The sequence below is a fragment of the Apodemus sylvaticus genome, chromosome 2 (genome assembly GCF_947179515.1).
Source record: "Apodemus sylvaticus chromosome 2, mApoSyl1.1, whole genome shotgun sequence".
Lineage (NCBI taxonomy): Eukaryota > Metazoa > Chordata > Mammalia > Rodentia > Muridae > Apodemus > Apodemus sylvaticus.
In genome coordinates, this window is record NC_067473.1 from 160,314,470 (window position 1) to 160,446,151 (window position 131,682).

Consider the following 131,682-nt stretch of genomic DNA (forward strand, 5'->3'; position numbering starts at 1 on the left):
GGAGGAGGAGGAGGAGGAGGAGAGGAAGAGAAAGAGGAGGAAGGGGAGGAGGACGAGAAGGACATAAAACACAAAATCAGTTATAGTGTCTTGACCAGTAAATTTTCAAAATGAATGTAAATAGATATGATGAGAGAACATGTAGTCTATATTGCACATATATATGAGTAATACATATCTTTATTGTTTCAATATATTTATACAGTAGATCTCAGTTAACTTTTTAAAAAATATATTTTATGTATATGGGTGTTTTGCTTGAATATATGACTGTATGCTACTTGTGTGCCTGGTACCATCAGGGGCCAGAAGAGGGCATCGGATACCCCTGGAACTGTAGTTACCATGTGGGTGCTGGAAATCAAACTGGGGCCTTCTGGAAAACAGCAGCCAGTGCTCCCAACTGCTGAGCCATCTCTCCAGCCCTGCAGTTAACTTCCTGTAAAGTTTGGAAGCTCAAGTCCAAGAGAAACCCTCGTTGTTGGTTCAGGAAGCAGCCTGCTGTGGTACTGGTCTGCTGAGGAGACACAGGGGAACCTCATCTCAAAAGAAAAGCAAAACAGCTAGCACCTAACTGCTGTGCTTTCAGGGCCACTGCAACACCCTGAGCTCCACAGATAGCGCCACACCAGGGAACGCTGGCCAGACCCTGGGCGACTCCAGCCCTCCCTGAGGAAAACGACTAAACTCTGACGCAGGAGAGGTTAAAGTGACAGTGCCACCCTGTGCACTCTTTGTGCAAACTCCCAAGAGAGGCTCCAGAAGCAGCAGTTGAACCTCAGTCAGCTCCTCAGAGTTCTCCAAAAAGCGCTTGAAGAAGTGGGGGGATCACATCTGCCAAAGCGGCAAGTGCCAAGGGGGGCGTGGCAAAGGAGGGCCCGACTCTCCTTTGGGGAGGGTTATGTTCTGAATATTGCTACCCAACCAAAGAACAGTCCTGCCTGTCCACAGGGGGGAGGAACTGGGGGAGCGGTGGAATGCCACTGCACACGACAGGCAGCTCTAGGGAGAGAAGGATGTTACTGTCTACAGACGTAAAGGAAATTTGGGTGCATCAGAAATGGAAACCACCAAGACTAAAACAAATAAGAAAAAGAGGAAAGACCAACAGGGGGAGGAGGAAGAGAAGGAGGGAGGAGAAGGAGGGGGAGAAGGAGGAAAAGAAGGAAGAAGAGGAAGAGGAAGAGGAGCAGCGGTGGCAGACACTCAGTTATAAAACAGTTATTTCTTTTCTATAGAGAATGTAATTCCTCTCTACACAACTCACTAGTTTTAAGAAAAAGAAATTTGAAATGATTTTTTTTTCTCTCTGTATACAGCCCTGGCTGCTGGAACTGGCTCTGTAGACCAGGCCGGCCTTGCCTGAGAGCTTCAATTAATGATGTGCGCCACCACTGTCTGGCAAATGACTTTTTAAAAATATGTGTCTTGATTAGGGTTTCTATGATAAAACAAAAACAAACAAACAGACAAATAAAATCCGGCGTTGACCAAAGCAGCTTGAGGAGGAAAGGGTTTGTCTTACACCTCCAAGGAACTCAAGGCAGGAACCGGAGGCAAAATACAGAAGCAGAGGCTCCACCTGCCTTCTTATGTAATCCAGAACCACCTGCCCACACACGTACCTTTAATCCCAGCACTCAAGAGGCAGACACAGGAAGATCTTTTGAGTGCAAAGCCAACATGGTCTACATAAGGAGTTCCAGACCAGCTAGGACTACACAGTGACACCCTGTCTTAAACCAAATAATAATAAAAAGCCAGATATGAGGGCTCACATCTGCAATCCTAACATTCCTGTGTCAAAATGGGATGTAGAGACAGAGGAATTGGCCAGACGCTCACATACGCAGACCTTGGGTGTCTGAGTCAGGAGGATCAAAGTTCAAAGCCAACCTGAGCTGTAGAGTCCCAAAGTTCCAAGTCAGCCTAGACTAGGTTGGCCTTAAACTCACAGAAATCCTCCTGCCTCCACTTCCATAGTGCTGGGATTAAAGGCATGTGCCACCACTGCCTGGCTATCTCTTCCTATCTTGAGACCCGGGGCAATCAAAGTCCAGAGTCAGTCAGGCAATTACACCAAGCCCTTCTACCACGTCAGCCCACCTACCCAGTATCACACCTCTAAACGGTGAGGAATATTCATTATTAGTCAAGTGATTGACCAAGATCTTCAGTCTCAGACGAAGAAGGGAGATGACATCAGGAAGGAGTGCATTTGGTTCTTCAAACTGTACAAGTCAGTGGTTCTCAACCTGTGGCTCGAGACTCCTCTAGCTCCAATGATTTATAACAGTAGCAAAATTACAGTTATGAAGTAGCCACAAATGTCATTTTAGAGTTGGGGGGAGAGGTGTCACCACAACATGAGGAGCTGTATAGGATTGCAGCATTAGGCTGAGTGTCCCAGGTCCTTGCCTTTTCTTAATCCAGGGAGGCTGTAGCCCACTTTCCAGTAGGCATGAAGCATTTCATATTTAAAAATAATGGCAGTGCTAGAGGGCTGGCCCTGTGGTTAAGAGAGAATACTGCCCTTGCAGAGGGCCTGTATTCAGTTCCCAGCACCCGTAGCACTCAGTTCACAACTGCCTGTAACACCCAGACACTGGAGGTAGGAAATCTTCATCTGCACACCACCCACAGAGGCACGACCCTATAATTAAAGATAAAGTAAATCAATTTAAATTAAAATTTAATTAATTTAAATAATGGCGGGCCGGAGAGATAGCTTAGCACGTTACAGCACTTGCCACCAAGCTTGCCAGCCTGAGATTCCCAGAATCCACATGGCGAAAGACAGAGCGGGCTCCTGCAAGTTGTCTTCTGACCTTCACATGTGTTCTGTGGCAAAAACTAGCCCTTCCCCCAACATACTCCAACATATACATAAATAAATGTAAAAAAAATGCTTTTAAGTAAAAAATAAAAGGACACATGAAACGGCAGGAGGCATAGGTCAGTGGTGGTTCAATGCTTCCTTAGCACGTGTAAAAACCTAGGTTCAATTCCCCAGTTAAAAAAGGGGGGGGGGGGGTGCTGGAAAAAAGTATAAACTGCCATGGAAGTGTAAGCCATAGCTGAATTCGTTATGACAAGAACTTGTGACTCCCTTTGATACACGCCCCGATAGACTGTCACTTTCCCTGGCGTCATCGGTGGGAACTGAGGCTGCATAGGAGAAAAGGACTCATACTTTGCTTCATGCCTCTAGTGTGTGAACTTGCATCAGGAACGTACATTACTTAAGCCGTGACAAAACTAGCCTAATTGTTAATTAAAACGGCAAGTGTTAAATAGGCTCTTTTTTAATATAAATAGGCATATCCTCATTTCATTGCCTCCGGAGAGAAGGTCGCGTTTTACTATAGAAAGGGAACTCTGCGTAAGGACTAGGGTTGTAGCTCCGGCGGGAAAGCGTGCGCGCGGACCGGGTTCGAGCCCCAGTACATGAACAACCGAAAGGGACCCGCGACCCGCAACCCGCAACGGGAAGGGCTACGTAGCATTCAAGGGTGGAATCCTGTTCTTGGGCCCCTGGGCTGCCCCCCAGACCCTTCGGGAAAGGGTTAGGAATGCAGGACCCCCACCCCCGAGGAGGCACCGTTAGGGGGCGCTCGCGGGGCGGTAGCAGACATTCGCGCCGCTCCGTTACATGCCCCAGTAACCCCAGCGCCGGCGACCGAGAGTAACCTCGCGGGCTGGTGACGCCCCCGCCCCCTCCCGCCCCGACTCTCGCCTGCTCCTGTCTCAACCAATGGGAAGGCAGCGAGCAAGCCGGCCGGACACCCGGCCGACCCACTCCTTCCCCGAGCCGTCCGGACCGAGTTGGACTGTCACCTCGCCTCGCGCTCCCGCCTGCTCCAATGGCAGCTGGGTCGCGATCGCAAGCCCCGCCCCGCCCCGCCGGCCCGGCCCGTTTTCCTTCCACACGGGAGTCACCTTTGCCTTACAAACGCTCGGCCCCGCCCTCTTCCTACCTTGCTGCGCTCGGCCCCGCCCCCGGCTGGCTCGACCAATAATCGGGTGGGTCTAGAGGCTCTGGGCGGGCCCGCAGCCAATGCGCACGCCGTGGGCGGGCCCCCGGCCGGAATTGGGGGTGAAGCCACCGCGTTCTGCCCACATTCGGGGCGCGGAGCTGGGGGTCCCCGGGGGGCGCCCGCAGTTAAGATGGCGTCTACAGCGGACGGGGACGTGGGAGAGACACTGGAGCAGATGCGGGGGCTGTGGCCGGGTGTCGAGGATCTGAGCCTTAACAAGTTGGCGACGTCTCTGGGCGCGTCGGAACAGGCGCTGCGGCTCATCTTCTCCATCTTCCTGGGTAAGGACCCTCCTGCCTGCCTCTGCCCCCTCGTGGAGTCCCAGGGAAATAGGCAGAATGGGGACTGGGGACAGGACCTGCCTATCTGCCCCGAACCACCCAGGAGGGCTTCGGGGGTGCGGGTGTCGGTCCTCAGCACACCAGCCAGATATCGAAGGGAAGACAAGTCTTGTCTCGGGTCTGGGGGTCCGTACACTCTGAACCTCTTCCCATTCCCTTTGGCCCATGCTGTGCCTTTTGGCTCCTCAGTCACCTCCCGCCTTGTCATCGATGTGCCGGACCGTGCCCGCGACCTGTGTCTATCTGTAGCTCTCGAGAGTTCGACTCTGGTCATGAGTACTGCTTATCTGTTATTAACAGCCCCCATCATGCGCTCTCCTTACGACAGGCATAGGCCCTCGAACTTAGGATATTTTAGCCCTACGGGCCTCCTCTGCCCGATATTCCATACTTATGCCTTCTCGGTCTATTTTGTGCATTGCTAACGTCTAGTGTACTTTCATCTCTTTTCTGTCCTCTTTCTAGTATTTTCTTATACCATATTGCTTTCCCCCCTAGCTGTCCACCTGTCATTTACCCTGGAATACGTTCTTATACTGGGCTTGAGAAACAGCACTATTAACAATCTTTAAAACTCCATGCTTGCTCCAAATGACTATTATTCATATGGTTCACAGGATTTCACCTGAATTTATATCGCAACAAACTGTATATATATATTATATATGTATTTTAAAGACTTTTTAAAAACCACACTCTTCGAGGTCTTTTAATACATGAGGTAGCGTGGTATGATGGGAAAAGTGTGGACTTTGAAGTTAAAGGAGTCCAACCCACTCTTGTCGCTACTCTCTAACGAGAGGACCCCCTGGCTAGCCATTTAACTGCTCTGTATCTAATTCTCTTATGAAACGAAGACAGCTGTGCTTAGCATAGGATTGCTGTAAAGTCCGGCAAGAATTCATAGGTCAAGATCAGAGATGACAGACTGTATTCGGTAGATTTTTTTTAAGTCGTTGGAACTTTTGGGGAAGGCTGTATAACTTTAACTTGAGATAGGGAGGGTGAGGAAAGTCTTCGAGGCATGTAAGTAGAGGGTTAACAGATGAGAACTGTAGGGAGTTTGAGATAAATCAGGTGTGGTGGCTTATGCCCTTGTGGCTCAGCACCCTGGGGCTAAGGCAAGAGAGTTGTGGGTTTGAGACCCTTTTTTTTTTTTTTAAGTTTGAGGCGATTGGGCTGGGAAGAGTTTAAATTCCAGAAAGAAATTTGAAGTTATCCAGGAATCAGTAGAGACATTGTCACATAATATCACCAGAGGGTGTGAATCCAGTCTACATGATGGCTGGTGCTTTAATCCATATTGAAACAACCTCGGCTAATACCATTGTTATTTCATATCATACCAAGGTGATCTTTCTTTTCTCTGATAAAGGTTTTCCTCTTCCTCGGTAGGATCCTAAGATTTTAGAGGTGGAGGGACGTTACGTGGACATTACCCAAATTTATCAGCATCGCACAAGAGCTTGTGACTCTTTGAACCTTGCTTCTGACCCAGTTTGTTGGCGTTGGGATTGGCAATTAAGAACAATGCTTACTGTTCATTAGGTAGGAGGACCTCTGCTGCTTCTGAAGTCTAAGACGGGCAGCAATACGTTGTCAGGTTGGCCTGTTAAGTGCACGTAAGGTTGGAATTAGGACTTGGAATCGTCTTTTGTGTGCTGATAGCAAATACTGCCTGGTGCTGCTGTGCACTGTCACAAAAGTAGGCTTGACTAGAAAACCATCTTCCCCGTGTCCCACCCCCCTCCTTTCATCCTCTGCCATGGCGACACATAATCAAAGTAATGAGTACCTGGAGCAGTAGCCCTGTTTCCAAGGCTTCTGGCCTATCCATTCTATCATTCCTATGGCTTCCCTCCCAATCACACATGCTGTTTCCTCTGGGCGTTTGTAGGATTTCTCATTTTCAAATCAATCCTGGGCTATTTAATGTTGTTATTATTATTATTGTTGTTGTTGTTATATTATTATTATTATTATTATTATTATTATTATTATTAAATTCTGGGCTGTTTCTCCTCCTCCTCCTCAGTACTGGGAGTTAAACCCAGGACCTACCTGATGCTAGGCAAGCCACTGACCTGCATTCCTAACCCAATTATGTGTCTATATAGGATGCCATTTCTAGGCATGGGTTAAATATACACATGTGAATATAAGTTGTTACTGTTGGCCAGACTTGGAATGTATGTACATTTTCCTCACAGTGGTATTAGCCTGCAGCTCCAGCCCTTGAGAGTAGAGGCAGGGGTAGCAGGAGTTCAAGGTCATCCTTTTCTGCACAGCAGGTGTGAGCCCAACCTGGACTGCCCAGGTACCTGCCTCAAAGAACTGGAAAAAAAAAATTAGGACTAGAGAGGTAGCTCAGAGGTTAAGAGTACTTCCAGAGGACGCAGGTTCGGTCCCAGCACCCACACCATGGGGCTCACAGCTGCCTGTAACCCCAGGTCTGAGGGATCTGGCACATCTGGCTTCTGCTAGCACTTGCTCTCACCTGCACAAACCAACACACAAGTACGCAGAATTAAAAAATAATAGAGGATAATTCTTAAAGAAATCAGTGGTGCTGCCTGGTGGTGGTGGCGGCGGCAGCACAGCACACCCTTAACCCCAGCACTCAGGCAGAGGCAGGCGGATCTCTTGAGTTTGCGGCCAGCCTGGTCTGCAGGGTGAGTTCCTGGACAGCTGAGGCTACACTGAGAAACCCCGTCTCACAAGACCAAAAGTGAAAGAAAAGTGGTAAGGTGCTGGGACTCCAGTCTTCTCCTCTGCTTTCTCTCCTTGAACTCCGTGGGTTGAATAGTATTTAAACACTGGCTTTCTGTGTTTATTAGACAGACTGGTCTCACTGCTCCTGCCCTGCGACATCAAGAACACTGCTTGTCCTTCTCCATAACAGGAATACCTTGTTGATTTTATAAAGAATTAATAAAATTCTCCTTGCTAAAGACCTGCGATAAGAGGTCTTTCCATACTGTATACTTTCCATAGTGTATAACTGTATTAGAAACACGTTTAGGAAACCAACATTGGCCCTTGCTGTCTTATTTTTCATACCATTTATGCCCCGTACATTGAACTCATGACCTATTAATGAGTTACAGAAAGCAATCTGGAAAGCCCTAATTCAGAGATCATCATTTGAGAGAGGAAGGTAGGTAGCGTTGGGAACCGAACCAGGGTTTCACACATGAAGCAAGCACTCTGTCTCAGGGCCACCTCCCCAGCTTGTTTGGTTGTATGTATGCATGCATGCATGTATGTATGTATGTATTTTTGAAATAGGGTCTTAGTGTGTAGCCCTGGCTGCCCTGAAACTCATTAGGTAGATGAGGCAGGCCCCAAACTCACTGAGATCTGCCTGCATCCGATTCCGAGTGCTGGGATTAAAAGTGTGTGCCAGCACACACACACACACACACACACACACACACACACACACCCAGCTCACCATCTTTAGTATTCAGAACCGACGTTCTGTGGAGTACTGAGTACTTCCAGCAGCCGGAAGGCTGTTGATGTGGACATCTGCGTTAAGTGTGATGGCGAGGACGGCCAAGCTGAGCTTTGCTGTGAGCCCTGGTGCTGGAGAGTGCAGTGCTCCTGGGAAACATCCCCCCTCTAACAACTTGGGTTCCATCGTTCCCTAACATAATTTACAGCATGAATTCTTTATAAAATCAACAAGGTATTCCTGTTATGGAGAAGGACAAGCAGTGTTCTTGATGCCGCAGGGCAGGAGAAGTGAGACCAGTCTGTCTAATAAAGCCCAGCCCTCAGACTCAGTCTGTCAGTCGCCGTCCCGTCGGGATCTTGTGTGGCGTCAGTGCGCTGATCCCGGTAAAAGGCCAGAACCCAAATGGCTATAAGAAGTTCCAAGCATTACGAGGTTTAAAGATGGAACATTCATATATAATGCCCTTCGGAACCAGAGGAAGCTTCCTTCTTTGGGCTCGGGTGGACTTAGGGAAGATATGAGCACTTAGGAACCTGATGCAGGAGGATCACCACCAATCCAAGGCCAGCCTGGGCTACCGGATGAGGCCATTTCACAAAAACAATAGGGAATAGTGTGCCTGGAGCTGAAGCTGGACCTGTAAAGTCCAAAGCTGATTTACAAAGGGGGAGGGGTGGGGATCCGGGTCCGGATGGCTTGGAGGCTAGGTGATCCATTGAGGGGAACAACTTTCTAGACTTGAGGAATGCAAACTTGTGAAAGGCAGACTCTGAAAGTACCTTGGTGTACAAAGCTGGTGGAAACAAAAGACTCCACCTTGTCTCCTCCCGGTCACTCACCCCCACACTCTCTAATTCTCTTCTTGCCCCTTCCAGTCTCCTCTCCGAAGCATCCTATGTCGTCCGCTCCTTCGCATCTTCTGCGCAACACCGTTCAGGCTCACTGGACCTGGCTGCTGAGCCCTTGCCTACGGCCCCAGCCTTGTTTCAAACAGTGCATAGCCTCCAGCCACGGCCTTTCTTCCCTTCCTCAGGGAAGGCTGTAAGCCCTTCCTGCCCCCGAGCCTCTGTGCACTCTGACCCAGGAAGCTCTTTGCTCGGTTAGTCACTTGACACACCAATCCACCTTTTGGGTCTCTCATCAAATTGTTGCTTCCTGTGAGCTTTCTTTCCTGACTCCATCTGAAGTCATGTGTCTTGTTAATGTCTTATTGCTGAATGAAATCTTCTAACCATGTATTCCACCTAGTTCACCACTATGTATCCAGAGTTCATAAAACTTGACTCTGGAAATATTTGTGAATGTATGAATGAACGATTTGGGAAAAATAAAAGTAATTCCCCTTCAAAAAGGACTTGGATGTAGCAGTGTGCCTGGAATTCTAGTATTCAAAACAATCATGAGTTCAAGGCCAGCCTGGACCCTAAACAAAGGATTGGGTATGTAGCTCAGTGAGAGAGCAGTGGTCCTAAAACAGCGTCGGCCTAAGGTGTGCAAGGCCTTCAGTTCCATCCTCAGCACAGCAGGGCAGACAAGAGAGTCTGGACGGCCAGGACCCAGCCTCCATCTGCCTAGATAGCCAGGCACAGAGATGCAGAAAGAAAGTCAGGTCCTGTTCAGTGCTGCATTGTGATCTAGTTTGCGTCTTACTTTAAGTTCCAAGGAAATTTTAAGACCTGAGCTTGCAGTCGGGTTTAGGCAGGGCTGGGGGGTTGTGGCTCAGTTGATATGAGCCTTGGGCTTGATCTCCAGGTGTGGTCATCTACATTGTAATCCCAGCACCCAGGAAGTGGAGGAAGAAGGTTCAGGATGGGCCTTGGCTACTGGACAAGTTTGAGTCTAGCCTGTGCTATCTAAGAGCCAGGTGGAAGAGGGGTTAGGAGTAAGTTTAGTCTCATACTTGTATCAGATAGGAAATGAAATGCTGTGAGAACGCTTAAAGAAGGGAATCTAATCCCTTAGGTCACTCTCACTACCCCTTATTAATAACAGAAGTGACTACCACTGTTTTCCTGTTTGGTTTTGGTGAGATGGTGTCCTCGGTAGCCTAGGCTAGCCTTGATCCTTCTACCTCTATCTCCCCAGTGCTGGGATTACAAGTGAACACCACCACCCTGGGCTTTGTGGCTGCTTTGTAGTGGACATTGCCCCACATGGTCCTCAGGAGATTCTCTGAAGCCTGCCAATTAGCAACCGAAGGTTACAGCACTGTTGTAACTTCCCTGTTCAGTCTCTAACAGCTGGGGACTGGAAAGACCGTTACTTAAGATCTCTGCCCTTATCTACCAGGAATCTGAGCTCGGGGCCACAGGGGGGTTGAGTGGAACCTTGGAGAGCTGCAAAATACAAATGTCCTCCAGAATCCTTTCTGTTGACTCAGTGGTTAACCAAGGTGTAATCAGCACACGGATACCTCGGTATCTGAAGGCAGAGCTGGCCAAATGGAACAGGTGGCCACTGCCGACCGCAGGACGCTGTGGGTGTGGCCATGGCCGTAGTTGCTTGCCTGGCTGCTCAAAAATTGCAGTTAGGAGTAGGGCTTCTTTCCTTGGAAGTTTAGAATTGGTATCAGTAATGTTAGTGACTTTTAAGATAAAACTCAAACCAGGCCCACGGGTTAGCTCCTTGTGGACCAGAGTCATAGCTTCAGGGGAAAGGTCATTTGTTGCTCGCTGCAGTCTTAGGGTAGCAGTGATGCCATGACATCAAACTAAATGGAACTTAAAATTGAGTCACATTAACTAAACAACTGGGATGTCTGACTATGACCCACACTATAAAATAGGGACATCTCCTGAATGACTTTAAGCTAATTCATAGCCGCAGATTTTTCTCAGCATCTGAAGCTTCTGGTTTGAGATTTGTTTGTGAGTGGCCCAGGCTGACCTTGATCTCCTGCTCCTCCGGCCTCTACTTCCCAGGGGTTGGGAGTGCTGGTGTGTGCTGCGCCCAGACCCTGGACCAGTTGATGATATACGTGTGCTGCTCAGATGTTCCACTGGATCTCAGCCGGCCTGAAACCCACCTGTAGCCCAGGCTGACGTCAGACTCAGGGCCCCGCCCTCCTCAGCCGCTTGCCACACCTAGCTCACCACTTGTGTTCTGTTTTATCTGAAAACAGTCTTGCTCTGTAGGCACGAGATTATGTGCACATCATTCGGAAGGCTTTGAATTGGTTCTTTTCTTGCCTTGGCCTCCAGAGTTCTGGCATCACAGGCCTGCAGCACCAGGGCCAGTTGAGTAATCTGCCAGCCTTTGAAAATAGGTCTTGTCTTCAGCCCAAGAAGTCTGTGGACTCACCCTGGCCTCTGTCCGGGTGCTGGGATCCCAGGCTCCCTCACCACGCCCTGCCATGATCGCCTGTTCACAGGCCTTTGGGTCACGCCTGCTGCCCTGGAGCTCAGGACTGTTGAAATCCCTTCATCATTTTTTGTAGTACTCAAGCCTGCGTGGTCTCAAACTTTTTGAAACATCTGTATGCTCAGATCTTTGGCAAAGCAACTCTCTTGGATTCCTTATGGCGCAGTGTCCCCCGCTGGCCCACAAGTGTGCCTTGCAATTCTTTGTTAAAAGATCATGATCTTAAGTGTTGTAACCATTGCCACCACAGGAACTTTAGATGACAGGGCCAGTCACAGCTTCCTCAGAACAGGATCCCACCAAGATTGCTGGTTTTGCTTTTTGAATCAACTCAGCCACCTTGAGCAGTAGAGCATTTCCTTTTCCTTTGTCTGTTTTTCTAAGGCAGAGTCTCTGTAGTCCAGGCTGGCCTAGAACTCATGTGACTTATAGGCTTGCCGTGAACTCAGAGCAGGGCCATGTCGTTCTTCAGATTTCGGCTTATTGAGTCATCACTCAACTCATAACGTAACCAATGTCCCATTTATTAATGCAATTACAGAACTGACCTGTGGCTATAACAAGGACTAGATCTCAGCTGCACCTGCCAGGGAAGCAGTTCTATTGTTTGTTCTCATGCCTGAAGGTTTTGAATTGTGTGTGAATCTGTGTGTGTGTGTGTGTGTCTATGTGCATCTCTGTGTGTGTGTGGTCTGTCTGTCTGTGTCTGTTTCCAGTAGTTAAGAAATTAAAGACTAGGATATTTAAGGCCCAGGAGGAGTTCTCTAGGTAAAGCAGGAATAGCTCCTTGGAGAACATGAGAGCTTATCTGTTTGCTGTTGTTTTGAGACAGGGTTTCATATGTAACCCAGGAACTTACTGTTCACATGTAGCCTGGAACTTACTGTTGTAGCCCAGGATGGCCTCAGACTCAACTCTGATAGCTTCAGCCAGAATAGCAAGCATAAAACACCACACCTTGCCTGTCTCTCGTTTATTCAGGAAGTGTCGTATGTGTTCTTTCCCTGCTTTCAAAACAAGAAGGGATGTGGAGAACAAAGCCGAAAAACTGTCATTTCTGGGTGAGGGTTTTCTTTGGCTCGAAATGCACTGTTTGTAAGGTCTCACTTCCTCCCCATTCAAATCATAGCTTTGAAGATCTGTCAGAAGAATGAGTTCTGGGCACCTTGCATGAACTGTTACGTGTATAAGAATCACGTAAGAGTAAATAAAGTTAATAAAGGCTTTGGGTATGTGTGGCATTGCAGAAGGAGAGGGTAGGTTCTTCAGAGGGGGCTACGGCTAACTAAGCTGAAAAGAATCGTACCCGGGTTTTGGTCTGGGCTCAACATGTGAAGTCTTTTTTGAGACAGGATCTCACCAAGTAGCCCTGTCTGGTCTGGAATTCAGAAGTCCTCCTGCCTTTAGCTCCAAAATGCTGGACTTACAAGAAGGCTTGTGTCACCACACCCAGCAAATAAGATAGTCTTCTTGTAGGTTCCAGAGGCTCCACCCAGAGCGGAGCATCTGCTCTCTGCTGGCGAAGGACTTACTGAGCCTCCTGCTGTTAACACCCCTTACACACTCCTAAGAGGTAAGCCTAAAATCATTTAGGACTCAGATCAGGGATCAGAGTCCCCAAATCCTTGTGGCATTGCTGGCCTCTGGTAAGGAAGAGACTGCCAAGAGGCCAAAGGACCTTTTGGCTTTTAGCCAAAAAAGAAACTGGTTCCTTTGCAGGTTGGGGGCTGGGGGGTCTTTTTACTGTCTACCAGTTTTTACCTCCTGCTCCTATCATCCCTCCATCCATGTGTGCTTGCGTGTGTGCATGTGTATGTGCATGTGTACTGGCAAGTACCCCGAGGGGTCATGGGGTCCCCTAGCTGGAGCTGCAGGTGAGCCTCTGTGTGGGTGTGGGAACTGAACTCAGGTCCTCTGCAAGAGCAGCAAAGGGACTCAAGCACTAATCCGTATCTTCAGCCCTACAGAAAAGGATGTTTTGTTTTCTTTTTGTTTGATTTTTCAAGATAGGGTCTTTCTCTGTAGCCCGTCTCTTCTAAAACTCTGTAGACTAGGCTGGTCTCAAACTCGGAGAGCCACTTGGCTCTCTGCCTCTGGAGTGTTGCGATTAATGGTGTGTGGAGCTATATGTGGTCCTGTCTGCTCCATAAACTTTATGTCAAGTGAGATAGCAATTTCGGAAATAATAAAAATTTCACTGTAAAAATAAAGGACTTCTCCACACGCAGATGTTGGGATTCTGTTGGACCTCTGTCTGCATGCTCCTTTGAGAAGTGGCAGACCTGTAGCTGTGGGGAATGCTTTTTAGCTCCTGAGGTTCTCACTGTGCTGTGACAGCAGTTCTAAACTCAGGTTGGCTGGACACCGCTCTAGATTACTGTCCATAAATAGGAAACTACTGTTTCCAGGCCAGCAGGCTGAAGCCAACTGGAATGGCGCCCCTTACGGCTCCTGGCATACACCTCCATCAGAAGCCAACAAGACTGAGTCAAGTGAGAGTATAGACACGGAACCTTAGCAAAACTCCAGACCTGTGGGGCCCCTAGGGACGCTCATCCCTGACTCTAGTCCACATACTGTAGTTAGAGGACAGTCTGCCTCACTTTGTTTTGATTTGGATTTTCTTTTAAGACAGGGGCTTGCTAAGTTACCCAGGCTGACCTGGAACTAACTTACTGTCTTGCCCAGTCTAGCCTCAGACGTGCAGTGATCCTCCTGCATCAGCCTTCCAAGTAGCTGAGATTATAGGTAAGCATCACCAAACCTGATTGACTTCATTTTTTTTAATTCTTCATTGATTGTCTCTGGTGGCTTGAATAAAAATGGCCCCCATAGGCCCATAGGGAGTGGCACTAGTAGGAGGTGTGGCCTTGTTGGAGGAAAGTGTGTCTCAGCCTCTTCCTGCTGCCTGCAGATCCCATGGAGAACTCTCAGTTCCTTCTCCAACACCATGTCTGCCTGCATGCCGCCATGCTTCCCGCCATGAACTTCCCACAATGAACTAACCCTCTAAACTGTAAGCCAACCCCAGTTAAATGTTTTCCCTTTAAGAGTTGCCATGGGAGGGGGGGAGGGGGACTTGGAGAGATGGCTCAGTGGTTAAGAGCACTGGCTGCTCTTCCAGAGGTCCTGAGTTCAATTCCCAGCAACCACATGGTGGCTCACAACCATCTGTAATAGGATCTGACACCCTCTTCTGAAAACAGCTACAGTGTACTCATATAAATATAATAAATTAAAAAAAAAAAAGAGTTGCCGTGGTCATGGTGTCTCTTCACAGCATTAAGACCTGTGAAGGTCTAACTAAGACATTGCCCATCTGAAAATCTAGGAAATTAAAGGAAGTGCAGGAACTCCTGGGTAGTGACTGATATTTTGCTTTGGTTTTGTGACCCTGAAAAAAGAACCCAGGGTCTCGTGGTGGACAAGCTCTCTACTTCTGGGCCATGCCCAGTCCATGTGGTTCTTGTGAGACAGTTTTGTTTTGCAGCCCAAGCTGACCTTGAGCTCCCTGTGAGGATGGGGGTGGGGTGGGGGGGGCGGGGCATTCAGCCTCACTCGCACCGCCCTCCGGGTTCTGACCTGAATGCTGGGAAGGCAAGCACCGTCCTCCCAGCCGTGTGCATTTATTTTAAAAATCTATACAGCCCAAGTCACGTATATTTATTCTTTTGTGCTGTCAGGCATTGATGTGCTATAGGCCAGAACCTGTCTGTCCCTGAGACCCTAAGGTTGTCAGGGTCCCCAAGTCATCTCGTAGGAAGCTCCAGAGTTCTGAGTCTGAGGTTTTGCTATTTTGTTTCGGGCTTGGGGCCTTTGTGGTCTAGGGTGCAGAGACTTGTGTGTGCCAGACTAGAGCCTGTCCTGTGTCACTGAGCTGTATCCCCAACCCTCTTGCTTATATCAGAATGTTATTTCGTTAAGTTCTAAAGGAGTTTTCTTAACATTTTCAAATTTTCTTCCCAAACCAAGTAAAATTGAAATGTCAGCGTAGAAAGGAGCAAGTCGTTTCTGACGGCAGTCAGCTGTTTGATAAGCCTAAATAATAACTCTTGGACATCATCAAAATGAAAAATAACAAAGTAAGAGAGAGCATCCCTAAGCCGTCATTCTGGGTCCAGCGTCAGGTGCTGGGTGCACATGCGAATTCGGAAGACTTTCCAACACAGCCACCAGAACCAACTAAGCAGAGCTCACAGTGGGCCACAGACCCTGTGTGGGTCTGAGCTAGGCTGTCTGAATACACGGCATGGTTGGGTAGCTTGGTGTTCTTGTGAGACTCCCAACAGCGGGAATGGGGGGTGTCTTTGACTCTTTTGCCTGCTCTTGGGACCCTTTTCCTCCTACTGGGTTGCCAGTCCAGCCATGATATGAGGGTTTATGCCCACTCTTACTGTATCTTGTTGGGCAATGTCTGCTGAATATTCTTAGGAGGGCTGCTTTTGTTTTAAAAGAGAAACAGGAGTGGGGCAGAGGGGGGAGCAACTGGTGGGAGGGGCTGTAATATATGAGAGAAGAATGGACCAAGGCTGCGGTGCAGGGGCTCACACCTGCCGTCCCAGCACTTGAGAGGCTGAGGCAGAGACAGCAGGATTGCCCCAATCTGAACGACATCATGTGTCCAAAAAGCAGGAAAGGAGATAGTTGCTGGCTGGTGGCACACACCTGAAACCCTAGAACTCAAGAAATTGAGACCAGAGAATTACCTCAAGTTCTAGTCCAGCCTCTGAGCATGTGGTGAAATCCTGTCCAAAAAAAAAAAAAAAATAGAGGCAATCGTGGTGTCACATGTCTATGTGTTCCAGCAGCTGATGTAACCCTGGCATTTGTGAGCAGAGGCAGGAGAAGAGGTTCATGGTCCTCAGCCAGACACCAAGTTCAAAGTCAACCTAGAGGACCTGAGACTGTCTCAGAAGGGTGAACAGCAGGGTATGTTAGCACACACCTTTAGTCCCATGAAGGCTCCAAGCAGATCTGTGAGTTCAAGGCTAGACTTGTTTATAGAGGGAGTCACAGACTGCCAGGTTTCTATTACACAAAGAAACCCTGTCTTGACAAACCAAAAAAAGAGTACTGACTCCTTTTCCAGGGGACAAGGTTCAATCCCAGCACCCACATGGTGGCTGGCACCTGACTGTAACTCCAGTCCCATAAGAGTCACACTCTTCTGGTCTCCACAGGTACCAGGTACACATGTGGTACATAGACATACAGCAGGCAAAACCCTGCACACATAAAATAAAATACAATAAAAGAAGGGATGACTCTGAAAATTGTATTTACCTTACTATATGAGACATGAGAAAATGTTAACCAGTTAATAAAATGTATTCATGGAGTAAGAATGAAACAGTATGGTACCAAAGTGAAACTTATACATTTATAGAATGAATGTACAGGAATAAATTATTCATTCATTAATCAAAAAAAAAGAATGAAACAGTATCTGTCTCAATAGAATAAAGAAATAAGAATAAGAAACAACATCTAACCTCTATGCAGTCCTTAAGTGCGATGGTTAAAGAACGTTATGCCACCTTAGGATCTGGTAAAACTGGCAGGCCCAGTCCCACACGTTTTAAGTCTGATTTTCTCCTGAATGCTATTCTCCTAACCCATGTGCTTAAGCCTGTATTTAAAGGCTTTAGTAAGATCTCCAACTCTCTTTCATTAAACTTACATATTTGACGAAACTATTGAATTGGGAAGATGCCTACTGCTGGTGTGCACTGACTTTTAATTAGGCCAGTTTCATGTGTGTTGTTCGAGGCAGTTCAAGTTGTCCCAGAACTCAGGAAAATCCTCCTGCTTCAGCCTCCCAAGAGCTGGGACTACAGATGTGCACCTATGCCATCCCCACTGTTTGTTTAAAAGAGAGTATTACATACATTGTAAGGGGTTTTTTTTTCCTCTAATTTTTTACACTTGCTTATGGAATGTCTGAGGGGTATGGCAGTCGGATGGCGTGTGGGAGTCAGTTCCCACCCTGTGGGTTCTCCAGGCTTGTCCAGCAAGCGCCAACTCACCAGCCCCAGATATTTTTTTAAAGATTAAATAATAATAAATTATTTAATATAATAATAAATAACAAAATAATTACTTCGGTTTATTTATGCTTGTTTATATATGCACACAGGTGCCATGGCCCCTGTGGGGTCAGAGGGCAGCTTTGTAGAGTCACTTGAGCCTTCTACTACATGGATCCTGAGGGGTGAACTCAGGTCGTCGGGCTTGGCTGCGTGTGTCTTTGCCTTCTGTGCCATCTCATCTGCCCAAGATATTTTTTTAACTTTTTATTTATATGCATAGTTTAAATTATTTATTTTATTTCATGTGCTTTGGTGGTTTGCCTGCATGGATGTCTGTGTAAAGGTTTCTGAACCCCTGAACCTGGAGTTACAGACAGTTGTGAGCTGAGCTGCCATGTGGGTGCTGGGAATTGAACCAGGATCCTCTGGAAGAACAGCCAGCCAGTGTTCTTAACCACGGAGCCGTCTCTTACGTGCATGTTTTTAGCAGCATGCAGGTGCCACGGAGGCCGGAAGATGGTAGAGGACCCATTGGAGCTGGTGTCCTGGGTGGTCGTGAGCCACCTGGTACCAGTTCTGGGAACCAAACTTGGCTCTTCTACTAGATCGGCAAACACTCCTAACTGCTGAGCTATCTCTCCAGCCTAAAGTGTTGTTTGAGTGTTTGCTTTCTGAAAGTCCATAGTTTGTTCATATTTGTCTGTTGTGCCTTTTGTTTTCCTTTTAAACAGGATCTCACAGCTCCTCAGGCTGGTCTGGAGCTCACAGTGTAGGCAAGGCTGGCCTTGAACTTCTGCTCTTACTGAATTACAGGCATGAGCTGTCATGCCATCTTAGGCAGTGCTGGGGATTGAGTCTAGGGCAGGCAAGCGCTCTGCTAACCAAACTGAAGACCCCCCCTCTTGGAAGATACTTTTATAGAACTCAAGCTCCTGGAATTACACTAGAAATCCTCCTGCCTCGGCCTCCCTAATGCTATGATTACAGGCCTGTACATAATACCACCCAGTTCCTCTTTCTTTTGGTATTTTTGAGATAAGGTTTCTCTGCATAGCCCTGGCTGTTCTGCAACACTCACCCTGTAGACCAGGCTGGCCTTGAACTCATGAGATCTGCCTGCCTCTGCCTCCTGAGTGCTGGGATTGAACACACGGTACCACCAGCACCACCACTGGCTCTCTTTTTTTTTTTTCTCTTAAAGACATACAGAGGAGAGCAAGAATCCAACAATTACAGATACTCAGATTGATAAGGACTTTTTCTCCCGTTAGCTTTGCAGCTGGGCAGCACACCGCTCATTTTTTTATTTGCTGAGACACCTGTTGAAGAAAGATGGGTCCCTGCCTTGTTTATATCTACAGCAGTCAGGTTTGGCCCAGTCATGGCAAGGAAGCAGTATAGGGAAGGTTGGGAAGAAACCAGGTGAACCAGAGGGCAGAGACATCAAGCAGGCCTGGAGCGGTCCTAGCCCAGAGCACAGCAGATAAGACGGAAATGACCGTTCTCCGAACAAGGCCTTAGGTAGACTTCTGTGAGAGGAGCCGTAACGTGCTGTCGGGCCGCCAAGAATGCTCCTTGCGCTTCCAGAGACTGCCAGTTCAACTCCCAGCACTCACACCCGGCAGCTGGGCAGTGCCGCCCACAGCACCTGCACTCGGAGAAACAGTCCCCCACACAGTCACACACACACACTTAAGAAAATAAAAGTAAATCTTTTGAAAATGGAACAAAGCAATTCGGAGAGAAAGAAAAGGCGGGCCTGATAGGATGTGGGAGGAAGAGGAATAAGTGGATGCGGACTTGCTCCCATCCACGCAGGACCCCTTTTCCCGGGAGAGCAAGCTCAGGCCTCATGAGCTCTACCAGTGTTTCCATCCTGGCCATCCACAGTCCCTCGCTGCTGAAATACATAGCATTAGTCCAGGGACTGTAGGGTCCCTCGACTCCCGCATCCCAGTGCCGTCTCCCCGCCTGCTGAAATTCTGGCTGCTCCAGCCTCAGATATCTGGATGCACACTGAGACCGGAACTCTACATATAAGCGTGCTAATGATTCTGTGGGACCTTCCCATGCTAAGCCCAGTGAGCTAGAAGTGACTGTTTATTTCAAAGTCCGGACGAGTCATCCCTGCGGATTTTCTTGGGAGGCGACACCCACATCCCAGCTGGCTTCCCCGGGAGTCACAGCCCTGGCAGTCTTCTCGGCTGGCCTCTCTGAGGCCCAAAGCTGGCACAGGCAGCCAGCATCCTTCCCCACCTGACACTACAGATTTGTCGTCTAGAGGGTGATTTTATTTTAAGACCTGAAGGCTATACATGACAGTCTTTGGTGTTTGTTTTGTTTTTATTATTATATGTAAGTACGCAGTAACTGTTTTTAGACACTCCAGAAGAGGGCATCCGATCTCATTACAAATGGTTGTGAGCCACCAGGTGGTTGCTGGGATTTGAACTCAGGACCTTCGGAAGAGCAGACAGTGCTCTTAAGTGCTGAGCCATCTCTTCAGCCCTTTTGTTTTGTTTTTTAAAAGTGGCACCTGGCATGGTGGTGCATACCTTAATCCTAGCACTCAAACAGCGGAGGCTCAGTGTTTAAGAGCATGTGCTATGAGTTACTGATCCGTTACTGTTCTTCTGGTCTTAAGTTCCTGGTTCCCATTCAGTGTGCAACGCCGGCTTTTTGCAGTCTGCTTGTCCCAGCAGCGGGCTCTGGACTGTCTTTCTCTGTCCTTCAGCCCCGTGCCACTGCTTGGGCGTGCACACCACCTCACTCAACAAACTCATGGTGGAGTGTGGGGAACTCGATCTGACCGGCGCCAAACAGAACACCCGCGTGTGACTGGTCAAGGTTCCTAAATATTTGTCCCAGCAATGGGCAAAAGCCCCTGGAAGAGGTGAAGTTGAGAAACTGAGGCTTGCCAAGAATCAAGGAAGGACTGAGGTAACATTTACTTTGAACGAGGATCTGGCAAATATTCATGATATCGCTGGGAAACCAGCTTCAGTCAGTGCTCCCGGAGAACATCCATTTGTCTTGCAGAGTGTTGGAGGACAGACACATCGGAAGGAGTAGTGGTGCGGAGAGGGGAATGCCGGCCTGCTGCCAGTGAGAACTACATGAAATTAAAGAGATTGCAAATAGAAGAATCTTCCAAACCTGTAAGGCTATCACAAGAGCTGGACAAAGTTGTAACAACCAATTGCAAGCCTGTTGCTAAGCATCAGTACAATATTGAATATGAAAGGAAGAAGAAGGAAGAGGGAAAGCAGACAACATGTCCTCCACATGCTGTTCTCGGCCTTTGAGAAACATCAGTACTATAATCTTAAGAACTTGGTGAACATCACAAAGCAACCCGTGGGATACCTGAAAGAAATCTTGAAAGAAATTGGCATTCGGAATGTAAAAGGAATTCACAAGAATACATGGGAGCTGAGGCCAGAGTACAGGCATTACCAACCAGAAGAGAAGAGTGACTGAGAGAGAGAGAGCATGTCACACAGTCACACACAGGCCCAGCCAGCCCAGCCACCACACACTGCTTGCCTGCTTGCCGCGACAGTACAAAGACGCCTGGGTCTGCCACTCCTCTCGGTAAACTGTTAAAGCTGGGATTGCATAAAAGTTTCTTGTTTTTTGAAGAGAAAGATTTCTCTTAGTTAGTCTATAGTTATTTATAGACTAAACCTGCATTCTACCCTTCAGCGGGCATGCTGGCGCGTGCGTGTGTCCAGCACTTAGGAGACTGAGGCAGGCAAGTGAGAGTGAGTTTGAGGCCAGCCTGGAATACACAGCAAGACCCTCCCTGTAAAAGAAAAATTATGGTGTGGGTAGGGCTCTGGGAATTAAAACTGCTTTGTTCTCATTAGTTAACTTTCAAGTGTAAATGGGATATTTCCTAAAGGAAAAGGTAAGAAAGGGGAAAGGTGGAAGGGAGGGTGTCAGCTAAGAAACTGTAAAAGGAACACAGAGTCCGAGTTCCTTTTTCTGAAACTGAAGGGGGAACTTGTCCCTTTCTACAGAGGTAATGTTTCACCTTCAAACATACGTTAATAAAGAGATCTGTTCCCTTTGTACTAAATGGTAGCTGTTATCACTGCCTCATTTTTATCCTGTGGTACTGGAAAGAGAAACAAACTCTAGACAGCTAATGTCCCTTTGGAGAGCGGACTCAGTGGTTTGGGTACACACTGCTCTTGCAAAGGCTGTATGCTTGGTTGCCAGCGTCCAAGTTGGTTTCTTTCTTGACTATCTGTGACTCCAGCTTCAAGGGATCCATGCCCTCTTAGGTCTCCACACATACATATCCGTACATTCACACAGACACCTCAGTGAAAATAAATTAAAAAAAAAAATCTCTTAAAATAGCAATTGGAAATTAAGTAACGGGGCTGGAGAGATAGCTCAGTGGTTAAGAGCACTGACTGCTCTTCCAAAGGTCCTGAGTTCAATTCCCAGCAATCACATGGTGGCTCACAACCATCTGTAATGAGATCTGAAGCCCTCGTCTGGTGTGTCTGAAGACAGCAATGGTGTACTTATATATAATAAATAAATCTTTTAAAAGTGTTTAAAAATAAAAAAGAAAATTAAGTAACTTTAAAAAAAAAAAGTGCTGTTTCTGCAGAGGCCCCACATCAGGCAGTTGTGAACTGCCTGTAGCTTCAGCTCCAGGGAATCTGATACCCCTCTGACCTCCTCCTCCTCCTACACCACACACACACACACACACAAGAATAATTAAAATTTTAAAAAGAAAATAGCTTTTTAAAAGGGAGCCATAAGCAGGCAGATTTCTCTGAGTTTGACATCAGGCCTGGTCTACAGAGCAAGCTTCAGGACAGCTACGGCTACAAAGAGGAAAAAACCTGTCTTTAACAACAGACAAACAAAAGCCAGGCAAGAAACTAACAAACACTTTTTTAAAGCCCACAAAATACAGTGCAAGTGTGGTTGTGAGTGCCTGAAATCCCACCATTCTGCAAAGTGAGCAGGCCAGCCACCAGGAACTTAAAAGCAGCTTGGCGACTTCCTAGTTCTTAAGACGTTGGGCATCAATATGAAATAAGAAATATCTAAGTATTTAAGAGTAAGACACCTTCGAGTTGTTTAAAGTGTAATATTCTCATATTAATCTCTAGGGTTGCGGTCCAAGACTGAATGAATCCCACCAAGCCTTCTGTGTGCCCACTCTTCCTACATACACTCTGGTAATAAGGCTTAATCACTAAATTAGGCACAGTAGGGATCAGCAATAATTTATAACAAAGGCGCAATTATAAGACTGAACTGTGATAACAATTATGCCATACATGTGGTAGATAACGTACAAAGTTTGGATATATACATGCATGCATGCGTAAACATCTTATTATACTGTAACTTTTTTTTTTTTTTTTTTTTTTGGCTTTTTGGGACAGGGTTTCTCTGTGTAGCCCTGGCTGTCCTGGAGACCACCACTGCCCGGCTATACTGTAACTCTTTTCAGCCTCCCATGGTGACTCTCACCTGTAATCCCAGCGCTTGGGAGACGGACAGGAGGAGGAGGAGGAGGAGGAGGAGGCTTTCCATGGGTTAGTTATAGACAGCCTTGACTACATAGTGCATTCTAGACCAACCAGAGCTACAGCTGCAGACAGACAGACAGACAGCAAGCCTACAGCCTTGCACCTAAAGGAAGCACTTGGTTTTTCTGGCATGTCTGAGTTGCTAGCATCACAGCTCTCTCCCTCGGGGGACCGTGACTGAGTAAAAGGACGATTACACTCGTGTGCAGACGCTGACGTGGTGGTGGATCTGCCTGCGTGGCAGCCAGGTGTCCAGAGACGAGCAGGTGCACAGCGTGTCCAGAGCGGATCCCTCCATAAAAGGCTGGAGGGTCTGTGTCTGTGCAAGACTCATTCACAACCCTCCTCACAATGGTGGATAATCTTAGGACTTGTTTATTCCTGAAATCCTCCATTCAGTATTGTTGATGGCAAAATTTCATTTAGTAACTGAAATCAGTAAAAGCCGAGAAAACCCGACCTCATTGAAAGTTTTTTCTGTTTATTATTAGTGGAGGGTGTGCATGGCAGTCATGTGGGGCTCAGAGGACAATTTTGTGGAGTCTGGTCACCTGCCACCTGTAGGTAGGTTCTGGGGACTGAACTTAGGTCGTCAGGCTAGTGCAGCCAAGGCCTTTACCCACCAAGCTATCTCTGCAGCTCAAGCATTTTCTATTAATCTGCAGGAAGGCCTGCAGGATGGCTGCTATCTTCCCTAGTGCAGAAATGGATGTGATGAGGTACAAAGAATGCTGGTGACTTTCTCGGGTTGTAGATCTGAATCTTGACTGGACCACTCGGATTCCAGAGTCCAGATAATCTGGCTACCACATGCTTTAGTAATTTGCAGAGAATTAAAATGTGGTTCAGTGCCCCCATTAATAGTGCCAGGTGGGACATTGACCTTTGCCAGGGTGCAGATACAGTCTCTCAGTGATGCCTCAAAATCAGACCAAGTGTCTGTTGTCACTCTTCTGCTGAGATGGAGAGATGATGTTGTGTCGCCCCATGCATACCAAGCATGAGGCATTGCTTTTGCCATCTGATGAGCTGGGAAGTGCTCCTGAGGGGGCACTCAGGATGGCTTTCCCTGTACTACACTAAGCTGGTGTTGGGAGACCCTAACTCCTGAGTCAGCAAGTTCCTCATTCAGGAGGTCTAGCATTCCGCTTTTGTTGATACCGGTTAGGCCGCCACATTTCTGGATTAGCCGTTAGCATTGAAGTGGACAGACTGGCTTCCTAAGAGCACTTGGCTTCAATGGAGCAAGTAAAAAAACACTCTTGGTGGGGCTGTGGGGAAATCAGGGTTTAGGTTGTTTTGATACATTGAGGAACTAAAAACTGAAACAGGCCTCATGTAGCCCGGATTGTTGTCAAAGGCTGTCCTAAAACTTCTGATCCTCCTGCCTCTCTTCCCAAGCACTGCAGTTTGCAGAGGTACACTGTCTATCTGTGGCGTTAAGGAATACGTCTTAAAATTCACAGAAATGCTTTTCCTTTTCCACTGTCCCTCACTCCATCTTCGGGATATCCCCCAGCACCGGGTGTGGTGGTACACACCAGTTATCCCACAGTCCCAGCACTAGAGAGGCAGGAGGATCCAGAGTCTAAGAGTTGAGGGATAGCTTTAGTTTATCTTAAGTTCCAGGCCAGCATGCTCTGCATACCAAGATCCTGTCTCTAAAATGAGTAAGACAAGTCATCATCAAATCTCCAGCCACGTGCCGTAGCTTAGTTACCACCAACTCGCTTGCTGCTGGCCAGCTGTGCCGTGGTGGCAATCCCCGATACTGCTACTGCGACATAGTAGTCATGAGACTGTCTCCTTCCCTCTGCTCTTCATCTTAGGACACTTTCCATCACTCGTCCTAGTCCTTAGTCCCTTATCACTGTTAAAAGATACTAAAGATACTCAAGCCCAGGGTATTGCTATAGAGTCGAGACAGAATAGAGTACCCGTTCATTCTAGAAGAACAGAGTACAGGGAGATGCTTATGTGTAGCATTAAAATGAAATCATCTGTTTTAAGATTTACTATATATGTTGCCCAAGCTGACCTTAAATTCATGGGCTCAGACCATTGAGCTTCCCAGCTAGCTGGGACTACAGCACGTGCCACCCACACTTCATCCACCCTAAAATAAGATTTTTTTTTTATAACATATTTAAGCAGGGCGTTAAGCAAGCATAAAAATGCATGAGCGTGTGCATGTGAACAGAGCTGGATTTAGACTGTTGTCTAAAGACCAGGGAATGTAGCCGGCATTTTAAAGGGGAACAGTTATTTATCAATGACACCACTCCCAGGTCACTGCCAAGTTCCAAGGCTGGTGACAAGAGGAGCAGAACTGAGTCAGGCGGGGCGGGGTCTACCGCGAGCCACGCTCTGTTCACCAGTGCACCAGTCATCCCCTTTGGGGCTCAGTTTCTTATCTGCCTAATGAAGGGTTTGATCTGTAAGGTTTCTGCAGTTTGAGGAATCTGTGACTCAGCTGAAGATATGTAAGGTTACAATAGTGCAGAGCTAGGGTGGCACCCCGCCCAGGCTGCTGGGCAGGCTTCATCTGGTGATCAAAAGGAATCTGTTGAGCACATCCAGAGATGAGCTATGCTGCTTAAATGCCCCTGGTCTACAAGCCTCGCAGCTATAGAGTGGACCAGCACTGAAGCCCAGCACCGGGTTCACAATGGGAACTCATTTAGAAACTTCAGCAGGTCCATCCGGCCTTTCTGCCTCACTTGTCTGTCTGTCTGCCTTTTCTATAATTTCTCTTATATGGGGAATTCTCGTTGTTGGTGAAAGAATGAAAGGGGAAATAAAAGACTTTAAGTGACAGATCTTCAGAGTAAAGAAAAAAAGGCTAAAATTTTATAAAGTATGAAAATATTTGACAAAAACAAACCGAAAAGAAGTCCTATCTGAATGTATCATCTGTGCTTGTGTCCACGGGTGGTGGGGCACACACCTACAATGCCAACATTTAGGAGACAGACACAGGAGAATGGTCAGTTCTTTCAAAGAGAAAAAGCCAGGCCTAGTGGGCCAAGCCCTTAATCCCGGCACCCAGGAGCTGGAGGCAGGCAGTAGTTGTCTAGTGAGTTCTAGGCCAGCCTGGAGCAATGGTTCAGTGGTTAGGAGCTCACTGCTCTCACAGAGGGCTGAGGCTTCCAGCTCCAGCCTCCATGGGCACCTGCGCTTACGTCCACAGACTCCGCACACACAGACACAGAATTAAAAAAAAAATTAGGCTCAGCATGGTGGTGCACTCAGGAGGCAGAAGCAGGCAGATCTCTGTGAGTTTGAGGTCAGCCTTTGTCTACAAAGCAAGTTCCAGGACAGCCTGGGCTACATAGAGAGACCCTGCTGCAACCCCCACCCCAATTTTTTTTTTAAATTAAAGAAAACTGAATGTATACTTATCATGAGTTCAAGAGCACATAGTATAAAGAAGATAGAAAACTGAATGTATACTTATCATGAGTTCAAGAGCACATAGTATAAAGAAGATAGAGGCAGAAGGATGGCTGACAATTTGAGGCCAGCCTAGGCTACATAGCCTAGGTCTAGCCTAGACATGACACTATCACAATAAAATAAAATAAAATGTACTCCTAGAACTCAGGAAGCAAGGCCAAGGGGCCTAACTAGTTCCAGGTCAGCCACTGCTACATAGCAAGACCTTGTCAAAGTGAGGGAAGGGAGGGAGGGAGGCAAGGAGGGAGGGAGAGAAAAAGGCAGGCAGGCAGGCAAGCTGGGTGTGGTGTTGTATGCCTTTCGATTCCAGCATTTGGAAGATAGAGGCAGGAAAATCAGGAATTCATAGTCATGTTTGGCCACTAAGGTAAGTTCTAGACCAGCCTGGGCTCCAATGAGAACTGATAGCTACATAGATAGACACATAGATGATTGATAGATAGATAGATAGATAGATAGATAGATAGATAGATAGATAGATAGATAGATAGACAGAGAGCCTAGCAACAAATGAGCCACGTCGCTCTGCCTTCCCGGGCTATGCTGTGTATCCTGGCAGGTGTGACAGCCATACGTGATTCTGTTGTCTGAAGTATCAGCTTCTATAGAAGAAAGGAAGGAAATGAGAAAATAGCCTGCTTCTATTTCTAGTCCCCTTCTCCAAGGGAGAAGCGGGTTCCGGGTGAGGTCTTGTGGAATGGCTGCTGCTTCTCCTGCCCTGTGCTCTCCTGTTGCCCTGGAGGTGAGTGTCCCTGACTTGGATGTCATGCTGTCCCATCCACAGGGAAAGGTCGGGCACGCTCCTCCCCCCCAGACCCTTTTCTCAAAGTAAAGCCGCCCCCTGGCTCAGGCGCTCATTTCCTGCCCTACTTTTCCTCTCCTGTGAAACAGATGGGACTTCTGTCTTAGAAAAGTTTCATTTCAGCCAGGCGGTGGTGGCGCACGCCTTCAATCCCAGTACTCAGGAGGCAGAGGCAGGTGGATTTCAGAGTTCTAGACCAGCCTGGGCTATAGCATGAGTTCCAAAGAAACCCTGACTTAGAAAACAAAGAGAAACAAAATGTTTTATTTCCTCAGTAGCAAGGCCTTGAAGGACTTCATTTGTAGTCTCCCTTGCTACCTGTCGCTCACCCTCAAGGCCAGCAGATCCTGTCTGCCCATCAAGCTGCCAAGAACTTATCATGAGGCTCTGTAAGGGTTCAATTCCCCACACTGGCTTTTACCTTGGGTGATATATGACAGTTTATATAATTTCATTATTTACTATCTGTCTGTCTATTTTGTACATGAATATACGTGGCATTCATGTAGCATGGCACACATGTGGAGCTTACAGGGATCCCATGCAGTTCATCGGGTTACCCGTGGGGCCACCTCAGTGGTATCCATGACGATTGAGGTGAATGAACTCTCTCCCTAGCTGAGGTGATCTTCTTGCCTCACGTAGAGTAGGTTTGCCTCCTCGTTTTCCTGGGGCCTTGGTTCTTTCTCAGGCTCTTTAGCTCCCACTCCCTTAAATGTAGGCATCTGCCAGCGTTCAGCCTTTGGTCTGCCCTTTGTATCCTCTGTCTGTGTCTTTATCTTTCTTCCTGGTTTTATATATCACTAACAATACCACCGCAGCAACCAATCTCTGTGTCCCTTTGAGTGGTTCCACTTTCTTCCTAACCAACAAGTCCTGCAGCACGCAACCTTGAGATAAGCAGCTTCAAGTCAAGGTACAGATAAACGCCTCAGTGGTCTGGGAACCTCAGAAATCAGTCAACAGAGCAAGGTGCAGAAGCTGTGCCTTCCTCAGAAGCTGGAGTTTGTTCTTTCCTATCTCTCTCATGATCACCCCTGTTTAAAAAAAGGGGTGGAGGTGGCGGGGAGTAGGGAACTAGATGTCAGGTGACCTGACCTGAATCTCAGCACTTAGGAGACAGAGGCAAGCAGATCTCTGAGGTTGAGGCCAGCCTGGTCTACAAAGTAAGTTCCAGGGCACCCAAGGCTACACAGTAAGACCCTGTTTAAAAAACAAAAACTGGGGAGGTTGGGGCTGTTAGAACAACTGGGGAACATACACAAGACCATGGGTTCAATCCCAAGGTGTATACACACACACACACACACACATACACACACACACAAAGGATGTCATGGATTGCCTGGGCTGAAAAACGCATCCCGCGGTTACCGCAGACATAAGCAGCACTGTGTGTGTGTGTCTGTGTATCTGTGTTTGTCTGTGTCCGTGTGTGTCCGTGTCTGTCTGTCTGTCTGTCTGTCTGTCTGTGTGTATCTGTAAGTGACGAACTTGTAGGAGCCCTCTGCCTCATTCATCCATCTTAACCTAGGAATCAGAGAGTGTCATGGGCGGACTTTATTGCAGTGTTTGTTAGAACTGAAAAAGTCTGGACAGGATATACCGGTAATCTGTCATTGGGCAACTGAGGCAGGAGGATTACAACTTTGAGTTATATAGCGTTCCAGTCTTGTCTGAGCTAAATAGCTAGATTCTGTCTCAAAAAGTTAAAAAACCAAACAAACCATACCTTTTTTGATGTTTGGTCAAGGTGATTGGTTTGCCATGCAGTCTGTCAAACTGAAGTACGGTGGCTTAGTTTAATTGGCTTTACTTTTGGCTCAGAGAGTAGGAAGCTCGCACAGTAACAATAAAGGGGAAGTCTGTAAAGGGCTGGCAAGGTGGCGCGGAGACAGGAGTGAGACCCCTGGGATCCGAGCAAGGTGGACAGAGAGCTGATGGCCAGCTTTCTCCTGAGGACCACACAAGCCCAAGTGTGAGCAGGATCACACAAGCACACGTGCGTGCACACAGCTTACGCACAGTAATCATACAGTATAAACATTTTTGAAGATTAAGGAAGATTTCATTCTACAAAATAGAGTGTCAGTGGAGAACACAGCAAGAGTGGGTTTTTTTTTTTTTTATTGTTTTCAGGTTTTTGTTTTGCACAAGTGTTTTGCCTACATGTATGTATATGCACCATGTACATGTGTGGTGCCCACTGAGGTCAGAAGGAGTCATCAGAGTCCCTGGAACTAGAGTTAGAAATGGCTGTGAACTACCACGTGGGTTCTGGGAACTGAACCCAGGTCCTGTGCAAGAAGAACAAATGCTTGTCCTTTGCTGCTGGGCCATCTCCCCAGCCCCGGAAGGGAGATTTTAGTAGAAAAGACCTGGGGAGAGCTGATGGAAAATGGTCACTTCAGGTTACTTTCCTCGTAAACCAGGGGCAAGGAGAACCAAAAAATAAAATAAAAAAATAAGACTGGTTGCCATGGGATTACTTTAGATTACAGTTATTGTCTGAGCAAGGGAATGCCATCAGGCTAGTTAAGGCTGGCCTGTCAGCTCTCTAACTCTGATGTTTTCTCATGGGCTTTATCTAGTGTATTTAAACTAGCTGTCAGAGGCCCCTCTGCAAAAGAAGGCTTGAGACGCTAGGCCCAGCCGGCAGCTCCAGGAGTCAGGAGGCAAACGGAGCTTGCTGGGCACTTAGAGCTGGGACAGGGACAGGTTCACCCGAGTACCACTCCTGGCCACAGTGCAGAGCCTGGTCACAGACGCAGAACCCAGTCACAGAATCCGGTCACAGCGCAGAGCCTGGCCACCTCCTGCTTACTGTTGCACTGGGCTGGGTGGAGCTGCACCTTGGGGCAGCAGCCGGCCCTTCCCGTGCTGCAGTTGCTGACTGCAAGAGAGTGTTTCTGGATATCTTTGCTCAAGCAGGAGTCCAAAAGTGGCAGGGTGGCAGGTGGCCCCCGGGTCACCGGCTCTGTCCTGAGGTCCTGTTCCAGCCCTTGTACAAGTTGCTCCTGCACCCCAACAAGGTCTTTTTGAGATTATTTTCACATTGGGAAATCTGCAAGTGTATGAACTCATCTTTCACGCACTTCCTGTTTTGTTGTCTTTACCGCTTCCTCCCTGCAAGTGTCTTAGTCACCCCTTAGGAGTAAACAGTGTTCCTAGCAATCCTGCCATATATATTCCTCTTAATGCTTAGCGCAGTGCTGCTGCTAGCACGTAATGGACACTTAACAATTATCTTACTGGCTATGGAGAGGGTATTGTTTTCAACCATCCAGAGGATACTGCTTGAGACTGGTGTGGTATATACAGTAGGAATAAAGTAGGCAACAATCTCTGCCTCCAAAGACTGAGAAAGACAGACGGATGGACGGACAGGCAGACAATATGTTAGAGAGCAGTGAGTGCCAGCAGGAGAATTAGGCAGAGCACAGGAGGTATAGCATGCGTGGCTAGGATGGTTACAAGGATGGAGAGAAACAGTACAGTAAGATGCTCAGAGAAGACCTCACTGTTAAAATGGCATTTTACTAAATATTTGAAATGCTAAAGAGCCTTACAGAAAGATCATTCCAGGCCAGGAACTCTTAATATGAAGGCTCTAAAACTGGCCCTGTTGGAACATTCCAGAAAGGAGGAGTTTACATCCAGGGCAGATAGGTGAAGGTCAAGGAAAGAGACAAGTCAGAGAGAAGTGGGGCAGAGAGCATGACGGTACGCTGCATGTTCTGGTTGGACTTTGCCCTGGGATTAGCCATCGCAGGGTTTCCAGCATATGACTGACTGGATAGCATCACTATCTGACTCACGACTGAATCCTCTGGATGCTGCAGTAGCCGCAGGGATGCCACTCGGAAGGTGACTAATTAAAATGGAGCCTTGACCCGGGGAAGCACTAGAGGTGAAGAGATGTGGGCAGAATCTTGATTTACTTTCAGGGTAGGACCTACAGAATTTGCTGATTCAGGGAAGGAAGTTAGAGACCATGGCAGGGTTTTAGTTCTGAGAAACAGAAAAGTTGCAGTCTGAAATGTGGAAGTGGCCAGGCATGGTGGAGCAGGCCTTTGAGATCCCAGCCCTTGGGAGGCAGAGGCAGAAGCAGAGGCAGATGGTTCTCTGAGTCTGAGGCCAGCCAAGGCTAGATAGTGAGACCTTGTCTTAAAGCAGAAATCAGATAAAGGGAGAGAGGCCCCAAGAGGGGAAGGCTTGCTGTGGGGCAGCTCAGCTTGTGCCTGGTGGGTCCAGGGTGTCCCTGTGCAGGCACCCAGCCACACTAGATGCCAAGCAAGTATTACACATGGAAATCGGAGCGGCGTCTAGGCTAGAGACGGCATCTGATGGCGTAAACATGACCCTATGGATGGATTAGACTGTATAACTAGATGGGATCACTGGACCTGTCACCATTCAGGCAGAGGTGACAAAGCTACAGTAGATACAGTACTTCATTACTTAGACTGTATCTCAAAAAGACTAGCTCCACACAGCCTGAAGTGCCGGGGAAGCGGCAGGAGAGGCATTAGACCCACTGCCTCACTCTGGGGTCCCCAGATCTTCTACCAGTGCCGCCACCGTGCCTTAACTTACACAGGGCATGAAACACTGCAATCCTAGAAACCCCAAGGCTGAAACAACAGGATCGTAAGTAAGCCGAAGCCCGGCCTGGGCAGCAGAGTGGACTGGGTCTGCCAGCTGGATGGCACACAGGCCCGACAGCCTGAGTCCATTGCTCAAAACCCACGTAAAGGTAGAAGGAGAGAACGGTGTCACTGAACTGTCCTCTGTGTTCACCATGGCACACAAGTGCCAACAGTGACGAATGGCTCAGCAAAATAATGGTAAGGGAGATGTGTTAGAGTGCTTGCCTAGCATCTGTAAGGCCCGAGGTTCAGACTTCAGCACCTAGGAAGGCGGAAAGGAGTAATATAATCTACAGGAAGGAGCTGGGAGATGGCCCGGAAGCTAACGCACACGCTGTGCATCCCTGAGATGTGTAGCATCCCTGAAGCCATGGAAATGGCCAGAAGAGGAAGTGAGCGCACTTGGTACTCTGTCCGCAGCGTGTCTGGGTGAGGAAGCAGGGACACTGTGAAAGGCTGCTGAAGGTCACTCGCTAACTGTTGGCCAGACACAAGCTATAAAGTATGTGGGGCTGCAGGGCCGGCTCAGCAGCTCAGTGTACCTGTCGCTCTTGCAGAGGACACAGGTTCAGTTCCCAGCACCCCATGATGGCTCACAACTCCCCAACTCCAGTTCCAGGGGGTGCTGTGCTGCCCCCTGCAGGCACCCAGCACACACATATCTACAAACATATACATGAAAACACTTTGAGTATATGAAGTATAGAGGAGAGTACATTATCAGATTTCCAAAGACAAACAATACAAAACATAAGGTCTGATATTCAGCATATATAGTAACCTGCCAAAAGGGAGTCTAAGCCCTACATGCCACTGTGGTCTGAAGGAGACACTTAACTAAATTTTGAAGAAAAGAATTTTTTTTTTTTAAGATTTATCTTATGTAGATGAGTATACTATAGCTGTCTTCAGACACACCAGAAGAGAGCGTCAGATCCCATTACAGATGGTTGTGAGCCACCGTGTGGTTGCTGGGAATTGAACTCAGGACCTTGAAGAACAGTCAGTGCTCTTAACTGCTAAACCATCTCTCCAGCCCTTTTGTAGAGATTCTTCGGGGAGCTATTCCACACAAAAGGAGCTGACAAGGCCCCGTGGACAGCTATGAAAGACCTAGAGCATGTCTGGGTAAACCACACAGGTCTGTTTTAACTGAGGGGAAAGGTGGGGACAAGAGGGCATTGGCTAGAAATGTAGTGCAGAAAACCGCCCTTAAATTTGAGATTTATGGCTGGCAGGGTGGCTCAGTAGGTAAGGCACTTGCCACCCCTGAGTTTGGTTCCCAGGACCCACATAGATGAAGAAGAGAATAAATTCCACAAGTTGTCCTCTGACCTCCATACATGTACATGCGTAATTCGCCACCTCTCACACACAAAGAAGTAAATATGTTTTCGTCGGGGTTATCATATGATTAAACACCATGGAACAAAACAACTTGGGGAGGAAAGGGTTTATTTGCTTACCCAATAGGCTAGGTCTCAGTCAATCACTAGTTAAGAAAATGCCCCTCAGGCTTGTCTGCGGCCAGATCTTAGGGAGGTGTTTTCTCAGCTGAGGCTCCTCCTCTCTGATGACTTGTGTCGAGTTGACATAAAACTAATCAGCATAAAATGTGAATACACAACGTGAAACTGCAGATACTTGTGAAGCTGAGGCAGGAGGATCACGAGTTTAGGGGAGCCTGCAGCCTAGATAACTTAGTGAGAGCCTGTGTCAGAAAAAATTTTTTTAATATTTATTTTTTAAAAGGCTGGTGTAGTGGCTTAGCAGGGAAAGGTCCTTGCAGCTTAAGCCTGGCCACCTGAGCTTGGTTCCCAGACCCCACACAGAGGTGGAAGAGAACTGACTCCACAAAGTTTTCTTACAGCGCCACGCATTCACACACATTCAGTCCCAATAAACTTTGGTTGGTTGGTTTTGTTTTCTCAAGACAGGGTCTCGCTGTCCTGGAATTCCCTTTGTGCACCAGGCTGGCCTCAAACTCAGAGATCCTCCTGCCTCTGCCTCCTGAGTGCCTGGCTATAATAGACTTTTTTTTTTTTTTTTAAGTAAAAGAGGCTGGAGATAGCTCAGTACTAGAGCATGTGCCCAGTGTAACCAGTTAGCGTCTCTATGTCCACCCCACTTCTCCAATAATTACACAGAGGCTTCTTTACTTAGGAATGAATGCCTAGGCCTTAAGCTAGGCCTGTTCCCCAGCTAGCTCATAACTCAGTTAACCTGTTCATACCTTGGCATGTGGCTGGTTACCTCTCCTCAGTTTCATGCATCCAGCTTCCTCCAAGTGGGGATGTTGGGATGGTGAATTCTCCTGCACCTGATTACTTCCCAGAGTGTACCTCCCCCATCCCCCACTGAATGTCCCACCTTCTAATCCTGCCTCAGCCTATTGGCCATCAGCTTTTTGTTGACAGGTGATGCTTTTACACAGCTACACCTAGGGTGCTGGAAGAAGCCCTAAGTCCAACTCCACATTCCACAAATAAACAGTGCTGAAGTTAGAAATTAGGGTGACTGGGAGCCGTCGGTATCCCTGAGATCTGGGTGGTTTGTTTGGGGAGTTTTTGTTCAGTTGTTGCTGCTGATTTTTGGAGACAGGGTCTCAGTGTGTATACCTTGCTGGCCTGGAGCTCACAGCAATTTGCCTGCTTCTGCTTCTCCAGTGCTAGGATTAAAGGTATGGCCCACCATGCTCAGCTGTCTCTGAGGTTTTGAAGCAGGGTTTTTGTGATGTAGTATTGCTAGGTTGTGTGACTGCAAGCAGTTACCAGTAAGAGGCCATTGCTAGGGCTTATGGGTGGGATATAGGGACATAACTGAAACTTATAGCACACATACCCCCCCCCCCACACACACACACAGCAAAAGGAAGAGGGGAGGGGAGGGGAGGGGAGGAGAGGAGAGGAGAAGAGAAAAACGTGTCTGGAGAGACGACGCCGCAGTTAGAGCATTTGTTGCTCTTGCAGATGACCGAGTTTGATTCCCAACACCACATGGTGGCTTCTGTCTGTCTGTAACTCCGGTTCCAGGGATTGGACATTCCTCCTCCGGCCTCCCTGAGCATCAAGTACATACATGTGCACATACATACATGCAGACAGAACACTGTATAAAATAAATCATCTTAGAAAACAGAAGGTGGTTTGTAATTAACAGAGAAGGCAAGAGACGGCTGATTTCGGTAGAAAATCAGCTTTAGTCATACAGCATTTGAGTTAGCATGGAATATCCTACTAAAATCATCCAGGGAGGATCCAGGGGACAGAGGGCTGAAATAAGCAAAGTCAGGGCTGGCATGGATTGGCATAGAGACATCAAGGAGTTTTCCCAGAGGCAATACAGCAAAGATAGAGAAACAGTCTTCAGTGGCAGTGCGGGACAATTCAGCACTTGCCTAGCACCTATGAAGTCCTAGGTTCAGTCCCCGCCACGGGGTGGGGTGGGGTGGGAGGTAGGGTGTGCTGTAGAATTGATATAACAGCTGGCTCAGCACACAGCACTCGGAATCCCACTTTCTTCCTCACATTTGACAAACGTGGATTATTCTTTCTGACGCAGGTCATCAGATCTACTGACTGACCAAATGGGACCATATCATATTCCTGGCAGAGTTCATAAATGGCTAACGGGATGAAAGGCAAAATGTATCAGATTTTAATGAAAACAATTCACTTCTGTTTTCTTCAAATGAAGCACCAAGCCTCTCAACTTTAAGATTAAAGAGTAATTGTACAAGTGTACAGGAAATAAGGAGCTAACACCAACATTGGCAGTGTGACATCCCCGGTCCTGAGCACAACTCATTCAGAAGCACAGAGGCCGCAGGGAATACAGTCTCACCTCACCATGCTGTTAGCCTGCTGAACCTGTAGTCCGTGCGCCTAGCTGCAGCGTGTCAGTACACAGCACATCCTGGATTTTGCGCCCCTTAGAATGAGCTGTGTTCTAACAGGATCCTTGACCTCGGGTGTACATTAGGCCCCGATACTTCACCAGCAATAACCTCCTCCAGCAATCAGGAGACTGAGTTCTACCACCAGTTCTCAGATCCTCTGGGCCAACGTTACTAAAACCTGTTTGGTGAGATTAAACAAAAGACAGTGGCCAGTCAAGGTGAGGATTTCGTTCTCAGCCCATCGTGAGGGTTTTAGTGGTACTGAGGCCTACGGCTCGTGGAATTGTGTGCAGTTCAGTTTTGAAGTACTTGGCCTTCCTTCCGGTTAGACTCTGTCGGGCAAGCAGGTGTCTCCGTGCTCCACGTGCACCCACAACTCGTGGGTGATGGTTGCCACTCTAGCAAGTAAGTACTAGTTCCCACAAAGAAAGAATGACGACTTGGAAACAGCTTGTAGGGCACCACTCTCCCTGAAAACAGCTCCTCCCTGAAGGGGTGACCCAGCTGCCAAGCTCTAAAGCCTGCTGTGCTGGGCAGCGGCCAAGAGCAAGGTTCAGTGTTTACATACCCACCGTGGGCCTGGGTTGTCCCAGCAACTCACCCAGCACAGTTCATCCCGTCCTCCCCTTGGCAGCGTCCGAGCCAGCTTTGCCCTTCACCTCTCGTGGTCTCGGTGTTCTGGGTAACCCAGCTTGCTCTGTTCTTTTTAATTTCCTGCCAGTTCCTCAACTTCTCACATGCTTCCTAGTCTGCAGCTGAACTTGACCTGTCTGGGACCAAGCAACCTGCACTCCTCCCAACGTCCCAAACCAGGAGGCAGCAGCCAGGTCCCCTGCAGCAGCCAGAACCCAAGCTAGCAGGCCTGTATGCTGCTGTCTGCGGGAGCACACCCAAGACCCTGGCTCTTATGCATGCTTTCTTGGTCTTATAAAATTATGCTTTCTCTATTCCCTGGTAAGTTAGAAATAGGAGAAGGGACTATTCTTGGAAGGCCGGTTGAAAGCTCAAGAAGTGACCATTGACCCCAGAATAGCAAGGGAAAGGACAGGAAAAAAAATAAGAAGTGGACATGAGAACTCAGAATTCAGGAGAGTGCGTCCTGTAGAGTTGAGGCAGCTTCCCACACCCCAGAGGGCAGGAAGACAGCACGGCTCCACTCTAAAATAGCAATGGCCGGTATTATCAAGAAATGCTAAGTTAGGGCTGGGAGAGTACAAACCCAGGGTGACCCAGGCAGGGTAGGGAAGCCAGCAGTGCTGGCAGTCAGGAGGCGGGGTGGGATTAGGAATTAAAGGCCAGCCTCGGCTATAAAACACATTCAGGCAATCTGGGATTCATTAGGTTCTATTCTTAAAAAGCAGAAAACTTTAAATTCTCTTCAACTGAAGGGGGCAGAGAAATGAATTATGTTCCTTAGTTTTGGTACATCTTACATGGTTAAAAGTTTTAGAACTCAAAAACATTAATTCTACCTATCCAGAATTTGTGACAGAATCTTCTGGCTCAGCCTCCTACCAGAATTCAACCCCTAGGACCTGTGTAATGGTGGAAGAGAATGAACTCTAAAGCTGCTGTCTGATTTCAAACACTGGCTGTGCACATACACGTGCATGCACACACACGCGCGCGGATATACAATTTTATATATATATATATTTATATATATATTATTGTTGTTTGGTTGATTGGTTTTTTTTGAGACAGGGTTTGTCTGTATAGCCCTGGCTGTCCTGGAACTCACTCTGTAGACCAGGCTAGCTTCGAACTCAGAAATCCACCTGGCTCTGCCTCCCAAGAGGCATGTGCCACCACTTTAAAAAATATTTTTTTTTTAAAAGTAAAAGGTTTTAGGAGGCCGGGCATGGTGGTGCACGCCTGTAATCCCAGCACTTGGGAGGCAGAGGCAGGCAGATTTCTGATTTTGAGGCCAGCCTGGTCTACAGAGTGAGTTCCAGGACAGCCAGGGCTACACAGAGAAACCCTGTCTCAAAAAAACAAACAAACAAACAAGGCAACTATCCAGTTTCATATAACACATCACTGGTGATGAAGGTGCTCTGAGGATAAAGCTTATGAGTTCAAGGCCTTTCTAGGCTGTAGAGAGTTCAGGTCTGCTTGGGGAACCTTCTTAAGACCCCCACCTCAAAACAATGAACTGCGAACAGAGGCCTGGGGATTTAACACAGTGGTAGACAACTCTTGTAGCGTGTGGGGCTCTGGGTTCAGTCCTCATACTGTAAATAACAACATAACTGAGCATTTTGTTTTATGGATCGACCCTTTTGAAGCTGCTGGGCGACAGTGGCACACACCTTTGATCCCAACACTTGGAAGGTAAAGGCAGGCAGATAATTGTGAGTTCGAGACCACCCTGATCTACAGAGTGAATTCTAGGGCTAGAAACCCTGTCTTGGAAAAAAAAATGAAAGAAATTGCAATTACCACACACTCAAAATTACATATGCCAGTGATAAAACTAACAATGTTTTTTATTTTAATTACTTTATTACATTTACTTAGTTGTACGTGCACACACACACACATGTGCTAGTCAGAAGCCAACTTGCAGGAGTTGGTCCTCTCTCTCTCTCTCTCTCTCTCTCTCTCTCTCTCTCTACCTCTCAGTCCCCAGGAATCAGGTTTAGTGATAAGCGCTCCTCCCGCTCAGCCATCGCCCTGACTTGACATTTTATATTTTAAAAGCAAGAACCACAGCCATTGTAAACCACAACCAACCCTGGAACACTGTACAGTGATAGAAGAGGCAAGGTGTCCTTTCAGAAAACCAAGACTGACTCCACACACACCCCAGTGCAGGCATGTCAGCGAGGCCGTTGGCTGTGCTCTCTTTGGTCAGGGATAGAATGCACTGGCCCTTTCTGATCACTTGTCCAGCCCTTGGCAATGCAGAACTCTATGGCCCTTTCTGAGCTCCCCCAAGAGTTTGCTCAGAGTCCTTGGATCACATCCTGAATTAAGCTTGGAAGACATTGTCTAGTGTTCCAAAACAAGCTCTATAAATTGGTTGATTCTCAAGCAAGCCCACTTCATAGCCCAGAGTTCATTTAGATCTGTCTTCTCCGAAGGCTGAGGGGTGCTATCCTCACAGGACAGATCACAAAGTGTAAAATACTGTTTCTGAGTGTAGTGGGCATCTTTTCTTTGGTTTGGGTTTTTGTCTTATCTGAATTTGTTTGTTTATGTCGGCTTCTTTCTACCTAGGCTAGTCTGGCCTCATTTGGTCCATAGACGATGTAACTCTGTGAACTTCTGATACTTGGGACTGCACCTCCCAAGTATTGGGATTATAACTGTGTACCACTGTGTCTAGTTTCATGCACTAGAGATCAAACCCAGAGCTTTGAGCGTGCTAGGCAAGCACTCTAACAACTGAGGGAGATCCCTAGCCCTTGTTAGGGTTTTCAAACAGAACTTGCCATGGAGGCCCGGCCTGCCAGGTAGTCACGGTGTGGCCCGAGCTGGCCTCAGACTTGAATCTCCTGTCTCGGCATCCTGAGTGCTGAGATTATGGGTGCTGGTCACTTCCTCAATAGTTGGTAGGTATAAATGAAAGAAAGTCCTGGGATTCCATTTCATGTTGCTTCAGTTAATAATACTTGAGTTCTAGCCATGCGCCTTTAGTCCCAGCACTCGGCAGGTGGATCTCTGCGAGCTCATGGTCTACAAAGTGAGTTCCACGACAGAGAAACTCCGACTTAGGAAAACAAAGTCAAAACCAAAAACCTTGCAGTTCTAAATGTGTATTACAAATAACAAACGCTTGATTTGTGGGAGTACTATTCTGTCTTCTCTGTTAGCGTCCGTATAATGGTTTGTTTTTGAGGGCCAGTGAGATGGTTCAGTGGGTAGAGCATTTGTCAAGTAAGCCTTCTGGAAGACCTAAATTTGATCCCCGAGTCCCACATAAGGTTGGAGAGAGCAAGGTTGTGGTCTAACCCTGCAGCATGAGTGTACACACACACACACACACTTTTTTTGATCCTGTTGTTTCCCTCTCTGATTCACCAGGCATGAGTAACCTCTTCCTCTTTTCCTCCTGTCTAGGCTACCCGTTGGCTCTGTTTTATCGGCATTACCTTTTCTATAAGGACAGCTACCTCATCCATCTCTTCCACGCCTTCACAGGCCTCTCGATTGCTTATTTCAACTTTGGTAAGTGAGTGGGTTCAGCAGGGATGCCGCCCTGAGAAGAAACCTGGGGAGGGGTGGACTGGGGGGGGGGGTCCCCTGAGACAAGCTCGCGCATTAGCAAGAGTTAGCTCTTAGAAAGCTTTGCAAAAAGAGCATTCAGTCAATAGGAACACAACTTCATTGTTCTTTGTTTTCTTCTTACATTTCCTTACTAATAATAATATTTGGAGACAGAGAAAAAATATATTTGGGAGTCAGGAAGGTGGCCCAGCAGTCAAGGGTATTCTCTTTTCCAAAGGACCCCAGTTCGGCCTAGCACTCACGCTAGATGGCTCAAAACCCCCCGTGACTCCAGTTCCAGGGGAATCTGAGGGGATTTGAGGCCCTCATAGCCACACAGACACATACATGCATACGCACGCACACACACACACACACACACACACACACACACACACGCACACATAAATAAAAATATTTTCAAAGATGTGGAAAAACAGTATATTAAATAATTCATAATAAGGTAACATATCAAATCTAAGTATGTACATTGTTATGTGCCAGTCAAGTTAACTTAGTGCTCCGCACTGTGGTGCACAGCTGCAATCCCAGCACTCAGGAAGCAGAGGGGGCCAGCTTGGTCTGTGTAACGAGTTCCAGGCCCATCAGGGCTACATAGTGAGACCCTGTCTCAATAATAATAACATGATGATAACAGTAATTAGGACTATTTAGAGCTGGCTCAACAGGGAAAAGCACATGCTCTCACATGGTGGATGAAGATAACAAATCTTCTCTAGTTGCCCTTTGACCTCTGTACTTACCATGGCACACCTACACATAAAATTTATTTATTTTGAGACAGTGTCATGTAACCCGGGCTGACCTTAAACTGTGAAGGAGGTCATCTTGCTCCTCCTGTCTCTCCCTCCCAAGTGCTAGATGGCAGGCCTGGTCCAGTAGAGCTGGGGATTGAACCCAGGGCCGCCTGCATGCCGGGCAGACACTCCACCAGCCGAACCCATGCCCACTTCCAACGCTGCCTACTGTGTTCTCTGGGACTCTCCAGAGGAAGGGGCACCGCGCCACGGTCCTAAGTGCTGCTCTCTTCTCTGCACCCAGGCCACCAGTTCTACCACTCCTTGCTATGTGTCGTGCTTCAGTTCCTCATCCTGCGACTCATGGGCCGCACCGTCACTGCCGTTTTCACTACCCTTTGCTTCCAGATGGTAAATTGTGCTCAAGCAGCTCAGGTCACATCTGACAGTAGGTGTGGAGAGGGGAAGGTGGGGGAGGCAGCACCAGGACCGAGCTTGCCCTCCCTCCTCCCAGCACTCAGCATCTGACTGTGGGCAGGCCACAGGCCACAGGCCGACTGGAGCAGTGACTCACTCCTGGCCTCCTGGCTATGCCAGCAGGGTTCCTTGGTTCTCACTAGTTAGCCCAGCTGCCCATGAGTTACAACCAGTTTAGAGTGAGCTGCAGTATCCAAGCAGGTAAACGTCCATCCAATGCTCTAAGCCAACCAGTCCTCACTGAGGTAGCGATGCCCCCATTTGTGGGATTTATTTATTTATTGAGATGGGTCTCACTGTGTGGCCAAGGCAGCTTTAAACTCTACAGCTCAAGCTGGCTTCAGTCTCTCTAGTGCCAGGATTCTAGGTCTGCACCCGCAGGCCTGGCTCAGAGATAGGAAGGCCCAGAAGAGGAAAGGGAAGGGATACAGGGGATTGCAGAGCCAGGGGAAATGAAATCGGCCGTGGTGGCAGAGGTGGAAGGCTAAGAGGAGGTGGTGGTGGAAGGCTAAGAGGAGGATTATGACTTAGAGGCCATAGACTGCCACAAGGGGGAGGGAGGGCAGAAGGCAAAGGGAGAAAGGTGTACAATGGTGAAGACGTCCCCTCTCCTAGGCCTACCTTCTTGCTGGGTATTACTACACAGCCACTGGTGACTACGATATCAAGTGGACAATGCCACATTGTGTCTTGACACTGAAGCTAATTGGTAAGTGGAAAGGTAGCCTTCCTCCTTTACAGCTGGGCCCTTCTCCCACCCACCGAGCCAAAATAAACCATACCAATGTTCCCACGCTGCTCCTGGCTACAGTCCGTCCAGAGACCACATCCTCATGTCTGCCCTCCCTCCCCTTCTCTCTCTGCTCAGGGCTGTCTATTGACTACTATGACGGAGGCAGAGACAGGGTAAGTGTCCACACTGGCAGAGGCTAGAGGTTAACTGGAGGGGCAGGAGGAAAGCTGCTGTTACCAAGACTGGATCTGCACCAGGGCAGGGCCTCTGCCTCGTCCCCTAACCTAGGAGCTATCTTCCAGATAGCAGCTGGGCAAGGACGAACCAGGCTAACTTGTCCAGTCCAGCTCTTGCACAAAGTCCAGAGATGGGTGCCAGCAAGGCATCTGTCACAGCAGCCCCAGGCAGCTGCTGGCTGAGCTACCCCACACATCTTCCCATGACCTCCCACCTCCCACCGCAGAGCTCCAGGCCATGGAGAGCTGAGTGTCTCTGGAGTGAGATCCAAGGCTGTCCTGAACCGTGCATTCTCTTCTTGGCATAGAATTCCTTGTCCCCTGAGCAGCAGAAGTATGCCATACGGGGTGTCCCTTCGCTGCTGGAGGTCGCTGGCTTCGCCTACTTCTACGGGGCCTTCTTGGTAGGGCCTCAGTTCTCAATGAACCACTACATGAAGTTGGTGAGGGGAGAGCTGACTGACGTACCAGGGAAGATGCCCAACAGGTAATCCCCTCTCCTGGCCACGGCCTCTGTGTAGGGATCCCACCCAGTACAACCACCCTGAAGTAACTTTCCTAAAGGTCAGCCCTAGCACACTGACTCGGTTGTCGCAGTGTCACATGGACAATGTCTGTGTGTTCCTCAGGCTAACCTGCCCCAGCCATTCATGCTGACCCTGAAGGACCAGTGTTTTGCCCACAAGTTTGCTCGCTCCTCCCTTCAAAGGCTCCTCTCAGTGAGGGAGACCCTGTTCAATATACAAAAATGTATACAAAAATACAGAACGAGAGATAATGCAAAGGTCACTGGAATCCCCTCACTGGGATCTTGACCCCCGAATTTCAGCAGGAAGTGAAATTGCTCATTGTTCTGTACATGGTTTTAGCCTTACCACTGACTGGCGACCCTGGTAAGTTCTGAGCTCAGTACCACACTGAGGGTAAAGCCTCCGGCACACCGCTCCCTCCTGCCCTCACTCCTGTACCTGGGATTTGTGACTAGCCAAGCACAGAGAGCTGTCTTTCTGGGAAACCGCTCCAGGCACAGGGTTCCTGGTACCACTGCACACAGCAGTTGCCACACCCTGACACACTCCTTTCCGTGACTGCAGGTCAGAGGGTGAAGGGCGAGGCTCTGCTGTCTGTGACCCCATTGTTCCTTTCCAGCACCATACCTGCTCTCAAGCGCCTGAGTCTGGGCCTTGTCTACCTGGTGGGCTACACCCTGCTGAGCCCCCACATCACAGAAGACTATCTCGTCACTGACGACTATGACGTGAGTGCCTGTCAGCACAGCAGTGACTGCTGCCTCACACAGAGGGATGAGCAAAGGGCCCTGTAGGTGATAGAGAAGCAGGCTGTGCCGTCTCAGATGCATGTGGGATTGTGCGAGTCTGTGAGAGTTGGCATGTGCTACCAGGCCATGACCTACATGGACAGACCTGGCAGAGAGCAGCGCCAGGTGCACTTTCCAACTCCCTGCCCTCCCTCTCCTCTCCTTACCGTCAGGTGATTTGGAGCGCAACAGCAGTGGCTCTATGGCCTTTCTTTAGACAGACTTACGGGTTTGTCCAGAGTTCATGCTCCAAGAGAGGAAAGCCGGCTTTTGCCCCTGAGAAGCTCACAGTAGTCCCATATCCATTCTGGGTAGATTTCCCTGGATTTCAGCCTGCGACTATGCAAGTCTGCACACATGCCTAGACTTTGCAGAGGAGGCAGATGCATGCTGGTGCCTCCTGGCTGCTTACAGGCAGCTGGGGGCTCTACTGTCATGGTACACAGAGTGTCAGAACTGATAGGTGTGGTGGAGCCAGCCATCATTAGGGGACTGTGCCATGCCTGTGCCCTCCCTAATGCTCCTGTGCTCTCTTCTCAAGAACCACCCTTTCTGGTTCCGCTGCATGTACATGCTGATCTGGGGCAAATTCGTGCTGTACAAATACGTCACCTGTTGGCTGGTCACTGTAAGTAGGAAAGATCAGTCATATTCAGACAAGCTGGGAAGAGGGCAGGCTGGGAGGCCGAGTGCCGCGAGCCCTAACCATCCTTCCCCTCAGGAAGGCGTGTGCATTTTGTCGGGCCTGGGCTTTAATGGCTTTGAGGAAAATGGGACCGCGAGATGGGATGCCTGTGCCAACATGAAAGTGTGGCTCTTTGAAACCACCCCTCGCTTCAACGGCACCATCGCCTCTTTCAACATCAATACCAATGCCTGGGTAGCCCGGTAAGTCGCGGCCTGGGCCCAGGCTCCTCCCACACTACAGAGGGCAGGGGTATTGTCACTTCTGTTCACGTATCCTATTTAACTAACCTTTTGCTCTCACCAAACCCCCTCACCCCCCAAAAAACCCTCCGTAGAAGTACCTCACTCTGTAGAAGTACCTCATTCTGTGGAGAACTTCATTCTGCCCTCCCTCGTGGCTGCTCAGTGCCCCGTGACTGGGTATGAGCAGCCTGAGAACCTGTCCCTGACCACAGCACCGCTGGTGCCGGACCCTCAGTACTCACTCAGCTAGACCTGCTGAAGCAAGCGGCTGGTCCTCGTGGGCCCGTCGAAGCCCACAGTCTGTGTTGTGTCTGAACCATGACAGCTTTCCTCCATCTCTAGTCAGCTGTCCTATTAGCACTGCCTCCTGTACCCTCAGTGGCCACAAGAGGGAGCCAGTCAGCACCCCACCCCTCAGGGCAGAGACCCAGGCGCAGAGTCCTGATGAATCTGAGATTCATCCTCACCCACCCTCTTCTCTAGTTACATCTTCAAACGCCTCAAGTTTCTTGGAAGTAAAGAGCTCTCACAAGGTCTCTCCTTGCTGTTCCTGGCCCTCTGGCATGGCCTACACTCAGGATACCTGATTTGCTTCCAGATGGAATTCCTCATTGTTATTGTGGAAAAGCAGGTAGGACTCAAAGGTGGGAGGAAACCGGAGAGGGAGGAAGGCAGGACTGTGACCTCTCTCCTTCCACCCCAGGCCACCAACCTAATTCGGGACAGCCCGACCCTGAGCAGCCTGGCCTCCATCACCGCCCTGCAGCCCTTCTACTACCTGGTGCAGCAGACCATCCACTGGCTCTTCATGGGCTACTCTATGACTGCCTTCTGCCTCTTCACATGGGACAAATGGCTTAAGGTAGTGAAGACCTGCTCGCAGGCGGGCGGGGTGGGGGCGGGGTCACTAAAGCCTCAGGTAGCAAGCACACGTGTGTATTATCTCGGCGGTCTCTGTCTCTCCGCAGGTGTACAGATCCGTCTACTTCCTTGGACACGTCTTTTTCCTGAGCCTACTGTTCATATTGCCTTATGTCCACAAAGCAATGGTGCCAAGAAAAGAAAAATTAAAAAAGAGGGAATGATCTGTCTCCCTGGTAAGTAAGGTCTACTGGCTATAGTATAGACATGCTAGAACAAAGACTAGAGAGTAAACTGTTTCCAGGCTGTAGGCTAGAACCACAGACCTGAAATACCACTGGACATTGAGGTGGACTCCAGGGTAGCTTGCCCCTGAGGGAGTGCCCTGTGGCTTCTGCCTTCCTTGTTAGAAGGGCCCGGTGCCACTTCGGGCAGCCTCTGACACACACCTTGCCTTGCAGGTGGCCGAGAGCTGGACTGGTGCAGAAACTACTTGTCTCCCTCCTCACAGCACTCCTCACCCCGAGCAGAGCCGCCGCCGGGAGCTGGAAGTCACAGCTTCCAGCTGTGCTCTGCGACAGCCAAAGGGGAAGCTCTTGTGGGAGCAGCGGAGGGCTGCACCCCTCTGCACTCCCCATGCACGTTGCCTTATCTCCCTCTAGCCAGGAATCTGTTGTTTCTCTTCTGCCAATCTACTTCGATTGTATACGTGCCGATACCGCCGCCCCCCCATGGGGGGAGGGAAGGGTACAAGGCCCTGCCTGCTCCACTTTTTTCTATCTTGGAACTGTACCAGATAAAATCACCTCTGTTTGTTCAGTTTTTCACTGCTAGCATCTCAGACTGCTTTCTTTCGTACGTACTCTCCATGCTTGCTAAAGCTGAGGTCATCAGGGTCTCTCTCTCCTTGAGAGCCACAGAAATCTAGGAAATCAGGGACTCCTACCGTCAAAGTCTGGAAGAGCAGAATCTTAAGGGGAACGTTTACATTACCGTGCACTGCTGAGTTTAAGAACCCTCAAAACAATCAGGTCTGAAAAATCAATAAACTTTATAGGAAAAACAAAAAACAAATATACAGTGTTGGCCCCCACTCTGCCATCATGGTACAGAAGATTATCTTCCAGCAGACCTTAGGAGCCAAAAGACAAACCGCCAGAGTCCCGCTTGAGAACCAGGCGCTGCCGTTCTCAAATGACACCCCATACTTCTTCAAAAGCTGTGGTGACTTTAGCACAGGTGAGTGCAGCAGAGAGCGGATAGTTACTGATGGACACCATCTTTTCTGTGTACTCCACACTGACCTGAGGAGAGACAGATCTGGTCAGGCAACTCTTACCCTGTAGCAGGCTCAGGGTAGAAGAGCATGGGGGAGCTAATGCCAACAGCAGTGTCAATCACATAAAACTTGTACAAGAGCAAGTTGGCCATCTTAGCTGTGTGTGGAAGGCAGGCGAGCCCTGAGAGGGAAGGCGGGGCACAAATGCAGCTACGGCCTGTCTCACCCATACTTCCCCATCTGTAAGCGGGGAATCTCAAACTGCCGACTGCTCGTGGGACCCTGCACTGAGCTTCGGCTGCATGGAGAACCTGAGTATGGCACCCAGACTGTACCTTGCCATGGGCAAAGGCCCCCACCACGAAAACAACTGGGTCACTACTGGGCACCATCTCTCGAACGTCACTGACGTTGTCAACGGAAAAGGAAGTGCCAATTTTCATACAGCCAACTGGGAAGTGGTCGGACACTGGATTCTTGATTACCTAAAGACAAAACGAAGAGTCAGCCCCAGAACTGGCTCCCAGGACCTACCAACAGGTTTCTGCAGCTTACCTTCAAAAGCTTCTGAGGGCCGTCAGCTGCTCGGACACTCAGTTTGTGTAAAAGCTGAACTAGGGGAGAAAGAGAGTTCAGAAGTGGGAAGAGACTACATTCTTCTGCCCACTGATCTAAGCCTAACACCCCCGGGGAAACTGGGCTGTGGATCCTTGATATCACACAACAGTACACCACTAATGCCGCTGACACGCTCGGACAGCTTTACCCCTCACAGAAACTTCAGAGAGCAGAGGAGCTGAATGTCCGTGGACATGGAGAAATACCAGGTCTCTGTCCTGGCAGTCACCCCCACCACTGAAGGAATGGGCGTGTGACTTCTCCCGTTTCCTCTTTACTTAAGTCCTAAGGCTTCTCACCCATGAGGCCACAAAATCGGTCAAAGGTTCGAGGAATCCGAGTCTGGGGGTTCACTTCGATCAGCACGTTCTTCTGTGTGTGGATATAAACCTGGAGCAGGCCGGCTCGGTTCAGGGGGCTGTCCATAAGCATCAGCAAGCTCTGGGGGGAGGAAAGGCACGGTGAGGCCTGAGAACCAGCATGTGTTTGCTCAGTCATTAGCTCTGCCCCCAGTTACCTGGTGGGTGATGTCTGGTCTGACTTCCCCTGGGTCCCGGCCATTCTTCAACAGCATGGACTTGTGCCTGTCACAGTTGAGTAGCTCGTAAGTTTTCCCCACCTGCAGAACAGACCAGGATGAGGAAAGTCTATCGCCTAGTCCTCTCTAGACCTGAGCCAGGAGGACTGAGTAGAGCTATTCAGCTCTCAGAGGACTGCGGATGTCCACATTTACACGCAGGATAACTATCTCACACAGTAAAGGGGGAGCACAAGTCACACATTTAGCTTTTATGGCCTATGGCTATCAGGCAAGGTCACCAAAGATCTAGAATCAGAGTTCATGAACCAGACTAGTCTCAAAAGCATTGTGTATACCCTGAGGAGCATGCCAGCTTAGGACACAGCAAGACCCTGCTGCCTCAATCAAAACCTGACGTCAGCAAACCTTTGAGAAAAGCGGGTGGTCCGACTTCAATGGCCAGCACTACGAAGTGAACACATAGAAGAGATAAAGGGGAGCACCGGAGGGCAAGGATTACACTGGACACTGCCTTGTAACCCAAGAATCCGCACAAGCGAAGAGCCAAAGATCTAGAGTTAGAAAATGTGACACCATAACCAGCAAGTGGGGTCTGCTCGGGCCTGCACGCTGAAATATCTGTCATTTGCAACCTCAAAACTCAAGGGACATTAGAAAGGTCAGTAAGACCAGGTCTCAACCTGACTAGAGCAGATAAAGGTACTTGCCACCAACCATAAATATCTGAGTTCAGTTCTCATTGGTGAAAGGAGGGAAACAGCGAGCTGTTCTTTGACCTTCATACATGCCCAAGTATGTACAAATACATAGCACACCAAAGACCCGGTAACGAGGCCTCTGATAGGGTCAGCAGGTATGGGCACGGCCTGACCTGGCATCAATCCCAGAAGGCACATGGTAGGAGAAAGCCCACCCTACCACCTCAGGCTGTCAGAGAATGAGCATATACATATGCTGGAAGGGTTTTGTAAACTTAAAACACACTGTTATACCAACACAGGTTGGGTATTTCTGTTTTTAAGATTTATGTCTGTGAGTACACTTTGCTGGGAATTGAAGTCAGGACCTTTAGAAGAGCAGTCAGTGCTCTTAACCACAAAGCCATCTCTCCAGCCCACAAACACAGGTTTTAAAAGTCTGTGTATCACTAGAACTTTTTATGTCTAGAGGCAAAGTGACAATATACATTTCAAAATATTTGGGGGATATAATTTTTGGGATTAACAAATAGTTCAATGTCAGAGGCCAGAAAAATGTCAGTGGTTAAGAAGAGGACCTGGGAGCCGGGCGGTGGCGCACGCCTGTAATCCCAGCACTCTGGGAGGCAGAGGCAGGCGTATTTCTGAGTTCGAGGCCAGCCTGGTCTACAGAGTGAGTTCCAGGATAGCCAGGGCTATAAGAGAAACCCTGTCTCGAAAAAAACAAATCCAAAAAAAAAAAGAAGACCTGGATTTGATTTCCCACTATCCATATCAGGTGGCCTATACCTCCATCTACAGGGGAACCTGAAAACTCTAGCCTCCAAGAGCATCCAAACACATGTAGTACACACATACACATGTACACACACGCACGTGCGTGCGCATGCATAATCACAAATATTGTCTGAATTCACTTAATCTTACGTGCATGTGTGCCTGCACATATGTGTGTGCACTCTGTGTAGTGCCAGTGGAGGCTGGAAGAGGACACTAGATCCCCTGGAACTAGAGTTACAGTTGTGAGCCACCGTGTGGGTCCTGGGAATTGAACCTGTCCTCTGGAAGAGCAGCCAGTGCTCTTAACTACTAAGCTATCATTTCTGCAGCCCTACATAAAGCTTTTTTTTTTTAAAGTCAGAGTAGGAGCTGAAGACAGCTCAGTGATTAAGAGCACCACACACTCGTTCTTCTTGCAGAGGTCCGGATGTAGTTCCCAGCACCCACATGGTGGTTCACAACCACCCGGACCTCGGCTCCAGACAACTTGCCTGCTCAGATACCAGCACACATGTGCTACACATAAATTCATGCAGGCAGCACACACATGCACAGAATGCTAAGAAGACTGTCAGAGTAAAGCATGCGGTCAAAAACAAAGTCCTTCGGACGCCCTCAACTGTAAAAGAAAATGAACTTTGGAATGATCCAATTTTAACCCATTAGGATAAAAGTGGAGGTTTTGTGCTTTTAAGATTTACTCAACTTTACACGGATAAGTATTGAGCCTGTACATACGCATGTGCATCATGTGCATGGCGGTGCCTGCAGCCGTCAAAGGCAGGCCCTGATCCTGTGGAACTGGATTGACATGGCTGGCAGCCAGCGTGTGCAAAGAACCACAGTAAAAACATCAAAGTGCTGCACTTACAGCAGCGGAGATAGTGGTTTGTGAAACCTAAGTTTGTGCACTGATCTGAAACCACAAACTGGAATGGCCAGAACAAAACCATTGCCGGCAGTTCTCAACAGTTCTTAGAAGTTACTAAAGAGACAGGAGAAAGTTCGAAATCTCATACTCTGTTCTCACAGAAACAGTTAACAAACTAAGAACAGTCTACAAACTCAGAACAGAAATGGTTTGTTAATAGATGAACAGGAAACATACAGGTGGGATCACTCCATTGTCGCGGCTGGCAAGCCGGCCATCAAGCTCTGCAGACTCGCCTGTCTCCCCAATCTGCAATTACAAATTGAGCTGGGCCCCTCCCTTCTTTCCTTCCTCAAGCTCAGAGATCTACCTCCTCACTGTCTCGGAGCTGGGACTAAAAGCACGCCTAGCACGGCCTGGGCTGTCTACATAGGGGCTGGGCTAGAACAAGGTCCCCATGTTTGTGGCGTGCGTGGCAAGCACTGCACTAAGCCATCTTCTCAGTCCGTGAGGTAGCAGTGCCTGGGCTAACCTCTAATAACTGAAGCAGTGCCTGGCTGTGGTGGCATGCCTTTAATTTGAGCAGAGGCAGGTGGACCTCTGTGAGTTCGAATCCAGCCTGGTCTGCAAAACAAGTTCCAGAACAGATAGGGCTGTTGTTACTCAGAGAAACCCTGTCTGGAGAGGAAAAAACAAAGGACGCGGCATCACAAGTCAGATGAGGGGCTCACACTGGACTCCCAGTATTTAGGAGGCCACCAAATGCCAGGCCAGGGTGAGGCCCCGTCTCAGAGAGTGAAGCAGCCCAGCAACAGATGCTCGCTAATGAGCAGCACATCCTCGCCTGTGTCCGCCTTAGCCTTTCACCTGTGCCCACTTTAAGGCAACGTCCCCCGTGTGTGCCCAGCAAACACCATCCAACCAACTTTCCAAAGATCCCTTAAGTTTCCACTTGAGAAGATGGCAGATATAGATGCATATGTATCTACACATATATGTATATTACACATACACACACACACACACACACACACACACACACACACGCATTTTTTTTTTTAAATCTTATGGGTATAGGTGTCTTGCCTACAAATATATTTGTGCATCACACCGGTGCAGAGCCTGTGGAGGCCACGGGGTCATCAGATCCCCTGGAACTGGACTGACAGACAACTGGGAGCCACACTGTGGGTGCTGGGAACCAAACTAGGTCCTCTGCAAGAGCAAGTGCTCCTAACTGATGTCTCTCCAGCCTTGGGCTAGGAATTTTAACAAAACCTCTCAGTAAGTAAGCTGGACTATGTGATGCTAACTTATTTCAAGTAGCAGACATATCCTAAACACACACAGCGCCTCCTTGACCCCTTCCGTCAGTACAGCTAAGTGACCTGATTGGCCTATCAGAAAACTGGCCTACAAAGGAATCTAGTGTATCTACTTTCTGAACCATGGACTTTGGGAAGACGGTTTCCACATCTGGAAATTACCATTCCTAGTCTATTTGATAATGTCAAAATTAACACTCAAAGTGTTGATAGGCAGCTAGGTATAGTGGTGCATGCCTTTAATCCCAGCACTCAGGAGGCGGAGACAGGCAGATACCAAAGGGTTCCAGGACAGCCGAAGTTACATAGTGAGACCCTGTTGACAATAATAAATGACAACAAAGGCTGGACAGAAAAGCAGTTAAGTGCTCAGCAGTTAACGCACTGGCTGCTCTTCCAGAGGACTCGGGTTCAAATCTCAGCCCCAACATGGCAGCTCACAACTGTCTGTAACTCCAGTTCCAGGAGTTCTGGCATCCTACAACGATATACATGCAGGAAAAACATAAATGTACATGAAAAGGGGGCTGGTGAGATGGCTCAGCAGTTAAGAGCACTGACTGCTCTTCCGAAGGTCAGGAGTTCAAATCCCAGCAACCACATGGTGGCTTACAACCATCTTAATGAGATCTGATGCCCTCTTCGGGTGTATCTGAAGACAGCTACAGTGTACTTACATATGATAATAAATAAATCTTTAAAAAAAAATGCACATGAAAAAAGTTAAACCAATAAATAAAATTTTTAAAAAATTAAACCTTTAAACAATAATGATGATGATGATTGATTATGGACAATCACTAAGGGAAGAATAGATAAGAGCCTGTAGTTAGGATGGAAATAACAACTAACTACAGAAAAATTTAAATCTGATTAATTGATCACTTAATAAAAAAATTAAAGGAGAAAGCACAGAAGAGATGGTTCAGCAGTTAAGTGCACTGATTGCTCTTCCAGAGATCCTGAGTTCAATTCCCAGCAACTACATGGTGGCTCACAACCATGTGTAATGGGATCCGATGCCCTCTTCTGGTGTGTCTGAAGACAGCTACAGTGTACTCAGAAAAAATAAATATGTCTAGAAAAAAAGTAGAAGAAAAAAAAGAAAACCAGTTTTCTATTTAGTGTACATGAAGAATAGATGGGACAGACTCTCACCTCGGGTTATTAGGAAACACACTACTTTTAAAGGACTGGCAATACAGATCCTGTGTGGTTTAGTTAAAAGGAATACAACCACTTTACAAAGGGAGAGCAAACTTGTTTTCTCATAGTCACTAGGAGGGAGGGGCTAAGGACCTAATAAATCCAGGTCAGGCCTGGCATGGTGAAATTCATCTATAAATATCCTAATACTTAGGAAGCTGAAGGTGGCTGGGCGGTGGTGGCACACGCCTTTGATCCCAGCACTCGGGAGGCTGTTGATTTCTCAGTTCAAGGCCAGCCTGGTCTACAGAGTGAGTTCCAGGGCAGCCAGAGCTACACAGAGAACCCCCGTCTTGAAAACACACACACACACACACACACACAGAAGGAAGCTGAAGGTGGAAAGTTCCAAGCCAACCTGAACTGCATTCCAAGACAGACTAAAAACCACCATCCAGCATATGTGTGTGTGTGTGTGTGTGTGTGTGTGTGTGTGAGAGAGAAAGAGAGACAGACAGACAGACAGAGAGACAGAAACAGAGGTCGGCAGGGGTTGGGAGGGAACTTCTGGGCCTACACACTGAACAAGTTTAGCTCTGAAAGATAAGACGTAAGAAAGGATGCGGGCAGGTGAGATGGCCCAACCGTTAAGAACAGACTGATCTCCCAAAAGTCCTGAGTTCAAATCCCAGCAACCACATGGTGGCTCACAACCATCTGTAATGAGATTTGACCCCCTCTTCTAGTGTGTCTACAGACAGCTACAGTGTACTTATATATAATAATAAATGAATCTAGAAAGGAAGGGAGGAAGGGGCTGGAGAGATGGCACAGGGGTTATGACAAAGCCTTCTTGTATAAAGAAGCCTTCTTGTATAAAGCCAAGTTAGGTTCTTAGCACCTACATAAGGTGGCTCACGGCCACATGCAGACTTGCATGCATAAATAAAGGTAAAATAAATATTTAAGGGGGGTAAAAAAACAAAGACAAAGGCTTTTTAAATAATCTGATCCAGACATACTTCAAAAAAGGTAAATATAGAACAAGCTAACCAGCCGGGTGATGGTGGCACACGCCTTTAATCCCAGCACTTGGGAGGCAGAGGCAGGTGGATTTCTGAGTTCGAGGCCAGCCTGGTCTACAGTGTGAGTTCCAGAACAGCCAGGGCTACACAGAGAAACCCTGTCTCGAAAAAAACTAAGGGGGAAAAAAAAAAAGAACAAGCTGACCTTTTAACAAAATAAAACATCAAGTCCTTAATAATAAAAGTCCGGGGAAGTCACTGGCCTTTGGAACTGTGAGAAACCTCAACAGACAATGCTTCCCTCATTTTGCATTTTATATCACAGAAGTAAATCAACTAAAAGCAAGGTGAGGACTAAAATGCGAGTCAAGAGCAAAAGAAAACACTGCCAACCCAGGATGTCAACGTCCTGCAAAACTAGGTCATCCTTCAAAAGCAAATTTCACGGCTCAGTTTTTCCATTCATTCTGTGCCCCTGGTCCCCACAGAATCTGATCCATCGATTCGCTCCCTCCACTCTCGCTGTTCAAATCTACCTTGACTGTCTCCAGACTGGCCCCTTCCAACACCACAATGAGCCGACGGCCTCCGCACTTGCTTCCTGCCCCAAGCCGGGGCCTCTTAGGCGGCGCGGTGTCCCAGTCCTGTTCCTGTACTGAAAATCGCCGCTCACGAGGTTGGAATCCACCACTGGTCGCAGCCATCTTGTAGGCAGACCGGAAGTTGCGCTGACGTCCTTAAGTTAGAACTTCACGTCCGTCCTCCCTGCAAACTTCCTCCTAGCGGCCATTTTGAAAGCGGGCGCTGGAAAATGGCGATGCCTGTACGGAAGCCTCTCTAGGAGGGCACACCTCCAAAAGAGGCGGGACTTCCGGATGCGCCATTCCTGTGCGCGGGGTTCGGATCCGCCTAGGCACAGGGGGGGCGGGTTCTGACGGAAGCGCACTTCCGGTGCCCTTTCTCCCGCGAGCTCTAAGGCCGCCAATCCTCGTGTGCGAGGCGAGGTCTGTAAACTGGAGTGGGGTAGGAGCTGGCGGGCACCCCCTCCTGACCGCTGGTGCCGCCGCCTTCAGGAGGATCAGACATGGCCCAGAACTTGAAGGACTTAGCGGGACGCCTGCCCGCCGGGCCTCGGGGCATGGGCACGGCGCTGAAGCTGCTGCTGGGGGCCGGGGCGGTGGCCTACGGCGTCCGCGAGTCCGTGTTCACCGGTGAGCAGCCTGACGCTGGCCGGACCGCGCGGGCCCCACACCCACTGTCCTGCCTCCCCCGCGTGTCCGCGTGTCCGCGCCTCCCCGCTCGCTCAGTCCCGTCCCGCCTACGCTGACCAGCAGCTTGTCCTGACTCCCACCCCTCTCTCCACAGTGGAAGGTGGTCATAGAGCCATCTTCTTTAATCGTATTGGTGGCGTGCAACAGGACACCATCCTGGCCGAAGGCCTTCACTTCAGGTAATGGCGGGCAGAGCGGACAGGCCCTGACCCTTCACCCTTGACGGCCGTAGCAGACTTAACAGAATTGGGTACTGCTTTTTCCCTTCCTCATTCCTGCGCGTTAGGACAGCGGTCGCTCCGAAGCTCCAGCAATGGATGAAGGGCTGTTCTCGGCGGGGAAAAGAGTCCTTGTCTGTGGTCATGGGGAGGAACAGGCCCAAGGACGAGTGGTGAGGGGAGGAAGCTAGTCAAAATCAATGAAACTGCAGTTTCCCAACTCCTGTCTCTGACCTCTCCTCTCCAGAATCCCCTGGTTCCAGTACCCCATCATCTATGACATTCGAGCCAGACCTCGAAAAATCTCCTCCCCCACAGGCTCCAAAGGTAAATGCGGGCAACTGGGAGTTGCATGGCACGTGGGGAAAGGAAGATGTGTAAAGGGAGTCTGGCGAGGCTGCCAGAAATGGTAGCGTTTCTTAAGTTTTGGTTTCTACATATACAAGAGCACTGACACAGCTCAAAAACTGCATTCCAGCACTCGGTGTGTGTGCATGTTTTAACGTTACCTTCTGCCTGGTGTAAACAGATTAAGAGTCGCCTTTTCTTCCATGCTGCCTAGATCTAGGCCTGTTTTTAAGGTCTTTTTTCTGTTGACGTGTTGACTACATCCACAGTACACCTTGCTCTGGAGAAGTGCCCCCTCTTCACTAGCTGTTCCTTGTAGACCATACTTAGAAACCCTGCCTTTGAGATTCCCCAAGCCTCTGCCTCATGCCCATGTACACACCGAGTTAAATAACCCACAGAAACGAGCTTCTTTGTGCTGTTTGTGGTGTATGTGGTTTTATTCGTTTGCTAAGCCACAGGCCTTGGAAATAAACAATAATGCTGGTTCTCGAGTCTCCAGTGGTTAGGGGGAAACCCAAGGTCATGCTGCTCGGTGGAATGCACTTTGGAGGAGTAGCAAGCAAATAAATAAATATCTATACTAGTGCGAGGTCCATAGACAAGGGTTAACAGTAAACAAGGCTCTGCCTTGCCCGTGATGTCCACATGCTCCCCGTTGACATAGGATTATCTTCCCAGAGAATTTCTTGGCTGTAGAGTAACACTAGGTATGGTGGGAAGCACTCAAAGGAGAAAATGCTTAGAAAGGGGGGATTTGGCCACTGCTGACCTCTCTCCGTCAGACCTGCAGATGGTGAACATCTCCCTGCGGGTGCTGTCTCGACCCAATGCCCAGGAGCTCCCCAGCATGTACCAGCGCCTCGGGCTGGACTACGAAGAGCGAGTACTGCCGTCCATTGTCAACGAGGTGCTCAAGAGTGTGGTGGCCAAGTTCAATGCCTCGCAGCTGATCACCCAGCGCGCTCAGGTCTGGCCCTACCACTGTCTGCATGGCGGTCGGGGTTCCTGGGTACTAAAGAAAGCATGGGGTGGGATGGATCTGCAGTCCAGTTGATGGGTGCTTGGCCAGCACGCACAAACCCTGGCTTTATTCCCAAGCATTGTTTAAGCCAAGTGTGGCACATGCCTGTAATCCTAGCACTCAAGAGGTAGAAGCAAGGGGATCAAAGGTTTAAGGTTGTCTTGGCTGCGTGGCCTGTTGGGCTGTGGGAAACAGAGAAAAGTTGTAGCACCCGACGCCAGTCAACCCTAAGAAGGACGAACAGTAGAGGACAGCAGCAGTGTAGTCTTACATCTCTAGAGAAGGAGATGACAGGAAGCTAAGGACGTGCACAAATTGAAAAGAGATAAGGTCTCAGTGTAGTGCGGGGCGGCCTGGTGCTGCCTCGGCTCTCACATGAAGTGGAACCAAGTGTTTTTTACTGAGGGAGGGAGGGAGGATTTAAGTGGTGGGTTGCTGCCCATACTCAGGAGCTCTGGTGTTCAGATGGGTGCCGCAGTGCCGCCTTCCTTCCAGTTCTCTGATCTGCTCAAACCAAACCTCCCTTCCCCTCCCGACCCTTCCCCCAGGTGTCCCTGTTGATCCGAAGAGAGCTGACAGAACGTGCCAAGGACTTCAGCCTCATCCTGGATGATGTAGCGATCACAGAGCTAAGCTTCAGCAGGGAGTACACAGCTGCTGTGGAAGCCAAGCAAGTGGGTAAGTCCGCAGAGGCGGGCACTGGTCAGTGGGTAAGTCCGCGGAGGCGGGCACTGGTCAGTGGGTAAGTCTGGGGAAGAGAGCATTGGTCAGTGGGTAAGTCCGCAGAGGCGGGCGCTGGTCAGTGGGTAAGTCCGCAGAGGCGGGCACTGGTCAGTGGGTAAGTCTGCGGAAGAGAGCATTGGTCAGTGGGTAAGTCCGCAGAGGCGGGCACTGGTAAGTCTGGGGAAGAGAGCATTGGTCAGTGGGTAAGTGTACGGAGGTGGGCATTGGTCAGTGGGTAAGTCCGCAGAGGCGGGCGCTGGTCAGTGGGTAAGTCCACAGAGGCGGGCGCTGGTCAGTAGGTAAGTCCACAGAAGAGGGCACTGGTCAGTGGGCTTGTGGAGATGGGCAGAGGGGACTGTATGCACTTGGGCTCCTTACACCTCACAGCCATAACATCAGTTCACTTATGCCACAGCCCAGCAGGAAGCCCAGCGGGCCCAGTTTTTGGTGGAGAAAGCAAAGCAGGAACAGCGACAGAAGATTGTGCAGGCTGAGGGGGAGGCGGAGGCTGCCAAGATGATATCCTTGTATTGCACAGAGTCCGGCCTCACCCTGGGACAGCCTATTTCCCATGTTCCACCACGGGCGGGTTGATGAGACTAAGGCGAATGCGACTTGGCTGCTGACTCTTTGTTTGGGAGATGGGAGGGAAAAGATAGCGGGTGAGATCTGAAATCTTGGTGGGGGTGCCTAAGGCCTCACTCCCTGCTGTAAGGCCAGATCGAGAGCACTTCTGGCCTTGCCTTCGTGTCAGCTGCCACCACAGTACTGGCAGCATCCTGTAGGGAGGCCCACAGTGGGTAGCAAAGTGTGAGTAGCCACGTGAGCGCAACCTTGAATCTGACAGCCCAGAGGACTAGGGCAGAGGGAGAGTCCCACAGATGTAACCTGGCCCAGAAGAACCCTTAACCCTGTCTGCTCACCTTGGAGAAGCCCTAAGCAAGAATCCTGGCTATATCAAGCTCCGAAAGATCCGGGCCGCCCAGAACATCTCTAAGACGGTGAGTGGAAGGCTTCGCCACCCAAGGGCTGGCGGTTGAGGTTGAACGTATTCAGCTACAGTCACACAATGGCACTAGAACTGGCTTGAGTCTCTACTTCCCTTCCTCCTCCACAGTGCCCCGCAGTGCTCCCCAGGTTTTGTGTTTGGCTGTGACCCCAAGGCTTCTCACTTGGATCCTTGTACTAGAGCAGGAACCTGTCCTGCTACTGTCTTTCACTGAATCACAGGCTTGAAGCCTTTGCTAACACATCTATTCCATGTTCTGTAGATTGCCACGTCACAGAACCGAATCTATCTCACAGCTGACAACCTTGTGTTGAATCTACAAGATGAAAGTTTTACTCGGTAAGAGATCCCACTGGACAGAGAGCAAAGCACCTATGTCTGCTCCCCTGGAATCTGGAATCTGTGCAGTCACCAGAGCCATTGACAGTTTTTCTGAACACCAGTCAGAAAAGTGGGTGTCTGTCTGGTTAGCAGGTCCTGTCTTGCATCTTCTAGGACTGACTTTATAAAGCAAAGCAGGATGTCTTATGGGAAAGGCACTTTATTTATAAATATTTAAATGAGAAGTGACGGCTGGTAGAGGTCTCACGTGAGAACCTGACTGTAGACCGCAGAGATAGTGGTGAAGAGCCGTCCTCACTGGGGAGCAAAGGGGTCTAGAGCAGCTGGGCCTGCAGCTAACTATCATATATTTCTCTTCTTACATATCTCCTGCTCACTTCATGACATGCTGGCTACAGAGGAAGGTAAGTGACTGCCTCCTTGCTATGGGGTCCTGGGGGCCATCCGCTTCCTGGACCTGCCCTTGCACCTCCCCTATCTTCCCATAGTCATTTAGGAAGAAGGGATGACTTGGGGTGTTCTGCACCTCACACTTAAGTCGCCAATATTAGGCATGTTTCCTCTGTTCTGCAGTGACAGCCTCATTAAGGGTAAGAAATGAGCACAGAACGCCACCGCTGGAGAAGTTGGAAGAGCCAGCTCAGGGGTCAGGCGCACCCCACCCTGACCCAAGCATCATGTGACGGATTCTTCTGTATCTGCCCTCTTGGATTAAGGAAGACTGAAGACCATCCCTCTCAGAGGGTGTTCCTCCTTCCTGGGTTGGCTGGGAAGCGGGGATGGGACAGTGTGATTCTCGGTGATTTCCTACAATGTTGTCCTTCCCTAGAATGGGGGGAGATAACCACCATGCCAGGAATTCTCAATAAAATTTTTATTACTTAAACTAAAGCCAAAAATGTTGCGTGTGAGTGTGTAGGTAGGTAGTACAAAGACAGTTGGTCACACAGGCACCCTGGGTCTCTGCCAGCAGAGGGCACAAGCAGTCTGGCCTGTGGCATTCTGACTGTTGCCAGGTCCTCAAAACAGGAGCTGAGCTGGAAGCAGCCGATCTCAGGCCCGGCTACACCCTTCACCCCACCCTCAAGCTCTACCTGTGAACCCGCAGACCTAATAACATCTCTTTAGAAGCTGGAGCAGCTGTGGCTTTGCTGAGCCAAACTAAAGCTGCGATGACCCCAGGGAAGCTGCTTCCTTGGAAACCAGCCTCTGGGTAGCTCCGGAGATGGCGTGTGTTCCTCCGAGGGTCTCGGTGTTCCAAAGCCCCAGTGCGCGGTTACTTAGTCACCAGGTATGATGAGCCATTTGTGCTGAGGGTAACTCCCTATGGAGGTGGCAGTGGCCCTGCCACCTCCACAGTCCTGGAGCCCAACTGAACAAGAGCCTATTTTCCACAGATTACCTTTCTTCTGAAGACCCTGAGCCTCAAGCACTGAGGAAATGAAGCCATTGCTCACTCATATGTACTTCCCTAGAACCTATTGCCATGTTTTTTCCCCTTCTGGGTAGACAAAGTTGGAACCATAAAACAATGCAATAGGGAGGAGGTGAACCTAGCTGGGCCAGAGGGTGCAGCAGGGCTTCAGCTCCTTGCGTTCTTAGAGGAAGTAGGAAGTAGGTCTCTCCTGAGGGCTGGGAAGCCTGAGAGAGACCGGCCCATGACGGAATCATATCCCGCCTTCCCCACTGACGTTCCCAGGGTGCAAAGACTGCAAACGCCTGGGGACCAGATGTGTTTCCAAATCTTGCTGCTGTGCTGAAGGCAGCCATTTTGTCTCCCATTGTTCCCTTTTGCCAAGTGATTCACACACATAGACACACACCCCACCCAGAAGGTTAAAGGTCAGAGGCTGTTGGTCTGGAGGCCTCGATGGTCTTCAAGGCTCAAGGTCACTGCTGAGGGAACTGACCCGGGGGCCATCTTTACCAGACAGTGTTAGGAGCTTCGTACTTCAACCATCCAACACTGCACTGGAAGATGGACCCAGAGCCAGCCAACATCGAGCGCTAGCGGGGAGCCACTGCTAGCTGGCTGGCTGAGGCCTCTTGAGTACGTAGACAATCCCGAGGCCAAGGTCTGTTTCTAGTAGGTTCTGGATCTACCAGATGACACATCACCCTGGACTGGAGGAGGGGCTGGGGCCATTGTGTTCTTCCAGTGGGCAACCAGCCAACCCGAGAGCCACTTCTGCAACACCCTTAACTCGGAAGAAGGGGCTTTCAGGGTATGTGTGGGAGGAATAGGTTCGCTGCCAGCTAAAGGGCCTAAAGCAATGGGCGCGCAATGGACGTCGATGACACAGGGACAGGGGCCTCCATCATTACCCGGCAGTATTAGAGACTCCCAACCAGCACCCAAACACTGCTGGGTAAGACGAAGGCCCCTACCCAACCAGTCCTTCGTCAAGATCAGCCCTGGCTAAGCCCAAGCCCTGAGGAGAAGCCGCAGATCTCCTGCTCCCATCCCCCACCTCCGCGTCATTTGGAACACTTCCGGGAGAGCCTCGCTGCTCCCCACCAGGCGTACCCCGAGTGGCCCATCACCGAGGCCAAAACCAGCTTCGGCAGCAGCCCCCAGCCTCTACTGTCCGCCTGCGAGCCAGCCCCTGCCATCCCACGGCCCGTCCCTACCAATTTCCTGCGTCCTACCGTTCCTAGCGCAGCCCCAGGGCCCCCTTAATCGGTGGCCTTTACCTGGAACCAGACCCGCCTGATCCCTAGAGTGGTGCAGAAGAAAGAAAAGGGGCATCAAGGCCCCAGATCCAGCCGCCTGGAGCCAGCTTGGTCTCCACTCTTCCTCTTCCTTCTTCACCTGCCGGGCAGCACGGGCGCCTCACCTGGGCCCCGCCCGCCTCTGCCCTGCGCACAGGTGTGTCCTCCTGCCATAGGCTGCCCCCCTCTCCGCCTTAACTCCTTCCCTCCCAGCACCCGCCCTGGGCACCTCCTCTCAAGGCCTGGCTACCTCGCCAGGCCTCCCGCCCTTTCTGGCCGCCTACCTAGACTCTCCCTGTTTCTAAAGGAATAAAGAGAGAGGCCATCTTTGGATCCCCTTCCAGCGGCTCCTTCTAAACCCCAAGCTAAAAAACAACAACAAAAAAAACCCCTCTTCTCTGAGGCCTCTCCAACCCTGCCCTCAGCCAGAGTCAGAGGATCATCCCTGAGGTCAGTGTGGGGTCAGCTAGGCAGGCATTGGTCTGTGTCCCTGTCCAGGGCTCAGATAGAGCAACCCCTTGAGAACTGGGAAGGGAGGAAGCCCCCCACTAGACCTGTGGATCCCCAAGCGTGGATCCTCCGGATCTTTGGTTTTACCCTGAGGTTGCAGTGCCTGCCAGGGCCTAGAGGCCTCCCTTCCCAAAACTCCTAGCCCTACCTGCAGCTAAACCAGGAGGGACGGCCCTTGCTACCCACCTCTGAGCCTCAGAACCCTTTTCAGTTGGCCCTCAAAGAATCAGTCCGGGGCAGTTAGAGGACTAGGCCCTGCCTCTCTTCTGTGTGGTTCTGTGTTGCTGGGAGAAGAATGGCCCTGGAGGCGCACAGGTGACGGCCCCACCCACGCACCCCCTGGAGGGCCATAGCTCCAGGGAGCTATCGTGTTCCTCAGTCCCAAAGCCTTCCCTTTCTTCCTCCTCTTTGTTCTCTATATTTCGCCCTTGTAATTATTTTCTGTGGACTAATTCTGGCTTGGTCTCCCAGACAGCTCCCTGAGTCCTAGTAAGAAGAGCTTATCGCCTTCAACTGCCCCCAGCCTATGACCCTTAACACAGTGGGCTTTCAGGCTAATCAATGTGTTACCCTTGGCCTTTCCCATGGTGGGAGCCAGCTCTTCCCAAGGCATGGCTGGCACACACAACTGACCGGGAGACTCAAGTTATCTATAAAGAACCCAACTCTAGACAAAGGGAAAGGAAGAGGGGCAAAATAACAAAATGGTCTTCAGTGTCCAGAAAGATGAAGGCCTCAGCAGCCCCAGTGGGATCCCTAGATCAGTTCCTCCTAAAAATCTGCCTGATTGGATCAAACTATCAACATCCAGTTGCGCAGTGAATCCTTCTTGGGTGGCCCCGCTGAATCTGCCAAGGAATGAGGACCTGGACACTGAAGGCCGGTGGTCCTGTAACCTTGATCAAGTTAGTTTTCTGCACCTTGGTTTTCTCCACTGTGAAATATCCAGACCGAGAGCTGAGGGCTATGACTCACTGAGAGAGCTGTTTGCTACCTAGCCAGCATGTGGGAGGCCCTGAGCTTTGTCCCCAGTGCCACAAGAGAATAAAACAAAACGGCAGTACCTAGAGTTAATTTCTACAGTCTCCTAACTAGTGCCTGGGCCTGTGGCCAGTGTGCACTGTAGCAGTGGCAGTTACTACCACCACACACGCTCGAGATGATCCCCACTACCGACCACCCTCTGTGGAGACTGGGGCACTTGCCTAGCATATAGGAGGCCCTCAGTTCCATCCCCATCGTGAATGAGAGAGAGAGAACATAGAGCAATCTAAGCCTTCCATGGGCATCTAGTCGTGTGAAGCCATACCCAGAACCAGGTCTACCTGACTGCAGAGGCTGGACTTTTATGCATGACATCCCAACCCATTCTGCCCAGAGTCGCTGGATACAAGGGGCACAGAACTGGAGGCAATACACAGTGGTCCAGGGGCTTTATTTACAAGAATAGAAGGGTCCAGCTCTCCCTGGGGACTTGCTGATCTATATACAGATTCGGATGACCACAGTCACTTAAATTACAAGAAGACGAAGGTGGCCCTAGGGTCTGCTGTGAGCCACGGGCGGGTGGGTCTCGGTCTGCTGGAGGCCTTTGCAGGGATTATGGCTGATGCTGCAAATAAAAGAGAGGAAGTGGATCAAAGGTTGTCTGGGGCCTGGGAAGGGGATACAAGATCTAGGGACACGCCCAGAGGGGAGGGGGAGGTTGTGACCCGTCCCATGCACGTCTGAAGTTGGGGGTTGGGGACAGGGAGAGAAAGAGCACACAGAAGGGGCCACACCATGGCCACCTGCGGAGGGACGAATGCCCGGCCGGGCTCACTTCCTCTTGAGAGAACCTTTGTTCTTCTCCTTGTCTGCCGAGCGCTGCTTCTTCACTTTCTCTTCCTTCTTGCTCTTGCCGTGCACGTTTTCGTACACCTCCTCCTTGTGTCTGGGGTGGGGAGGGGACAGGAGACATCTGGAGACTGTGCAGGGTGACCCAGCACAGCAGGGAGGGACAGCAAGCCCCTCCAAGACTCTCAGGTGTGAAGCCAGGAAAACAAGCGGCTCAACTCTCTGTACACTAGACCCGAATCTCCCAGGGGCAGAGACTGCTTCTCCCACAGGCGTCCACAGCACAGGCCCACACAGGGTCCTAATGGGCACTTCAGGGACAACTGAAGAACAGAGTGAACAGGAAGAAGCTTGACCTCGAGCCAGGGTTTCTCCAACCTCCACACTAGTTCACTCCAAAACCCGACAGCTAAGGCTGGGCAGGAGGGCATGGATTCTGGGAAGGCAAGCAGGGTCACTCACTTGGAGGAAGTACGGGAAGCTTTGGCGTGGGCACTCCTCACAGCGGGAGGGTAGGTGATATTCCCATACTCAGACTCCTGGCCCTTCTGGGACTGTGGGCAAAGGTGTGGTGGGAGGATGGTGATACCAGCAGGACTAGGTGATGCCCACTCTCCCCTGCCCCCCACCAGCCCCGCTCTGGACACACTTGTATGATCTCCAGTTTCTTCTTGGTCGTCTCAATGAACTGGGCAATGGCTACATAAATAAACTTGTACTGTGCCTCTGTCTGCACCATGCCGGAGCGCTGTGCCCGTACCATCTGGATGGTCTTCTGGATGTCAATGTCACAGTCTAGCCCTGGACAGGAGTGACAGGGGAACTTCAGGGTGGGCGAAGGCCAAGGGACTGCTTGCCCCTGTCTCACACCCACATGCACTCCCCAGGACTCCTCACCCTTGGTGGAGATGCTCTCCATTAGCATATCGATGACAATGATGGTGCCCGTACGGCCGATGCCAGCGCTGCGGAGACAAGGGACCCCCGTCAGAGGCCTGGCCCTCCCCAGGAAGTGGTGAGTCTCGGGGTCCACCCTAAGGCGCGAGCGTGTGTATGCGTGTGAATGTGTAAGCACATGTGTGTGCGTGGGCATGTGCATCTATGTATGCGTCTACGTGTGTGTGTGTGTGTGTGTGTGTGTATACTATATGTCTCTCTCTCTGTATGTGTCTCCACATAAGGCTCCAGACACAGGGGTTAGTCATGCGTGTAGGTCACTAGGGCACTAACGGGGGGGGGGGGGAGAGGGGTGTATGCCTAGCTCTATATCCATGCTTCTGCCCCCATCACAGGATATACAAGCTGGGTCCTGTTTTGAGGTACAGACACCTTTTCCCTCCTTCCAAGCATCTATCCCCCCACTTCCCGCTGCACTCCTCCCTCCTCCCAAAGGATGGCTATACTCATTCACCTCTCGGAGAAATGTGACCCACAACCTGTCACTGCCCTGCCTTTCCTCGGGTCCCTGGGCTCCCCAAGCCCCGTTCCTGCCTTCAAGAGTTACATTTGGAGTGATTCTTTCGGTGGTCCTGCACCCCTTTAATCCCAGCACTTGGGAGGCAGAGGCAGGTGGATCTGGGGAGTTCAAGGCCAGTTTATTCTATTCTACAGAGCAAGGTCCAGGACAGTCAAGGCTACACAGAGAAACCCTGTCTTTAAAAAAAAAAAAAAAAAAGTTATTCAATGGCGATCATGCAAGCAAGCATGGGGGAGGGGAAAGCCAGGCAGAGTGGTCACATGACCACATCACCAGTGGGTAATAGAAGGAAAGACAGCTCCTCCCTGGCCAGTCAGCCTAGCTGAAGGTTGATAAGCTCGAAGTTCAGTGAGAAAGCCTCAAAAAATCAGGTAGAAAGCCCAGAGTACACACTGTAGATCCCAGTACTAGGAGGCAGACACAGTGGACTTCTGTGAATTCAAGGCTAGCCTGGTCTACCTAGCAAGTTTCAGGCTGCTGAGACACATAGAGACATGGGAAACACACACACACACACAGAGTTACATTTGACTTAGGGTATGGCTCAGTGGTAAAGCATGTGTTTAGCATGTTTGAGGCCCTGTGGTCTCCACCTCAGCAACACGCACACACAGACAGACAGACAGACAGACAGAGAGCAGAGGTAGCATTTAACCTTCTGTCTGTGGAACTTCATTTCTCTTTTCTTCCACATAGCAGAAAGGTAAGGGCTAGCCCAGGACGCACAGTGGAGAAAGTGCCAGCATGCCCCCCTTTGCCCAGGTGCTCCTCTACCACCAACCTTGGGCAAACGGACCCCAGACCCACCCACGGCCTGGTCCATGCCACTCGTGCCCTAGCTGAGCTGTCAATTTCAAACCCAGATTGTCAAAAATAACACCCCATACCACTTCCTTCCTGTGATTTCTAAATAAAGGCCCTGGGGATTTCAAGAAGAACGTGAATAGGGAGGGGTGGCAGACAGGTTCTTGGGGATAAACTGCCCCAAGATGGCAGAGGGCAGAATTTGGCCCCCAAGACAGCATGGGAGGGGTACTTCCAGCTGAGCTGCAGGTCAGTCATTAGCGGGGAGAAGGAGGGGTCTGAAGGGCCCACAGGCCTGGTATTACAGGACAGAATAGGAAGGGGACTAAACTGGTTCCTGTTTCCCCATGTCGGGCATAAGGAGCCACCAATCACACACACACACACACACACAGAAACACACATGCACAGATACATGCAGAGACATACACTCAGACACAGAAACTTTTCTTTAAAAAGACAAGGTCTTTAATCCCAGCACTAGAGAGGCAGATCTCTGTGAGTTCAAGGCCAGCCTGGTCTACAGAGCTGACTTCCAGGACAGCCTGGGCTGTGTTACACAGAGAAGCCCTGTCTGGGGGGCAGGGGCAGGGTACCTTGCCCAAGGTCACACAGCTGGTAATAAACAAGTGGCCTCTGTCAAAGACCCCTCACTTGTCCCCACCAACCAAGGCAAGGCCACCTCATTTTAGGACCTCTCCCCCATGCCAACCTCTCAGCCAACCACCTCTTAGCCAGCCACAGAGCCATAAATGGCAACACTAACCCCAGATAGAAGTTGTGAAGAAGACAGCTGAGAAAGAAATCGGAGCAGCAAGTCTGTACCCTGCTGTAACAACCCCGTCTCCCCTGCTAAGGGCTGGGGACCAGGCCAGTCACAGAGTAGGCCTGGAGTAGTGAGGGAGCCCAGAAGCTGGGGTCAGGGGGAAGCTTTCTGTGAGTCCCTATCCACGCCTTGCCAGCAACGGACAGTGCTGACTCAGCATTGTTCCTTGTCTGTTAGTTTAATTTTGCATGTGTGGGTGTTGTGCCTGCACGTGTCTTTGTACAGTGCCCTTAGTAGGCTATAAGATGGTGTTGAATCCCCTGGGATTGAAGTTACGGTAGGTTATGAGTCACTTTGTAGGTGCTGGGAATCAAATCAGGTCCTCTGGAAGAGCTCAGAGCTCCTAACCTCTCAGCCGGCTCTGAGCCCCTAGCTGTTCTTTTCTTTTCTTTACACTAACTCCACATTACAGCGCTCACCTGCAATGCACAATGATGGGCCCTGCGTGGGGCAAACTTTCCTGTCGCTGGTTGATCTGGTCCAGGAAGCTGAGGACACCCCCAGGCTCACTGGGAACCCCATGGTCAGGCCAGCTCAGGTACTGGTAGTGCCATATCTCCCGAACCAGGTCCCCCTAGGCCAAGGACAAAGAGGTAATGCCTGCTACTGCCACACAATATCCTTGTCCTTGTTCCTCCCCGCCCCCAACAGGCTAGAAAGTAAATTAAAGAAAGGCTCACGAATGTATGAATGTGCGAGCTTGGGGACACTCACATTGTCCAGTGGGGAGAGCTGTAATGTTCGAAGTTTGTATTCTGCTGTGTCGTGTTCTCTAGAGTTGGTCACAGAGTAGAGCCCATAGACGCGCTGAGTGCCCACCTCGGGCCAGTAAGGGACACATTTGTTCTGCAAAGAGCACGAGAAAGGATAGAGCACACAGGCAGGGCCTGGGGCTCCTTCCAGGCCCAAGACAAGGACCTGAATATTGTTTCTGAATGTATATATAGATATATATTGGGGGGAATGGTGTACATGTGTGTATAGATATATACATGGAAGGATAGTGTGCATGTATGTACAGATACATACATGAGGGGATGATGTGCATGTGTGTACAGATGCATACATGGGATGGTGTGTATATGTGTACAGATACATACATGGGGGGATGGTGTGCATGTGTGTATAGATGCATACATGGGGGATGATGTGCATGTGTGTATAGATACATACATGGGGGGATGTGTGCATGTGTGTATAGATACATACATGGGGGATGATGTGCATGTGTGTACAGATACATACATGGGGGGATGGTGTGCATGTGTGTATAGATACATACATGGGGGATGATGTGCATGTGGGTACAGATACATACATGGGGGATGATGTGCATGTGTGTATAGATACATACATGGGGGGATGGTGTGCATGTGTATATAGATACATACATGGGGGATGATGTGCATGTGTGTATAGATACATACATAGTGGATGATGTGCATGTGTGTATAGATACATACATGGGGGATGATGTGCATGTGTGTATAAATACATACATGGGGGATGACGTGCATGTGTGTATAGACACATACATGGGGGATGATGTGCATGTGTATACAGATACATACAAGGCAAATGGTATGCATATGTATACAGATACATACATGGGGGAGAGTGTGCATGTGTGTACAGATACATACATGGGATGGTGTGTATGTGTGTATAGATACATACATGAAGGATGGTATGCATGTGTATACAGATACATACATGGGATGTTGTGCATGTGTGTATAGATACATACATGAGATGGTATGCATGTGTGTACAGATACATGGGATGGTGTGCGTGTGTGTACAGATACATGCATGGGGGACAGTGTGCATGTGTGTATAGATATATACATGGGGTTATGGTGTGCATATGTGTACAGATACACACATGGAGGATGGTGTACATGTGTGTACAGATACACACATGAAAAATGGTGTGCATGTGTGTACAGATACATACATGGGTTATGGTGTGAGTGTGTGAAGAGTGTGTGTGTGTGTGTGTGTGTGTGTGTGTGTGTGTGTGGTGTATATATCCATAAACTTAGATTGATTTCTGGGTAATTGTATACGTCTGGGTACACATGTGCTATGGCTTGCATGTAACAGTTAGAGGATAACTTGCAGAAGCCAGTTCTCTCCTATCCTTGGGTCCCAAGGATCGCACTCGCCAAGCAGTGGTGGCACACGCCTGTAATCCCAGCACTCTGGGAGGCAGAGGCAGGCAGATTTCTGAGTTTGAGGCTAGCCTGGTCTGCAGAGTGAGTTCCAGGGCAGCCAGGTCTACACAGAGAAACTCTGTCTCAGAAAACCAAAAAAAAAGGACAGCACTCATGATGTCAGGCCTGCGGCGAGGACGGCTAACCCTCTGAGCTGTCGCACGAGCCCGATGGCGCTTCTGTATGGTAGGTAGTGAACAAGGACTGAGGAGGAGTAGGAGTCAGGAAGGTGGGGCTTTGCCATACCCGGCCTTTCTCCACTTCTCTGGTCGTCATGACGATGACTCGAGTGTTCTCCTGCCAAGCCATCTGCCAAAAGTCATTGACTGTGGCGTCCAGACAGCCCTGGCTGGCGATGTAGGTCTTAGAGTTCTCATCAGGACCTAGCAGCTGGTTCTGGGTGCAAGCACAGAGATCCAACCAAGGACAGTGAATCCCTAGGCACTGGGTGTGCCTGTGCCACCCACCATCACCCCCACAAGAGATATCAGATCCAACCCTAGAGGCATCTGTACCCATAGACCCCCAAGACACAGGGAGCTCTCTGAGGCCAGCATCTGTTCCCACATAGGTCACCCCACTCACCTTAACATAGTTGGCATTGATATAGTCAGAGCCTGGGATGTTACTGTCACGCCCCTGCAGGATCACTCGGCTGTGGTCAACTGGCATGGATAGAGAATGAACAGCTTGGGCCACACCCCAGGGCAAACCCTTCCCAAGCCAACAGATGTTCTTGTCTCCAGAGCTACAGACCCATAGATAGGACAGCAGGCAGGGAAAATGTGTCTAGGATGGGAGCAAGGCGTGGCAGGGTGGGAATCACTGCCGGGCAGTTGCAGGGAGGCTCTTAGGGAGTGAAGGCTTGGGCTTCCTTGGGGAGGGGAGCGCTACTGGACAGTGGGGATGGCATGGGGTAGGAGGAGTCGCTGGGAGGTGGTGAGGGCAGGGCTGCTGGCGCTCACAGGGAAGAATGTTCTTGTAGCGGTTCTTGCCCTTGTTCTCTGGCCGCTGCCCTTCCAGACGCTGGTGCAAGTTCTTTACCTCCTGTTTCTGCAGACTCTGAAATGTGAGAGAACTGAGTCTCCAGCCCACGGTGCAGAGGCCACAGTCAGAGGCAGGTAAAGAGAGCAAAGTGGCCTCCTCCACCCCAGCCCTGCTGTCCCCACCACACACCTCAAACTCCTCCCAGAAGCCAGCCTTGGCTGTGTCCTCCGACTGTTGCTTCTTGTTCAGTTCCAAGACCCGGTTCTCAATGTCGGCTGCATTTACCCGAGTGGCATAATAAGGCTGGGGTGAGGGAGGGCAAGAAGTCAGGGCAAGAAGAGACCGCGGAAAGCCACATCTCCGATGGCTCAGGGGAAGAGGCGAGCAGGTTGGCCCCTCACCTGGCGCAGGTAGACAAAGGCGCCTGAGGCTTCCTCGATCCCTGTCTTCCTGAAGTGCTCCACCAGGTCCGTGAGGCTGTCGAACGTCTCCGAGCCGCCCACAGTATAGCGTCCACCCTGAAGGGCACCGAGTAGGGCCACCCCTCAGGGCTGAGTCCCCCTCCTGGCACCCACAGTCTTAAAGGCAACCCACTGATGCTCCAGCATGAGGCCTTCCCCACAGCCTGGCTGACTCACCTCGCACATAACCTTGATGTGAGTGACCCTGAGCGGGGAACCGGGGCCAGCCTTGGGCTGGTCGTTAAGCACAGAGAGTACAAAATCGCCAGGCTGGCTGAGACTCTCACGCACAAGAAACGTCCAGGGCTCGCCCTTGGCCTGCAGCAGTGACTCTGCCTGCCCTCCAGACATGTGGCCATGATACCACCTAGAGAGAGCACATTGCAAAGATGGTAACTACGTGCCCGAGTGAGCGCAGAGACCTGCTACCTGCCAGGCTGCAGCTACAAGCTTTCAAATCCACCACTACACTACTAACTCAGGAAATGCTGCGAGGAAAAAGCCAGACTTTGCGCTATAATCCCAGTGCGGAGCTAGAATTCCATCTCCTTAGGAGACGTGGTAGTAAATTTAAGGCCAGCATAATCTACACAAACATGCCATCAAGGCTTGCCTTCTTCTAAAAATACATAAATGAATAAACGGCTGAGAATGACGGCTCACCTTTATAATCCCAGCATTCAGCAGGCTGTGCAGAACTGTCTCAACGAGGCCCAGCCTGCTCTACATGTTAAGTTTCAGGCCAGCCTGAGCTACACAGTGGGACCCTATCTCAAAAACAAAACAAGCAGCCAGGCCTGGTGATACAGACCTGTGAAAACAGCCCTGGGTTGGCAGAAGCAAGAGGATCACTGTAAGTGTGAGGCTAGCCTAGTCTACACAGTGAACTCCAAGCCAGCCTGAGCTAAAGGCTGTCTCCAAAAAGAGAAAGGGAGGGGGGAGGGATGGAGGGAGGGAGGAAAGACAGACAGTCAGGAAGACAGATAGAAAACAGCTCACGTGAGATGGCTCAGAGGGTAAAAATGTTGCCTCTGTAAGCTCACCACTTAAATCCAATCCCCAGGAGCCTCATGGAGAGAGAACCAGGCCTGAGCAGCTGACCTCTGATCGGTACATGCGGTGCTATGGCACACAAGAAAATGTGACCAATTCTTTTTAAACAAAGAAACAAAACAAAAGCTGACAGATTGCCATCTTCTCTACTTTTCAGTAAGAAAGAAGAGGTCAAGCACTCGCACCCTGGCCCTAGGTCTTAGATCCTTAGCGACAAACCTCCACAGAGTTCTAACCACGGAGACTGATGCTGCATCACAGCAGGACATGGAAAACCCTGGGTTCTATCCCCAGGGCAGGATAAACAGAAAGGAAAACCAGAAGGAAGGAGGGAAGGAAGGAGGGAAGGAAGGAAGGGAACAAGGAAGGAAGGAAGGAAGAAAGCAAAGAAAGAAAAAATGAAGGAAGGGCTCTAGCCAAAACCTAAATAAAGCCTTTCTTGACTGGTCCCAAGACACAGAAAGACAGTATCCAGAATATTTGGAGGAACAGAATGAAGTGTCCCCATGAGACAGACTCTGACTGAGTTAAAAGGAGGGACAGGAAAACGTAGATGGACCCAAACCACAGAAGGCAGTGGGTGCCAGAGGAGACAGCCGGCTAGAAGGACTGAGAGAGAATGCATCTGGGGAAGGGGGGGAGCACAAACATTCTACTGAGAAGAGAGTAGGCTTCAGGGCTCCAGGGGTTCAGAGGGGCTCCCAGGAGCTTTGAGGGGCCCGCCGCGCAGAAAGCAGAACTAAGGACCTTTCCGTGAAGCACCCTCTTCCCAGGAGGAAACTGTAGCCCCACAATGCCTAGCCTCACAGGAAACCACGTGATGGAAAAAACACAAAACTCCTTCTGGGGAGAGAGTGAGAAGTGAGGTTGAGATGTTTCTTCAGCTCGTGGGGGGGGGGGGCAGCATTTTCCAACCGCAAGGATGGGGGGTGGGGGAACGGGGCTCAGTCCTCCTGGTCCTTCCCAACTCTGTCCAGAGGACACCATAGCTCAAGGCCCTTCAGAAGCTCCTACCCCAACCCAGGCCTCCTGGGCCATCCTAGCCCACCTCAGGGACAGGTCAGAGACCCCAAGCAGTGTGAGGGGCCTCAGCTCCTTCCCTCAGGGACAGGATGAGGAAGTCACCATGCAAATGTGAACAGACCACAGGCGGAGAGTTCACTATTGAGGGGACAAATGCAAATTTCCCAGAAGAGGAGGGACAAGGACAGAAGGAGTGTTGGGTCATGGTTTACACACACACACACACACACACACACACACACACACACACGAAGATTAGGGATGAGACAGTGTCCCAGATGGTCATCCAAAGTGTCTCGGAGTCCGCAGCCCCGTCGGGGTCTATCATCCACAGGGTGTCCCGTTCTTCACCACTGCCCTGGCCTGTTCTCCTACCGCCTGCTTCGCTCCCACCTTCTTCCCTATCACAGAGAACACACCAGCCACTGTCCAGCTGTACCTCCATGATCTATCTCCTCTAGCTGGGCGCATCCTGGCTTGGGACAGCAACAAAGATGAAAACAAGGAGCTAAAAGAGAATCTTAGAGGCCAAACCATCCCGAGGGTTGCAGGGAGGAGAGGAGAGACAGCCTGGGGTGTGTCCTCCCTTCCCATTCAGCAGCAGAAGAGGAAAACCTTCAAGGAAGTGTCCTCCAGCTCCTTGGTGTTGGCTGGCAAGGGGTGAAACACAGGGCTTTCCCCAAGTCTTTCATGATCTATATTCTTAGAAGTGGTGGTGGTTTGTTTGTTTGTTTGTGGCTTTCTTAGTGTTTTTTATTGTTTGTTTGGGTTGGAGTTTTGTTGTTGTTTTGTTTAGTTTTGTTTGGGGGTTTGGGTTTTTCACGACAGGGTTTCTCTGTGGAGCCCTGGCTGTGCTGGAACTTACTTGATAGACCAGGCTAGCCTTGAACTTCCAGACATCCACCTTCCCTTGCCTCACTTGAGTGCTGGGATGAAAGGCCTATGGTTCCACCTCTCTTCTGCTTGTTTAGTTTTTTAAGTCAGGGTCTCATGTAGCCCAATCTGACCTCAAACCTGCTATCTAACTGAGGATGACCCTGATCTCCTTCTGGTCTTCCTGCCTCCACCTGGGCTACACCAGGTTTATGCATTCCAGGGAATCGAACCCAGAGTTTAATGCACGGTAGGCAACCACTCACCAACTGAATCATAGCCAACAACCTTCAGTCCCAAGTTTCAATCAGTAACTGAACAAAACTATTGAGCTAGCCAGGTGGTGGTGGCGCACACCTTTAATCCCAGCACTTGGGAGGCAGAGGCAGGTGGATTTCTGAGTTTGAGGCCAGCCTGGTCTACAGAGTGAGTTCCAGGACAGCCAGAGCTACACAGAGAAACCCTGTCTTGAAAACAAACAAACAAACAAAAAACTATTGAGCTAGGTCTGTAGGTACGAATCTCAAAACAGACTTAAAAACTGCGTGGAAGGTAGCTCTGTGACGAAGCACGCACTAAACTCGGACAAGGCCCTGGGTTCACGGACAGGACTCTGGTTCACTGACAAGACCCTGGTTCACAGGCAAGGCCCTGGGTTCATGCCCCAGCAGAGGATTGAGGGTGTGGGGGTCAAGTTCGGAATCATTTCAATTGTAAATATACAAACACAGCACAGGACCAGGTAGGCATAGCCCTCCCTGGAGTCCATAAGAAAGCCCTAGAGTTAATAGGGAGCTGTCAGTCAGTCACCACGCTATACAGCTAAGATGAGCCCCAGGGGAAGGAGGGCTCCATGACCTTCCCTTGGCACATGCTTTGAGAAGACCACACGAGAACAGCCAGCCCAGCGGTGGGGGCCGTGTCTTTGCAGCACTGGTGGGAGATATCCTGCCGGGTTCCTCGAGTCAGGTAAGCCTGGGCCCTTCTATACCTGTGACCACATCAGTGACCTTGCTGCCACCAAGCCCTGTCCAGCTCCACCTCAGTGTGTTGCTGAGATAAGTCTGTGAGTACCCCAGAACCCGTGGACCTCTAAGACCTTATTAAGACAGGGACCTAGAGCCCCTGTATAGAGAGCTGGAAGAAGGTACCAGGGTCCCACAGAAGGAAGAGCTTTCTAGTAACAGGGCCAACCTGATGAGAAACACCAGTGACAAGGAGTGGCCTCTGTTACTCTCAGGATGAGGTTGCTAGGCAGCAGGAACCCTGCAGGAAGGCCAGGGGAACCCTTCTCTGGCTTCCTCAGGAGACAGGGGATTGGTTAGACACGGGAGTCATCAGGCTACAGAGAGAAGAGGCTCTAGGGTGAGGAGGGAGCAGGTGTGGAGACCAGGGAGGAGGAGCGAACAGTGAACAGAAGGTCACCTGGTCTGGATATTCATCCCTTTACACTTATCTCAAAGGACAGGGCCAACCTGCAATGCCCCTCACCTCTCGCTGGTGGGGTCCGAGCAGTTCAGTGGGTACTTGAGGTGGATGATGGTGCCGTCCCGGTCCTGCAGGATGCCCTGCTGCTGAGTGTAATACTCCACCAGCTCTGTCAGCGTGGCAAACTTCTCCCCTCCGTACAGGTCATAGAAGTCCCCTGAGTTCTGGATCCGAATATGGGTCACCTGGTCATCCACCCTGCAAGGCACCAGGTAGTGAGTCTCCAGGGACGAGAGCGGCAGCGGGGTGGGCTTGGGGGACAGAGGTCTCAATGCAAGAGCACATGGGCATGGAGTGGACATATGACAGTTGTGGGCACGTGCTAGGGCTACGGGCAGGGACATAAGGGAAGAAATGTGTCGTGAGGAGGCAACACATCTCGGGGAACCCAAGAATGCTCAGGACCCACACAAGGAGCTACCAAGGTGCAGGGAGGGCCACCCACCTGACGGAGAGGGAGAAGTCACCCTGGTTCTTGCGGCTGGGCCGAGCCAGGAAGCTCCCAGGGACTCCCCGGCCCTTGAGTAGGGTCTCGGCATCAGGTCCACTGAGGTCCCGGTGAAACCACCTAAAGGTGCACAAGGCAGTGAGGGGATATCCCCTAGGCTCCAGGCCACCTTGTTTCCTATCTTCCGTGGGTCCCAGGCCCTTACCTCACCATCCTGGGGCTCTTGGTGAACTGGCTGCAGAAAATGTGGAGGGGACAGTCTGTCTGGGCAGGCACGTACAAACTCTAGTGCTGAGCCCCAGGCAAGGTTCTCAGAGCCTAGGCCTCCAAAGCCAACCTGCTGTCCTGCTCCTGGGCCACACTCTACTGGCCCAGGGCAGCCAGCAGGGCGGAGACAGGAAGGGGCGCGGCCGACCCCTTAGGGGAACTCACTTGTACTTCTCTTTTCAGAACAGGGGAAGAGGAGCCCAAAGGGTGGCAGGGGAGGGGAGGGCCCACTTCCCACAGGCTGCCATCAAAGGCTGCAGGAACATGGCACTAAATATTCATGACTCAAGAGGTGAAGGACGGACACGCACGCGGGGCTCAGTCCCAAGAGTCACACACAGTGAATGTTCACATCACCAGATCAGCCCTTCTCCTCCTGCAGCTGCTTCCATTCAGATCTAATAATGATCGTGTGCAGTGGCACTGCCATTTAAAGGAGTGTCACAGCAGGCCAGACTCGGTGCTACAATGTCATTTTCATGCCTCCTGTGAGTTACAGGTCACCACAGCCTCATTACCACAGGCACTATCTTCATCCCCATTTTACAGACAAGGAAATGGAGGCAGAGACGTTTGAAGAATTGCCCCAGGTCTTATCCTTAGTGAGTTGCAGGATTCAGACCTAAATAATTTCAAAGCCAATGATTTTTGAATTCTGCTTGCCAGCCCTCGGGACCCAAAGAACAGTCGCCAACAGACTCCTTGTCCAGTGATGCTTTCCTCACAGCTGAGAGCCCACACACAGCAACCTTGTGCAGCTCTGCCATCCCGAGCCTCGGCCTCTTTCCTATTCCCTGACTATGAGCAGGGAGGGCTGGGTGGGCAGGAGCTCACAGGGATGGTGACCTTTAGGAGCCCTCAGCCTTAAGGCTCATGGTACCCTGTGTATATGATCCCTAGTATAAGTACCAAAAAGTGAAACACTATCAAACCAAGACCAGAGGGAAAACAAGCTGCCCAACAGAAGACTCAAGAAACTGCTATTGGTGTTGTCCTCAGGTAGGGGCACAGCCTGCTGGAAAAGGGAGGCGGGACAACTACACACCTCACAGCCTTTAGGGATTGGTTGGTTGGTTGGTTGGTTTGAAGTGTTTTGATTGGTTAGTTCTGGTATTTTTTTTTTTTTGTAATTCTGAAATTAGAACCTCAGGCCTTGCTGGCCATGGTAACACATGCCTTTAATCCCAGCACTTGGGAGGCATAGGCCGGCAGCTCTCTGTGAGTTTGAGGGCAACCTGGTCTATACAATGAGTGAGTCCCAGGACATCCAGTGCTATATAGTGAGACCCTGGGGTTTTTCTGTATGTTGTTTGTTTATTGGTTTGCTTGTTTTTTAAAAAGCAAAAAAACCCCAGACCCTCGGTCTCTTAAATATGCATGGAGAGCGAGCATGCGTTGGTGATCGTCCTTGCTGTGTATCCTCCGCCCTATTTCTTTTCCTTATTCATTTGATTCCCTCCACACATTTGCAGTCCTAAGTATTGAACCTAGGACTCCAAACATGCAAGGCAAATGCTCGACCACAGGGCCACGCCCCCAGCTAGTTCTCTTTTTACTTTTTTTTTTTTGAGATAGGGTCTTACTAAATTGCCCAGGCTAACCTGGAACTTACTCTGTAGCCTTGAGTTTGTAATCTTCCTGCCTCCACCTCTCAGCAGCTGGAGGTAGAAGCATTGCCACCACATCTGGCATCTCCCTTACACTTTTTAAAAACTATATGATGAGTCGGGAGGTGGGGGCGCACGCCTTTGATCCCAGCACTCAGGAGACAGAGGCAGGCAGATTTTTGAGTTCCAGGCCAGCCTGGTCTGCAAAGGGAGTTCCAGGACAGCCAGGGCTACACAGAGAAACCCTGTCTCAAAAACAAAAAAACAGAACCCTGTATGGTGCCTGAGGTGCCTGCAGCTCAGTGGTAGCAAAGGCCCTGGATGCTCTCTCTGTACCATGCCCAGTAATTTCATGAGTAAGCTTGTAGTTAGTTGTATGCTTAATATGTATTCACAGTGTATAGTTGTATCTCAAAATATAGGAGTAATGAGAGACTCTAAAAAACAAACAGGGCTCGAGTGTGGCTCTGAGCAAAGCACTTGCTTAGCCTATGGGCAGCCCGGGCCTTTACCACCAGCAGTCTTGCTACCACACATCTGTGATTCTAGCACATGGAAGACAGAGGTAAGAGGATAAACACAGGTCTGAAGCCAGACTGGACTACATAGCAAGACCTTAGGGTGTTTTGTTTTGTTAACAGTCTACGACAAGTACTCTATCATTCTTGAAAACATAAAATATCACTTAACCTTCCCGCCTCCCACCCTCCTTTTAGGCTTTCTCTTCTCGCTAACACCCCTGAAAATATGCACGCTTGGGTATTACACTAAGCAAGATCCAGAACGTCTATAGACTGAGCTCGGGAAGACCACATGCAAAGCTGCTTCCAGTAAAGGGAGATCTGCCAGCATCCTGGCTTGCCGCCATCCCAACCTTCAGGGTCCAACCCCGAGACATATCTAGCAAAAGACTCATGGCTCCACTTAAACAGACGTGATTACAAGCATGCACGCCTCCTACCTGCCCCGCACGCCGCTTACTCTCTGCCAAGGACATATCTTGAATATATAGAATGTATAGAAGCACAACTCGCACGCACCCCACCATCTGTGCCCACCCAGTCCATCCATCTTGCTGGGGCAGACCCCCAACACAACAGCCACACAGGAGGTCCCATACTGCCTGGTGACATACTGACTGCACCAGGACGGAGACTCTCATTCCAGAATTAAGCCCACTTGGTGGGAAGGAGCTCACGAGGCACCTAATACTCCTGACCCTTGATGTGTATCTAAAAGATGTCAAGCCAGAAAATGAGTTGCTCTAATAAAAAGGAACACCCATCCTGTCCTCAGGCAGGATAATGACAATCTTCCAAGAAGCAAGGCACAGGGCCTTGGAGTAGCAGGGCATTCAAACAATATAAGTAACTGCGCCATTTGAACCTTTAACCAGCTGGGATTTTTGTCTTTGTTTTAAGCAGACTTAAGGAGGCTGATAGTCCTAAACATAAATGCCTAGTACCTACAAGAAAAAGAGATTCCTTTGGGAAGCAAGGGATAAAAGAACACATCAAGATCAATGGTGATGCAGGGAGGAGAGGCCCTGGGCACGTGCCGAGGACAGAACACAACCATTATATGGATTAGACTTCTCTGAACCTTGGTATTTCTGCCTGATAAATAAACTTCACAAGGTTTCCTAAGTTCATACCCGAAAAGCCACTAAAGTAACCAGGTGCGGTGGCTCATGCCTATAACCCCAGGATTCAGGAGGCTAAAGCCTGGGCTAGAAGGCCAAATGTGATGGTACAAGCCTGCCCTTGGGAGGTCTTCCTCACCCACATAACTGCTAAGTGGTATGACTTCATGTCATCAGTTTCAACATTTTACTGTGGATTCTGTCTTCTGATTTTGCATCTGCAGGTTCAGCCAGCTATAGACAGAAAGTGTGCTTCTACTGGATAGGTGCAGACCCTTTCCCCTCGCCACAATTTCCTCAATAATACAATATGATGATTTACATAGCATTTACATTGTATTAGGTACTCAGAGATGGTAAAATATGCAGTCTTACTGGTGTAGGTTACATGCAAATACATTTGTATAGTTTGGTATCTTCCGGTCGCTCTGGAATCCATTCCCCATAGACACCGGCAGACGACTGTTTTCTTTCTCTGTGTAGCCTCAGCTGTCTTGGAACTCATTCTGTAGACCAGGCTAGCCTGGAAGTTAGAGATCCTCCTGCCTCTGCCTCCTAAATTCTGGGATTACGGGTGTGTTCCACCACTGCCCAGCCAACTTGGGGTTTTATGCCTGCTGGGCAATAACCCTAATCTTTGTTTTTATTATTTATTTAGACAGGGTCTTGCTGTATGTGACCCAGGCTAACCTCAAACTCAAGATCCTCCAATCTCAGCCTCTCTCCTGTTGTCCTACACCACTCTTCCCAGCTGAGACAACTGGATCATTGTTATTGTATCATGACAATACTGTTTACTTGTTCCTATCCCAATTTCAGAAACAAAAGTGAAAACTTGTTCAGTAACTTGCCCACAGTCACGAGGTTTGAGTGAGTGGGAAGGTGAAAAAAAAAAACAAAACCAAACAAAACCAAAGCTATCTGGGGCCAGAGATCTGTCTGCCACAGCATGGCACCATCAGGTAGGTGTTAAGGAGATGCCTGGCACAGCAGAGCATGCTGGGATGGAGATGGAGGATACAGGTCTCCCTTGATGGACCAAGACACAGAGGGGGTGTGGGAAACATGCCCTTGGGTTGCTCGGTGTGAGCAGATCAAGGCTGCTGGACTTTGGTATGCAAGGGGCTGGATCTCCGAAGCAGAGGTCCCACAAGTCCAGGCTAAGGAACCAAGAAGGTTTCTATGCCTGGAGAAGCCTTGTCAAGCCAGATGGGAAGTCTTAGTACCATCCTCAGGCTGGCAGGGACAAGCTGGCAGGGAAGAGTGACCACAGAAAGAATCACAGGAGTGTGAAAAGCAAGAGTCAAGAGTCGGCAGGAGCCCTGTGCAAACAACCCACAGAGTCACCAGCACTCACCATCCAAACCCAGCTGCAACTCTAAGGTGCCCATGGCTTCCTCCTGGGTGAATACACTATCCTTTGCCCATTGGTTCCCAAACATCACGTCCTCTGGAAGCCCTCCCTGTCAGCCAGTTATGTCTCCAAGAATACATCACTCGCTAGCACTGTAAGCTGTTTCTTTTCCTATGTGTTAGTTAATGTTTCGTCCGTCTGGAAGAATCCTAGCTATTGCCTATGTATCCAGTCTGTCATCTCTGGCTGGAATGGCAGCTCTCTAAACAGAGATCATGTCTGCCTCATACAGGTTCATAGTACCAACATCTTCATCAGAACCTGTCCACTGCGTCTGGTCACTATTCATCTATCAAAGTTTGCTTCCTGTGGGGTACAGTGAAAGAATCAAGCTGTGTGTGTATGTGTGTGTGTGTGTGTGGGGGGGGGGGGTGCCTAGAAATGGAAGAGCTTTCTCAAATGTGCCTTCAGACTGTCATGTCTGAGGTGATGTGAACTACCCGAGGGGGAAACAGATCCTAGACAGGAGGCAGACGCAGAGGACCACAGGCCAGTGGTTAAAAATGAGGAAAGATTTGGGGTGGGGGCAGGGAGGAGGCAGGGGAATATGAGCCTGGAGGTCTTGTATCCTTCTGGTAAGGAGAGAGCGTTCACAGGGCAGGACAGCGACTCAGGGCAGGGGGACTGGTGACTTTATCGAGGCATATTTGTTGAGGGTGTGAACAATGCTCGTCCACCTAGATTAACAGGAGTCTGTGGGACCCACACAGGTGGTGGAGGGGACTTACCCGCGGGACAGCATCTCCCGAGAGCAGTGGGGGGAAGTCACAGGCAGAGGGCGATGGGGGCGGGGCCAAGCGAGTGGCACAGCTGTTCAGGGATCCAGACCTTCGGGAAGAATATTCCGGTTTTCGGGCCACTTCCTCCTTTATCCAGCCTGTCAAACCAATGGCACTTTGAGGCCAAGCCCCTGGATTACCGGTCTCTGAGAGAAGGACCGGTGGGGCGGGGCTGACCAAATCCCCCAGAGGACTGCAGGAGTCCAGCAGGCTTCAGGCCTGCCCGGGCCTACTTCCCTTGGAAGGGGAGGAGCCACCTGCTGTTCCACCTGGAGCTCAAACAGCAAGAACAGAAGGAGGGCGGGTAGAGGCAAAGAGCAGGAAGTAACCCTAGCCAAGGGCCCGCCCTCAGAAGAGTAGCTCTGACAGTGGGAAGCAGAGAGCCTACAGAAAAGCCTTGACGCCCCCTGCTCACAGGAGGTCCCACCTTTGTGAGCAAGCCTCCCAGGGGACCAAGAGGCCCATGTAGCCTCCACAACCTAGGGCAGGCTCTTGAAAGTAGGGTTGGTCCTGGCAAAGAGATGGGAAGGATCTAAAGGAGGGGAAAGGCCAGAGGCGGGTCGGGTGGCAACAAGTGGGGATAATCAGGACTACAAATGACTGACACTAGGTTTAGTCACAAGCACATTTATTATCCTCTGGAACACAAGGGCCTCCTCCATAGCAGGAAAGAACAGGTCTCAGGAGGCAGCCACGCTGCTTCCGGAAGCAGGCCCATGGGGCGGCAGGGTCATGGGTGGCAGGAACAGGGCCTTTAGCTTGCCTGACAGGCTGGCAATCTCGGGATCCTGGGCTTCGTAAGACTTGACCAGGCGGGCAAACTTAAGGACACCTGCAAGAAGAAGCGGGTGCTGGGGACGGGTGTGTGGAGGCAGCCGAGGGCGTTCCCTAGAGTGGGCGATCTCCTAATGGTCAAGAAACCATCTGCAAAGAGGACAAGTCACACCGATGTCCTGCATGGCTTCTACACCCCGGCCCCAGCCCCAGCCCGGCCCCGCCTTCACTAGGCACAACTAGATGCAATATGAAAAGCTCTAAGACAGCTGGGCCTGCCTTTAATCCCAGCTCTCAGGAGACACAGGAAGGTGGATCTCTTGAGTTTGAGGCCAGCCTGGTTTATAGAACGAATTCCAAGATAGCCAGGGCTACACAGAGAAAACCCCGTCTCAAAAAAAAAAAAAAAAAAAAACAAAATAAAAAAACATTACGTTTTCACTCTCAGGTGAACCATGTTTAGTAGCAGTCTAGCCTCAAGTGGCTTAATATGGCTAGCTAACAACAACAACAACAACAACAACAACAACAAATATCAATGAATAAAAGTGTCCTTGGGAAGAGAGAGCTCAATTTCCCACACCAAACTTATTAGCCAAAATACCTTGCAGGCACTGCCAACGCCTACTGAAAGGAAAACAAGAAAGAGTTCAGGTTAGAGCTAGGCCTGGTGACTCAAGCCTGTAATATCACCTCCTCAAAAGGCTGATAAAGGAGGGTCTCTGGTTCAAAGCCATTCTGGGCAACTTAGTGAGACCCCGACTCAGAGGGAATTGGGGAGACAAGGATCAGTGGTGGGACACTGGCCTAGCACCAAGGGCCAGAACATTTGTTGGTTGGTTGGTTGGTTTTTGAAGACAGGGTTTCTTTGTATAGACATGGTTGTCCTGGAACTCCTCACCCTACATACCAGGCTGGCCTTGAACTCAGAGATCTGCCTCCCAAATGCTGGGATGAAAGGTGCGTACCACCACTGCCTGGCTTCAAGTGCCAGAACTTTTTAGGCGGGGGGTTTAAGTCTAGCCCCTGAGCTGTGAGTGGCAATGTTTAATGTGACTGCCGCCCTGTGGCGAGAAAGAGATCGACCCAGGGGCCATCATCATGCGCCCCACCCCGAGTCCATTCCTCTGCCATGCCCTCCTGGTGGGACCCACCTTCCCCGTCGCAGCTGAAGCCATAGGCTTTAATAACCTCCTGCTGGATCTGTGTGGCTACGGGCAGCACGAACTGCAGCATCTTGCCCATATCGTTGCACGCATTGTCTCTAGCCTCGTCCATGCGCACGGCATTCTCTGGGGCCGAGAACGCTTGGATCACCTCCGCCAGGACCACTTCGAGACGGAAGCATCCCAGAGAGGTCCACGAGCGCGGCAGGCGAGCCCAGGGGAGGGGAGAGGCAGGCAATTAGTGGACCAAGGCCTGCAAACAACCCGATAAGCTTGTCCCCCCCCCCCCACCACCAACCCTTCGCCCTGATGGGCAAGGGCCCGACTTGGAGAAGGAAAGAATAGTACTGCGCCCTCCCCCCCCAAAAGATGGCCCACGCCCAGTCTAGGCGCCTCACCCTTGGCCTGCTCTGCGCTCAGGGCCACGGGCTGAGCCGAGGCGGACGCCATAGGACGCCACTCGGTACTTGAGCAGTGGGAACACAGAAGAGATCCGGAGAAGCCTGCAACCAGCCGCCTCCCCCACGGCTGCGGGCCGATGAAGGCAGAAAGGAAGAGGTATCGCACGAGGCGGAAGTCTCGGAGCGTGGCCCTAGCTCTAGCACACAAGAATTTCCCAGGAAACCGGCGCGGGATCAAAGCCCCCACACTGCACCCTAGGCAGAGGCAGCGGGAGCAGGAGCTCACTGTTGTTAAAGACCAATCAGAGTGGGAGGGGTCTTCCGACCGGAGTCAGAAAACCTGCTGGACAAATTCTAAAAGAGCTGTAACACTTGCGGAAGTGCGGCTGCAGCGAGCTAGGGAAGGACATCAACTCCACTTTCGGTGAGGGTGAGATCGGGGTGACATTTCCACACCCCTCTATTGATATGTGAATCATAAAGCACAGTTTGTTATTCAGTTCGATAAATAATATTCTAAAAGACTATTAAAACTGGTCGTTTCTTGAGTTTGTGACTACTTGTATGGGATATGCAAATGAGTCAATGCTGATTGGCTGAAAACAGCCAATCAAAGCTCCCGAGCAAAAAAAAAAAAAACCACCAGAGCTTCGCGAGAATAAAAGCTTGGCGCAGCGGCTGAAGTGAATTGGTCTTCTGTAGTGGTAGGCAATGTGGCTCCATCCTTCTCCTTGCAAGCGTTTGTCACCCATCCTCGCCCCACGCTGCAAGGACTCCGGAACCTGGTCAGGCCCTGCCCGACATAGCGCGCTGCACTTCTGTGCTACCAGCACAAAAGCTGAGAGGAAGTTCAAGGCCCTGCCTCATTAAAAATAGAGGGGTTGCAAAGATGGCTCAGCCTGCTTGGCAGTTCCTAACTGCCCTACTTCAAGCCACGGGATCCAACACCTTCTGGCCTCTTTTGAGGCCTTGCGTTCATGAGTGCAGACATGAACTCAATACACCTAATTAGAAGTGAATCTTTTAAAAATACTAATCTTATTGGCCTCTTGGGTTGCACAAATTTAACTATTTCAAAATCATTTATAAACTGTGCCATGGAAAGGGAGTCGGGCCTCTGAAAGTGTCTCTGGAGCACTCTGGTGGCACGTGGTACATTACGTCAGTGATGTACTCCCAAGACCTGAGTTGGTTTTAGATATGGTTATGTTTGCTGTGGGCCTAGTCTTGCTCTGAAGGGCCTCAGGGGCTTAACGCCCCAATCTAAAGGTCTAGGACAGGGCACCCCATAAGCACAGCTGAACATCCAAGATCAAGAGCCTTGTCAGGCTGGAGAGACAGCTCAGTGGTTAGAGTACTGACTGCTTTTCCAGACGTTCTGAGTTCAGTTCACAGCAATCACCGGGTGGCTCATAACCATCTGTCATGGGATTTGATATTTTCTTCTGGTATGCATGAAGACATTTGTAAAATAAATGAATAATTAAAAAAAAAAGGACTTGTCCGACTCATAAGTTTCCATAAGCAAACCCCATTCATCCCTTTCCACTTCCCCTCCAGCAGACCCCTCACCCTACCCACCCCAACACCCTACCCGCTGCAACCGCCCTCCCCCAAATAAAAACACGTCACAGACAAATTCCTGGGGAACTGTGAGGATGTTTTTGTTTGGTTGGTTTTGGTCAGGATGTTTTTTAAAGAGCATCATATAGATATTTATATATATAAATTATTAATGTGGGACGGGCAAGGGGCACATAGCGCCGAGGGGGTGCACACACAGGGATGGGGCGGGGGCAGCACACAATGCTACGCAAAACAGCCACATCTAACAGATGAAAAAAAATCACACCAACGGGTTAGGGGAGGCGCAGTGGCCACCAAGGATTGGGCATAGAGGAGAAGAAAAGCAGGGGACAGGAGGAGGGACCTGGTCCAAGATACTGTGCCCTTTCCGTCCCCACCCTTGCCACTTCCCACCTCTGCACACAGCCCTCCGGGCCCTGACCTTGTCTGTCCCTTCTTCCCTCCCTCCCTCTGCCCGGCTGCAGAAGCTCTGCAAGTGGGCAGCACCCTCTCCTCGGCTGGGGGTGGGGTGGGGTCAAAGGTTGGGGGCGGTCCTCCAAGGTCTGGATGAAGGAGCAGTGCGTGCTGTCTGGATCGCAGGTCTACAGAGGCTTGTCACTCTCCTTCTTCAGGTGACTAGGTAAGAGGCAATGCAGAGATGAGACTGAGAAACGCAGCTTCCCCTCCAAAGGGCATGGTGTCCTGCTGGGCCACGCCCATAGCCCACTCCCCCTGCGCTCTGGGGGCAGCCCGGAGTACCTGTAGTAGTCTTCCTGGGCAGGCAGCGGCACGCTGTGCAGCGGGTGATGAGCATGGAGCCACTGCTGCTGCTCCAGCGCCAAGCGCTGCAGCTCGGCCGACTGCGCGTGCATGGCCTGCAGCTGATGAGCTGCTGACATCGGGGCAGAGAGGGAGGCCGGCAGGTCCCGGTAAGGGGCAGCTGTGAGAAGAAAGCGTAGAGTAAGCGATTACTGGATGGGGACAGTCAGCCAGTTTCCAGACAGACAGAGGAAGCTAAGGCTAAAATGTAAAGTTAGCACCTATCCTGTCCTATCCTGTCCTGTCCCGTCCTATCCCATCCTATCCTGTCCTGTCCCATCCTCTCCTACCTGCTGTCGGCCTGTGCTGCAGCGGAATCAGCCCTAGCAGTCCTTTCGAGGACCTCGGGTTCTCTAGCTCTATCTTAGCTGCCCACATCTCTCTCCAGACTCCGCTTGGCCAGGTGCACCACCCGAGTTCCTCAGTTCTGGTCTCCCTCACTTGAGTCTCTCATGCCCACCTCCATCCTTACCAAAGAGCTGGTGACGAAGAACTTCGTTCTCGTGCAGAGGGTGAGGAAGAAGGGGGCTAGGGAGGGTCCCAGCTGGGTAGGGGATCCGGGTCAGGTGAGACCCTGAGGCCAGGGGGTCAATGAGAGGGTGCACCGAGGCGGAGGCTGGAGGGCAGACAAGAGGAAGGTGTCACCAGGAGGCAGGCAGGGCTGGGGACAACTATGCCCTGGGGTGGAGGGATCTAGCTTGTCAAGACAGACACGAGGATCCAGGAGAAGCAAAGTGAACAGATAGGACCCTGTGAGATGGACAGGACAGCGGAGAGGAGACACGGGAGACTGGAGACAGGACATTACAGAGCAGATAAGCAAAGAAAAGACTGGACTACTCTAAAGAGATGAAGGATACCTTTAGGAAACGCTTCCTTTCTTAAGTTTAAGAAATATATCAGGGAGAACTATCACTAGCTGGTGGGAACGTGAGCAGAGTGAGACGCACAGGACCGCCCAGAGCTCGCTGCTCTGTGCTTACTAAATAAACAAATAAACGCTCTAGTAAGGGGGCCGGGTGAGAAGAAACAAGGAACTCCAAATGAACGGCTCTAAGGCCAGCCAGGCAGGGCTCTGGGCTCTAAGCTACAGTCATAAGTACATACAGTACATACGACGGTAGAGAAGCTCACTATTGCCTGTGGCAAAGCTTCATGGACTCTCCTAAAAGGCTTTAAATATCTACAGGTGGGCAGAAACACAGAAGACTCCTAGATGTAAAGAAAAGGAGATGCTGGCGGCAAACAAGATTCACATACAAGAAACAGAACATTCATATAAAGATAAGAGAGGAAGGTGCTTCTTCAAAAGGTTCCGTACTGATCTGTTATCAGGGACAGAGGCTGGACTAGGAGTAGGGTATGAGACTGTGTGGAGGCAAGTCAAGGAAGCAAAGATTAGAACAGAGACGGGAGTCCCGGACGGAGAAAGGGAAGGTTATGGCACACTTCCGAAGTAGGAAACGGTCTTACCTGCGTGGATGGCATCCTGCTGGTGCAGGTGTAGGTGAGAGTGGATGTGGGAGTGCTGGTGGTGATGCGGAGTCACGTTGAGCATCTGCAGCCGGGCTAGTGGGTCATTGCCCAGGGCTGCCACCCTTTCTGCATGCTGCCTTTCAGCTGCCAACCGCTCAGCATAAGACATGTCAGGACGCAGGGCTGGCCCAGCTGCCAGCGCTAGCCGTTCTCGTTCGAGGGGCCCCAGGCTCGGATGAAAAGGGAACGGATGCAGGCCCGGGGGCCCGGGCTGTAGAGCCAGGCCCCCGTGTCGGGGGAAAGGATCCAGGCCTGGCCCGGGGACCCCATGTAGGGGTTCCAGCTCACTAGGTTTCACCTCGAAGCCAGGCTTAAGCCGGTCACGGAGGTCACGTTCACGGGCTTCCCGCTCCCGCTCTCGGGCAGCTGGGTCGCTGCTGTACAGGGCTGGGACATTGTAACCCAGAAGCCCCGGGTCCACTGCCCCCAAGGGCACATAGAATGGGTGGTTGCGATTGCCAGGAGACATGACATGAGGTCGGGCGTATTCACTGAGAGTGCGCAGGGCTGGTGTATCAGGACCCAGGTAAGGGGGCACTGTAGCCACAGCGCTGCCAGGCTCAAAGGGAGGCCGATGGGGCACTGGACCCAGAGATGGGCACTCCACTGGAGCACGGCCCTCCTGGGCCAATTTCTGTAGAAATCAGATAGAAGCGGAGTCAAAATAACAGACACAGAGCACAGAGCCTCGCCCCAGGTTGACCATCGGTCTCAGCCGTCCAAAGTCAAAACGCTTCATCCCACCCTCCCGCTGCCTGGAAACCTGAGCTTTCTGGGCTGCAGCGGCTCCTCCCGTCCGCCAGGTGGCGTAGCGACCGGCGGCGCAGGCCCGGGACCAGGAGCGGCGCGGCGCACCTTGTGACGCACTCACCACACTGCGCTCCAGCTCGCGCTCTTTCTCGCGCTCGCGCTCCTTCTCGCGTTCCCGCTCGCGCTCGCGCTCTTTTTCTTCGCGCGCGCGCTGCTCGGCCTCGCGCCGCACTTTCTCCACCAGGTCCGCGCGCTTCTTGGCCAGCTTGGATCCCTCCAGCGGCACGAAGTACAGGTCGCTGCGCGCGCACGAGTTGAAGCCGCGGTCCAGGTGCTTATTGAACCTGCCGGGCGCAGACCCGAGAGCTCAAAAGCAGCCCCTGCCAGCTTGTCCCTAATTGCAGTGGCACGCTAGCCGTGAAGGCAAAGCCCCTCCGCCCACAGCGTCCAGACCCACCCTCATCCATCCCCACCCCACGGCTGCTCACCTGGCTGACTGGCTGGCATGACTAGGCACGTCCACCACCTTGGGAGGGGGCGAGGGGCTGCGGGCCGGAGGCACCGGACTCTCGGGGGCTTCATACTCTTCGGCTGGTTCCTGTTTGATCTGCGTGGCAGCCAGGGGCGGCCCTGTAGTCGGGGCCGCGGGTGGTGGAGGCAGAGATGACAAACTTGAAGGCCCCGCGGGTGGCAGGGGCCCCGGCCCTACGGTGGGGGAGCCTGGCTTGAAGGTCCCTGGGCCTGCTGGCGGAGAGGTGCCTCGATAGCCAGGCGGGGTCCCTGTTCTGAAGGAGGGTGGTGACCCCGGTTTGTATCCTGGCGGGGTGGCTGTCTTGTAGGACCCTGGGGATGGGGCGCTCTTGTTGTACTGAGGGGGCCCAGGTGGCGAGGCTGTCTTGTAGCCTGCTGGCGAGGAAGCCACGGTGGCGATGACAGTGGAAAGTGTAGCTGAGGAGGTGGTGACTGGGGGCACTGGTGGGAAGGGGTAGGATGCCCCTTGGGGGCCCTGGGAGGAAGACGGGTGTGAACATGAGTAGGAGGCTTGAGAGGAAGACCCAGCAGAGTTGGAAGAAGAAGAAACCGGGGGGCCATTGGGACCTGCTTGGCTGTAGGACACCTGGCCATGAGGTGGAGGCAGGTGTGCTGGCCCTGGTGGGTAGGGCCTCAAAGACCCCAGGGAGGGTGACATGTTGTAAGGGTGTGCATGATGGGAGTTACTGCTCTCTAGGGGGTGAGGATAGGCTCCGGGGGGAGGGGGCCCAGAGTTCCCATGGTGCTGCTGCTGCTGCTGGTGATGGTGATGTGGAGGGGCTGGCGGGTGGGCTGTGGACTGACCCCCGGTGGGAGGGAAAGGGCCTGGATGGGTGTTGTTGTTGGCCAAGAGGCGGCCATAGGGAGGGGGAGGAGGGGGACCCTGGCTCCACACAGCCTGGGATGCAAGAGAAGGCTGGGTATACTTGGGGGGCTGATTAGAGACAGACATACTTGTTGGTGGGGGGAAGGAATGAGGGTAACTGGGCAGGGCCTGGGAAGCTGGGTACTGGGAGGTGGAGGAGGAGGAACTGGAAGCTGCAGCTGAGCTACTGGAGGATGAATATGGATATCGCATTGGGGGCCCAGGGGCAGAGGAAGAAGCAGGGGGCAAAGGGTGGGGGGACGGGGCCAGCGTTGGGCCCTTCTCTGGGCCAGGAGGAAGTCCACTCATGCCCTGCCCCATGGCATGGGGAGAGGGCAGATGCCCAGGGATCGGCTGAGCCCCCATGCCAGGAGGAGAGGCTGAGGCATTGTTGAGGGGTCTCAGGGCAGGCGGAGGAGGCAGGTTTGGTGTGACATGGGGGAAAGTAGCCGGTGGGGGGGCAGAGGGTAAGTTCCCACCACCCACTGGGGCATTGGGTGGCTTTGCCGGAGGCGCACCACTGGCCCCAGAGCTTGATATTGGAATTGGGGTAGTGGGTGGGGGGTGCTGCTTGCCTCCACTAGGGGCGCCCACAGAGGAGGCAGCTGCTCCCCCTTTAGGACCCATGGGGGGTCCAGATAAAACACCTCCACCAGCATTCCCAGGGTAGAGCTGTGGGTGTGGGGGAGGCGCTCCAGGAGGTGGGCCCTGGAACAATCTCGATGTGGGGGGCTCCATTGGGGCATGATATCCAGTAGGCGGCACAGAGGGGTGAGGGTCAAAGCCAGGCTCGGGCTGCCGAGAAGCGTTGTCTGGTGGTGGAGGGGAAGGAGGAAAGAGTGGAGGTGGGTGGTAGGGGCGGGCCGGGCCCTGGGACAGGCCAGAGGACGAATCCGAGTCGTTCTCCACACTGCCGGGGCTGTAGATGCTGGGAGACGTGCTTCGGTTGTCCTGGTCTATGTCTCTAGGGTCGCTGCTGGCGTCATCGTTAATGCTGCGCCCATCCAAGCTGTCCAGATCCGAGGGCGACTGTGGGCGAGGGAGCTCCTGCTGTGAGGGAAGAGGGCCACATTTCCTCTTTTCCTTTCCCGTTCTCCAATGATTACTACCTCCTCTCAGGACTGCTGTGCCAGTGTGCTGTCTGTGACTGGGAGGCTTGCTCAAGGCCCCTCTGTCACCTAGCACGTCTCTCTCCCTAAGTCAGTGCTTCCTTCCTTGTCAAACGTGAGACCTTCAGGTGTCCATCTCAAACCCCGTCCCTTCACAGCTGACTACAGACCCTCGCCACCTCGTCTGCACCCTCTCAGGTTTTTCTCTGGCCATCTCCAAATGCTTGGTTTCCTTCCCACCGCCTCAAGATTTATTTTTATTACTTAAATTATGTGCATTGGTGTTTTACCTGCATGCATGACAGTATGAGGGTATTGGGTTCCCTAGCAACTGGAGCTACATGCAGTTGGGAGCTGCCATGTGGGAGTTGGGAATTGAACCAGGTCCTCTAGAACGGCCAGTGTGCTTAACTGAAGAGCCGTCTCTCCAAGTGCCCCTCATCCACCTGTTTTAAAGATTGTTTAAGATAACCTAGGCTGATATCCAAATTACCATGCATCACAGGATAAAGATGAATTTTTGGTGTGTGTAGGGGGGTGAGGTCTTGAGACAGAGTTTCTCTGTGTGGCCCTAGCTGTCCTAGAACTCACTCTGTAGACCAGGCTAGTCTCAAACTCAAAGATTTGCCTGCCTTTGCCTCCCTGGTACCTAGGATTAAAAGCTTGCACCACCACTTCCCGGCTGACCTTGAATTTTTATTTTCCTATGTCCATCTTCTGGATGCTAGGATAAGAGCTGTGCACCGCCAAGCCCAGCTTCTAGATGTTATTAGGTGCTTGGACTCAGCACTGTGTACTAGGCAAAGCACTCTATGCAGCGAGCTACATTCCCAGACGCATTTCTGCATCCTCCTTACAGCGCTTGGTCTTCCCACAAAGGAGGCTATGATAGCCTTCTCTGTCCCCTGTGCTCCAGCCTTATCACACACTACTGTTCTTACTAAAGGTCCACGTGCTCTCCACTATGATATAGGCAGGACTACTCAAATAGGTGCCAGGACAGGGTTTCATATCTAAACAGCGAAGCAGGAGTGGCTGCAGAGAGAACACAGGTCACGACAGCTGCACGGCCTCTCACCTCGGTTTTGGCCTTTTTGGGCGCACTGGTCTCCTCGCTCTCGCTCTCTGAGATCTCCTCGCTCCGGCCCTGCTTGTTGGCCTTCGGGGTAGAGGTCTCCTCTACTCGGGCCTTCTGCTGGGGACAAGAGAACATTCCTGTCTTCTGTCTCAAGCCTCTGCCAGACTGAAGCCTCCCCAAACACCCCCTCAGTTGCAGTGCTATGCACCCTGTAGGGACCAGAGGACAGAATACCTTGGCCGTCTGCCTGGACTTCTCAGCTTTGCCATCACTGCTGGATGTGCTGACCCCTCCAGGGGAGGCCCGGCCCCTTGATCTCAGCTCTTCCCGGGGCCCGGGGGCCTCTTTCTTCCGTCCACTCCTCATTGACATCTGAGAGCAGGATAGGTGCAGGTAATGTTTTCACACGGCCCCTAACTTTAGGCTCTATGCCGCCTCTGTTCTCCACTTCAAGCCCTTCCTCCTAGCTTCCCTGCCCCTGCCCTCGATCTGCCATACTGCATACATACTTACTGCTTATATAGTTTCTACTCACCGAGTCTTTATTCTGTCGTGTCTTCATTCTTCAGGCTGTGGAGACCCCATTCTCCTCTGCCTGGGCAGGTGAATACAGAAACGTGTCTGTTGTACCCCAAGCTCCCCACAACTGAGGCCTGGGAAGCTGGGAGCAGTTGTAGGCACGTGGTATTTGCAGGTTGTTTTCAGTCAATCTGTTAGGAAAAAGCATCAGCATCCTCACATTGTAACAGGAACAGTAGGGGCCTTAGTAAGCAGCACTAAGTCAGGCCACAGGAGGCTGCGATGTTTGCGACTTGCTCCACAGGCTACATCAGCTAAGGGAAGGAGATTCTTACACTATGATCTCCTTCATCTCTAGGGAATGCGGACCCTCCAGAGTACCTATGAGCCCCCACCTAACCCACTGCGGGCTTTCACCCTCCACAAGTCCTAAATATTATCTGTGGCCTGGTGTGGTAGTGGGTGCGTCTGTAATGCCAGCACTCGGAAGACTGTCATGAGCATCACACACTCAAGGCCAGCCTAAACTGAACAGCAAATGCCTGTCTAAAAGCCAGAACAAAACATTTGTCTACTCATGAGTTCCAGAGCCTTCCAAATTCCAAAGAAGCACAAAGACATGAGGCTGAAGCACTGGTTTACTGAGGAGCTCCTGTATCGAGCCCTTTACATAATGATTTCAGTAACATCTCCAGCATACTCTAAAGTGGGCATAAGTAACGGAACTGAGGCTCACAGACTGACAATGAATGACCTGCCCCACCTTCCAAAGGGAAGAACAATGACCCGATAAAGAAGCCAGAACCAACCCTCTGCAATCGACTTCAAAGGCCTGCTTACTTTTCTAAACTCTCCTCAGAAGTCGGAGAGAATTCTAAGAAGACCTAGATCAGTCACACAGATAAGAATCTTTTGTTCACATGGGATGACGCAGAACACATCTACAACAGGAGCGGCACAGTCTCACCAACATCAACCCCAAATCTGGGCATCTTCAAAACTGCAGAACCTTTTAGACGGCCTCAAGATGTGTTATCTGGTAATCAGCCTTTTCTACTTACAGGGGTTTTGTCCATACATTTAGCCTTCCTGGACTGACAATATTTGGGAGGAAAAATTGCTGAAAGTTCCAAACAAAATTTGAATCTGCTACATCGCCACCACCTTGCTTCATCTACAAGAATGAGTAAAATGTGGGCACAAGCTGCTATAGTACCCTGCCTTCCCACAGCCCTAGGTCCCTCTCCAGTGTCCCCGGTTCAACCTCTACAAATGACATATCTACAACGGTTTGTAACCTCAGCTTTGAACACTTCGATTTTATCAAACGTTTACATGGAACTGGTTACATGATCTACAGATGATTTAAGGAACATGGAAGAGTGTGTGCAGGCATACAGACACTGGGGCTTGAGTATGTGTTCATTTTGGTGTGTGCACTGTACTAAAACAAATCCCCCAGATATCAAGGGATGACCATATTGGTGTTTCCTGTGCTTAAAAGATATGTCAAAGCGTTCACATTATCCAGACACAAAATATACTGACTGACTGAGGGGAGAGGTATACAGATACGATGATGTACGTGTGGAGGTCAGAGGTCAACTTGTAAAGAGCCACTTCTCCCCTCTTGTTATGTGGGGCCCAGGGATCAGGCTCCAGTTGTTGGGCTCTATATACAGTGAGTGCCTTTAGACAGTGAGCCATCTCACCAGCCCAACTCAAACTTTTTTGAGGCAAGGTTTCTCTGTGTAGACCAGGCTGTCCTCAACCTCAAGAGATAGATCCATCTGCCTCTGCCTCCCCAGTGCTGGGATTAAAAGGGTGCACCACCACAGCCTGGCCCAACTAGAAATATTTTAAAACTACAAAAAGACAAAGTGTCAGTGGACATATAATACAGAGTTACAGATTCTACGCCTGCGCTCTCCGGCCTCGCACCTGTACCTAGCAGTACAATGTGGATATCAGCATCCGTGTCTCCATCTGTACTGCAACTCCTGCTCCTCCAGCCTTCACTCCACCCTCACCCCCTTGCTGGGATGACCTAGGACCTCACGCATGCCAGGCTAGCACACTTGGACTTGTTTGTAGTTCTTGCTAAGAGTCAAATCACTCCATAATATTACCCATATTTTTTTTGAATTTTAGTTTTCTCTGGATGTGTGTGCCACGTGTGTGCCTAGTTCCCGCGGGGGAGGGGGTGTCAGGAGAGGACAGCGGATTCGGCGGAACTAGAGTTAGGATGTGTGAGTGCTGAGGACAGAACCTGGGTCCTCATGAGCAACAAGTGCTCTAAACCACTAAGCCATCTCTCCAGTTCCCCTTTCACCCCCGCCTCTCTTTACCTCCTTCTCTGAGACAAGGTCTTACTATATAGACCAGGCTGGGCTTGAACTCACAGATAGCTGCTTGCCTCTGCCTCCTGAGAGCATTAAAAGTGTGTGCCAGCAAGCCCCAGCCTGTGACATATTTTAAGAGTGAAAATGCTACTGTCATAGTTTCCTCTGTATACTTTCTACTGATGCCGTGTACACACATATGAGGTCTTGTCCTTATCTGAGACAGAATCACACTATGTACCGTGTGCCAGCTACAAATGCAGGGTCTTCCATCTCAGCTACGGCAGGAGCACCTCACCCAGCCAAGTGTTCTATTGTCAATGACCTTTAAACCAAGTGACTGTCAGATCTTTTTGGTTGGTATTGTTTTGGGTTTTTGAGGGAGGGTCTCAAGTGCTGAAATTACTGGCATACCCTGGTCTTAGCAGGTTCTTTGAATTAGCTGGTAACCCTGGAGAGAACAGACTCAGTTTACCCACTCATCCTGCGTTGGGAGGTACGGGTACATGGCATTTCTGCATGCACTTTCTCTAAGGAACTCTTTGCCCAACACCACCGGGCCGTATTGAGGCAGGCAGTGGGGAGCGAGTGAGTCTAGCCTTTCCAGGAAACTTAACTACGTAGTCTTAGGGACACCAAACAGATGGGACGGAGCCCCAGGTCCAAACTTTCAACTGATGCTTTGCCCTGTAAACCATGTACTTCAACTACAGCTATACCTACACTTCCTAGTTGGTTGGTGGATTGGTTTTTAACATAGTATGCATTATCAGACACGGTGACACATTCCTGAAATCTGGCACTTGAGAGTGAAAGCAGGACCAGCCACCCTTGGCAAATAGCAAGTTCAAAGCCAGTCTAAGTTTTATGAAATCCTCTCAAAACATAAAACTGCAGATGGGAAGACAAGAGGGAGAAGCAGCATGTGTCCAAAGAACACTGAATAGAAGAGAGTAACGCTATCAAGGGTGCCCAAGAGGACCACCTGTGGCTGGTTTCCTCATCGGGGCCCCCTAGAGCAGCCGTCTCTCTCCCCATCACAGAGCCTGTTCACCCATCCAGTCTGGATCCTAAAAGACCCAAAAGGCAAAAAAATACAACAAAGTTCCTTGGAGAACAGGGCAATCACCTTTCTTAACATTTTTAAATCAGTTTAAATCTGATAGAAAAACAGTCTTCAATGGGGCAGAAGTTCCTGGGATAAGGATTGGCAGAGGAAGCTGGGCGGTGGTGGCGCACACCTGTAATCCCAGCACACTGGGAGGCAGAGGCAGGCAGATTTCTCAGTTCAAGGCCAGCGTGGTCTACAGAGTGAGTTCCAGGACAGCCAGGGCTACACAGAGAAACCCTGTCTCGAAAAAAAAAAACAAATCAAAAAAAAAAAAAAAGGATCGGCAGAGGAAGGGATGTTGGGGTCAGAGCATAGGTTAAGTCTGAACAGAGGCACAGTGGGACTCTAAAACCATCTTACTAGAAGGCCGTCTCTAACTGATGCTTAGGAGCATCTGCCATGTATAGCAGCACACCTCAGCCCTCATTACCTTACTGCAAAAGGAAAGCAAGGAACACTAAAACTTGGAGGACAGGGAAATGAGAAATCAGAAAAGAGTCTATGGGTAGGCCAAGGAAAGGAAATTAAGAGAACAGGTGCGGATCAGCGGTGGCGGGATTCCGAGAAGCCCTGGGTTAGATTCCCAGCACCTTATAAAACAGGGTGTGGTTCATGCCTGCATTCTCAGGATGGCAGAGACAGAGGCAAGTTCAAGGTCATTTCCGAGGTAGAGAGTTCAAAGCCAGGGTGGGCTATAAAGCCCATACACATCAAAAACAAACAAAAAGAAAACCCCAGAGATTACTACTAACATGAATGACCCGAGGTAGACTGTGGAACCCACAAGGTGGAAGAGAACCATCTCAGTTACCCTCTGACCTCCACTCATGCTCCACTGCATACACACAAAATAAATAAACGTAACTAAGTTAAAAAGAAAGGAACAAATATGAAAATATGACAGGGATGTGAGACCACGGCCACGTCACAGACTTCCCGGGAAGAGCTTACAGGGTGTCCTCCAGGATCGCCAACCACCCCTTCATTCTATACCTGCCATATTAACACCAGGTGAAAATGACCAGGATGTCCATGATGCACAGCCCAGCAGACAACAATGCAGCTCCCTAAACCTTGTTAGAACCCGACACTGTTGCAGGAGCTAGAGGCCCTCGCATCATACAATGCAGGCGAAGCGCAAAGACCAGAGAAGTGACTTGCCCAAGGTCACAGAAGAACCGCAAGGAGCACACCTTGGTCTCCCGGCTCCCATTCCAGGGCATCCTGCTCTAGCCTGTTCCGGAGCCCTCGGAGCCTCGCCATTTTTGTAGGTTCAGAAAAAAAGGCCAAAGATCAGTTGAATGCAAGGGTCACCCTGAGAACTGACAAAGAAGAGAGAGATCCAAAGAGGAATTCAAGGAAATAAAATAGTCCAAAGAGTCAGCCATCCATAAGACAGTAAGAGTGGCAGAGGCCGACGGAAATTGCCCATGGTGATGTAATTTGGGTTTTTTTATTTTGTTTGGTTCTGGAGTTCAAACCCAAGGCCTATGTATGAATGCTAGAAAATACCAGAGCTACCACCAGCCCAAGGCCACATAGTTCCAACAACAACATTTTCATTTTCCCACCATACCCAGGTAGAGGCTTGCAGGAGCGACCCACAAGCAACAGGAACAGGGTTACTTGTTCCAACAGACTTCTGGAGAAGGGATGCACCTCCGTAGGAGAGCCCTACAGAAGCATCTCCCAGAGACCCACCAAGGACAAAGCTACAGGCTGAGCGAGGCCCAATCTACACACTGAACCCCCATCTATCTGACTTCCCACTGGCTCACTACCATGGCAACAGGATGGATAAAAAAAAAGTGCCCCCCAAGAGACCATCCCAGGGGTCCATCTGGCAGCCACTATTACCACCTTAGTTGCCAAAGCAACTCCGACCTGCTCACAGTACCCTCAGGGAAGGGAGCTTTAGGGTAACCTGCCCCCAGGCACAAAGAGATCTCTGAGATCAAATCAGTAAGGAAGTCCTCCTAGATAGAGCCCAGCTACGGGACAGCCAGCGCTCTGGGGTGGGGGTGGAGGTCACAATTCCTTGGAATGCCTATTGGATTGCTCAATCCTCCTTTCCCATCCTCCCAGCCTTGTTTCTAATTTTCCCTTCAGTATTCCTGCCTTTCTTATTCCTGTTAGGAGGACACACACTCCCAATACTCAGTGCCCCCCAAGCTCCCCTTTCACGAAGTAACTAGGTCTGGGATTAGGAAAACAGGGTCAGAGGTGACCGGGAGTGGGAAAAAGAAAACTGAGTCACAAAAGATACGGCCTTCCCATTTCCACCCCAGAAAACGTCCGTCTTCTTAAAGATGGGCCCCTCCTGGTTTATCCCCATTCCCCCCAGGTTCAATCCCCCCTCTCGGCAGCTACAATCCTCCTTTTACCACCTACCACACCCCTTTCCCTGCTCCCACTTCCCTGTTCCTAATCCCCGCAATCGTGGGTTCTGGAACCCGGGTTCTGGGCCTGCGGGGTTCCTGGAGCCTTCACGCCCCACCTCGCTGCCATCTCTCCGATCCGTCCTGCCTTCTCCGCGAACCTCCCGCACAGCATCCCCCGGTTTACCTCCGCCAAGTCTCCACCTCGGCGTTCCTCCCCTCTAGGCTCTGGTCCTGGCGGCGCTCGGCCCCGTCAGCCCTCCTCCCAAGACCCTCCTCCCCCCCCCCCCTCCACCTCCCGAGCTCGCGACTCCCGGCCCGCGTCCCTCCTCCGGGCGGCCCCACCCCCTGAGTCCCCAGCCTCGGGCCCGGTCGTGCCCGCAATGAGGGAACGCGACCGGGAAAATAACAAATGGAGGCGGCGGCGGGAGGGGGGACCGGGCGCGGTGGGGGCGGGGAGCCGCGGGCCGGAACGGGGCGGCCCGGGCCAGCAGCAGCGGACCTTACCTGCGAGCAGCTCGGGACGGCTGGCTGCGAGTGCGGTCGGGCTCCGGCGCCTCCCGGGGACGGCGGCGGCAGCGGCCACTCCCCGCCCCTCCTTGCTGCACGGCTTCAGTCGCTGCCGCGGCGGCGGCGGCGGCCCCGGCCCCCGCGGAGGGCGGCCCCCATGCCGGGCTCCCCGCGCAGCCCCGATCGGCTCCTCGCGCTCCTCTCTCGCCCGCCCGCCCTCCCGCCCGGAACGCGCCGCCCGCCCCCGCCGCGCGCCCGCCTCCGCCCGCACTCGCCGCCCCGGCGAGGCCCGCGACCCCCGACCCTCCCGCCGATCGCGCCGCGCGCCCCTAGCTCGCCCCGAGGCCTGCCACCCCGAAACGCGTCCCGGCCCGAGGCCCCGGCCCGGCGCGGGGCTGCGGGCGGACGGACGGGCTGGGCGGCGCGTCCGGCGACTCGCACAGGAAAGCGGACGGCGGAGGGAGGGCGCTCGGGAGAGGGGGATGGGAGCAGGGAGGAAGAGGGAGAAGGAGGGAGCGCGGAGGAACGGAGGAGAGAGAGGGGCCCGGAGGAGACGCGAGGGAGGGAGCGCGCGGCAGTCGGGGGGCGGAGGATCGGGGAAGGGGAGGCGCCGGGCGAGTTGGCCGAAGCCGGCCGGGGCGCGGAGAGAGAGGGCCTCGCGGCGCCGAGCGTGGGGAGCTCGCGGGCCCCGCGCGGGAGCGGGCTGGGTGGGAGGGGCTGTGGACTGCGAGGGCAGACCTGGGGAGGCTGGAGAAGTTTGGGGACAAGAGGGGCTGTGGCAGGGGTGAAGTAGGTGGAGTTTGGGGAATGCCGAAGTAGAGATTTGGATAATGGGACTATATTGGAAAGATGGAGAGGAAGGGCCAGAAGCTGAGGCTGGAGGGGTTTGGGGGCTATTTTGGAGAGACTGCAATGGAAGTTTGTGGACCTGGGCTCCCGGGAAAGGGTGGAGAGAATGGTGTTTCTGGAAGAGATAAGAGGTTAAGGCAGGGATTGGTGTTGAAAAGAATGCAAACCACAGGAATTTGGGAATGGTGAAGGAGAGCTGGAGGGAAGTCCAAAGATACCTCTGTGGGAGAGAAGGCATGGGAAGTCTCCGAAGTCGGGGAGGGGGAGAGGATGCCCGTTCTACCGGGAGACTGGGGTGGGGTGGGTTGATAAAACGTGAAGGTGAGGACTTCCAATCGAACCAAGAACTATTTCCTTTGGCAAGTAAAGCGGAGGAGAATGAATTAGAGAGGTCTGGAAGGAAACACAAGATAAATAGGGCCTTTGTGGCATCGTGGTGGGAGGGTCAGTGATGGGAAAAGAGATGGAGGAGAAAACACTGGAGGGCTGACAGACTCGGGTCCAGGCCCCAGCTTGGAAGAGGTGACTGCGGGATGGCACTTCACCTTTGGGCCCTTCCTTGTCTGGAGTGTCCTGGACTAGACCTTCTCAAGTCTGAAGTCATTACTGGTAGCATCTTTGGTCCTGATCACAGAAAGGATGGCGTGGGGGACTAAGTGGAAAGGACCTACATACATCTTAGGGTGCCCAGGTTCCCCATAACAATTGTTGGAATGTGGAGGCGGTCCCCAGCACACACCACAGCACGCTCCTCCCAACTCTTCTCCAGTCAGTGTGCCAGCCGTGCCCAACCTACAGCCGTGACGTCAGCACACCCCTCACTCCAGCGGGGCCTTCTTCTGGGCTCCTTGTCTGGCCCCACACCCGCAGCATCTCGCAGGACAAAAGACACTAGAGACAGGGTGATTTTTGGCAGCTGAAATTGGGAAGGCTGGAGAGAGGGAGGGAGGCAGGCTGGGAGACGGGAAGAGATGGAGCTGGAGTCTGGATTGGGAGCCCTTAGGAGTTCACCAGATTTGGAGGTGGGGGTAGGGTACTGGTGGGGGCCAGCCTAGCTGCAGATGGAGTGGGTGGAGTGGGGGGCACCGACTGAGCAGGCTGCCTTTGGGGAAGGGTGGAGAAGGGCTAGCCTTGTAGGACCCAGTAGGTCCAATGCCACCATTCCTCAGGCCAGATTCAGCCAAGCTCTTGAACTTACCCAAAAGCTCTACCCAGATTCCAAAGCACTAGGGAAAGCAAGCAAGAATGTCTGCTAGTCTAGGAACAAATATCCCATCACCCCACTGAAGTCCCTTGCCTCTGTGGGGACTCAGTTGACCCCCGTGCCCGTTTGATGGTCCCCTTCCAGGGCCTCCCTGGACCAGGCCCTCTCCTGTGCACCCCTGGCTGCCTCTCCTCTGTGCTCCAAGGCAGGCCCAGCTCCTTCCCTCCACCAATTTTGCTCTGAGACTCCTCCTCCCTCTTCCCTCTCCCTCCTCCCTCTCCCCATTGCGTTTCCTCTCTTTCCTTTAGTTTCCCACAGGGCCTGGCCCGGGACCTTTCCAAATCCTTTCTAGACTGAGCTTCTCTCTACCCATGTTTAACCACTAAGGCAACAGCCGAGATGGTAACTTATCTAAGCCTAAAAGAAAAATGTAGGCCTAGGTAAGGACAAGGCATGAAACTAGGAAAAGAAGCCAGCACCACACCTTCCAGTTCCTCCAGTACCCAAGACCAGGCTCATAGCTCAGCTGCTGGGAGCATCGAGTATACACCCCACCCCCATCCTGCACCCCAGCTCCCTCTCGGGCCCCAGCCCCTTACAATCCACTGGTCTCCAGGCAATGGCACCAGGAAAGCAGAGAGGGGCCTTGGAGGCCCAGGCAGAGCTAGCTGTAACCCAATCCAACCTAGTACCTGGAGGGGGCTGGGCGTGCCCACAGAGAAAGACACAAAGATACCTAGCTAGGCTGGAGGGGAGAAAAGACACGGTTAGGAATCGTGGCCGCAGCCCCAATAGCCCTGGCCAACGCCTAGGAGTTTTGAGAGAGCAACCCCAGAGAAGTGTAGCGAGCCCATAGGGGTGCGAAGAGAGAAGGGGAAAATGAGCTTCCGTAGAAATTCCAAGGCACAGGGAAGGAGACGGGGCAAGGAGTTCTTTGAACTGAAAATAGATGAGGGCTACGGAAAGATGGGCAGGGAGATGAGGCTCCTGGCCATTTCACCGGGGAGAGTTTCTGTTAGCCCTAAAATGAGAAGGAAGTCTGAGGGAGCCTGGGACCAGAACTTGGGAGGATCCGTGAGAAGCGGGCAGAGGGTGCAACCTTGAAATTCTTCCCACCCCAGCCTCACCTTGGCGGCTAGTAGGGTGTCCTGCAGAACTTGGGCTCCCTCTAGTGGCCACGGCCGTTCACGGGCAGATGCTGCGTGCAAGCGTGAGCCCTAGACCCCTACCTAAGCCTAGTAATGTAAGGGGGGTTGTCGCCCCTCCCCCCAAGGTAGGCTGGGGGCCTCAACACCACAGCCTCACTGGAGATGAGAGGCTAGAGGGCCTTTAGCCACACACTGATGTCCTCGCAGTCTGGCTATCGGGGAGGCTGAGGAACACTTCAGGTGTTGGCATCCATTTTACTGGCCCCTAAGACCCCTAACATTTATTCTGCTCTCCCTTTCTTCTTCGGTTCCATATTCCAAAGGAGTCAGTGGCCATGACATTCTCATTTCAAAGGCATTGGGAATTCTGCTGAGGACCAGTACAGGGATGCTTCAGTCTTTAGTCTGCTACTTTATTCCTGCTTCAGTCAAAGACTTTGGAAACCTGACATGCCTTCCTCCTTACCCCAGATACACGCAGTCCCTGATGTTTGAGTGACTCCTGTGCCACAGGCTAAGAGTCCTTAGTTCAGTCAGGTGCGGTGGGACATGCTTTTAATCCCAGTTCCCAGGAGGCAGAGGCAGGTTAATCTCTGTAAATTCAAGACCAGCGTGGTCTACAGAGTGAGTTCCAGGGCAGCCTGGGCGACACGTGGAAACCCTATCTTGGAAAAAAAAAAAACCCACGGATCCCACGTAACCGGCAATGCTGCAAACCTGGTCAGGATGAGCGGCTTGCCAATTTCTGAACCCTCCCCAGATCTGCTACCTAGGTTCACCGATATCCAGTCCTGTCTCTTCCTCCTCTCATATGGAGCAGAGAGTAAGAGTCCTCAGACAAGGGGTGGTGTGCTGTGATTCAGACTTTAATGGTGGTGGTCATTTCAAAGCCACAGAGATGGTGGCAGCAGTGGAAGATGACACGGAGGAGTGAGGCAGAGCTCTGGTGCAGCCGGAAAAAAACTGAGGGACCTAGGGCCGGGGACAGAGTCATAGGAGAAGAGACCCCCAGGTACACAGCCCCCCTCTGTGAAGTACCGAGCTGCGACTAGCGCACCAAATGAAACTGCTGCTACGGCCCTTTTCTGTTCCCCTTCCCATGCTAGTAAAACCTCCTGTCCCAGGTCAACGTGGAGTGAAGCCACATGAGGCTACTGATGCCTGGTCCTGTCAAGTTGGGTCACTTTCAGACTGTAGCGTTAACGGGAGATGACTGACTGACCAGCTGAGAAATAAATAAATAAATAAATAAATAAATAAATAAATAAATAAACGTGTGCTTGTACACACACACCAAGCATGACCACACGGCCAGCACTCCCCAAACACCAGCTTTATGCATCGTTCAAGGCTCATGCACAGCATGGAAAGCCGTGAAATACACACGCCCCACGGCCCCACTTTAAACACCAACCCTGAAGCTCCCGTCAGACGCTGACGGCTCTTCTGCGGACCCCCTTCTAATCTTTTTTTTTTAAGAGAAGAGAGAATAGAAGGGAAAGTGGGAAGACTTGAATCCCCCCCAAAAAAATGGGGCCCAGAGAGGAGGAAGAGCAGAAACAGCAAGGGATCGTGGAAGCCAAGAACAGCCGGAACAGGGGAGTCGAGGCGCTCGGGGTGACTTGGGACTCAGGGTATCAGAGTGACTGTGGCAGGTCGGGACAGCAAGAAAGAGGCTCCGGGAGAATGAGATGTCCCCGAGTTCAGGCAGGCAGGGGGGTCACAGCACGCTGGGATTTCGGAAATTATGTCCTGCGAAGCGAGCTTCATCTCCTAGCTCCTCTTCAATCCTGACAGAGGATCCGGAAGGGGAGCAGTCAGGGCACAAGAAGGGATCGGCTTTCCCCCAGGGTCCTCCTTTGAGGACTGCCCCAAGGTGAGCATTGCCTGGCTTTGGTGGACCGTTAGTGACCTGTCAGTCACACCATCCCTGAACCCACTAAGCAAAACTGTTTTCTTGGCATCAAGTACCATCCAGGTCCTGGGTGTGAGAGACGGCGCGGCGGCCTAGTGGGGTGTTTAGCCCTGGGTCTCGGGGCTCTTGTTCTTCAGGGACCCTGCTCACCTCATGAGCTGGTTGTACTTCGCCAGACGCTCAGATCTGCATGGGGCACCGGACTTGATCTGAAACATTCCAGGAGATATGCAGCTTAAAGATTTCCTTCACCTGATAGGACAACCCTACTCCCCCTACACACATAAGGTTTTTATTTTGAGACAGTTTTATGAAAGATGGCCTCAAAAAGGATAAGCTAGCCTTGAATTCCTGATCCTCCTGCCTCTGCTTCCCAAGTGTCAAGACTAAAGGTGTGTGTCACCAAGTCTAGGTCTGTTTGTTTGTTTGTTTGTTTGTTTGTTTGTTTAAAAGATTTATTTATTATATATATATGAGTACGCTGTGGCTGTTTCCAGACACACCAGAAGAGGGCATCGGATTCCTTTACAGCTGGTTGTGAGCCACCACGTGGGTGCTGGGAATTGAACTGGGGACCTTTGGAAGAGCAGTTAGTGCTCTTAACCATGGAGCCATCTCTCCAGCCCTCTGTTTCTTTCTTTGAGACAGAGTTTTGCTGTGTAGCCTAAGCTGTCCTGGAACTTGCTACGTAGACTAGGCTGGTCTTGAACTTACAGAGATCCTCCTGCCTCTGTCTCCTGAGTGCTGGGACTAAAGGCATGCACCGTCATATCCTACCCCACCCCACTTTTAAAAATGGAACCCAAGAGCTTGCACATGCTAGGCAAGTACTCCATATCTGAGCTAAACCTCTAGCCCTGAAACATCTGCATTTGTACTAATTAACTATAAAAATTAATACTTTGTGTCTGTGTACATGCCTGTGGCTCTGCTCTTGTGGTGTGCATCTGGAGGTCAGAGGTCACTGGTGGGAGATGGTTCTCTCCTTCTAACCTGTGGGTCCCATGAATCAGACTGAAGCTGACAGCCAGGCTTAGCACTGGGCACTTGGACCTGCTGGGCCATCTCACCAGCTCAGAACTCCACTCTTTTTACTGTTTGCTTGTTAAGGAGTCCCTCAGTGTAGCCCTGTAACTCACTACACAAACCAAACTGGCCTTAAATCCACAGAGATCCACCTGCCTCTGCCTCCTCAATGCTGGGATTAAAGGCCTGTGCCACCGTGCCAGGCCAGACGTCTATTCTTTTGTTGTTGTTGTTGTTGTTTTTGTTTGTTTGTTTTTTTCGAGACAGGGTTTCTCTGTGTAGCCCTGGCTGTCCTGGAACTCACTCTGTAGACCAAGCTGGCCTCAAACTCAGAAATCCGCCTGCCTCTGCCTCCCAAGTGCTGAGATTAAAGGCGTGCGCCACCACTGCCCGTCTTCATCTACTCTTGAAACATCTATGACTCTCAAATTTTTGGCAGGCCAGCAACCACCTGGGCCTAGAACCCACCAACCACACAAAGATCTCTCCTAATCCCACAGGAGACACCTCACTGTGGTGTCTACTCACCTGGCCTGTACACAGTCCCACCACGAGGTCAGCAATGAACGTGTCCTCAGTTTCTCCAGAGCGATGGCTCACCATGACCCCCCAGCCATTCTCCTGGGCCAGCTTGCACCTGCAGCGTACACCAGCACTAACCTGCCCTATCCCCTCCCAGGCCCCGGGGCTCGAGCTAGGTCAGGAAGCACTGACCTGCCCCGAAGCGCAGCTATTCCCTCCCAGACCCCGGGGCTCACTCAAGCTCTGTCAGGAAGCACCTGGAGGAAGGTGACTAAAGGGGCAGATGGTGAGGGATAGAAAGACTCCAAGGGAGAAGAGCGTGAAGGGTTCGCCAGGATTCCAAGGCAGAATCTAGCTAGGAGGGCTCGCGAGGGTCCTGAAGAGCCGAGGACCAGGTGGGAGGAGGCCGGAAGCCACTCACGCTTGGATGGCTTCGGTGACTGAGCCGATCTGGTTGACCTTGAGCAGCAAACAGTTACAGGCCTTCTCCTCCACCGCCCGCTCGATGCGCTTGGGGTTGGTCACCGTCAGGTCGTCGCCCACTATCTGGATGCCGACGTTAGCTGTGAACTTGGACCAAGCCGCCCAGTCATCTTGGTCAAATGGGTCTTCAATGGAGACCACTGCAGAGGGAGTGGAGAGGACGGAGGCCGTTGGTAGCTGTGGAGACTCAGTACCTCAGTGATCCCCCACCCCCAGGCAGCCGCACCAACTCCATTCAGTATCTCCCTTCATCGATCAAAGATACTAAAGCCTGGCACTTTTCTGTCACATCCATGCATGCTTTTCCCATCCCTGGCTCCTTCCAGAGCCCTTCCCTAGGACCCCAGAAGCTCTCAGAGCCCAGGTTCTGAAACAGACGGAGGAGCCCCCCCTCCCAGCTTCATGCACAGTCACATGACACTCAAGGCGCTGCCCTGCAAGAACCTACTGCCCCTTCTTGCTTCTCGGCCTCCTCAGGACCTCACCTGGCCCCAGACACTGCACCCCATAAAGTTCACTTTTGCCTATCTCCCACAATCCCTTGCTCTCACCAGGGTAGTTCCGGACAAAGTCCTGGTAGAGTGCTCCGAGCTGGTCCCCGCTGATGTATCGGGAAGGATCAGCGGGAGACTTGAAATCCAAGTCATATTTGCCATCACGGTAAAACTCAGAGGCAGCCACGTCCATGCCGATCACCATCTTCTCCGTGTAGCCGGCCTTGTCGATGGCTTCCTTCACCAGCTCCAAGGCTACGGGAAATTGTTAAGTCGGAGAAATAGGTGTGAAGGAAGGAGGGGTCTGTAGGAGGGGAGGTGTGGCTAGGGTCTGAGGAGAAAGGAGGGGAGACAGAAGGTAGAATTGTGTCGCCCTCCGCCAAGCCCCACATCATCTTGGCACTGGGACTTGAATCTAAAGGCAAATTCTCTGCCACTCAGCCACATTCCTGCCTTCCCCCCAACCCCCATTTTGAGAAAGGATCTAAGTTGCTTAGGCTGGCCTTGAACTCACTCTGTAACTAAAGTATACCTTGAATTTTCAATTCTCCTGCTTCAGACTCTAAATGGTTGGGATGCTAGACGGGCACCACCAGGCCCTGGCTAGCAGGGTGTGTGTGTGTGTGTGTGTGTGTTCTTTAAAAAATTTGTATGTGTATAAAGTGGGTTTTTTCTTCTGCATGTATGTATATGCTCCATGTACATGCTGGTACCCACAGATGCCAGCGTGTTAGATCCCTTGGATCTCCGTGTGGATGCTGCAAACCAAACCTGAGACCTCTGCAAGAGCAGCAAATGTCCTGAACTACTGAGCCTTGATAGCTTTCTCCAGGATCACCTCATGTTGGCATTGTACATATATTATCTCATTTAATCCTCAGTGATACTTCTAGAACTCAGATCATTCCTCCCCCTCCCTCCCCCCCTGCGCCTTGTTTTGTTTTGAGACTGGTTCTTACAATGTAGCCCTAGCTCTGAACTCTGTGTAGACCAGGCTGGCTTTGAACTCAAAGATGTACCTGCCTTAACCTGAGATTAAAGATCTGCACCTCCATGCCCTGCCTCAAATGCTTGACTCTTTAAAAGACCACTTCTATGTCTTTATTATTATCATTATTCTCTTTTCTTTATTATTATTATTATTATTATTATTATTATTATTATTTTCTTTTTAGACAGGGTTTCATGTAGCCCAGGCTCTGAGCTCAGAGCAACCCTTACACTTCAGCTCACCAATAACTCTTTAAAGTTCAAAGAAATGCAAGTAATGTGATTCCAGAGTCTGCATGAATGTGTATGAATACGTGTGCACTTACAAGTATGTGCATGTATGTGTACACATCTGGGTGTGGTGTGGTGGCCCTGAGCAGGCGCTCTGCCCCTGAGCCACACCCCTGGCTACTACTTTCACTTTTTGCTTTGTTTTTTGTGTTTGTTTGTTTTTGATACAGGCTTTCCCTGTGTAACTCTGGCTGTCCTGGATCTCACTCTGTAGACCAGGCTGGTCTTGAACTCAGAAATCCTCCTGCCTCTGCCTCCCTGCCTCTGCCTCCCGGAGTGCTGGGATTAAAGGTGTGGGACACCACTGCCTGGCTAGTACTTTCATTTTTTTTTTTTTTTTTTTTTTTTTTGGATTTGGTTTTTTCGAGGCAGAGTTTCTCTGTGTAGCCCTGGCTGTCCCGGAACTCACTCTGTGGACCAGGCTGGCCTCGAACTCAGAAATCCGCCTGCCTCTGCCTCCTGGAGTGCTGGGATTACAGGCGTGCTCCACCACCGCCCGGCAGTACCTTCACTTTTAACCACTTACCTTTATAGTTCTGGTTCTCCTGCAGCACAGAAAATATAGGAATCCTAGATACCCAGGGGGCTGGGGAGGAGATGTGGAGTACCTCCCTGGAGCACGGCGTATGTCATCTAATGAAGACTGTGGCGTTAGATGAAATGAGCCTTACCCAGACCACTTACCAGTTTTCTCAGCAGTCAAGTGAGGACTATGCTAACCAACGGGGTTTGGCTGGGCAGGTAACAGACCCAGCTCCAACATCTGTGAGTGAAACTGGAAGGTCCGGGAACCCACCCTAGGGGCTGCTTGCTACCTCTTGAGATTTTCAGAGATTCAGGGACCTTTCACCAGTACCCTGCAGGACCCCACGTGCCAGCTTTCCGACGTGAGACTCAGAGCAGGAGTAAGGGCTCCGGGCCTCACCTTCGCTGTTCTCCAGGATATTGGGGGCAAAGCCGCCTTCATCCCCCACGTTAGTGGCGTCCTTGCCGTACTTGTCCTTGATGACCCCCTTGAGTGTGTGGTACACCTCTGCCCCAAGTCGCATGGCATCCCGAAAGCTCTCGGCGCCCACTGGGAGGATCATGAACTCCTGCATGGCCAACTTGTTCCCAGCATGAGAGCCACCGTTGATCACATTAAAGGCCTGGGGAGCCACAGATGGTCACAGAGTTACCGAAAAGTCAGAGCCTTGTCCTCCTGCCCCAGAAAATGCCAACCTGATGCCAGGCTCAAGTCTCATGTTCCGAGATTATTCTGATCCTTTCTCGTTAGCTGCCTGTGCACCTTCCGCTCCCCCCACCCCCAATCCGTCACCTGCTGCATGCTCCCTCCTCTCGGTGGAAGAGTCTGAGCATGCGCAGTGCTCACCGGCACAGGCAGGATGAGGTCGGAGTTCCCAGCCAGCTGAGCGATGTGGCGATAGAGGGGCAAGTCCTTCTCAGCTGCCCCAGCCTTACACACGGCCAGGGACACACCCAGGATGGCATTGGCCCCAAACTTAGCTGGGAGATTACAGAAGAAGACACAGTAAAAATGCCCCCCCCCCCTTGTAGCCCCTGCCTCCACCTATACTCCTCCTAAGGGAAGCAGGTAAAGGAGACGTCCCGCCCCGCCCCCAACAGCAATTCATTCATTTTCTACTACTAATGGGGGCTTGGGGACAGAAGTGACAAGAAAGGGGAGGCCTGCCTCTTCCTAAACACCCCCCCCCCCAGACTACCTCACGCCAACTCCTGTTCTCCTCGTGCTTTAAGAAGTTCTTCCTTCTGCCCAGTGTCACCCCCTCCTACTGCAGTGGCTTTGGGTAAGGGAGGAGGAGGTTCCCTGACAGTCCAAGTGTCCCCAGCAAGGCTGGCTCCTCAGTTCTCTGCGCTTACCCGCCCCGCCCCGCCCCTGCTTACATTTATTCTCAGTCCCATCCAGCTCCAGCATCAAATTGTCCAATTTCTCCTGCTCCACAACGGAGAGACCCTGTGGGCAGAGCAAGGTGGAGGTTGGACCCTAAGGCAGAGGGCCCTCTAGTCACACACAGCCTTATGTCTGAGCAGGGTACCACCAGACCCCTGCCCTGGCAGCCTTTAGCCTTTGGGTCTTTGAGTTCCTGCAGGGGCAGTTAGCACTATTTTTCCAACCCTTGCATTTGTAACTATAATTCCTAAAGAGTCGGGCGTTTGGGAGGGTTGTGGATTGTTGGGTTTTGGTTGATTGGTTGGGTTTTTGTTTGTTTTTGTTTGTTTGTTTGTCTGTTTGTTTACTCCCCTTGTCCCTCCCTGGATCCAAGATTTCTTCTAGGATTCTGACCTAGCATCCCCCCACCCCACCCCCAGGAAAGAAAGGCCTCACCGAGCTAATGAGGGCCGGTGCAATCCTGCTGTTGATGTGGTCCACTGCCTTCAGGACACCTAGAGAAAGGAAAGGGGGCTGGTCAGGCCAGGAGGAGGGGGTGGAGAGGGAGGAGAGGCAGGGGAAGGCATCTAGGAGACTGGGGCATGCTAGGGGAGGAGAGTCGACCATCACCTTTGCCTAAGTAACGCTGTTTGTCCCCATCCCTTAGCTCCAGGGCCTCATAGATGCCAGTGGAGGCCCCACTGGGGACTGCAGCCCGGAAAAGACCTGGAAGAAGACGTGCCTTGAGGAAGGAGGGAGAATACTCTGGGGCCTTCTAGCCTAAGCTCTGGAGTGCCACATCCAGACTTCTTCCCACAAGGTTCCATGACACCACACACACACACACACAGATACACACACTCTCACAGACACCATGTCAGCTGCGTAAGCAGGGCCACCTTGTCCGCCCAACTGAGACCTCACAGGCACAAGCGGGAGGCCTCAGACACGGCTGTGCTAGGCAGAGCATGTGTGCCCCTGTGCTCACGCAGGCCGGACGGTTCTCACTCTGAACTAGAATACAGACCCACCGAGCCTGGATCCACGAGTCAAGGAAGATCAGACTCCACAGTCCAGCCTTGGGAACCTGGCCTACCACCCCCACGACCCCTGAATTTGAAAGAAAAAAAACCTCTCAACCCTTCCCAGACCCAGCATAGGGGAAGTAGGAGCTATGGACTGCCCATGCTCCACCCGTCACCTTTGGCGGTATAGAGATCCACCTCCACGGTGGGATTCCCACGGGAGTCCAAGATCTCTCGGGCCCAGATCTTCTCTATCGACATGATGGCTGGGATCTCCTTGGGTGGAAGTGGAGGAAGGAGAAAGATAAGAGCTTAGAAGGGTGGAGCCTGGGCCAGTGGGAGGGGCCAGAGGCTGGGAGGGCTGGGAAGGAGGTTACTGCAGTGGGCAGGGGGTGGGGAGGAGCGGGCTGCAATCAGGAACTGTAGAAGGGGGTTCTTCCTTCCCCGTGGAGAGAGGAGAAGGTCAATGCAGTGAGGAAGGGGAGGTCACTGCAGTAGGGGCGGGGTACATCTCATGACAAGATGGGAGAACACCGCAGTGAAGGGGGGGGGCGCAAGCAGCGATTTCTTCGCCCCTCAGCAGCTCCACCGACCAGTGGGGTCCCCCTAGACTTCCCCAGGCAGGATGGTTGCCAGCCTGGCATTTTTTTTCCCTTGGATCTTGAAACAGAAAGGAGAGGGGTTGTCTGGGCAGGCGGAGCCCCAACTTGACAGCCCATATACATAAGGTCTAGCAAACACTCCAGGGTCGTCACCTCTCTCCCAAACACGAGTTCCTTATTTCAAGAGGAGTCTGGGGACAGCGTCCTGGGACTAGGCCTCCAGTCCCTAGGGGCTACAGTGAGGAACGGTGAGGTAGACCCATCGCTTTTCTACCCCCGGACAAATTCCCCACTCCTCCGATCCCTCCCCCAAGCATGAAATGTCAGAGATGGGGGGGGAGAGAAGGAGGGACCAAAAAGGACGAGTCTAGAGCAAGTCTGAGGCCAGTCTAGGAAGGGTGAGAGGGTATCTTCGCAAACGCAAAGGAAAAAAAAAAAAAAAAGACGTGCCAGAAAAACACGCGCCGCCTGCGGAGACATCGAACTTAAGAAACAAATCGGCAGGACCCTAGAGGAATACTGGCGCTGGGAGAGGGGCAGGCGAGGGTGGAACCGAGCAGGTAGAGAAGCGGATGCAGAAAGCTGGTACCTAAACCAGGAGGAGGAGGCAGCCAGAAAGCCGGGAGCTGTCCGGGAAGGCCGGGGATGGAGGGAGCCAGGGAAGGCAGGTGACAGTCAGGTACGCAACGTCACCCGCCCGGGGCGCTAAGCCCAGGACAGCGGAGAGTAGAGGCGACAGGGAGCGAGTAAGGGGATGCGGCCCGGTACGGGCCTCACCTCGAGGACTGCAGACTCAGCCGGTGGCGGTGGCAGTGGCGACGGTGACGGCGGCGGCGCAGAGAGAGCAGGAGTGGCGGCGGCTGCGGTTCTCAGCGCGGGTGGGGTGGGGGGTGGGCAGGGGGCGGCGCCTATAGAGCCGGGCGAGCGCATGTGACCCGGGGGCCCCCCGATGAGTCAAGAGCTGCAGGCGGAGACGCACGTACGAGCGCGGGTGGTGGTGGGGAACCGAGCGGGTGGGGGAAGGGCCGGGGCGATCCAGGACCAGGCTGGCAATCCCTTAAACACACGGACTGCTCAGAACCCATGTCCAGCCAACGCGAGGCAAGCAGGCGTCGCCTCATTCCAGTACTGCGGCAGGTACTAACCCAGACTGATGGAGAAGCCCACCACAGAGGCTCACGAACTCGGTCAGACGCAAGAATATAAAAATGCCTTTTTATTTGAAACCTGAACTGGCCCATCAGAGCCCACCTCCTCAGCAACTCTCTCCAGACAGCCCCTACTAGCATCCTAGTTGCCCCAGACCTGCCTGAGAGCTGGGCTTTGGAGATTAGGCCCACAGACCAAGCCACACCGGGCCTTGGGATGTGATGGATTTCCAGACTGGGACAAAAAGGGACATCTCCCACTTCCTGTGACAGGGCTATGAACGTGGTGGTCCCCCACTGGAGTCTTCTCAGTTCTTGAGGCCAGTGTCCTTGGCCTCCTGGAAAAGAGGAGTAAATCGCGTGTGCCCTACTGCAGTGCCCACCACCCCAGGCCTCTCACTCTGCCTCACCCTGCCCTCCTTTCGCCTCCCCACCCCTGCGTCCTGTTATTTTTAGCTTCAGATTTTGAGTGCAGCATCTTTTCCGTGGCCCAGCTGCATCCTCCACATACCACCAGCCACCTCCTTCTCTCATGAACTCCAGACCCATTCCTTCCCTCCGGGCTATGCCAGCCTCGTCTGCACAGTGCTCCTCTGTTTCTCTCTAATTCTCCCTTCTCTGATCTCCCGTGTCTCTTTTTACCACTTCCTGAGCCTCTCTCACCTTTCCTTCATATCTAAGATGCCTGCAGCCCCTGACTCTGGCCTCTCCTCCTGTGTGCCCAGCCTTTCACCTCCCGGGGCGGGGCTGTCTTCCTGGCATCACCTTTACCGTCCCTGCAGGCTGGAAGAGCCACTAAACTGGCGGCAGGTAGGGTTCCATGTCCTGGTCCGGATCGAGCTCCTGCTCCTGCTCCTCTTTCAGCCTCTGCCGGATCTCCTCAGCCTCGGCCCGGTCCTCGTCCTCATAGAACTCTTTGTCCAGGCGCTCTAGGTGCGCCATCTGCACCAGGGCCTCCTGGCGGTAGTCTGTCTCGTCAGCACACGGGTTGTCCAGCAGTACCAGGGCTCGAAGCTTCGGCAGGTCTCGCAGTTTGGCCAGCTCTGCTAGGTCACCAATCATATTACTCCTACGGATGAGGCCGGGGAGAGGTTGACTGAGGAAAATGGGCTTTGATTGTTAGCTAGGAACTGGACTTCCTTTGTAAGAGGACTCCTGGAAGCAGCTCTTGGCCCTGGAAGCCATGATGGTTGCGGACCAGACTTGTCAGGAGGCAATTCCCTAATCCCTCCTCTACCCTAAAATCCTACAGAATCCCTAAATGCCATGTGATGTGTCATCCTAAAACTTTGGAGCAGCCAAGCCAGGCCTCATCCCATCTTGTATTTGGAGAAGGGGGCAAATGTCCCTTATAGGAGCAGACATTTTCTGTGTATCAGCCATACCACGACAGGGGTCAGAAGGATCAGGCGAGCAGAGGAGGGGCTCTGGCCTAAGGGTGGGGTGCTCTGGGGTGGGTGGGGTGCTTCCTTGAGTAAGGAACCCAGAGCTAGGGATGGACTGAGTCTCCCAGCTTAAATAAAAAGCTCAGCCTTCTAATTAGAGTTCTTTCCAAAACTCTGAGTGGAGCGGCATGCTTCCAAACATTTATGAATCCATTCGTAAGCATTCCAGACTGATCTCCACAGGTGCCCGGGCCTTGTGGAAACTCCTCACTTTGAGCTCTCCTGGCATTTTGTTAGTTAGGCTCAGGGGTAGAGCACATATCTCACATTCACAAGGCCCTGGGTTTGATCAATAGAAACACAGGGGGAAAAAAATTAAAGAATTCTCCATCAGAAAAGAGCTTAGAGAAAAACCCCTCTGATCCTGTCTGTGTTCATCCAGCTCCTCCTTCCGTGTGTGTGTGTGTGTGTGTGTGTGTGTGTGTGTGTGTGTGTTGGAGGGGGTGACAGTCTGGCTCTGCAGCTCAGGCTGGCCTCAAACTCACAGAAATCCTCCTGCTTCAGCCTCCTGAGTGCTGGAATTATATGCACAAGCCACCACATCTGGTTCTTTTCATTGCTGTTATTTTGTTGTTGTTGTTGTTGACAATCTCACTGTGTATCCCTGGCTGGTACAGTTCTACTTACAATGTGAGTCTGGTCATACCCTCAAACTTGCAGCAATCCTCCTGCCTTTGACTCCCAAGCCTTAGGATTATGGGCATGTGCTACCACATCTGGCCTTGAAGTTTTGTGTTTCTTTCCTTCCTTTCCTCCTTTCCTCTCTCTCTCTCTCTCTTTCTCTTTCCAAGACAGACTTTTCTGGCTCTCCTAAAAATCACTCTGTAGACCATGACAGCCTCAAACTCAAAGATCTGCCTGCCTTTGCTTCCTGAGTTCTGGGATTAAAAGCCTGTGCCACCACCACCCTCTGGCGGGCTACATCTTCTACTTAATATAAAAGGTTAAAGGCTGTCCTTTACAGGTAGTGCTCAGTTCAGGAGAAAGGAGACAAGGAATGGAGCCTAGGAGAGGGAGAAAAGCATTTACATTTTCATAGGATACAGCCAGGAAAAGAGCACTGGAGTCCGACTGGCTCACTTAAACACGGATGCCTATGACCTCAGCTGTCCAGGGGGCTGAGGCTGAGAGATTGAGGCTAGCCTGGGGAACACTGCAAGAACCTCATATTTAAAAATGACAAAGAAGCCGGGTGGTGGTGGCGCACACCTTTAATCCCAGCACTTGGGAGTCAGAGGCAGGTGGATTTCTGAGTTTGAGGCCAGCCTGGTCTACAGAGTGAGTTCCAGGACAGCCAGAACTACACAGAGAAACTGTCTCAAAAAAACCAAACAAACAAACAAACAAAAAAACAAAAAAAAATTAAAAATAAATAAAAATGACAAAGAAGCTCGGTAGTGGTGGACAGTGGTGGCGCATGCCTTTAATCCCAGCACTGAGGAGGCAGAGACAGGTAGATCTTGCTGATTTCCTTTTTGTTGTTGTTGTTGTTGTTGTTGTTTCAAGACAGGGTTTCTCTGTATAGCCCTGGCTGTTCTGGAACTCACTCTGTAGACCAGGCTGGCCTCGAACTCAGAAATCCACCTGCCTCTGCCTCCCAGAGTGCTGGGATTACAGGCGTGTGCCACCACCGCCTGGCAGGATCTTGTTGATTTCAAAGCCAGCCTGGTCTACAGAGTGAGTTCCAAGACAGCCAGGGCTACACAGAAAAAACATTTTGGGGGGGAAAAAACAAAAAGAAAAGAAAAAGAGGAAAACAACTATGTCTGAGTCTTTTAGGTGTCCCTAAAACACAGAATATGCCCTACTAAACACAGTATAGTATTATTCACTATAGATTGAATTAATATAAGAATCCCGAGCTCCCAGGAAGATCTTTGCGTTAGTCTTCGAGGTGAATGCAGACAAAAGGGCAGCAGAGGGCAGAGTCAGGGCAGGGTGAGGACCCAGCTGCAGGTTCCTGGGAGAAGACCAGGGACTCAGAAGCTGCTCTTAGTGATGAGCAGGTGGGAGGTGGGTCTCAGAGAGAGAGAGGGTGCACGCCCATACCTCAGGTTGAGGTACTGCAGCGACTTCATTTCCTTGGAGAAGCCGTCCAGAGTTTCAATCTGGTTGTCTCGCAGATGCAGAGTGGTCAAGTTGCTCAGGTTCTCCAGGCCCTCCACCTTCTTCAGCAGGTTCTGAGCCTACATCCCAGCAGGCGGTAACATTGAGCCAGGGGAGCAGAGAGAGGGAGTTGGAAAAGGATGAAGCCAAGAAGAAATCTGAGGAGCGTGGGTGTGGAGAAGGGGCGTGGGCATGGAGAAGGGGCATGGGGACAGATGGTGTGTGACTAGAGAATGAAGAAGTGCAGACCTACGTGTGGTGTCCCATCCCCCCAAATCCCAGTATTCAGGAGATGGGGGCAATAAAAGTGTCATGGCATAGAAGCCAACCTGGGCTACCTCATGAAGTCTCCAGGCCCGCCCGGACTACAGTGGTAGACCGTATCTCAAACAGCTCTGTCCCCTCCAAAAAAAAAATTCAAAGGGGCCATCAGGATTACTCAGTGACCGTTTGCAGTCACACCAACAACCTAACTTCATTCCCCTCTACCAACATGGTGGAAAGACAGCCAACGCTAGCCGTTAATTCTCATGCCCCAAATACAAAGTAAGAAGTGATTGTAAAGAGAAAGAAGGGCTTGACAGATGGCTCAGAGGTTAAGGGCACTCACTGCTCTTCTAGAGGTCCTGAGTTCAATTCCCAGTAACCACGTGGAGGCTCCTAACTATCTATGATGATATCCAGTGCCCTCTTCTGGCCTGCAGGCATACATGCAGGCAGAATACGGTATACATAATAATTTTTTTTTAAAGAGAAAGAAGCCCGAAGACTAGATTTCCCACAACAACAACAGCAGCAGCAGCAGCAGCAGCAGCAGCAGCAGCAGCAGCAGCAAATCTGTCAGTAGAAACTAGAAACACCTATTGTTCTGGGCTAGGGAGGAAGTGTTAGTGGTCCAGCTCTCCTATAGCCCTGCTCTGCCCAGCTATAACTAGCAGTTTTGTTTTATGTGTTTACGTCTGTGTGTGCACACGCTGTGTGTGCATGCAGGTGTGCAGCTGTGCACTTGAGAGGCAGAAGCAGAGTTCTCTGAGTTCAAGGCCAGCATGGCCTACAGAGAGAGTTCCAGGATAGCCAGAGCTACACAGAAAAACTCTGCCTTAGCAAAACAAAAACCAGTATGCACATCGCGCACGTACCTACACAATCACACACAATCACACACACACACACACATACACACACATGTTATAATGGTAAATACTGGGATCCTGGCACTTGGGAGGTGAAGGCAGGAGGATGAGGGGAGTTTAAGGTCATCCTCAGGTACATAGTGATTTCAAGTCAGCCTGGGCTACATAAAACCCTATCTCAATAAATAAACAAATGAATATTTAAACGGCCTTCTTTGTTTGTTCTATGTACCTGAAAAGCACATTTGGCAACAACCTGTATCAAAACATTTTCTCCGCATTTTTCACACATCATATATTGCAGCCCCGCCCTCCTCTCTCCCTCTCTCCTCCTCTCCTCCTTACCCTCTGAGAGACAGAGTCTTATTCTTATCCTGTAGCCCAGGCTGGCCTCTCAGCAGCCCTCCTTAACCAGACTCCCATTATAAGCATAAGCTTGTACTTATTGTTCTAATTTTATATTTCCAGGGCATCGGGCGCCATGCCAGGCCGCACCCCACCGAGGTGCTGAAGCTGTTGGCTGAGCCCTACTAGAAGCCACGGCTGGGCTCCCTTCCCTATGCCACCTGAGGGCCCAGTGAGCTACCAGGTAGAGGTTCTTTAGCTTCGGAAGGTTGATTCCCGTTGTGGTTTCTAGCTGGTTCCCCCGAAGCTCCAGGGTGTGCAGGCTAGTCAGCCTTTCAGGGTCCAGACCAGTCACCTGGCGGATGCGGTTCCCTGTCGGGAAAGAGGGAACGGAGATCTCAAGGGTCCATTGCGAAGGTTGAGCAGGAGGCATGATGGCCCCCCTCTAGCTTCTTCTGCTCTGATGCAGGGGGGATGGTGAGGAAGAACAACCCAAGGCTGACACCTTTGGAGCTCTGAGGCACGCGGACCCGGGTTTGCCCCTCTATGCTTTGAGGATAAATTGGTAACGCCTGAGCAATGCTCATGGCGCATGCGTTTCCTTCCTGAACATCTTTGGTCAGGTGTCATCTGTGCTGGGCCTAGTAGCTCAGACCTACTACCTAGTAGAGCAGATCTACTCCCTAGGAGCCTGAAGCAGCAGAGTGACAAAGCTATGGCCTTCCTGGCTTCTACGGACAGAGTTCAAGTCCCGCTTCAGAAATTTACGAGAGATTCCTTCTCAAAAATTAAAAGTAATTTTCAGGGCTGACGAGATGGCTTTAATGGCTCAGAGCTGCCTGCTGTTCCAGAGGTTCTGAGTTCCATCACCAGCAACCACATCTGGCTCACAGTCCACGTGTGGTGGTTTCAATATGCTTGGCCCCTGGTGTCTCTCCACAACTAAGACAGAAGTTGGTAGCAGGCTCTGATAGGCCTGACCATGTTTTTGTTTGGTGAAATAATGGACTTTGGGATTGTGGGGTATTACCATGAAGAGACACCATGACCAAGGCAACTCTTATAAAGGACAACATTTGATTGGGGCTTGCTTACAGTTTCAGTCTATTACCATGTCTGAAGCATGACAGCCTGCAAGGCAGGCATAGTGCTGGAGGAGCTGAGAGTTCTTGATCAGAAGGCAGCCAGGAGGAGACTGTGCCATACCCACAGACTTAAGTATATATATATATATATATGACCTCAAAGTCCCGCCTCCACAGTGACACACTTCCTCTAACAAGGCCACACTTCCTCCAATAAGACTTCACCTAGCCTGCAGTGATGGTGCACGCCTTTAATCCCAGCACTTGGGAGGCAGAGGCAGGCAGATTTCTGAGTTCGAGGCCAGCCTGGTCTACAGAGTGAGTTCCAGGACAGCCAGGGCTACACAGAGAAACCCTGTCTCGAAAAAACAAAAAAGACTTCACCTCCTAATAGTGCCACTTCCCTGGGCCAAGCATCCAACACCATCCTCTGTGTGCAGCCATATATGCAGGCAAGGCACTCATGCATAAAATGCATAAACAAACTCACCTTTAAGAATCTTATAAAAAATAAAATAAAAAGTCATAATAGCACAGGGATATGGTTCAGTAGAAAAGTGGTTCCCTAGCGTGCCCAAGACTCTAGATTCAGCCCCTTGTATTTTAGGACAGGGTCTCACTCTGCAGGCCAAGATGACCCAGGCTGGCTTTGAACTTCCTCCACGCTGCTCTAATCTCCAGATGTAGGGATTATATTTATTTATTATAAGTACACTGTAGCTGTCTTCAGACACCCCAGAAGAGGGCATCAGATCTCATTACAGATGGTTGTGAGCCACCATATGGTTGCTGGGATTTGAACTCAGGACCTCCGAAAGAGCAGTCAGTGCTCTTAACTACTGAGCCATCTCTCCAGCCCTTGTATTTACTCTCTATGCTCACTGTTATCTGCCCATCACCCTAAACTAGAATGGACTAGTTTAAAGAATAAAGATCTTCGGCTTTGCTCATCGTTGTATCTCCAGCATAGAGAACTGTCATAAAGAATTTTATGAGGGGCTGCAGAGAGGACTCAGTGGGGAAGAGCCCTGGCGGCTTTTTCAGAAGGCCTGGGTTCAGTTCCCGGCACCCACAGCAGGCAGATCACAGGAAGCCGACATTTCCTTCTGGTCTCCGCGGACACCTGCATACACCCATGTACATGTAATTGAAAATAAATTTTACAAAAAGAATATGACCTTAATAAGTCTCCTTTTCTGGCTAGGCCCTGTATAGAGACAAGGCTTTACTGCCGAGTTGTACCCCCAGCCCAGCTCATGCCTCCATACAGAGGGCTGCGTAGCTCAGCCAAGAAACATGCACTGCCTAACGTCTGTCAGCTCCATGCTAGGAAGGGAAGTTCTGTGCTTCTCTTCCTAAGGACCCACCTTTGAGATCCAGGCTTCCCAGACGGGGATGAAAGATGCCTTCCGTGTCTATGATCTGGTTGTAGGAAAAACTGGCGATCTGCAGGTAGGGCAGTTCGTTCATCCGGGCACTCCGAAGCTGGTTGCCGTCGGCTTTCAGCCACAGTAGGTGAGTGAGACTGTTGAGCGGCGACATGTCTGTGATGTGGTTCTCAGAAATATCCACATAGCGAAGATGGATATAGGAGCGCAGTAAGGTGATGTCCGTGAGGTCCCTAGGAGATGGGGGTGGGGGAGGGGGAGGAGATCCACCGGAAAGGATAAGAACGCGAGAACGGGCAGACGTGCTGGGACAGGGGTAATGCAAAGATGCACTGGGATAACAGAGAGAGAGAGGGGAGAGGAGGCAAATGGGGTTTCCTTCTTGGTTTTCATTGCCCCGGAAGTTCTGGAGGGCAAATCCCACCATTTCTTCCCATTAGCTCGGGATGAGAGAGAGACGTGGGCTCTAGCCCAGACACTCAGGAATGAGAAGGGGAAGGCACGTGATGCTCCCTCTCTCAGTCCTCACCTGTCCTTAACCTCCAGCTTGATATAAGCGTGAGCCAGTCCACTGCCGACCTTGCAGAGTAAAGAAAGCCCTTCCTTCATCATGCCCTCCGTGAGGGGAGTGGGCAGCCACTGCAAGAGGAGGGGAACACAGGCGTCCCTTTGCAGCTCCCCTCTAGGCCCGAGCCCCAGGAGCCCTCCTTAGCCAGGCTCTCACTTCCTCAGAGACTTCTTCCGCCTCTTTCCTGTACTCATCCCAATCCTCTAACTCCTTGTCATCCTCTTCTCTTTCCACTTCGTCCTGTTCTGCTTCGACGTCATCCACATCATCTTCATCCGACATCTTTCTCCGCCCTGAGCTCTGGGGTCAGAAGAAACTCAGTCTTGGTTCTGAGAAAGGAGGTCTTAGCTCCCACCCCCACCAACCCTCCAGTCCCTCACCTCCATTTACAGGTACCCTATAGAGCCTCTGTCACCCCTGAACTCCCTCCTGCGCATTTTCCCTTATGTTGGAGAACTTCTTTGGACTTCCCAGTCTCTGCTCCGAGCCCCCTCTCCTTCTCCCTCCCCGGGTCCCTTGGGGCACTTTCCCCACACTCCCAGACTGTTCCTGCCTTCCCTGGCCTCCAACTCTGCCCCACAGCCCAGAGTCCTCCTTCCTGAATTCCCTTTGACACATATCCTCCTAAAACCTGCCCCATCCTTCTCCCCTTCTTTATCCACACCACACCTCTGGGTTCCCTTCCATCCCCAACCCCTGCTCTCCTAATGGGTCTCTCTGCACCACCATTTCCCTGACACGAAGTCTTCAACCCTCCAACCCAATTCGCCTTCAGAAGTGGGCACAGACCCTGACTCTGCTCCTCTAGAAGTAGTTATGGAGAGGATCTTTGCGCTGAGACACCAGGACTGTTTTTTGGAAGACGCAACGGGGTAGCAGGAGTTATATATTGTTGTTATGGCAACAGGGGCGGGACGCTTAGCTTTGCAGGCAGCTTCCGTTGAGAGCCTGAAGTACCTCAACCGCAAAGCAAAAACCCTAACGCCCCTATTTCCACCCTCAGCGGGTAGTTCAGTGGTTGCCAGGTTACGAGGCCCAATTTCTAATCCCAGGAACCTGGAGGAGGCGAGAAAAGAGTGTCAAGGGGTTAATTGTCGGAGGACATAAAACAATGCTCCAATAATAACAGCAGCACTGAGAAGCGGGAGGGAGGCGGGGCTGGCCACTAAATCCTTAAAGCAATCAGATGTCCGGATGCAAAGGAACTGGACTTTAAGACTATCCCTAAGAAGCAAAAAGGAGATGGATGAGGGGGAAAGGCACGAAGAGAAGCAGGAAATATTAAGTTATGGGCTTTGTTGCTGGTCGGATTCGGCTCATAATCTTTACTTGAAGGTGACTTGGTGGTGCAAACCTGGGCTAAGCTGCTTGAAGACCCAGCTTGCGACCCCTGCGACTCCCTCTTGCAGGAGAGATGGCTCAGCGATTAAGAGCCCTTGGCTGTTCTTCTAAAAGCCCCAGCGCCATTCCCAGCGCCCACATACCATCTGTAACTCCTGCTCTAGAGAGACCTGACGCCCTCCTCTGACCTCAGAATAAGCCGGACATGCACACATGCACACAGTATGCAGGTAAACAAGCATGCACATGAAATAAAATGAATATATCTAAAAAAATTAAGTCTGCCTTGGAGTCTTGGTAGATCTGCAATTTACTAGCACTTATCTAGAATTCTGTAGGATAAACGTAACTTTAACAACTGGGAAGGGTCTGCTGAGTTACTCGGGTCTTTGCTGTTGCTATGTTTTGTCTTGAGGCAGTCTTTCTATGTAGGCCAGACTGCCTTGATGTCACTCCTTTCCCAGCCTCCTAAATGCTGGGATTACAGATGAGTGCTACCACACCCAGCTAACATTATCTTGTGGAATCTAAGGAAAAGAGAACTCCTAACACAGGCAGACATAGGACCAATTGTTACAAGCTTTATATAAAATGCAAATCGGAGGCTAGAGAGATGACTCGGTGAGAGCAATCAAGCACTTGCAGGGGACTCAGTTTGGTTTTCAGCCCCCATAAAAGATAGCTCACAACCATCTATAACTCCATCTCCAAGGGATACATACTCTAACACACACACACACACACACACACACGCACGCACGCACAAGTGCACACATACACATAGTTAAACTAATCTTTTGAAAGATTGTAAAGTGGTCTGATGGAATATGTGTGGGCTGAGAGTCAGGAAGTGTTCCTTTGGATCAGTCTAGCTTGAGGAACATAATAGACAAAATCTGTTCTCTTCGTGTCACGGAACGGACGCTCTAGCAACAGCAGTAGCTTTAAAGTATAATTTCTGGGTTCCAAACAGCTCTATTATTCAATAGCTGTGTGTTCTTCAGCCTATACTATCTAAAAATATATTGCTGAATTATGCATGGTAGCGCACAGCTGTAAACAGCAGCTGTCTGTAAATTGAAGCAGGAGAATGTTCTGGGCTAGCCTGGGCTACTTCAAAATGAAATAGCATTCACCTCAAAGAACTATAGTTTTCAAAAACAATGTAAGTGGCTTTGCACGTGGTTGACCCTTAGTAAACAAATCCCTGCCCCTCCCACCCACCCCCAGTATTCTCAGTACTGAGGTTATTGTGAGGAAATAAATTAAAAATCGTATTTTGAAAGAGAATGTCATTGTGTAGCCCTGGATGGCCTGGAATTCACTGGGTAGCCGAAGCCTGTCTCAAATTCACAGCAACCTTGCCTCACAAGTGCGGGGATTTAAGAGGCAAAAAGAGTAAACATTAATGTATTCTGAAGGCTGGAAGTGCCTTGCAAGTGGAAGTGTGTTAAGTGACACAGTCTTGTAATCCCAGCACATTGTTGCTGAGGCAGGAGGATTGTTTTTAGTTCAAAGCCAGCCTAGACCACACAGTAAGTTCAAGCCTTGTCAAGAGGACAAGAAAGGAGGCACAGTGCCTGTAGTCCCTGAGGGGAATGCCACAAGAACTGGCAAAGCAGCAAACCCAGCCCTTGTGACCCCAGCCTGTGGCTGAAAATGAAAATGGTGACTCCGGTGAACAACAACAACAACAACAACAACAAAAACTGCGCCACGTCCTCAGCCTGCAGCCTCACAGGAGCTGTCCATAGTGGTGCCTCTCCTTTCCCGCCACAGCCTACAGCCTTCATGAAACACCAGTGCAGGAGCTGTCCGGGGTGGCGACTGCTCCTTTCCAGCCCCCCCCCCAAGCAGCCTAGGACCTTATCCAAAGCCACCCGAGGCTGGGAAGGTCTTCCCATCCCAACCCATGGGTCCAGCGCAGGAAAGGGGGAGGGGTGTAAAAAAAAAAAAGCTACCAATTGCTGAGCAAGAGAACCCACCAGTCCCTGAAATTCACATACCACCTGCCTGTCCCTAAACATGAAAAAACTACCAATTCCTTTTTATTTTTTATTTTTTGGTGTTTTGGAGACAGGGTTTCTCTGTATAGCCCTGGCTGTCCTGGAACTCACTCTGTAGACCAGGCTGGCCTCGAACTCAGAAATCCGCCTGCCTCTGCCTCCCAGAGTGCTGGGATTAAACACGTGTGCCACCACCACCCAGCTAAAACCTACCAATTCCAGGGAAACCCACCAATTCCCGAGCTTCCCAAGATCAGCCCTGAAAAGCCCCGCCCACTAAGAATCCTAGATAAGCCCTGCCCTTTGTTCAGTGTCTCCCTCCCACCCCCCACCCCCACTCCCACTCCCCGCTGTCCACTTCCGGGAGCAGAGGGCATCATCCCTGGATTTGTCCTTTCACTTCTTGAACCCTCCAAACTTTTTCTTTTGTGAGATTTGCTGCCTGGTGTGACTCTCTCATTGGAAGAAGCCAAGAAGCAATGAAGAGAAGGAGGGAGGGAGGGGAAAAGTGGAGCCAGGGAGCTCCTGAGCTCGCCGGGGGATCCCCTCCCCTGGGAGCTGCAGTGCCCTCTGCTGAGGAGGCTTCCGCTCAGAGCTGCGAGCTTCCCGAGATTCCAAGTCCTAGGATGCCCATCCATCCAAGCAGAAGCACTCACAGGGCCATTCTGCCACCCTCAGCAATCTAAGCAATTCCTTTCATCCCTTAGAAATTCAGGAACCGCAGGTCAACCCGGGATTCATGGCTTCAACAGAGGAAGCAATTACAGGCTATCTCATGAAATCTCAACAATATGGCTGCTTAAATGAAACCAGAACTGAACAATGACAGCCTCAGTTGATGTGCCAAGGTGGATGAGAAACATCTCACGTGCCCCAGCCCTAGATGAAGAATGCAGAGAGAACTAGTCTTCGCCAGGACGTGTGTCCTAAAAGGTTATCCAACACCGAGTAGAAAGTCCAAGGAAACAAGCCCACAGTAAGCAAACCCATATTTACATATTGAATTTACATATTTATTTGCATATATATGCATGTGTGTATATATAACAATACTAATTAAAGAGGGCATAGGAGAGGTAGAAGAAATAGGAATTATGTAATTATACTTTAATTAAATAAAAAATTAATTTACAGGCTGGAGAGATGACTCAGCGGTTAAGAGCACTGACTGCTTGTTGTGAATAGCCCTGGGCTTGTATCTCGATGCTAATTCCACTCCTCAGAGGGGCTGCAGAAGAGGAGTTGCCTTGTGACCCTTCTCCCCACCTTAACTTTTCAAATAAAGGCTTGAGCCAATGATTGGGCAGGAGGAAGGGGGAGGAGCTGAGAGTCTAGGGGAGGAGCGACGGGGATTAAACAGAAGGGGAAGGAGCTACGGGAGATCAGTTGAGAGGCGAGAGAGAGAGAGAGAGAGAGAGAGAGAGAGAGAGAGAGAGAGAGAGAGAGAGAGAGAGAGAGAGAGAGAGAGAGAGAGAGAGAGAGAGAGGAGAGAGGAGAGAGGAGAGAGGAGAGAGGAGAGAGGAGAGAGAGAGAGAGAGAGAGAGAGAGAGAGAGAGAGAGAGAGAGAAGCTCCTGGCCTGGAGAAACAGCAAGTTATATGGGATATAGAGTAGTGTAGCAGTGTAGCAGGAGGTCGGCCAATCTAGGCTTGTAGCTTGTTTTGTTTTGTTAACTGATTGAGTTGAACCAGGGAATTGGGTTGGAAACAAAGTAGCAACAACTGTTCTTCTGAAGGTTCTGAGTTCAAATCCTAGAAACCACACGGTGGCTCACAACCATCTGTAATGAGATCTGACTCCTTCTTCTGGAGAGTCTGAAGACAGTTACAGTGTACTCACATACATGAAATAAATAAATTTTAAAAAAAAAAGAGCATTGGCTATTCTTCTACAGCAGCAGTTCCTCAACCTGTGGTCACAGTCCCCACAGAGGTAACATCTCAGATATCCTGCATAGAAGGCATTTACATTATGATTCATAACAGTAGCAAAAATTAGTCAAAAAGTAGCAGCAAAATACTTTTCTGGTTGCAGGTCACCAGGACATGAGGAGCTGTAGTAAAAGGCCACAGCGTCAGGAAGGTTAAGCATCAACGTTCAGAGAATACAGTCTCCATTCCCAGTGCCAACTCACAACTGCAGTTCCAGTTCCCATGTATTCAGTGCTCTCCTGCCCTCTTCAGGACCAGGTACATATGAGGTACACACATAAACATATGTGCGGGTAAATTATTCATGCACATTAAAAAATCCAAGAAATATAAGTTTGGTCAGGAAAGATGTCTCAGTGGGTAAAGTGCTTGTGAGGCATAAAAGAGGAGCTAAGTTCAGATCCACAGTGCCCACATTACAACCCCAAAGTCCAGGCGTGGAATCCACCCACAGTCCCAGTACTGTGGAGGTGGAGACAGGAGGTTCACTGGCTAGCCAGTTTAATCAACTCATGAAGTCTAGGTTTAGTGAGAGACCCTGTCTGAAAAAATAAGGTAGACAACAATAGACACAGACCCCTGAAGTCAACCTCTAGCCTCTTGTGAGTACATGTACATGCATGTACACACACACACACACAGACTCTAAACATGCCAGTTAAGAGAGGGAAAGAAACGTTTGAAAAGAAAGTTAAGCCGGCCTGAGAGGCCCACCTTTTCTTCAAGAGCGAGCTTCGTGATCTTTATCGTAATCATATATAAAATGTTGGTGATTTGAAGCTATTTTCTTCAAAGGGTCAACAAGGAAGCTAGACAGGTGGTCCCTGCAGACACCGGAGGGCATTGCAGTAGACTAGACAAGATTTCACTGGAATCTCTACTGCAAACCAAGTTGATAGTCTAATCTGAGACTCCCAGAAATTGTTACCTCTGTGTCAGCAAAATCTCCGCAGAGAACATACTGTCTTGAACAGGATACTTCTCTGCTGGTGAGAGAGACCAGTCGGAGTCTGGGGAGGGGAACCCCTTTCTCTCCCCATAGCTCCATAATTTCTCATCTCTCTTACCTTGCTTAGTCTAGGGTGCATAGCAAGACCCCATCTCAAAACAACAACAAAGAGATTAAGTCCTGGAGAAGGGAAAGAGACACTAGGTAGGATGCAATCAAGGGGAAAGGTATGGTTTTGTCCGAGAAGAAATGGGTAGAGTTGCCAGAGGTATCCTTTTGTTGGACTCTTACTTTGGGCCAGGCTGTGAGAGCCAAATCCTCAGGGACAGTCTAGTACAGCCTCTGCCATCAAGGGGTTTACGGTATGGAGATTAAGTACACAGGCAATCCAGGACAATGAAACAGGTGCCCTCACAACTCTGACCAACCTAAGGAGGCTTTTACTGAGCGGCAGGAAAGTTCCATTATTGTTGTCGCTATTTGTTTCTCTTCTTCACGCTAGAGATAGAACCCTGGGCCCTAAGCATGCTAAGCAAACACTCTAACACTGGACCACACCCTAAACCCAAGGAGGTAATTTTACAGTATTTGTGTAAACACAGTATCATATATTTGGAGCAGATTCCAGACTGAGGAGGCATCTGTACCACAGGCTTTAAGAAAGAGCTCAGCGGCTCGCTCAAGGAAACCAGGTGGTTCTCCAGCCTGGAACAGTAGGTGTCCTGCGGGGGTGTGTGCAACGGGAGGGAAAACAGAGCTAGATCGCTGTGAGGAACTTGGACTTTATCCTGGAAGCTGTGGGGAGCCACTGATTTTATTTTGTATTTACTTGGCAAAGGCTACATCCACACTATGCAATGAGAGCTAGATTCCCTAACGTACTTGATAGTCTTCTCCAGTGGCTAGTTAGGAGATACTTCAATTACAATGGATCCTGTCTATAATCCTAGCACTTGAAAGGGCGAGGCAGGAGGATTGCTTTAAGTTCCAGATCATTTGGTTTGGTCTACAGGGTGGTTTGGATATGCATGGCCCAGGGAGTGACACTATTAGGAGGTGTGGCCTTGTTGGAGGAAGTGTGTCACGGTGGGGGTGGGCTTTGAGACCCTCCTCCTAGATACATGGAAGCCAGTCTTGTTTGCCTTCAAACAGGATGTAGAGTTCTCAGCATCTCCAATGCCAAGCTTCCCACCATGATGATAATAGACTGAATCTCAGAACCTGTAAGCCAACCCCACTTAAAAGTTGTCTTTTATAAGAGTTACCTTAGTTATAGCATCTCCTCACAGCAATGGAAACCCTAACTAGGGCAGGCTACATATTGAGATGTCTCAAAAAATAGACCAAACAAAAAGTAATATATTTTTCAACCACATTTACTAGTTCATATACTTTTTTTGTTTAAAGAATTATTTATTTATTTATTTATTATATATACAATGTTCTACCTACATATATGCCTATAAGTCAGAAGAGGGCACCAAATCCCATTATAGATGGTTATAAGCTACCATGCGTTTGCTGGGCATTGAACTCAGGACCTTTGGAAGAGCAGCCAGTGCTCTTAACCTCTGAGCCACGTCTCCAGCTCCCTAGTTCATACATTTTGATAACAAATATATCTATTTTCCTTTTCTGCATCCTTAGCATAATGTATCGTAGGTTTTAGTAAACAAACTGCTGTAAACATCTAAGAGAGGAAAACAAATGTTAAGATCTGAGAGAAAGGTAGGAGCTGGAGAGATGGCTCGGCAGTTAAGAGCACTGCTGCTCTTGCAGAGGGTCCAGGTTCCATTGCCAGCACCCACAGGGTGGCTCGGAATTGTCTGTGACTCTCTTCCCAGGACTCTCACATCCTCTTCCGACCTCTCCAGGCACCAGGCCTGCAGTGGTGCACAGGCACATGTATGAGCAGAACACACACATGAAATGAATATTTAAAAAATATGGGAAAGGTAGATAGCCAGATACAGCAATCACTAAGAGGACTGTCTGTTTTTATTTTATTTATTTATAAGATTTGTTTATTTATTTCATGTATATGAGTACACTATTGCTCTCTTCAGACACACCAGATCCCATTACAGATGGTTGTGAGCCACCATGTGGTTGCTGGGAATTGAACTCAAGACCTCTGGAAGAGCAGTCAGTGCTCTTAACCGTTGAGCCATCTCTCCAGCCTGAAACTACACCTAGTCTTAACACTAAACTTTATTATATTGTGCATGTGTGTGTGCATGTGTATGTGCATGTGTGTGCATGTGTGTGTGCGCATGTGTGTGTGCATGTGTGTGCATGTGTGTGTGTGGATATGAACATTCTACAGGGCAAGTGTCAAGGTCTGAGGAGAACTTATGGGTGTCTGGTTTCTGCTTCTTCCGTGTGGGTCCTGGGGATTGACATCAGGTGATCAGGATTGATGTCCAACATCTCCCCCTGCTGAGCTGGCTCCAGACATTTCACTTACGTGGACATGATCTCACTTTCTGTGCGCCACAGCCCAAGAGTAGCTTTCTTGTGTTGCAGTCAATCAGCCAGGGCTGCAATTGTCTGCATGCAGGACTGGAATTGGAGGACTTGCCTCTAAGATGGCAGACTCGTACAGCTATTGCCAGGTGGCCCATTCCCTCCGGTTGTCTCTCCAGAACTTGAGTGTCCTCAGACTGTGACAGCTGATTTACATAAACCCAATGGCCCAGAAAGAAAGAGGCTGAGATTAGAAGTCATTCAGCTTTTTAGAAGTTAGTCTCCAGGGTTAGGATACAACTCAGAAAGCAGAGAGCTTGTCTAGAATGTATGAAGCCCTGGGTGGAATGCTGACATCCCCGAATCATGGCATAATGGTACACACCTGTAAGCCAGCCCTTGCGAAGTGGAGGCAGGAGGATCAGAAGGATCAAGGTTATCCTTGGCTACATGGAGTCTGAGACGAATCTGTGATACAGGAGACCCTATCTCAAAACAAAACAAAACAAACTGTAACCTTTTCTTCACATTGTGTATAGGTGTGTCTCTGTATTTTTTAAAGAATTATTTATTCATTTACGTATATGAGTACACTATAGCTGTCTTCAGACACACCAGAAGAGGGTATTAGATCCCAGGTTGCTGGGAATTGAACTCAGGACCTCTGGAAGAGCAGTCAGTGCTCTAAACCACTGAGTCATCTCTCCAGCCAGTGTCTCTGTATATTCAATAGTTAATTCTGTACCTGCAGAGAGCTAAATGACAGCAAGATATTGATATTAGCGCCTTATATTTTGTAAATATTCCATCCTTCCTCACTTGCCTAAAGGCAATCTAGAATTGTATCAGAGGTTCTGATTGGTTGTAATAAAGATCTGACAGCCAATAGGTGGGCAGGAAGTAGGCAGCAGACCTTCCAGGCATAGAGATTGCCAAAGGGTAAGACTGCAGATGTGGGCGATTCAGAGAGCAGACACTGAGGAAACAGACATGGACCATAGAATAACAGAGAAAGCTATAGAGCTAACCACGTGGGAGGCTGTAAGCTAGTTAGTCCAGTTAAGTTTAGCCAGGAGACTGCCCAAGCAAAAGGCCTAAGCTTTCAACTATATTAGAAGCCTTCATGTCATTATTGATACCACTGGCAGGTCTGAGAAAATCCCACTATAACAAACCAAACACGCTGCCTGAAGTGCAGGTCTGTAATCTTTGGAGAGTGAGACAGGAAGATAGAAGGGAAGTCTGCCTTGCAGTCTGGAGCTTAGCAAGGCCCTGTCCCCAAATAAGACTGAAGGCAGGGTGAGACAGTCACTCAGAAGGTGTAGTCTGAGGCTAGCTTGGTCTACATAATAAATCCCAGGCCTGCCAGCACTACATAGTGAAACCCTGTGTCTACACACTAACACACACACACACACACATACACACACACAGAGAGAGAGAGAGAGAGAGAGAGAGAGAGAGAGAGAGAGAGAGACTCTAACACCACTAACCAAGAGCAAACACCAAAGAAAAACAAAAACAAAACAAAACTTAATCTTTAATCAATTCCTCACCAGTGGCTGGGGAGATTACTCAAGTCAAGGACTTGCCTTGACTTCAGGAAGACTAGAGTTCACTCCCCAGAACCCGCACACAAATGCACAGCACGATGGGATAGGTTTGTGATCCCAGTACTGGGGAGGGAGAAATAGAAGGATCCCCGGGCCCAGGAGGCCAGCCTAACTGGTGAGCCCAGACTAATAAGAAATCTGGTTTCAAAGAAGGAGAAGTGGCTGGCATCATGGCAATGACACCTCAGGATGGCTCCTGCCCTCCACACGCATACACTATGGGTTTGCCCCATACACATAAATATACATACAATCACACGTCCTCGTCACTTCTGTAGACATGTCAAACTAAGTCCTGCCTCTTTTCAAGGGAATTAGGTTCCCTTTTGCTTTCTTTTAGGAAGCATGGTTCACTAGTGAGTGTGATTGAGGAGTCAGCAACACAGGGGATCCAGCACTCCTCCAGAGGCCACGACCGGGGAGTGTGTTTGATCCGTTCTTCTGGACACGAGAAGACTTGGCCATGCATAGGCTTTTAAGGGTCACACATAACTGAGATTGGACTCAAATTTACTACACACATTTACTATAGAGCTGATGATAACCTTGAACCTAAACTTTTTGTTTTGTTTTTTTCGAGACAAGGTTTTCTCTGTATAGCCCTGGCTGTCCTGGAACTCACTCTGTAGACCAGGCTGGCCTAGAACTCAGAAATTTGCCTGCCTCTGCCTCCCAGAGTGCTGGGATTAAAGGCGTGCACCACTACCGCCTGGCTGAACCTAAACTTTTTTTTAGATTTATTTATTTTCATATATGAATGTTTGCTTGCATTACATGGTACTGGTACCTGAGGAGTCATTAGAAGGCACTGGATTCCATGGAACTGAAGTCACCTGTGGCTATGAGTCACCATGTGGGTGATTTGGGTCCACATGGTCCTCGGCAAGAGCGAGAAGATCTCTTAACCACTGAGCCATGTCTCCAGCCCTAACACTGAACTTCTGAGCCTCTAGCCTCCAGCTCCCAAGTGCTGGCACTGCAGGCATTGGTCACCATGCCCAGTCTCCTGCCTGGGGCTTTAATCACACTCTCCTCAGTCACAAGGACTTGACCAGGCCAACGTGAACCCTGGCCACTGTGCTCTGGGGCGTCCCAACAGCACCCTGGATATCTGGTTACATTTTTGGTGATAGTGCTAGGGCCTCATAAGTAGAAGCTGACCTCATACAGCTGACTGGTCCTCCTGCCTCCACATCATATAAACCAGAATTTCAGATACGCAGCACCACACCCAGATGCCTGTGTTCTCTAGGCTGGAAACAGCGCAAGATCAAAGTCTCATTGGAACGTATCTCAAAGTATTGGTCAGTATATCATAGATTCTCAGAAGATTCTCTGATTTCGACCAGCCACAGAGTTTTTGGTATGAAGCAACACAAAAAGTGTATTTGTGTGTATGTGTTCCCCCTTCTTTTTGTTACTAGTTTTTAATGTGTATAGGTGTTTTGGTTGCATGTATATCTGTGCATCACATGCATACAGTACATTTAGAGTCCAGAA

The 131,682-nt window shown here is 50.6% G+C and overlaps 8 protein-coding genes, 2 non-coding genes and 1 pseudogene across 17 annotated transcripts; 4 read left to right on the forward strand and 7 right to left on the reverse strand.

The window, feature by feature from the left end:
• Nucleotides 1-4,066: 4,066 nt before the first annotated feature.
• Nucleotides 4,067-45,951, forward strand: Lpcat3 (lysophosphatidylcholine acyltransferase 3). Its single transcript, XM_052174815.1, has 13 exons — nucleotides 4,067-4,318; nucleotides 39,665-39,772; nucleotides 40,874-40,980; nucleotides 41,662-41,755; nucleotides 41,915-41,952; nucleotides 42,324-42,502; nucleotides 43,165-43,273; nucleotides 43,875-43,961; nucleotides 44,055-44,221; nucleotides 44,747-44,894; nucleotides 44,967-45,125; nucleotides 45,232-45,360; nucleotides 45,586-45,951. The coding sequence occupies exons 1-12, from the start codon at nucleotides 4,168-4,170 to the stop codon at nucleotides 45,346-45,348; spliced, it is 1,464 nt and encodes a 487-aa protein (XP_052030775.1). The 5' UTR covers nucleotides 4,067-4,167; the 3' UTR covers nucleotides 45,349-45,360; nucleotides 45,586-45,951.
• On the forward strand, nucleotides 16,669-21,308 carry LOC127679184 (general transcription factor IIF subunit 2-like; annotated as a pseudogene).
• A 205-nt stretch (nucleotides 45,952-46,156) lies between the features above and the next one.
• Emg1 (EMG1 N1-specific pseudouridine methyltransferase) lies at nucleotides 46,157-54,192 on the reverse strand. The gene is made up of 6 exons (XM_052174818.1): nucleotides 53,944-54,192; nucleotides 47,539-47,640; nucleotides 47,321-47,462; nucleotides 46,959-47,017; nucleotides 46,739-46,888; nucleotides 46,157-46,428 (listed from the first exon to the last, which is right to left on the reverse strand). Exons 1-6 carry the CDS (start codon nucleotides 54,109-54,111, stop codon nucleotides 46,315-46,317), a joined length of 735 nt encoding a protein of 244 aa, XP_052030778.1. The 5' UTR covers nucleotides 54,112-54,192; the 3' UTR covers nucleotides 46,157-46,314.
• A 148-nt stretch (nucleotides 54,193-54,340) lies between these two features.
• On the forward strand, nucleotides 54,341-59,233 carry Phb2 (prohibitin 2). Its single transcript, XM_052174817.1, has 8 exons — nucleotides 54,341-54,618; nucleotides 54,773-54,857; nucleotides 55,144-55,223; nucleotides 56,030-56,214; nucleotides 56,817-56,946; nucleotides 57,407-57,510; nucleotides 57,915-57,992; nucleotides 58,263-59,233. Exons 1-8 carry the CDS (start codon nucleotides 54,492-54,494, stop codon nucleotides 58,341-58,343), a joined length of 870 nt encoding a protein of 289 aa, XP_052030777.1. The 5' UTR covers nucleotides 54,341-54,491; the 3' UTR covers nucleotides 58,344-59,233.
• On the forward strand, nucleotides 57,578-57,837 carry LOC127679621 (small nucleolar RNA U89). Its single transcript, XR_007976882.1, has one exon. It is a non-coding gene; the product is annotated as a small nucleolar RNA U89 (small nucleolar RNA).
• Nucleotides 59,234-62,980: 3,747 nt separating the features above from the next.
• On the reverse strand, nucleotides 62,981-80,963 carry Ptpn6 (protein tyrosine phosphatase non-receptor type 6). 4 transcript variants are annotated; one of them, XM_052174820.1, is made up of 16 exons: nucleotides 80,714-80,963; nucleotides 75,053-75,175; nucleotides 74,611-74,805; nucleotides 70,348-70,537; nucleotides 70,111-70,227; nucleotides 69,899-70,012; nucleotides 69,688-69,784; nucleotides 69,308-69,387; nucleotides 68,969-69,118; nucleotides 67,222-67,353; nucleotides 66,927-67,081; nucleotides 64,298-64,365; nucleotides 64,050-64,201; nucleotides 63,863-63,954; nucleotides 63,346-63,497; nucleotides 62,981-63,176 (listed from the first exon to the last, which is right to left on the reverse strand). In XM_052174820.1, exons 1-15 carry the CDS (start codon nucleotides 80,725-80,727, stop codon nucleotides 63,383-63,385), a joined length of 1,794 nt encoding a protein of 597 aa, XP_052030780.1. In that variant the 5' UTR covers nucleotides 80,728-80,963; the 3' UTR covers nucleotides 62,981-63,176; nucleotides 63,346-63,382. The 4 variants fall into 4 exon arrangements, with proteins under 4 accessions (XP_052030780.1, XP_052030779.1, XP_052030781.1 ...); XM_052174819.1 differs by having other exon boundaries at nucleotides 63,355-63,497; nucleotides 80,714-80,961; XM_052174821.1 differs by lacking the exon at nucleotides 80,714-80,963 and adding an exon at nucleotides 75,261-75,435 and having other exon boundaries at nucleotides 63,355-63,497.
• Nucleotides 80,964-81,375: 412 nt separating this feature from the next.
• Nucleotides 81,376-83,484, reverse strand: C2H12orf57 (chromosome 2 C12orf57 homolog). Its single transcript, XM_052174823.1, has 3 exons — nucleotides 83,103-83,484; nucleotides 82,693-82,869; nucleotides 81,376-81,596 (listed from the first exon to the last, which is right to left on the reverse strand). Exons 1-3 carry the CDS (start codon nucleotides 83,152-83,154, stop codon nucleotides 81,445-81,447), a joined length of 381 nt encoding a protein of 126 aa, XP_052030783.1. The 5' UTR covers nucleotides 83,155-83,484; the 3' UTR covers nucleotides 81,376-81,444.
• LOC127679499 (U7 small nuclear RNA) lies at nucleotides 83,418-83,479 on the reverse strand. Its single transcript, XR_007976804.1, has one exon. It is a non-coding gene; the product is annotated as a U7 small nuclear RNA (small nuclear RNA).
• Nucleotides 83,485-84,744: 1,260 nt separating the features above from the next.
• Nucleotides 84,745-98,605, reverse strand: Atn1 (atrophin 1). Of its 5 annotated transcripts, none has more exons than XM_052174829.1 (10): nucleotides 98,217-98,605; nucleotides 91,895-92,069; nucleotides 91,594-91,731; nucleotides 91,360-91,473; nucleotides 88,265-90,219; nucleotides 87,898-88,120; nucleotides 86,964-87,660; nucleotides 85,963-86,106; nucleotides 85,431-85,611; nucleotides 84,745-85,307 (listed from the first exon to the last, which is right to left on the reverse strand). In XM_052174829.1, the coding sequence occupies exons 2-10, from the start codon at nucleotides 91,919-91,921 to the stop codon at nucleotides 85,274-85,276; spliced, it is 3,513 nt and encodes a 1,170-aa protein (XP_052030789.1). In that variant the 5' UTR covers nucleotides 91,922-92,069; nucleotides 98,217-98,605; the 3' UTR covers nucleotides 84,745-85,273. The 5 variants fall into 5 exon arrangements, with proteins under 5 accessions (XP_052030789.1, XP_052030786.1, XP_052030787.1 ...); XM_052174826.1 differs by having other exon boundaries at nucleotides 88,265-90,222; XM_052174827.1 differs by having other exon boundaries at nucleotides 91,360-91,476.
• A 3,663-nt stretch (nucleotides 98,606-102,268) lies between these two features.
• Nucleotides 102,269-111,604, reverse strand: Eno2 (enolase 2). Its single transcript, XM_052174830.1, has 12 exons — nucleotides 111,437-111,604; nucleotides 110,234-110,333; nucleotides 109,663-109,758; nucleotides 109,489-109,547; nucleotides 109,047-109,116; nucleotides 108,514-108,647; nucleotides 108,067-108,289; nucleotides 105,918-106,115; nucleotides 105,305-105,506; nucleotides 104,890-104,998; nucleotides 103,486-103,544; nucleotides 102,269-103,210 (listed from the first exon to the last, which is right to left on the reverse strand). Exons 1-12 carry the CDS (start codon nucleotides 111,587-111,589, stop codon nucleotides 103,141-103,143), a joined length of 1,473 nt encoding a protein of 490 aa, XP_052030790.1. The 5' UTR covers nucleotides 111,590-111,604; the 3' UTR covers nucleotides 102,269-103,140.
• A 427-nt stretch (nucleotides 111,605-112,031) lies between these two features.
• Nucleotides 112,032-120,728, reverse strand: Lrrc23 (leucine rich repeat containing 23). The gene is made up of 8 exons (XM_052172692.1): nucleotides 120,667-120,728; nucleotides 120,034-120,177; nucleotides 119,839-119,948; nucleotides 119,289-119,542; nucleotides 117,078-117,208; nucleotides 115,302-115,438; nucleotides 112,573-112,876; nucleotides 112,032-112,145 (listed from the first exon to the last, which is right to left on the reverse strand). Exons 2-7 carry the CDS (start codon nucleotides 120,157-120,159, stop codon nucleotides 112,603-112,605), a joined length of 1,032 nt encoding a protein of 343 aa, XP_052028652.1. The 5' UTR covers nucleotides 120,160-120,177; nucleotides 120,667-120,728; the 3' UTR covers nucleotides 112,032-112,145; nucleotides 112,573-112,602.
• Nucleotides 120,729-131,682: the final 10,954 nt, after the last annotated feature.

Excerpts from the sequence above, each read along its gene's own strand:
- Emg1 (XM_052174818.1), bottom strand. The coding sequence starts at position 54,111 with ATGGCTGCGACCAGTGGTGGATTCCAACCTCGTGAGCGGCGATTTTCA. Across the intron at positions 47,641-53,943 it reads CCAGTCTGGAGACAGTCAAG|GTGGGGAAAACTTACGAGCT; the intron begins GTAGATTTGAAC and ends TCTGTTCTGCAG. Across the intron at positions 47,463-47,538 it reads GACCAGACATCACCCACCAG|AGCTTGCTGATGCTTATGGA; the intron begins GTAACTGGGGGC and ends TCCTCCCCCCAG.
- Lrrc23 (XM_052172692.1), bottom strand. The coding sequence starts at position 120,159 with ATGTCGGATGAAGATGATGTGGATGACGTCGAAGCAGAACAGGACGAA. Across the intron at positions 117,209-119,288 it reads GGGAAGCCTGGATCTCAAAG|GGAACCGCATCCGCCAGGTG; the intron begins GTGGGTCCTTAG and ends CTTTCCCGACAG. Across the intron at positions 112,877-115,301 it reads CTGCAGTACCTCAACCTGAG|GAGTAATATGATTGGTGACC; the intron begins GTATGGGCGTGC and ends CCTCATCCGTAG.
- Lpcat3 (XM_052174815.1), top strand. The coding sequence starts at position 4,168 with ATGGCGTCTACAGCGGACGGGGACGTGGGAGAGACACTGGAGCAGATG. Across the intron at positions 4,319-39,664 it reads CATCTTCTCCATCTTCCTGG|GCTACCCGTTGGCTCTGTTT; the intron begins GTAAGGACCCTC and ends CCTCCTGTCTAG. Across the intron at positions 44,222-44,746 it reads ACCAATGCCTGGGTAGCCCG|TTACATCTTCAAACGCCTCA; the intron begins GTAAGTCGCGGC and ends CCTCTTCTCTAG.
- C2H12orf57 (XM_052174823.1), bottom strand. The coding sequence starts at position 83,154 with ATGGCGTCCGCCTCGGCTCAGCCCGTGGCCCTGAGCGCAGAGCAGGCC. Across the intron at positions 82,870-83,102 it reads GAGCGCAGAGCAGGCCAAGG|TGGTCCTGGCGGAGGTGATC; the intron begins GTGAGGCGCCTA and ends TCCGTCTCGAAG. Across the intron at positions 81,597-82,692 it reads CTTCAGCTGCGACGGGGAAG|GTGTCCTTAAGTTTGCCCGC; the intron begins GTGGGTCCCACC and ends TTCTTCTTGCAG.
- Eno2 (XM_052174830.1), bottom strand. The coding sequence starts at position 111,589 with ATGCGCTCGCCCGGCTCTATAGGCGCCGCCCCCTGCCCACCCCCCACC. Across the intron at positions 109,548-109,662 it reads ACAGCGTTACTTAGGCAAAG|GTGTCCTGAAGGCAGTGGAC; the intron begins GTGATGGTCGAC and ends TCCTTTCTCTAG. Across the intron at positions 105,507-105,917 it reads CTTTGTCCGGAACTACCCTG|TGGTCTCCATTGAAGACCCA; the intron begins GTGAGAGCAAGG and ends CTCCCTCTGCAG.
- Phb2 (XM_052174817.1), top strand. The coding sequence starts at position 54,492 with ATGGCCCAGAACTTGAAGGACTTAGCGGGACGCCTGCCCGCCGGGCCT. Across the intron at positions 56,215-56,816 it reads TGATCACCCAGCGCGCTCAG|GTGTCCCTGTTGATCCGAAG; the intron begins GTCTGGCCCTAC and ends CCCTTCCCCCAG. Across the intron at positions 57,993-58,262 it reads CCCAGAACATCTCTAAGACG|ATTGCCACGTCACAGAACCG; the intron begins GTGAGTGGAAGG and ends CATGTTCTGTAG.
- Ptpn6 (XM_052174820.1), bottom strand. Across the intron at positions 67,082-67,221 it reads AGCTCTCCCCACTGGACAAT|GGGGACCTGGTTCGGGAGAT; the intron begins GTGAGTGTCCCC and ends TCCTTGGCCTAG. Across the intron at positions 63,955-64,049 it reads AGAAACTGGAGATCATACAA|TCCCAGAAGGGCCAGGAGTC; the intron begins GTGTGTCCAGAG and ends CTTTGCCCACAG.
- Atn1 (XM_052174824.1), bottom strand. The coding sequence starts at position 91,921 with ATGAAGACACGACAGAATAAAGACTCG. Across the intron at positions 90,223-91,359 it reads CCAAAAAGGCCAAAACCGAG|CAGGAGCTCCCTCGCCCACA; the intron begins GTGAGAGGCCGT and ends CTTCCCTCACAG. Across the intron at positions 87,661-87,897 it reads GCGAGCTGGAGCGCAGTGTG|AAATTGGCCCAGGAGGGCCG; the intron begins GTGAGTGCGTCA and ends TGATTTCTACAG.